The sequence below is a fragment of the Urtica dioica genome, chromosome 7 (genome assembly GCF_054948205.1).
Source record: "Urtica dioica subsp. dioica isolate 48M chromosome 7, U.dioica_male_clone48M_v1_H2, whole genome shotgun sequence".
In the NCBI taxonomy this organism is placed as follows: domain Eukaryota; kingdom Viridiplantae; phylum Streptophyta; class Magnoliopsida; order Rosales; family Urticaceae; genus Urtica; species Urtica dioica.
In genome coordinates, this window is record NC_142762.1 from 38,961,935 (window position 1) to 39,103,941 (window position 142,007).

Here is a 142,007-nt window from a genome sequence, read left to right on the forward strand (position 1 = left end):
TATAGCTTAGAAAGCTTTATCACATATTATAAAATAAAATTAAAAAAATCAGGTTTTTACTTTGTTTTAAAAGCAGTTAAATATTATAAAAAAAAATAATAATACTTTTTGCTCTCTCTTTCAACATGCATATATCTTTAGACAACGGAGAGCCAATTGTCTAATGGGGTTTGATAGAAGCTTCAAACTTGTCCGTTAAAAATATTTATATTCTTCATAAATTTAATTATTTTCGATTCAACATTTATATATTTTAATTGTTCTACTTGCTTTTTTTTAAAGTATATCAATTAATCCCCTTCAATTTTTCTACGGATTTCTCCCTGAGTTAGGCTAATTAAATTTGTGATATAATTTTCCTTGAAATTTAAATAACATCAATATTTATTAATTTGGAGCGTAATGTCAAATTGTTGAAAATATATTCCTCCTCGTTTCCATTCTGAAATAATCATGCCCATAAGTTATTTTTGATATATCAGCTGCAAATTTTAGTTTATAAAATAAGATATACATATATATATATATATATATATATATATATGCAATTACCGTCTATAGTCAAAGAATTAATATGAGCTAATTATTGAAAAGTGAACGACGTTCAAATAATGTTACTGTACAAGTCATATTAACGGCGGTAAAGTCACAAAATAAGACCTCTCTATATTTTCTCATTTTTGAACTTTTATTTTATGTTGATAAAAGTCAACATTATATTACGCAACCTAACATTTTGGTTAAGCTCGTTGCCAAATGAGTGACTAAAACATGCACTTATGGTGTACCCCAAAAGTAGGTACATCCGTCACCCGCTAACTAATAATACTCTAATCTATGGAAATCATGTGTATATACGTGTGTCTTCTATATTATATATATATATAAAAGACAATATATATATATATATATATATATATATATATATATATATATATTGTCTTTTTTCTGTTCTTTCTAGCTTTTTGTTTGAGACCCACCAAAAGTTAACGACTTGTGACTCGAGTGTGTTCCAAAATGTATTCCGAGACTCGTCGTTACCGAAAATAAGTCGTAGTCAAACTCGTGCAATATCTTCTTCTTCTCTTTTCTTTTTTATCTTTTCTTTGTACAGCTGGAATTTCTGGTTTACTGAGGGTTTATTATTTATTTCTAGTTGAAAACTACTTGCACTAAAATGAGTACGTATCTTAATTTCTAAAACTTTGAAAAAGACTGGGGTTCGGAAAGGGAAAAAAGGACAAATTACCTTACAACCAATATAAATTTGATGACAAAAAAAGATGTATAAATCTAAAAAAAAAAAAAAAAAATGATTAGGATACAGGATATGATACAATAGAGAGTACTAATTCGAGACAGTACCAATCTCCTCGAGAATAAATCGTTTCTTCAATTCATGCTTTTCCCAAAAGATTACATCAGACTGATATATTTAGGGAAATTAACAAACAATCATTATTTGTTTGGGCCTCTGAAGTGGCCTATTCTCTTCGGCCGCATAATATCCACCCCAATGACCCAAGGCGTATCAGGATAAGTTAAGACTTAAGAGTGAGAACTAGACTTAGTATCTTCTTTTTTCATGTAATTTTCCCACTCAAATATATTATTAATTTTGTGAAATTAATTAAGGTAAGTGTAGCAAAATAGCCAAAATGAAACTATGAAATTTGTTTTTAGCATACGTTTCACAATTTTTAGGAAAATAGCCAACAGCTTTATGTGGTAATAATTAATATCTGATTTGACTTTATTTATTAACAAATTCGAAATTTTCTCTTTCTTACTTTTTCTTACATTTTTTTTACATAAAAATTTCAAAAAACCATCTATCTCATATGAACTCGAAATTGAGTGATTCCAAATCCTACGGATTCGTGACGCCGAGATCTTCAAAAATAGATCCATTGTGTTTGATGAAAAATCTTTTTTAATACCATAGATGTAGAAAAATCACGTATTAAATATGAAAATAACTGAAATTTTTTGAAATTATAAAAAAATGGAAACGTAAATATGATGCATTAAACATAATTTTTCATCAAATACAATGAGTCTATTTTTGAAGATCTCGACGCCACGAATTTGTAGGATCTGAACTCACTCAATTTCGAGTTCGTATGAGAAAGATATGAATTTTAGAAGTTTTGATGCAAAAAAAAAAAAAATATATATATATATATATATATATATATATATTTGAAAAAAAAAAGTAAGAGAGAGAAAGTGACTTATTTGTTAATAAATAAGAGCAAATCATACCTTAATTATTGCTACATAAGCCATTTGGCTATATCCCTAAAAATGGTCAAACATAAGCTAGATCCTAAATCACATGGTTAAAGTGGCATAGTTAGTTACAAATCTCATTAATTAATTAAATTATACTATTATAATATAAATATGCACCTTTAGACATGACAAGACTCAGACGCGACTTTAGACGCAAGAAATTATGAAATAAACACGACTTGACGCGTCTGTTAAAAAACTTCTCAAATTTCTTTCGCGGCGAGATATGTCACCTTTCTTTTAATTTTGTCTGAGGATAGGTGCCACTAGTCGCATTAATATTGGTAAAAAAGTATAGATCACAACTTCTCGCGTCTATATCAAAATTTCAACACAAAGCATTAGGAAAATTTGCCTCTTTTATTTTCGTAATCGAAATCATAGATACGATTTGTCAATAACAAATCACAAAAAGTAGGTTTCGCGTAATTTTTTTTTGTTTTTAAATATGATTTTATTTTATAATTTAGTTGTAATATAAGTTCGTATATTAACAAAATTAATGATAATTTTAAGACATGTTATTATCTTTTTTAATTAGTCTCAATATTATTATAAAAGCCTTTTTTTTTCTCTTGCCCAAGGCCCTTGATTTAGTTGAGCAGCCACTGGACCCAAGTTAAATATAGAAATGTCACAAATTTGTAAATAGTTTGATATGGGAGCATGAACATCTGCAATATACCACAATCCGTGTGCGAAAAAAATAATAATTTTAACAGAATTTCATTTTTTCTATATGGAGGGATTCGACCTTCGTGAAATTGCCGATCGAAGGAGTGTATCAATTTTGTGACTGAAAAAATAAGCTCGGCTAGATTTTGAAGATGAGATTTCACCACTAGATAGTGAACTAAATTACATAAATGCCCCCTGAATTAGAGCACTTGCTACAATGCGCCCCTTTTAATATAAAATCGACCAATTCACTCCTTAATATCAGTTTTTATATGTTTTTCGTCCTTCTGTGTATTTTAGCTCATTCCGTCAGTTAAATACACACATGTTTGTCACGTGACAGATTAAGTCAGAGAAATTTTTTAGATGTCCTTGACTTTCATAATAAAAAAATTAAAAATTAAATGAAAAAACTTAATAAATGAACATAAATTAAAATGAAAATAAATTAGAAAGATGAGGAACAAGTATTGATCTTTGTTGTTGTGGCTGTGGTTTGGCCAAGGTGACATGGTCTGACTCGCTACGAAATTCATGGTCCGACTCGCCGCGAAATGAGACGCCGTCATTTCACTCGGAGCTAGTGGAACCAAATCTCGCCGGACTGGTTTGACCTCCTTCGAGTCAAAACGCGGACCACCGCTAAGCCTCTTTTTCTTTTTCTTATTTTTGTTTGTGCTGAATTGAACCAGAGTTCTTGAACTATAGCATGAGGATTGTTTGTTCGTTCCTTTCTTTCGTTGCTTTTGAGGAGGTTATTTGTGGTGTTATTTTTTTTTCTTTACCAGATCTATTGTGGTACTCTATTCTTGCTCATTTAGCGTTATCTTTATCCATAATGTTTATTATTGATTTTGTTTTCTTTCTCTCATTGTTTAGGTACATGGATCTGTGTTTTTTTTCTTCTGAGAAAACAATGCAGAATTGAAATGAGGGAGCGACAGAGAAAACCTCTCAAACAATGGCCTTCAATTGTTTCCAGAGCTCAGCGGAGGTGATGGGGTTTGAGTCGCCGCGAGCTTCATGGAAATGAGATTGATGAATTAACAGGGCTCCGTGGATGTCGTGGACCAGTCGCCATGGCGTCCGCCGCAGAGCCGCGCCACAGTCCCCATTACCATGCCGACGTAAGGGAGCTCGTTGAAGCCGAAGGACTCAACGACGACGTTGAAATCGACGGCGAAGTTCTCCAATCGGGACCCCAACCAAGCTCCATTTTTTCAAATAAGAACATAATATATCAGATTCTTAGATTTCAAAGAAACCCCAATATCAATTTCAAATTCGTGTAAACTCATGGAATCAAAGGGTAAACTGAAGATAAACCCCCTAATAAATCAGAAATAAATCCATGGCGTTCTTGGAAGTTAGCCAATACTGTTCTCTTTTGCCTCTCTGAAATTAGGTTTATTTATTTGATGTTTGGTCAGTGAGTTCCTTTGGCGATTAACGAATTGTGTGAAGAAGAAAAGAAGACAAGTTCTGGGAGGACGAGGGCTAACGAGATTGTTTGTGGTGTGCTCGTCGGCCACGACTTTTTTCTAGGCCGCGGAGTTAATCTTCTCCGGATTTCGCTTTTGTAGAACAGTCTCGAGTTTTATCCCGGTGGCGGAGACCAGAGAATATTATTGTTGCGATTTGTTTTCTTTACAGTGTACCTTGCTAAAAGAATGACTTTCAACATTGTTTTAAAACAAAAAAAAAATTAAATGACTTTCAATATTGTTCGTATTTATTTGGCCAGTGTTTGATTTTTTATGTCAAAGAAACTGGATCAATGTAGCTTGTAGGTGTGAGAGAGAGAGAGAGAGAGAGTTTTAATTCTTTTATTCTTATTTTTAATGATTATTTGATGTTAATCCAAGACTTTACTACAATACCCTTTTACTTAGTAACACGTGACTCACACGTGAAAATATAACTGACGGAACGTGACCCAACATAGACAGAAGGACCAATCTGTAACAAACATGAAGATTAAGGAGAAAATATCGATATTTTAAAGACCGAGGGGCATGTTGTCACACGTGATATAATTTAAGGGGTATTCCTGTCATTTATTCTAAGATCAATTATACGTCTCGGTATGTCAAACAGCAAAATACAACAACCCTCTCTAATTTGGATTGCAGGTACACAATTCCGCGAAACCATACTTCACTCAGATCTTCATTTCTTACGTGCTTTCTGAATATTGTACAAATAACGGCCATTATATTTTTGGATGATCGACGTGCGTGATGGATATTGTACAGATAACGAAAGGGTTTGAAACGTAAATACACAAAATCTATTGTTATACTTTTGAATTAAAATAGACTTCTTGTATTTTGGTAAAAATTATTTAAAAAGTCATATTTGTAGTATTATCCCAAAAATATTAGTGAACAAGTAAGTGGGCTGGATTGGGTAGGATCCTGACTCATGATACACTTATCCTTTTGGGCTATATCATATATGATGAATAAAGGCCACCACAAATTTCTAATGAAATTCGAAATTTAAAAATCTTGATCACTTGGTTTAATGATTTATGAAACTAATTGCATAAATAACGTCTTTAAAACTTTTATTACGGAAATAATGTTTCACAACTTGTAAACAGCTATTTTATTTTTTATGTTTACATTTTAAAAATATTGACATTTTTAAAACAGTATTTAAGTAATGTTTTCTCGTTCATTTCATATGAACTTTAACTTTAACTTTATATTGTGGGGGAAATTCCATAAGACCTCATTCGAAGAGGGAAATTCTAAGAGTGTCTAACATTTTCAAATATGTTTATGAATATATATAACTATAAATAAGAAACAGTAAACAAAAGAGTATTTATGGAATACAAAATAAACGAGGTATTTAAGGGATTAAGTTTGAAAATAAGATATTAGAGTTAATTTTCACTATATTATATTACAGTTGTCTAGATGAAAACGCCAAAAATAAAATATGACATATGCGGTCCTGGAAAAAGGGAAATAAAATGAAGAACAAAGTAATTAATCAAAACAAAACAATAACGCCATACTTCTCTTTATCTTTTTTAAAAACATATACCCACTTAGCTAGGGCTGTCCAATTTATGGGGTCCTGGGTATTATGGCATATTCAATTTCATAAAGCTTAAAAGCACTTTGTTTTCTCTTTTGTATTTTTATTTTGTATTGAAATGAATAAATCAAGACGAATGATTAGCTATACCAGAAGCCATTGTCGTTTGCCCTACGATCCAGAACTGCACATTAGTGGACATTATATATACGAATTTCAATCAAAATTAATTCCGACGACAAGCTATATTATTGTGGTCCTATCCTATATAATGGTATGATTTGACCAGATGGGATATAAAAAAATCTGTAATATTTTTCCCTTCACAATTGACTGAATACAACACACACAAAAAGTCCTAAATATTTTCATATAATTATATGCCATTAACTAATTATAGATGATAAATCCTTAGCATCTACTTTAATTTTTTTTTTTTTTGTTACAACTGCCGGTGAATTTTGATGCAGATGAATAATAATAATGATAATAATAAATATATAAAACTTTAACAATATATTAACGTGTTCACCTCAATGCAGTTTTAACTATTCACAAAGAACAATTAATTTGAGTTTTGTTGATGAGGCTTAGAATTTCGTAACAAGATCAAATCAACTTCGAAATATGAAAATAAACGAATTGAAATTATATAAAAATCAAATAACGAAATATGGCGCGGAGCCTTTTATCGAATTGAAATAAAAATATAAATATTGTATAAAATAACTGGAAAATAGTTTTCATCAAAGAGGAACGACGAAGATCACAAATCAGAGAGCTCAGTTGAGAAAAAGATATTGCGGTAAAGGAAAAGATATTGAATTATGCGTGTTGCCCTCATATTTATAGATCTCGAGAATGGTCGATGAGCTCTAGTTCTTCAGGGACACGTGGTGTCTGAGATCGGTCTTCCTTCTGTCATTGTGTTCAATGTATCATGTTTGACCCAGTTTTGGAGGAGCTGTTGAAAAGATCGTGCTTGAACAGATCTTTGACGTCCTCGTCTTCAGGGAACCGCTTGAGTAAGTCTTCTTCGGACCAAGCCGAGCTAAGACGGGTTTAGCTCGAGGAGTTCTATATGGCAGGCTAACTCGAGAGAAGCTCGATCAACTATTATTCACTTGGACTGCGCTGAGATTCATATACATCAGCTCAACGAATTTATCATCGGCCGTGCATCCGGGCTTCGAGATTGCTCTCTTACCCTGAACTAAATAATTTACCCATGAGTGCGATATTTATTAGGGGCGAAGTCCAACATTAATACCATTTTTGACATTTTTTGGCCATTGGGATCTTAATGGGTGAAGGTTGTTTAAACTCAAATTTTAAAGTTTAATTGAAAAAAAAAATCATTTTGAAAGCACGAAAATTGAGTTTGGTTTAATTTTCCGGAAATTTTTTCAAAAAAAACTTGCAGTTGTTTTGTAAAAGAGTAAAGAAAACTTAAAACAAATAAAATGTGTTTTTGAAAAAAAATTTCTTCTCTTCTCTCCTCCTTCTCCTCATCTTCTCTTTTCATTTTTTCAAAAACAAAAATGAAAACTGTACCAAACACTTTTTTCAATTTCTCAAAAACAAAAATGAAAACTGTACCAAACAGCTTTTTGAAAACAACTGCAAAATAATTTTTCAGTACAACTACAAAAATTAGAAAATAGAAAACAAAAACTTTTTGAGTTAACTACCAAACAAACCCTATATTTTTTAACACAATAGTTAAATGGGTGTGGAATATTGTTTTAATGGAAAATGATTCATTTGCAACAATTAAAAGAGAATAAAATGATGAGTTGTGGTGGAAACTAGAAGGGGAAATAAATTCGAGGACTTAAATGAGAAATTATGGAAACTTGCTCATGAAACCCAAATTCCTTCACTAGTTTCTTCTCAGTCGACCGAACCAGCGAAAAAAAAAAAAAAAAAACCGGTAGAGAAGAGCGACGAGAAGGAGAAGAAAGAGAGAAAGGGGAAGAAGGAGAGGGTGAGCGACGAGAAGAGAATCTAATATATGTGATCATATACTCCGAATTCAAAGGTCAGTTTGACAAAGTTGAGAAACTTAGAAACTTTTTTTTTTTATCCTTCAAAGTTATAAAATTTATGTTCTATAAAAAGATATTGTCCTGGGAGTTTCCTGAGTGCAGCTTCACAGGGGAAATATATGGTGATTTTTTAGACGACTTTAAGGAGTCGAATCTTTGTTAAAATGTTTCTGCACTTGAGGTGTTTGATAAAATTTCCCAAAAAGAAAGAGTAATTTTTTTTTGGTATAGAGTGCATTTTAGTCTTACCAATGGTGTGTGGCATAAAAACAATTAATTTAAAATATCTTTTAATTATTTTTATAAAGTCCATATCTGCAATCGCGTGAGGGAAGAAGAAGAAGAAGAAGAGGAAATAAAAATGGGAAGCAGAGGAGTGAATGTGATATTGGGGAATGGAATAATAACAAAGAGCTTGTTGTTCCTGAAATACCAAGGAACCACTGTGAAGCTCAACACCATAACCAGCTTTCGCTGTTCATCTTCTTCGTCTCTGCAACTTCCTAACCTCCCTCATTTGGCTCAGACCGCTCGAATCTCTCTCTCCCCTAAAGAGGTTCTATCTCTCTCCCTCTCTCTCTCTCTATACATGCATACATATATATACATAAGCATGTTTTACTGATCCTTGTGATAGTTATTTAATGTTCCCTATCCTATTGGCTATTGTTATCATACTTTTCGCTCGGTGCTCATATCATATCACGTTAATAGTCTATTACATTAGCTCGTTTTTTTGTCACTTAAAAGGAAAAAATAAAAAAGCAGAACTGTTAAAGTCTAGCAATTCTTTTCAGGTTAATGTGATTAGCTTTTTGTTGTTACTTTCAATATACGATCAACAATACTATCAAGCTTATTAATTCATTATTATTGGGAATATAATTGGAAAGTTAATCCTTTTCATTATTGGGATTCTTGGGACTATTGTGAATACATTTGATTACTGCATAACAGACTATATCCGTTTCAGGTCGAAGAATTCGCTCCCAAAATCCGAAAAGTGGTGGATTGGTACGCCTTTGATTCATCGTGTTTTTTATTTTATTATATTATCATGGATAAATGAACTCGGTAATTGGTTTTCAGGTTTGGACAACTTCAGGCGGTTGATCTTGAGAGCATTGAGCCCTCTATCAGAGCAGGTTGGAGAGACTGTGATTGTATTGCACATAAATTTTTAAGGCACTGAGAAAATAATCAAAACTCGTCCTCTAATTATGCAGATACTGAAGATGACAATTTGCGCGATGATGTTCCGCTCGCGTTTGAGAACAGGTCTATGTGCTAACTATTTGTGGGTGTATATATTGATTTTATTTTTCTTTCCATTTTTTTTTTCGTAGTCGATTCGAAGACGATAAGGTATTTGATGATTTTGAGTTGAATTTGTGATTGTGAATCAGGGAGGCCATGATTGGTGGAGTACCAAAGTATGAGGAGCCATATATCAGAGTTCCCAAAGTACTAAACAATGAATAAGTTTGTGTTGTTTAACTCGTTATGTTTTTTGTTTCCCTATTTTTTACATTTTTGTTTATCATTAAGAATGTACCTCAATATTGTGCATTGCATTGTATGATTGTATATGAGGAGGAAAATCTTGGATTTTTTGGGGAACATGTTGAGCTTGAGATGACTAAATTATGAATAGACAAATAGGAGATTGGATAACAATAAAATAAATAAGAGTTGCTTCATTATCTTTTTGGCTTGAAAAAAAAAAGGCCGATTTGTTTGCGAGCAACTCAGATGTCGGACCAATGAAAGCTATAATCAAGCTAATTTCATGATTTTGTGGAAATTATACAAGCATTTTACTCACTTTTAATATTCAAATTATTCTCTTGCGCTTGAGCAATTCTAATCCTTTTTTTAGACCTGAATATTTTTTTCCCAAATGCTTTGTCAGCACATTTTCTTGCTCAGTCGCTCCGACCTTATGTATTTAACCGTTTCTTTCACCGCCGACGTGCTCTCTTTAATTGTGTCATTGTTGATGCTATCCTTATTTTTCGATCTTGGTTATCTGCGATCTGATTGCTTTGTTCTCTTTTAAATTCGAACAAAAAATATTTTCGAAATTAATTTGGTCAAAGATACTAAAACTAAATTTTATAGTACCTTCAATTCTTCATGTTTTTTTAATTCTAAATTTTAAATCTTTTATTTATTTTATTGTGATGATGAAAAATATATCAAAAACTATTATCTGTAAACTGAATTGATGTAATGGTACAATTGGGGCTAGCTCATCTGATAAAGTACCCCACCCTCAAATGAGGAGGAGAAGAATTCGACGACTCACCGTGAAAGCAATTTTCTTAAAAGAAAATCAATCTGTATATATATATATATATATATATATATATATATATATATATATATATATATATATTTTTTTTTATAAAAGAATGTAATAATAGATGTGTATGTGACCAAGTTGGTAATCAACCTATCTTTCATAATTTAGGGTTGTGCAAAAAAATCGTGAAATCAGGGACCAGACCGGACCGCTAGTTTTTTAGACAAGCGGTCTGATCTCAAATGTAGACAGTTTATGCGGTATGGTTTATCTTCATAATTGGTCCGGTCCGTCTAAAATTTTAAAATCATTATCTAAATCGGAATGGACCAAAATATAAAGAATTAAAAAGTTAAAATTAAAAACAAACAATGAAACTATTTATTTTTATGGAGTAAGTTTTATAGACTATACTGTGAAACTTTTTATGTGCTTCTACTTGTATTGTTTTTGTCTCGAGATTTTTGGAGTGATTGTTTTGCTGGGTTTTTTTTTATTTGGATTAAATTGCTTATATCTATGAAGTAAGTTTTATACACTATGTAGTAAAAGTTTTTGTGCTTCTTTGTAATATTTATATTAAAATTAAATTATTGTAATATTATAAATCATAAAGATGATCTAAAATGATCTGAAACGTTACGATACGATAAGAAACAATCATAAAATGGTCCGAAGTGGTCTAAAAAAATTAATTCGAAATTAAACTGAGATAGATCAAATAATAATAAAAAAAAATGGATTTAAACCAGACCAGTGAAAACGATTTAGTCTAGTTCGGATTTTTTTTTTTTCACTTTTCCAATTAGAATTCAAATTTCACTAGTTCGACCTTACGATCCTTTTTTTTTTTTACCAATTTAAGATCAGACCAGACCGGACACTGCTCTACTTCATATCAGTGATTTACAAAAATATAGCTACATTTTGGCTTAACCCAAAGAGTTTAAACAATTTTATGTGATGTCTTGTTTTTTAGCACGCATTGTTGAACATTAAAGTGCTTCTTTTTAAAATATATATTAACATGTTCGAGGCCACAATTTTATGTGTGTTAGATGCTTAGTTATAAGCTCACTAATCATACACGTGGACTATGATGAACTGCTTCATTCTTAATAAGCTACGTGGTTGATGAGCAACAGTGTGCAACAGTGTGCATTCATGTAGATATCTATATCTTATATATATATATATATATATATATATATATATATATATATATATATATATTGTCCTTGTTTTAATAGATCGTTGAAGTTTGAACTCGAAATAAAAAAGCATTGCTCGATCATATCATTTCCAACCCATTTTATAATGAAGTTGTATTAATTCGAATAAAATGAAACTTGAGCTAGATCTTTTAAAAAAAAACTCCACTACTACAAATGTTAGATCTTTAAGTTGAACTATTTTTTAAAAGTAGAGTGAGCTATTGGTTAATGACTTAGTTGTCCCTTATAAATTTATATAATATGTATAAAATTATACATTATGATTGGATATGAAATTCTGATTAGATGCAATGGCAAGATGTCGCACACAATGTGTTGACAATGTGTCCGACAACTTGCTTGAACACAGATATGGATAAACAACAAAAGTGCAGTAAACAAAGTACACAGGATATGGTTACCCAGTTCGGTGAAACACACCTACATCTGGGGGCACGCTGCCAGTGGAAAGGATTTTCACTATCTTGTAGTCAATAGTACACACAAGGTTATATCTGATTACAATCAACAAATCAATAAAACCTAGAGACTATTACTACCAGTGATCACCTAGACAGGGACTCCCCCTGAATTTGAGCTCCGTCTCAATTCCACCCTTCGAGCAACCTCCTGGCTCGGTTGACCTTCAGTCTTCAGAAGCACGTGAACCTTCAATCACGAAAAGCACAAGAACCCAAATCTCACATACACTCAAACTGTAGAATAGTGTTTGAGAGAGTACACCACTTAAAACCAAAACACACAGCCTCCCAGTCCGCCGATCTTGCACGTCTAAGAGCTCTGAGTGTTTGATCAAAAGTGTCGAGGCTGCTAAGGGAGAGCACACGGCTTTTATAGCAGCTGGACAATCCTGGAAGATATCTCGGGTTTCCTTACCCGGCCTCATGCGAATATCTCAAAGTAAAGACTCCATCAAAGAGAATATTCGTGCAATGAAGATGGCAGCGGAGGATATCTTGCAATGAAGGCTCCAGCGAGGCAGATATCTTGTAATGAAGACAGCAGCGAGGCAATAACTCAGCAAAAAATCACCAGCGAAGCAATCTGGAAAACTTGCCTGAAATACTGTCTGCACACACGAGGAAAGATGTCAATCCAGAAGATGAAACATAACATCCGACATCTTTCCATACCACTTGCACTAAAAAATAAAGCCAACAAAACAACGTAGCAACAATCTCCCCCTTTGGCTATTTTTTAGGCAAGCACTTCCAGGACCAGTTCTCATACAAGTGTCAAAACCAGAAAGAGAGTCAAAATAAATGACCTCATGACGCCTCTCCCCCTGATTGCCTCAAAAAGATACCAAAGGCAAGGATCGACCAACACAGAGGGAGGAACAAAAGCCTGAAAAGGGAATGAGAACTAGGAAAACAGCATATCATTCAGCAGAAAAAGTACGATAGAGCTGTCTTACAAACCATCCAAACACAAACCAAAACAGTCTGAATCACAGAAGCATGCCAAGAAACCAACATAAAGGTGTCTAAAGAGAGGTTAGATGTTACAGACCAAAAAAAAATTAACCAGTGGGATTAGAGACATCGTTGGCAAGAGAGCTTTGAGAGTCACTGCTGACAGTATCTTCTGAGTCTTGTTCATCAGGACACGTAGAGGGACCTGGTTGAGAAGTGGAAGCACCATCCATGGCAGAAGGAAGAGTCATGACAGAGATAAGACGCTCACACGCAGTCTTTCTACGAGAGGAGATAGCAATGACTTCCTTAAGAGCAGCAACTTCTTCCAACAAACCCTTGAGGATATCGCTCTTGGCATTTTCTGACAGGGGAGCCACTTTGATGGTACCACCAGCCGGGACAGATGTTGCGACAGAAGGCATGACAAGGTCCCTGGCATGTTTCCCTTCAAACAACTTAGGACTGAAAGAGAGTTCACTGGGAGGTTTACCTGCAACATCGTCAGCCCTGAGCAGATCCTTCTTCTGAGCAACCAGCAAGCCAGACAGGAGCGAAGGAAAGCCAATAGGAAGCTTTACTGCATAGGACTTAGCATGCTTCGCCAGGTGACTGAAAACAAACTCCCCAAAGTCAAAGGACGCCCGAGTGCCAATCTGGAAAATGAGGCATGCCAGGTCGGAGTTGATACTTGAGCCGTGAGAGGAAGGGGCCCAATTTGCAATCCCAATTCTGTACAGAACAGAATACTTCGCCGAGAGATCTGAGGAAGGCAGGGAACCCTTGGTGGGCCAAGTCTTCTTATCATCGTTAGTGAGCTCTTTGGCAACCTCATCCAAGGAAGGAAGCCGATCAGCAGTGACAATTTTTCCTCTACCCAGAAACTCGTTGATGGCAGTGGATGATATATCAAAGCAATGGCCACGAACATAGACTTTCCCAAACTCAGGGTGATGGGGCTGGTCAATCTCAGAGGACAGATTCACGATGCACTCTTTTACCAGTCTGGGATAATAAGGACCGATCCCAGTGACAGTCTTCCCAAGTTGAGCGTCGAACAAGAGTTCCATGATCACATCAATCTTCAGAGCCTCTTTAGACAATTCTTTTTCCGGAAAAATGGATCTGTGATAGACATACCTCCATTTTCTGACACGATCTTCCTCATGGAAGGAGACATTGTCTAGAGGAGCGGCGGGGACATCCTTGGGAAGCTTTTGGCCTCCGACAGTTTTCCTGGAGATGAGAGACATCCCTTCAGGACGGGCAACATCTTCTTCCTCTTCCAAGTCTTTCAGAACATCTGGAATTGTCTTTTCAACAGACTTTCCCTTCAGCCTTTTCTTGTTCAAACCCATCTTTACTGGTTTCTTCATCTTCTTTTTAGCCGGGATGGTAGTGGGAGCAGCTTCTTCCACCAGCTTTCTTTTCTTCTTTTTCTTCTCTGAGAGAAGAGTGGCTAGACACACATCATCATCTTTCTGAATTTTATTTTTCAGAGAAGCAAGGATATCTTCTCCAACATCTTGGATAGGGTCGGATGTTCTTTCTTGCCTCTGAGAAGATGCAGGCACATCTTGCGAAACATCTTTACTTAAGCCTAACATGCCCCCAATGGCATCTTCCGGAGTAGGCTCTTGAGGCAGCGAAACCTTATCAATAGAGGAGGCAGAGACAGTAGGATTACCTATTACAACCTTGTGAGGGCTTTCGACGGGGGAAACACCGGATGGGGTTTCTTCTTCAGGATCATCAGCACTTCTTCTTTCTTCCTCAGACGAGCTGCTGGAACTAACTCCTCCTGTGATGTCTGTGATGGAGAGAGCAGCTTTCTTCAGAATTGTGCGTCTGGCGGCAGATAGAGATGGATTCTCAGGTGGTACTGATGACCCAGCGATCGCACCTCCGGCCTGACCATCGGCGCGTATGCTGGGTTTCAGACCACGAACCCTAACTCCATGCATGTTGCTCTCGGCACTGGGCTTTCTTGTCCCGACATTTTTCTTCCTCATTGTGGCTTCGACTTTTCTAGAGGGAGTAGAGGTACTGATCCCGCTTCTTGTACCCACCATTTTGGAAAAAGAAATAAGGAAACTATCACAAGGGTAACTGTCAAAATGGGTAAGACAGCAAATTCGGGAAACAAATCTTAAGAGCACTGAAGAAGAATATGAAATTTCGAAATTCAAACAGGAAATAACTTCCCCTTCTTTCTTGGAAGAGCAACCGTCTGCATGGGTGAGATCATGGCAAGAAAAACGACGTCGCAACTTCAAGTGGGCCTTGAACGTTCCTGGGCCCTGAGAGACAACACTTGGCAATATAGCCCGGCAAATCAGTCGAATGGGCCAACCAGAAACATGGGCCCATGAGAGAAATAACACACCAGTAACACGAACAAGAGTCAGCGAAGGATTAGCGCAAAAGTTAAGACCAAAAAATCCTTCGATAAACAATAATTGCTATTGATCAATAACACATAACCCAAGAGAGGATCTGAGATTTTCAAACCGGTTAGCATCCAAAGCCTTGGTGAAAATGTCTGCAAGCTGTTTCTCGGTGTGAATGTATTCGAGTTTGATCTTCTTTTCTTCCACGAGATCTCGAATAAAATGATGTCTGATCTCAATATGCTTGGTCTTACTGTGTTGAACAGGATTCTTTGAGATGTTGATGGCGCTAATGTTGTCGCAGAATAATGTCATGACATCTTGTCCAACATCATACTCGGCGAGCATCTGCTTCATCCAGAGAAGCTGAGTGCAACTGCTCCCAGGAGCGATGTATTCAGCCTCAGCTGTGGACAAGGAAACACAGTTTTGCTTCTTGCTGAACCAAGAGATGAGATTGTTTCCAAGATAGAAGCATCCACCAGAAGTACTCTTTCTATCAATCGTGCTACCTGCCCAGTCAGCATCACTTATGATTCGCTTAGCTTGAGCCAGATGGCTAGCTTTGGGATTGGCTTGATAGCGCGCACAAACACCTACAGAGTAGGCTATGTCTGGTCGGCTGGCAGTGAGATAAAGAAGACTGCCAATGATGCTCCTGTAGAGACTTTGATCAACAGATTCTCCATGCTTATCCTTAGTGAGTTTGATGTGAGTAGCGGCCGGGGTCCGCTTGTGAGAGGATTTCTCCAGGCCAAACTTTTTCACCAAGTTTTTGGCATACTTACTTTGGGAAAGGAAGATACCATCATTCATTTGTTTGATCTGAAAACCCAGAAAGTAGTTTAATTCGCCGACCATACTCATCTCAAATTCTGACTGCATTTGTCGAACAAAAAGATCCACCATCTTGCTTGACATTCCTCCAAAGACGATGTCGTCAACATAAATCTGAGCTATCATGAGATTGCCATTCTCCTTTTTCACGAACAAAGTCTTGTCAACGCCACCTCGAGTATACCCATTCTGCACAAGAAATTGGGTAAGTCTTTCATACCAAGCACGAGGGGCCTGCTTAAGGCCGTAGAGAGCTTTTCTGAGTTTGTAGACATGTTGTGGAGAGCTGGGATCTGTAAACCCTTTCGGTTGAGCTACATAAACTTCCTCATTCAGGTACCCATTGAGGAAAGCACTCTTAACGTCCATCTGATAAAGCTTGAATTGCAGGTGACACGAGATGCCAAGCAAAAGTCTGATAGCTTCAAGTCTCGCAACAGGGGCAAAGGTTTCATCAAAATCAACGCCTTCCACCTGTGAATAGCCCTGCGCCACAAGTCTAGCTTTGTTGCGAGTTATATTACCATGTTCATCAGATTTATTCTTAAAAATCCATTTAGTCCCAATGACATTTACATTGTTAGGCTTGGGGACCAGCTCCCAGACTTGGTTTCTTTCAAACTGAACCAGTTCTTCTTGCATAGCATTAACCCAATATTCATCATCAATAGCCTCGTTAACATTTTTTGGTTCAATCTTAGAGACGAAGCAGAGATTACCAATCATTTCCCGGTAGTTAACAGGAGGTTTTGGACGAGTCTTTATTCCTTCACTGATTTCGCCAATCACCTCATGAGCAGGATGATTTTTCTGAATTCTTCGAGAGGGGACTCTTTGTTCAGTCTCAGGAGGGGAGCCTTCATCTGGAACAATGTCGCTAACTTTGTCATCAGCATCAGTCCTGACATCTGGGTTACTTCATCACTTTTCGGGTCAAATTTACGCCGTGGATCCCTGTCAGCAAGAATATAACACACCGAACCAAAAACATGGAAGTATTTCACATTTGGCTTTCTCCCCCTCCATATTTCATAATGAGTGCTGGAAGTACCACAAATTTTACTTTCGACAATCTTCAGGTTTGGGACACCGATGATAGCATTCTCAGAGACAATTTTCTGCATACTTCTGAGATTTAGATGACCGAGCTTTTGATGCCACAGCTTGGTTTCATCAGCTTTGGTCAAGAGACACTTGCTGGTTGGTGCGGGGTTCCACATATAGCAGTTGTCACGTGATCTGTTTCCTCGCATAAGTTCATCCTGATCTTCATTAATCACCACACACTTATCACGAGTAAAGTTGACATGCAAATTCAGATCACAAAGTTGACTAATACTAATGAGATTAGCAGTGAGTCCTTCTACCAACAAAGCCTCAGTCAAACAAGACATACCAGGATAGTTTAATTGACATTTACCCACAATTTTGGCTTTGACTCCATCTCCAAAGGTAACATGGCAGTTCGAGTAAGGTTTTACGTTGGTCAGAAAGGTGTGATCCCCAGTCATATGACGAGAACAGCCACTGTCGAAGTACCAGTCATTCCCGGTGGAAGCGCTCAGAGAGGTGTAGGCAATATTGGCACGATAGGAGGTATTCTTCACTCTCCATTCCATCCGAGTAGCAGGTTGTTGATGAGAAGAGACATTTCTGTGGATGGACCTGTGTTGACGGATATTTCTCCCATACAAACGATAGCAGAAAGGACGGATATGTCCCTTTTTTTCCACAATAATGGCATACCCAGCGAGGTCTGTTGACAGGAGACCTGTTTGGTCCAGATTGATGATATCGAGAAATGTCATGAAATTTGTTGTTACCAGATGGTTGAGGCAAGTTTCGTGACATCTGGCTAGTCTGCTTTTGGGGAACGAACGTAGTCTGGGATGATGAAGCGCCATGGGTATATCCAAGTCCCTTCATGTTCTTCGCGGGTTTGCCGATGGTGAGGATTTTGTCAAGACTGTCAGTCCCAGAATTCAGCATTCTAACAGTTTTAGTCATGTGCTCGAGTTCGCCATTCAGACGACTGACTTCCTTCTTTAGATCCACAATAGTCTCCAGAAGTCTAGCTTTATCTTCAGTCAGGGTAAGGATGAGAGCACCCTGTTTGTCTAGAATCTGAGATTCCTCAACCCATTTGGTATGAAGGGTATTGTAGGCTTCATTCATAGCATCGTCAGATAGTTCATCATCAAGAACATATTTCTGAGAGCACTCACCAAATTCATTAGTAAACTCATGAGTATGAACAGAAGCAGTAAAGGCTACAAAATTACTTATCTGATCTGAGTCGCTCTCTTCATCTTCTTCATCCGAAAGAGTAGCAGTAAAGGCTTTTTTTTTTACCAATTTAAGATCAGACCAGACCGGACACTGCTCTACTTCATATCAGTGATTTACAAAAATATAGCTACATTTTGGCTTAACCCAAAGAGTTTAAACAATTTTATGTGATGTCTTGTTTTTTAGCACGCATTGTTGAACATTAAAGTGCTTCTTTTTAAAATATATATTAACATGTTCGAGGCCACAATTTTATGTGTGTTAGATGCTTAGTTATAAGCTCACTAATCATACACGTGGACTATGATGAACTGCTTCATTCTTAATAAGCTACGTGGTTGATGAGCAACAGTGTGCAACAGTGTGCATTCATGTAGATATCTATATCTTATATATATATATATATATATATATATATATATATATATATATATATATATATTGTCCTTGTTTTAATAGATCGTTGAAGTTTGAACTCGAAATAAAAAAGCATTGCTCGATCATATCATTTCCAACCCATTTTATAATGAAGTTGTATTAATTCGAATAAAATGAAACTTGAGCTAGATCTTTTAAAAAAAAACTCCACTACTACAAATGTTAGATCTTTAAGTTGAACTATTTTTTAAAAGTAGAGTGAGCTATTGGTTAATGACTTAGTTGTCCCTTATAAATTTATATAATATGTATAAAATTATACATTATGATTGGATATGAAATTCTGATTAGATGCAATGGCAAGATGTCGCACACAATGTGTTGACAATGTGTCCGACAACTTGCTTGAACACAGATATGGATAAACAACAAAAGTGCAGTAAACAAAGTACACAGGATATGGTTACCCAGTTCGGTGAAACACACCTACATCTGGGGGCACGCTGCCAGTGGAAAGGATTTTCACTATCTTGTAGTCAATAGTACACACAAGGTTATATCTGATTACAATCAACAAATCAATAAAACCTAGAGACTATTACTACCAGTGATCACCTAGACAGGGACTCCCCCTGAATTTGAGCTCCGTCTCAATTCCACCCTTCGAGCAACCTCCTGGCTCGGTTGACCTTCAGTCTTCAGAAGCACGTGAACCTTCAATCACGAAAAGCACAAGAACCCAAATCTCACATACACTCAAACTGTAGAATAGTGTTTGAGAGAGTACACCACTTAAAACCAAAACACACAGCCTCCCAGTCCGCCGATCTTGCACGTCTAAGAGCTCTGAGTGTTTGATCAAAAGTGTCGAGGCTGCTAAGGGAGAGCACACGGCTTTTATAGCAGCTGGACAATCCTGGAAGATATCTCGGGTTTCCTTACCCGGCCTCATGCGAATATCTCAAAGTAAAGACTCCATCAAAGAGAATATTCGTGCAATGAAGATGGCAGCGGAGGATATCTTGCAATGAAGGCTCCAGCGAGGCAGATATCTTGTAATGAAGACAGCAGCGAGGCAATAACTCAGCAAAAAATCACCAGCGAAGCAATCTGGAAAACTTGCCTGAAATACTGTCTGCACACACGAGGAAAGATGTCAATCCAGAAGATGAAACATAACATCCGACATCTTTCCATACCACTTGCACTAAAAAATAAAGCCAACAAAACAACGTAGCAACATGATATAATAGATACAAAACAAATATATATATAGACTATAATTTAATAATTAAGAAGCTAGAATTATTAAAATATTAAAGAAAATGTGATGTATGATTTTTTTGTGTTAAAAATGGAGTACTTAGTTATAGATGAAATATAAATAACATAAACTCTATTTTAGAGGGTAAGAAATTGCATTTATAAAGTTTTTATTTGGAGATGTAATCAGGTCAACAAAGTCAAGGTAGAAGTCTTCTTACTAAATTTGTAAATATGTCAAATCAACCATGATATAGCACGACGACGTAACAAGTTCAGACATTAGTTAATTCAAACAAAGAAGACTATTCTGTGTACCATCCATACACATAAAATACATTTAAGAAAGAAAAAAAATGACCGTCAATATATTGTAGGGAAAATATCACATTTATACATTGTGTTTTAGTGAAATGTCGAGTTTAACCCTCGGTTTTCAAAAATGTCGAGTTCATACCCTCTGTTTAACTAAAATGACGAAATTATACCCTGAAATGAATAACATCGTCACAAATCTCCCTTTCATTGATATTAACTCTTATATAAGAAAAACCAAATCAAATCTAAATCAGTGCCCTAACTTCCAAATTCTCAATTTTGAAATAAAAATAGTCTTAAATTGAAATTAAATAATAAAACTCATACCTCCTAAGAAATGACTTCATTCCGTTTTCGAATTGTAACTCTAAATTCTGGATTCTCTGTTCGAATATGCGATTTTGATGACTATCAACTATCGATGTTTACCCATTTGCCTCTTTCTGTGTTCTTCACGATTAAGAGACTGTTGTTTATTTTTTAGTTTTTAAATAAATTACATATATGGCGCGAATGAATAAAGATAATTGGTGTTTATATATACATATTATAGTCAACGTCAATGAAAAGTCAATAAAAAGAATATTCGTGACACTGTTGTCCATTTCAGGGTATAATTTCGTCATTTTAGTTAAACATGGGGTATAATTTCGTCATTTTAGTTAAACAGAGGGTATGAACTCGACATTTTTGAAAACCGAGGGTTAAACTCGATATTTCACTAAAACACAGGGTATAAATGTGTTATTTTCCCTATATTGTATAGTATAAGTAGGAGACGGACACATTATATTAATTTAGAATTTATTTTCTGTTCAAGCTAATGACAAAGTCTGCACTTAATTTAACTCCATGTGCAATTACTTCATAAATTCATCGTTCAAAATTTAATTAAGATGTTACACTAATCTTATATGTCAAAAACATGGAGGCCGGTCTATAAGAATAAATAGGGCAATGGTTAGGTCTTAGGTATATATAATTTGTTATTTATTTATTTTTGATAAAATTTATTGTCATTATTGCTCGAGAAAAAAAAAATGGGGGTGTTTTCAATTGAGACGTGGGAAATCGGTGAAGAAAAAAAAAAAAAAAAAACCCTCGCAAATTTGAAAGGTCGTGACACGATTGCAAGGTGGGCCAAAAAAGTTACAAAGCTCAAGTTGAGACTTGAGAGACCTTTTTTTTTAATTTTTGACTGGCAAGTTGAGATACTTTGAGACAAACAAATAGTGAACGATTGAAATCAATACACGTTGTGGTTGACGTTGACGATTTACCATGCAATGCGTTCTACGTGTAAAGTTTACATTGGCCGTGACTTACCATGCAATTTGAGTACAATTACACTTTTTTTTTGTTAATAATAATAATTAAAATCGTTCAAATGATTTGAAGAAATATGCATGTATATAATCAATCAAATAAATGCTATTTATTGTGAAACCTTGCCCATGTATATAGTCACAGAGATACTGTCAAATTCAGTAAATTGAGATTATGTCTCGCCCTAATATTATATATCTCTGCATGAAGAGAATATATGTTTATAATTAAAAAAAATAAAAATCATTAGTTGTTGTTTCTAAACCAAAAGGACGAGTGTAGTGTAGAGTAGACTACAGTATGATTTGTTAAACTCTCAGACAAAATATGGTATATGTGGTTTGGAATTTGGATTGGTCTTAATAAGCCAAAATGAGAACTTTAATTGATATTTCCACTGGGAGCACAAGAGATCTCGTTGCTATTCGAAAGAGAGACACTATGCACTATATTTCAATTAATTTCAGACCCCTTATAATAATTGAACAAAAAAAGAGAAAAAGAATCCCTATATGTAATAATATATAGCTGTGTTCCAATTATTTGACCTGATGATACAAGCTAGGACAGTATATATTTGTAATAATGATATGAAATACAAAGAGAGAGACATAAATGGAAATTAGGTTAGTTGTTCTTCTTCAACCTTTTGCAATTGAATATGTAACTAACTGTGTGTCACAGTCTTTTTCAAGCATTTAATTCGAGGGAGACAGAAATTTGTTAGAAATAGTTCGACTCAACAAGAATCAGAAATTACACTCGATGCACAGTAAAATTAATATAACACTACATAAACATACCTATAATTTTAGACCGAGTGTAATTAAAGAAGATAATATGTGACCTCAGACAATGACTACGAATAGCTATCTTAAATAAATATCCCCTTAATGATATAACGTGATTGTGAGGTACATGTTACATATTACCCTATCCATGAACCATGATATTTATAAATATAAATAAGTATTCACTTATTAGTTGGGAAAATTACGATCATGATTTCAAGTATAGTTCAAGGAACTAATACTGCGGTGACCGTGACGAATAATATATATATATATATATAAATATATATATATATATATATTTATATATATATAAATATATATATATATATATTTATATATATATAAATATATATATATATATTTATATATATATAAATATATATATATATATATAAATAAATATATATATATATATATATATATATATATAAGAATCTCCATTGTCAATTTGTCAGCCACAAGACATATACCTGATAAATTATTTTTGGTGAGCAAGCATTGTTTTATAATTTATTTATAATCCAAGAAAGAAGTGCGTAGATTTGAGTTAATTATTGGAGGGTGGTTGGTTCATGCATGACAGTGACACAAGCCACTTGGAAAAATGGGCAATATTAACGTAATGTATGGGCTCTGATGTTGAATAAAGCTCTCAGACTATTAATTCTGATGAGGAGTTTTGGAAGAAAATAACATTATTGGTAGCTATTATTTATTCCTAAAAACTTTGCCAAAACAGTAAATATAAACAGATATTTTCTCTTCTCTTAAAACGAACTCAAGAGAGATAGAGAGAGATTTATACTACCTTAAAAGAAACGTAAGAGAGATTTGTAAATGGAAAAATTATACAAAATAATCATATAAAATTAATTGATTTTTTAAATTATGATAATTTTAAGTTTTCAAAAAATAGCTAAAACTATGTTGTCAAAATATTTTTCACAGTGTTGTTAATGTTTTTGACTATTTATATAAGCAATTTATCATCTCCAAACAATTAAATTACAAGGTCAAAAAATTATAAAACTTAATATTTGCAAATCTAAGCTATTTCACTTACAAATCTTAACTATTTTGAAGTTTCAATAATTAGTTAAAACGTCTCACCTTTTAGTCCCTTTTAGCAATTATTTTATTGATCGAAAAATCTAGTGTAAGTGTACTTAAATTAAAGTAGAAAGTTGAAACTAAATAATATATTAGACTCAGTTACAGGAAACACAGCGAATAATATTGCCGGACAGACTAGCTAGTTAATGTATGTACTTTTCTGTATCCTCCTAAATTATTTATTAGTCTTTGCTAATATCCGATCACTGCATGTGCATGCATGAGTGAACTGTCTAATTTTAAATCTTATCGTTTTTATCGTATGGTAATTAAATATCACATTTTTAGCTGTATTCACTATATATATATATATATATATATATATATAGTATTATTCCTCCAAATTTCAATGCCATGTTTCAAAGCTCAAATCATACTAATTCCCGATTCATAAGCTCTTTGGTTAAGAAAGCTTAGGTTCTTCGGCAACGACACAATGAGGACCCGCATTGTCTCCTTGTCAATTATTTATTATTTCCAACTTTTCTTAATCAAACGAATATATATATATATATATATATATATATATATATATATATATATATATATATATATATATATTCTTGGCTCGATCATGCGAACCAGCTGCTCACACTCACACTCACACGCACACGCGCACGCGCACATATATATTAGCTATATATGTATTGCATATATAGAATATTTGATGATATTTGATCCCAAGAACACTGTCTTTCCGGATCGTGACCCTATAATTAGCCAAATTGCTTAGAGTTGAGCCACATTGACCCTTCTAAAAGAGATTCACCAAAATCTTCTTCAACATATTGTTTCATATATAGTAGCAACAGATCTAAGCATATATATTATATTTGTCGTCATAAGTATTTGGTTTTATAGCTAGCGCCAGTTAATGCAGCTACGGAATTATGGCCTACGCAATAAACTCTATCTATATATGTAGCACATGCGAAGTAATAATATTTAGGTAAGTGTTAGACACAATTTATTTATTTTTAGGTAAGTTAGACACAAATATTGTTACTAAAGTAATAATATTGCAGTGTGTGAAGAGCATTGGCTTAGTCATCAGAAGTCGTATATTGTAGCTGGATGAATGTGGGGGTACTAGAGAATTAATGAGGTTTAGTGAGCAAAAGCATGATAATAAGATGGGGAAAAATGTATGGGCATATATATACTTTTAATATATGGAGAATATATATTAGAACCCACTGCCCAAATATTCTCGCCGTGACTTTTATTTCGAATAATATTATATTGTACTGTTGTATAAAGGGAAAAAAAGAATTCGTATATTTGAAATGATGCAACATAAAAAGGGGAAAAAAAAAGAAGACAACTTTATAATATATATATATATATATATATATATGTGTGTGTGTGTGTGTGTGTGTGTGTTTTAAATTGATAACGACAGTATAATTGCAATAAAACACAAAAGAAAAACAAATATATATGTTCACAAAGAAAAGCCATATTTATTTGTTATATATATGTTCACAAAGAAAAGCCATAAAGCCTTCAAAAAAAAAAAAAAAAAAGCCATATTGAGAAGAAGAAAAAAATGTGGAGAAAATTTGCTGTCTCTTGATTGTACTAGTTAAGATCAGACCTATTTCTTGTGTCTTAACTACATAGGACAAGTTCTTACACTCTCTTATAGGCGATAGTGTTATATTGTTCGTGTGACTCAGTGTGCAAATACTTTAATTGCTTTCACGCAACGGAAAAAAATTGTTTACGGCAAAATTCTCATCGACAATTCTTTAAACATGGGGGAATTAGATCCCAAAACATGTTCCACAATCCATCTAGAAAAATCAAGCATGGACATTTATCAATGTTTAAATAATATATAGTTAATAATAAAATATTGAGCGATCTAGATTTGTGGCCATTATGAAACTTGAAATTGCATTTTATCCACATTTTAGATAATTTTTGCTAATTAGCCAGCAAACATTATTATCCAACGAAAAAAGACAAAATTAACCTTACAAAAATTCCAACCCATTTACACAAAATTATTATTTGAAATAAAAATAAATAAATAATAATAATAACTACCCATTAAACTAGACAACAAAATCAGTTTCCATGTAAATCATAAAAAACGCAGAAAAAATACCTAGAGAAGAGAACATATTACCAATAATTTCCAAATATTAACTGTTATTAAAATATATTAACAGTTATAACTTTGCAATAACTGACATAGTGACGGCGGAAAATGAGGAAGCGTGGTGATGGATCGGTAGTTGTTCAGTCTGTGGTCCCCACCCACGACGTTGAAACTGATGACATGGCGCTTCTCGTCCAGGATCTCTAGCCTCTTCGTGCTGAACTCCGGTAATATAATTATCATAATTTTTTTTCTTTATAACTGTTTTCGAATATTAACTGCAGTCATGGAGGACTGTTCTTTTTCTATTTCTTTCCTCTTCAGTTCTTTTTTTGTTTCAGTTTATTTTGAAATCATAAAATCCAGATCCTATAATTAAGGAATTTAAATGATAATTATGATTTTTTAATACGAAAATCAATTTATTAATTAACTAATAAGGGTATATTCGGTACAAAATAAGTGGTTTCACTTGCCACATCATCAATTTGGCTAATTATCAATTATTAACTAAACGTTGGTTAAAATAAAATTAATATATTTTAAGTGGTTTAGTTGTTAACAATTCTCTAAAATATTTGCATATTTTAACTCACAAATTTATAAATATTACCAATAATCATCTTCACATTTCCTAGCAGGCAACAACTTTTCCACTTAATTAACAGGTTTGTTACGTCGGTTTGTTACGTCGATCACATTCCAATTTCAAACCAATCATATGATCTGACACATCGACGGATTTCAAGAACATGTTCTCATCGGCGATTTTCGACCGTATTGTTTATGAATGCTCAATCAGGCAGGGTCCATCCAAGTATACATAGGATATGATGGTGCATCCATAGTTGTTCCAAACTTTTCATTGTTTGTCGACGTACACCCTTGTTTCATACACCTCATATTTCAATCACGTGTTATAAAATACGTAGATTGTAAGTAAAGGAACACCAAGACTTAAAATTTTGAAAACGATGATCTATTAAAATTAGCGTTCAATAGAAAAATAATGATATAACTAATCAACCATATATAGTTTTCAAATTTGTAAACATGTTTCTAATATTTCCAAAATTTCTCTCGATCCTTCGAATTTACCACAAGGGTCTAGAATAGTACAAAATTTATACAACGATGATGGAATTTTTCCATATATCTAATATTACAAAAACTTTGATTACATATGGCCTACACAATTACTAAACGTGTCATATTGACTATTTGGTCTAGATGAAATGCAATTTGTGACAAAGAATGAATAGCTATATTGAATGTTGGTGCATAAATTACCAACGATGAACAAGTTTGGATGTAAAAAATGTTTAAAAAACTACTTCAAATTTGTGTCAATTTAATACCATCTGCGCTTATAACATCGACCCATAATTTAAGTTGATGTAGTCAACGGTAATATCAACATAATTTTGTAAACTAAAATGTAAAGAATTGTCTCAATAAAATTATTGAAATTCACCGAATTGGCATCAAAATTGCCGAGAATCGTTGATATTGATGTACAAATACAAATGATACCGAAACGCTGCAAAATTGAAGCAATTATGAGGGGAATCGGCAAAAATCAGTAGCGTCTTACCCTAATACGCGATTTCATTACTTGCACAAAAATAACAAAAAAAATGTTAATTTTCATTACTTGCACAAAACTATAAGCAAAACTTGTTATTTCTTCAACGCGTACGACACCGTCAACACGTCATTTTGATGTTGTTCTGACTTCTAAGTTTGGCATCATAAAATCTGAAGCAGATTGGAAAATTATTACTCTTTGAAAACATAGAAATATATTTATTTTGAATTTTTTTGGAATGAAAAAACTATGACGAGTCCGAAGATCAGTGAAAAACACATTTAGTTTACCGGATAATTTCATAAATTTTTTTTTAGTATTAGTTTTAAAATATATATATATATATATATATATATATATATGGGAAAATAACACATTTATACCCTGTGTTTTAGTGAAATGTCGAGTTTAACCCTCGGTTTTCAAAAATGTCGAGTTCATACCCTCTGTTTAACTAAAATGACGAAATTATACCCTGAAATAGACAACAGTGTCACAAATATTCTTTTTATTGACTTTTAATTGACGTTGACTACAATATTTATATATAAACACCAATTATCTTTATTTATTCGCGTCATATATGTAATTTATTTAAAAACTAAAAGATAAACAACAGTCTCTTAATCGTGAAGAACACAGAAAGAGGCAAATGGGTAAACATCGATAGTTGATAGTCATCAAAATCGCATATTCGAACAGAGTATGCAGGATTTAGAGTTACAATTCGAACACAGAATGAACTCATTTCTTAAGAGGTATGAGTTTTATTATTTAATTTCAATTTAAGGCTATTTTTATTTCAAAATTTAGAATTTGGAAGTTAGGGCATTGATTTAGATTTGATTTGGTTTTTCTTATATAAGAGTTAATATCAATGAAAGAGAGATTTGTGACGTTGTTATTCATTTCAGGGTAGAATTTCGTCATTTTAGTTAAACAGAGGGTATGAACTCGACATTTTTGAAAACCGAGGGTTAAACTCGATATTTCACTAAAACACAGGGTATAAATGTGTTATTTTCCCTATATATATTTCTAGCACATTTTAGTATTTTATTTTATTTTATAAATAATAGTACATCTCAGTCTTTCAAATTTGAAGATAGTAATTTTCTGGTTTTTATTTTGTTTATATGCGAACGTGGGTCCCACTCCGTGCGAAGCTGAGTAGACCACAGCCCCCACACACGCGCGCGGAGAATCTCCTCTTTGTACCTCATTTCATTTTCGTTTCCATACTATTATTAAATTATTATTTACTTCCTGAAAACTGTCCTTATAAAGGGCACTTTGAAATTTGAAATAAGTTTCCTATATTGATGTTGAGGTGGCTTCATATTCCCATGCCTATTCTCTCTACAATTTCCAACGAAGCAAAAAATTGACCATTGCAATAGTTAAAAGTTACTAATATCCCGCTTAACCGTAGTATGTAACCTAGTCTTGTACGTACTAAATATAAGTACTAATTAAGGTTTTTTTTTCAGTAAAGTTAGTCCAAATAATAATAAAAAAAACTAGAGAAAATAAGAGGATCTATGCTAATCTTAAAGGTTTCAAAACAACTATAGAACTAAAAAATAAATAGATTCAGGTGTACATTTATAAAGAAACCCGTATTGCGAATTCGAAGAAAAAATCTGTTCTATAAAAGTGATTATTGAAAAGTATTATAAGGCACCCAAGGAAAATATTTATTTACCCCAGTAAAAATAAAATAAAATTAATCGATTAGTACAACATTAATAAATGACAATCAAAGTAGTGTCTAGTATGACATTCATAGTAGATCGGTCTGCAATATATAACTTCTCTTCCAAAAAAAGGTACATAATATAGTTGGAACTTGGAATTTCATTTGAACATTAAATGATCAAAACGTCACAGTAGAGAGCTTCAAAAAAATTTCCCATTTTACACATGCACGTTACACGCACAACAATATTGATTAACATATATGATGATGTGACATCATGATGATGATCTATCCCAACTTGCTTTTGATTGATTGATTGATAAAATATGCGATTATATTAATATAGTCGTTGGGCTACGAAGCAGCGACGGTTTCGGGATTGGCGGGAGAGATGGAAGAGGAAACGACTTGTTTGTTAGAGGCCATAGAGCACTTCTTCTCAACCCTCTCGTCTTGGTTCATCTGCTGTTGCCTGCACTCTAGGCTGCAAAACGCAGTGTCGCCTCTGCCAAACGACAACCGATCAGACTAAACGACAATTTACCCTAAGGGTATGGCATGCATGTATGTGTACAGAAAGAGAAATAAAAGTAGGAAGTTTCGAAGAATATGAAATTAGACAGATTCTGACTTCCTCTTTTAACCATGTATAATATAATTGTACTTCTGAAGGAAATTGAAAATTAAATAAAAATATAATCAAGCTGCAAAATTAAATATTAAATGCCTTTAATTCAGAAATCGTACGTCTTCAATATTGCATAATTTCTCTGATCGAAATCTATTGCAAAAGATTCCATATCTAATCTACAAAAGTTCTCTAATTAAAAGAGGATTTAACCATGTATTGTATGTATACAGATATCTAAAGCGTGTGTTTGTGTGTATGTATATATACCTATACATGTAAATATCACGGTTGGGAACGAGACGTCGTTTGCAGAGACCACAAGATCTCAAGAAGTGAGAGGATTCGACGACATCGGCGGAGTTTCTCCTGTGGCTGCTTCTGCTAGTCGCGATTCCCGTGTAGCCTTGGTAATACCCCTTGAACGGGTTGTGCGGATCGGACGGCTCCGATTCCTCCACGTGTGGGCTCAGATCGAACGTGATCTCCGTCATGCTCGCCGTCCTCTTCATCGGAGGGCGTGGCCTCTTTCCCAGCAACATCCCTCTCTCTCTCTCTATACCTCTGTTGCTTCAACTTGCTGTTTGTCTGGAATCTAGAGAGAGAAAGGGAAATAAGACTGAGAGAGAGAGAGAGAGAAGAGAATGAGTTGTGTGAAGAGTGAAAGAGGAGGAAGTGAATTGAGAGGAGAGTTGGGATGATATAAACCAAGAGCCACATAACCCGGAGTCAATCTGGGCCGTTGCTTGCAAGTTAAGAGGATCGACGATGATGATGATGATGATGATGATGTTGACGTTGATTAGAGAGACGCTGAGTTTTTTGTTTGCAATTGCCACGTCATCATCCATTCACTGCTACACCACTGCATATTATTTATTTATTTATTTATTATTGTTGTGGATGTATTTGGCAAATGGGAGGAGCTTTGGATACTTCAAAAGTAAGTACCAATAAATAATAAAAAATGGAAAATCCGGTTGTCCCAAAGAAATCCAGCCACGGCTGTGGTGAGTGTGTGTTTACTGGCTGATTAATGTTGAGATTATGGTACTACGTTAACTAGAGATGACATCACACAAAGAACTAAAGTCATTATGGAATAATAATTTTGATCATATGTATACTCTTAATTTATTCTCTCAAATTATATTAAATAATATTTTTTTTAAAAATTTATAAATGTTTTTGGCGCATTTTAGACTAATATATTTGATTTACGTACAAAAATAATATGAAAAATAGTTGTGAAAATAACTAAAAAAATGTTTTATAATATTTTTTTATAATTAAAATTCGATGGTGCTATTACGTACAATATTTTGCAATCTATTGTCCAAAAATCTACCACATCCATAAAAGTCATAAAAAAAACACAAAAACAATAAAAGAAACAAAATTACGAAATGCTTGTAAAACTCACGCATGAAAAACAAAATTTTGTTAACATAAAGTACACAATAAACTTGTGTGTGTGTTTATATACATATATATATATATATATATATATATATAAAAAATTAATAAATTGAGGAAATTAGATAAAGTAAGATATAGATCTTATTTAAAATCGGAGTGCGACAATATACAATGTGATTCGACAATTGACCACCGTAGGTGTAGGAACGAGGGTCACACTGCCACACAAAATTTATCATCGTCATTGCAATATTGTTGTGCTTGCGCGTTGCCTAATAGACACATTTTCTCTCTAGGTTCATCCGATCAACTTGTTGTATAAATTGGGTGGGACATCAGGTCAGCTGTGGAGCTCAACACTCCCACATATAAGAGAGTACTTTGTTGGAGATAATGCAAAAACTTTATGTTGACCCATCTGACTACGTACCACAAACGCGGTGAAACCAAATGCAATGATAAAACGAAATGCAAAAACAGATTTACCCTGATTCGATCACTAACAATCTAGGCCAGCATTATCTCTCTCTCTCTCTCTCTCTCTCTCTCTCTCTCTCTCTCTCTCTCTCTCTCTCTCTCTCCTATCTGATCAATGTACAAATCAAACACAATTAACATACACGATCGAACCCTCATGAACAATCTCATTGATCCTCTCAAGAAGTGTTTCCCAAAGTGTTCCCCTTGTGTTTAGAATGATTAGTCACACTCTATTCTTTAGAGCCCCCGTCTATTTATAGAGCATAGAAGTAATGAGCCCTTTTACATAATTGACTTGACACCTAAGCTAACTCGGGTTTACAACTTTAAAACCTCCAAACCAGATCTGATGGCTCTGGTCACTTGCTTGCGACTCCAATACTAGATCAACCCCACAAAATATATGTCCAAAAAGAAGATATTTGAATTTTACTACCCCACCGTTTATGTATCCAATTAAAAATAGATGTTGAATCATACATATAAAAAAAATTTAAATTAATTCATAAAAAAAAATCATAATTAACATATGAGACACGCAATTAATTATGAATATACAAACCGAACTTTATGAGTGTGCAGGTACGCAGGTGATATATTTAACTACTATGATTAGGCCCAACTATGATGCAGTTTTTATTTTATTTTATGATATATAGTTGCTCTTGCTCATAACATTTTGGTGGAAGATGACGTTATTTTCTCAACTATATATTCTAGTGTTTCTATTGGAAACTATAAGATAAACTAGGACTATAATAACATCAGATGTGCTGGGCACACGTCATCGCTTTTATGGTGAGTCTACACTATAATATAGGTCTAGATAGATAGATATCGTCATTTGGCAAACCACCATCACTTACAAATTACAAGCTAACTATAACACTACAAATTGAAGAGATTTAGCTCACAGCGAAGTTGTATATATTTTTAGCCTTTTAATCCTAATTGTCAACATAAAGTCTCTATTTTTTCCCATAAACTTATCGTTGGAAATATTATCTTTTAAGAGTATTAAAATCAATTTTTGCACATTTCTAAAAACGAATTGAACCTCCGTGGTTTTTTTCTCTCTGTGGTGGGAGACGCTATCTCTTTGAGATTGGACTCTGTGTGAGTGTGCTATGGCTGACGAAGACTGTGGCGTAGAAGATATCATCAAGCGAACAAGTGTGCTCGGTGTGGATGATGAGGACGAGTACTGGGACGTGGCGGAGGAGGCGGCGGCTTCCTTTGCAAACGAAGGAATCTTGGGACGGTTAGTAACAAGGAAATCATTACGTCGGCAAGCCCTGGGGGCCCTCCTAGAGGGGTTGTGGGGTCTGTCGAAGGGGTGGAGACTAAAGTTACTCGAATCCAATGAAACATGAATTTTCTTCCAACTTTGGTGCAAAAAGAAACAGGAATGTTTGGCTGTGGTGTTTAAGGAAGCTTGGTTTTATGGCCAATGAGTTATTCCGGTCCGCTGCTGGCCAGCTGACAGGGTTTGGAGGGGGATCAACTTGAACGAGCTGAATCTCTGGGTGAGGGCCGTGGGACTTCCACCGGGCATGGTTACTGCCCGTAATGCTCAGAGGGTGGCAAGTGCCGTTGGGACGGTTTCTGATCTCAAACTCGACAACACAAAGGATGTTATTTTCAAGAACTATTTCAGATTTAAGGTTGCGGTTCCACTGGATGGGAATCTAAGCCCGGGCCGCTTTGTGCCGTTCGGGGGGAAAAAATTATGGGTTGAGTTTCAATATGAGAAGCTCACACCTCTTTGCTTCAATTGTGGAGCGCTGAATCATGACGCGAAATCCTGTCCGAACCCGATGGTGAAGATCCGGCGCGTGGACGGGGAGGAGGTCAGGGCCTTTGGGGCTTGGCTTAGATCCGATTTGAAGAAAAGGGGAAGTTACCAATCGCTGGTGATGAGGACGCCGGTGGTCAACCAACCTGAAAACCCGAAGCCAACCAGGAAAGGGAAGGAGGCCATGGACGAGGTAGAGGCCGAGGGTGAGGCCGTGACTCCTCGGACCCAGTCCGATGGGTCTCTGGTGAAAACCCAACCTGAGACGCACGTGGCAGAGGCGATGGAGGGGGACCAGTCTCCTCAATCGGCTGGAAAACCCTCCTCGATTGCCGGGTCGTCCAGTACAACTCTGAAGGCGCGAGCTTCGAGTCAGAGCGTCAACACAAGTCACGAGGCCGCATGTGGAGTGGGGGCCTTTCCAAAGGACCAACGGCTAGAGACATTTATGACTGGGGCTCCCCAATTGTTTTCGGCGCCTACTGCAAAAAAGACCCAGTCTTTGGGGGATAATGGCAGAGTAGACGAGGAAGAAGGTAGAAGGAAAGGGGGTATTAGGCCTTAAAACATGGGCTCAAATATTAAAAAATCTGTGGCCCTTTTTCTCACCTCATTACAATATGGGCTTGGGAGTTAACCCCCCTAATCGGGCCCAATCAACCAAGAAGCGTGAAGTCCCAAGGCTAAGGAATTCCCGCCTGCGACCTAACCAGGACTGGCTCCCACACCCTGATGAAGCTGCGAATGGGGCTAGACCGGAGCCTGATGTCAATAACACCCAGGTTCGTAATGTGGAAACGCCTTGCTTCATCTTCTCGGCCTCGGCGGGGAGTAAGGAAGGACCTGCATCACCCCATCCCCCTGAAAATGGCCAAAAAGACGAACCCCTAAGCTGCACCTCCCTGGTTTGTATGCTAAATACCGCAAAAACGTCATGGAAGAAAAGAGCTAGACTCCTGAACCCGAACCCGGCTGATGAGAGGACTAATTCGAAAGGTCTAATTCCACAATATGAGGAAGAAGGTGATGGTGTTTTGTCCAAAATGGCGAAGATATCAGCGAACCAAGACCGGAGTCCCGTCAAGGCGAAGTCTGTTTTGGCTCTTGATTCGTTAGAGAGGCAGCGTCAGGAGCAAGCGTGCAGGGCTTCTCAATTCCCAACCTCAGTATGGTTTCCTTCGGTGTGGATTCAACTGAGACCCCGTTCCAAACTAAAGCGGCGCCCCGCGGTGACGAGGGCGGCCGGACACAATCATTACTTTCTGTTGGAACGTCCGGGGATTAGGTAATCCCGGGACGAAGGGGGCTCTTCAGTCACACTCCCGTAAGTATAAACCCGATATGATTTTTTTATCGGAAACCAAACTTGCAAAGAGTTCGGCTGAGAGAGTCCGTGTTATGTTGGGCTACGAAAACTGTTTTGCGGTGGATCGTGTGGGTCGAAGTGGAGGACTTATGTTGATGTGGAAGGATACGATTCGGTTTTCTCTCGGGTCGTTCTCGCGTTTCCACATTATATGCAGTTGGGTTTTTTAAAACATTAAAGAGTGGGTCGTTACACATGTCAAAGTTGACTGGGTAATTTTGTAAATTATCCTATATATATATATATATATATATATATATATATATATATATATATATCCTTATACAATTTTGGGCAGAAAAAACTATATCAACTAGTCAAATAACTATCCTCCATTAAAATTATAGTCAAACTATTTAAATAATTAAATAAATAACCCAATATTTGTCTATATCTCCATTATATGATGCATGCATCATGTCTTAGTTTTGGCTACTTTCCTAATTTTTTAAAATAGTTTGACTAGATTTTTAACGTAAACGATATTTTTCCATATATTTAACTTCAATTTTTATTTGTGGGACATGGAGACTCCAGTGGTCTCGATCAACGGATGACTCTCGATCTAGAGGAAAGTACTTTTTTATTTATTTTCTTCTTCGTGTTTTGCCTTTTCTTTCAATAATCCAGACTTATTAAATCTGGCTTTTATACTGCCCGATCTTTAATCGGAGTAGTTAGTTTCTTCAGATCTGAATCTCAAATCTATGATATGGTTTTCTTTGGACGTCGATCTCAGCTGGACAAGACTAATGTTGAAAATTCGGTTAACTTCAATTAACCATTAACCGAATTTTTTTCTCACGGTTAATTGTTAACCGAAATAGAAAAGTGGACAATTAATTGCAATTAATTATTTTAACCGAAAAGTGGGCAATTTGTAAATGTTCCGTGAGAAAACAAACAACTTTACAATAAACTATTATTATTTTTTTCAATTAACCTAGGTTAATTGTTTTTTATTCGGTTAAAATTAACCGTACGATTAATTTTAACCGAAAATTCAATTAAAATTAATCGTACGGTTAATTTTAACCGAATAATTTCGATTAAAATTTAAATCAAAATTTTTCTTTTAACCGAATTTTTTTCTTTAGACAAGACCCCTATAACTGCAATATCAAATATCAGCAACAGAGATTAGCGTTTCAAATTAGTTATTAAGTTCGGAAACAACAAAAAAGAGTAAAATTGTTACATAGATTATAGGGCATAGAACAATGTATGGTGTGAAAATAAAATGAAGGTTTTTTTTTTTTAAAAGAATGGTGTGAAAATGAAGTTATGATTCATTCCATTATAATAAGAGAAGAGCTCAACAAAAACGTTCAATGAATTGAATCGGAAACTTATGTCATTCACAGCAGTAAGTTGTTTTATATCTTATTTATGTCAACTTGATACATCTAATGAAAATATAATCACACCATTAGGCTTTAGCTATGCTTATATTTAACTATAAAATAAACAACGAATTCTTATTGCAAAAAAAAAAAAAAAAAAAAAGAAGAAGAAATAACTGTAATTGTACTTAAGTATGTCAGAGGCTTTATGTCGACTCGACCTTACGTGGATCCAAATCTTGTAGCTCGTTACAACCAAGGTTCGCAATCCCGCGGGTTCCGACCGGGTTCCGGTCGGGATCCCCTGAACCGGAGGGGACCGGGACGGAACTTACATAAACCGGTCCCGTGAACCAAACCCGGTCGAATCCCGGTAAACCGGGCCGGATCCCCCCAGACCGGGTCTCGTTTTGGGTATAAATAATTTGCCCCTAAATTCGCGAAACCCTTATCTCCCGAGGAACAAATTTGCCCGTCCCGTCCCGACCGGATCCCGTCGACTGTCTTCGTGTTTTGCATAAATCCCGGCCAAATCCCGTGAAACCCTTCGAGTCCGTCCTTCGTCCCGCCTGATCCCGTCCTGGAGAGGCCGATTTTGTCTAGATCCCGGGGAACCGAGAGGTACCACCCGAGTTCTTCAATTTTTGGGAATTTTTTTCAATTTTTAGTTATGAACTGTTGATTATTGTGATTATTGTCATGATGAAGTTGAAATAATAGTGTTGATTACAATTAATTTGATGATTATTGTTATGGTTATGTGGATGATTATTGTGGTGGTTATTTTGTTGATTTTTGTTATATGATTATGAATTGATGATTAGTGTAAAATTAATTTGATGGTGGTTACGTTGATTGTTGTTAATTGTCATATGTATTGATGATTATTATAGAATTTTAATTAATTCCGAGATTAAAATGTTGAATCGAATTGATTATTGTTATGATTAAGTTGAATTACTTGAAGTGTTGATTAAAATGAATTTGATAATTATTGTAATGGTTATATTGAATTGAAATTAATTTGATGATTGTTATGGTGATTTGTGAATATGTGGAATTGAAATTATTATGATTATGAAGTATGGCGTCCGACCCGGCATACAAGTATTGCGAGCCCGTCGAAGGACGACCGAATGCAAGCAAATGCAAATTTTGCGGGTACATCATTAGCGGTGGTGGAATCACTCGTGTGAAAAATCACTTGGCGAACATAGAGAAGACAAAAAGTGTGAAGATGTGCGACCAGGTTCCTCATGAAGTACAAGAGGAAATGCAGAAGTTACTCTACGTACGCTCTCAAAAGAAGAAGGAACGTGAAAGTTTGTGTGAGGCGATGCGAGCAGACCTTCACAAAAGTCTAGGGGACTCTGACGAAGAAATAGACGAAGGTCCCGGTGGATCTTCGAGGTCCTCTGATCCAAGAAGATCGCACTCCGGGATCAAGAGGTTGGCCAAAGCTGTCGACCGATTCTTCATTCACGAGTGACGTATACATATGTCCTACGATTATCACTTATAATTAGTGTGTTTTATCGTACGTGTTGTAATAATTTTATACTCTACTTATGGTATTTTATGTTTAAGAACTCAGTTTATGTTTGGTATGAACCTTTGTTTGAAGTATGAAGTATGAACTATGAAAACTATTTTTATTATTGTAAAATATTTGTCTGAATCCCCCTCGGGTTCCTACATTTTTTGCCGGGTTCCTACCGATAAACGGGTTCCTACCGGTATCGGTTTCCTTTTTTTTTCCTGAATCCCCCCTCGGTTTCCTCTTCGGTAAGCGGTATCCCCCTAAAATTGGGGCCCCGGTACGGTAACGGTAACGGTAAGGCGATCCTTGGTTACAACCATTAAAAAAAATCCCATAAAAAAACAAAGAAAGAAGATAAAACTGTTAGCAATATTAATAAATATTGTGCAAGAATAAAGATATTATGCGAAAATTAAATAAAATAAATAAATACGAAAAACTAATATTAAACAATAAGGTAAAATTAAAACCGGTCTAAACCTTAAACCGATAAGAGTAAGTACGGAAAGAAACAAATGAAGCGTCGATGTCTGTTGAACGATTTTTTAGAAGATTTTTATCGCATTCCACAAGTGCTGGATAACTTGAGCGAAAACTCATGATACATCGACAACTAGACGAGCTTAGCACCACTCGGCTCGACTACGGCGAATTAGAACCAAAGCGCCATAAAATATCACCAGGCTACAAAAAAACAAACAATTTTGTACGGAGAAAAGAGAACTTCAAAACTTGTTGGTTTCGGTATGTTTTAGAATGAGAATCTAGGCCTTTTTTATAGGATGGACCAAACAAGGTTACAAATGTTGCCCATTAATGCTCGGTTACAAAACGTTCCCATTAGTGCATGGTAAATGCATGATTATGGACATTCAAAATCAGGCATGAATGCTTCAGGTTAATGTCGCACGTTTAAGGTTCGGTTACACCATTAACCATGTCATTTAATACCAAATTAATCATATTTTATTTTAAAATAAAATTAAAATCCGGAAGCAAAAAATAGAGGGATGGCCCCAAGTGCAACCCACCCGACCGGATAACGGCGCGCATGTGGTGGATTTGGGCTTCACTAAGCCCTTGCCCTTCTACAAAACTGGGTCACTGTTGAGAACCAAACCCTTGAATACAAATTGCATATATAAGCACTACAACGTCTACGTATCTCTTCCATGTGAGACTCTAGTATATACACACTCAACCAAAACACTTTCATTATTTTTTCACAATAATTGGCATTTTCCAACATAATTTGAGCATTAATTTCCCATTTAACTTAGCTTCGATTTTGACAAATAAATGTTAACTCTTATACTCGCAACGAGGATTACGAATATGCTGAAATTAATCAATTCCGATAAATAGACCCTACTCAAATCTCAGCCACAAATCAAGCCATCACAAAATATTAAATAATCTTTAATACATGTTATTCCAACAAGGAAGAAAGGCATATTTCAGTTTTCTTGTGGTTTTGAATAAATTCACATGATAAAAATTTATTCCGATACCTATAGCCAATTACAAAAAGCTATGTAGAAGAAAACATGTAGGCTGTACTTTGAAGATCTTACCTTTTTTCCTTAAATTTTATTCTCTTGATAAATGGTGCTCCATTCTCTTTTCCCCTCTCTTTTCAAATTGTGGGTACCTTCTTTTGAAAAAATTATCTTTTTTATATTTTGTTTCCATGGTTCATATTTATACATGTTCGACTAGTCATGTGGTATAAGTTACGTCATAATTTTTAAATCACTTAAATTAGTGTCAAAATTATAATTTTTCTTTTTAGGGATGCATCTACAATTAAAAATTGTATTACACTAATTTGATGTATATGAATAATTACACACTGAATTTAGCATGAAATTATTCATCATATCAAATTTTGCATTAATTTGATGTGGGTTAGAGCAATTCTCACCTTAAATAATTTATGGATATAGAGCGTGTCTTTTTCCTACTTTCTGACGTTCAGATCGTTAATGCATATGATTACAAATAAGATATACCGAGTGTCAAGATTAAAGCCAAAATAAAATGGAATTGAAACTAAAAAGTTGTTGCACTTGTAATAATTAATTGATATCTATAAGAAATTATCGTCTGTGATTGGAAAGGAGTACAAGGAGATTAATCAGGTAACGCTATCATCAATCCTATTATATAAATGCCAACTTGAATGTTTTAAATCAAGTAATACTAACATCAACATGACGTTTCATGTTTTTTTTATTCTTTTTTTTTTAATTCGGAGAACATATTTAGCTAACCCATATACGTACATATTTTGGTGAACATGATGTTATGAAACTATTAATTTTAAGGTCTTGTAAAAAAAAAAAAAAAAAGGTATATAATCAGTGACCTTATATATAAAATTATCATCTAACAACAACATCCACTCGCAGTAATAGTTAGTTTGTCCTGACTCCTAATTGCAATCTTACACATATTTCAATTGAGAGGTACATGGCTCAAATTATAATTATATGCACGTCTCTTAAAATACTAAGTTTTTTTTAAAGAATGACTTATTGAACTCTAATGTCATATCGAGTATTGTGAAATAATTGTCTAGGTTTCATTATTTTTTAACGACATCACATCCTTAAGGTGCTTTAAATAGTACTAACAGTCTAACATGAATGCAAGACCGTGATTTTTTTGTTATTCATGAAAATTGAATCAGATCTTATTTATTAGTCTGTACTTTCACGAACAGAATATCAATAAATAATAATAAAAATTTAAAAAGCAAATGTATATATAAATTTTTTCAGATAACTAAACCATGTAAACACCATTTTCTTTCATACTGAAATATATATATATATATATATATATATATATATATATATATATATAATTTTCCAAACTCAAATTCATATTCTATATTGAATTATCGAAAAGGTATTTTAATACATTTATGAATTCAATACAAATCCAATCAAATCAAATTAAAAACGGAAAGATTAATGCCAAAATCGACTATAAACCTCTTATTATCTTTTCTTTTTTGAAACGTCTATATATATATATATATATATATATATATTATTTTAGTAAGAGTACTATCGGTCAGGATTACATGATATATTAGCAGTGCAAAGCGCAAGTGACACTATTAGTCAAGATTACATATTTTTTAGAATAAATCATACGGGGCATGCATTTCTGCATCTCATGGGAGTTTGAACCCATGACCTCTCTGTCGAGGTGTGTGTGGGATTAACGCTAGAACAAGCTAGCTACCACATATATATGTATATATATTATAAAGCTAAACCAGGATCAAGGGTCACCTTTTTTCCTTTTTGCTAAAAAAATCAAGGGTCGCCTTAGCTACAACAAGGTCGAGCCAAGAAACTTTAAATTGCAAAAGAAAACGAGAACCCAATTGAAAATGAAGAACTACAATTTTTTCAAATTAAATTAATTTCATTGCTGACATTGATCAATGATATTGATTATAATTGCCGAATATGGGCGTGCATAGATACGAAATCTCATTTAACATATACATGAATTATATGATAAGGGTCTTCCTGAGTGGGACCCATTTAATCAGTAGAGTCTATATCTCAAAGACTTTTGAACCACACATGTGAACAGCTCACTTGAATGTGAGGCGTACCAATAGTATTCAAATTATTATATCATTCAATTTCCTGACCCAATATTGTCCCGCAAACTTTGTTACAATCTAAAATAAATAAATAAATAAATAAAAATAATAGTATGGTTGTTGCTTAGGTGCTAGCTATGAATGGCCTTTCTCAAGTGGGCACATTTTGCGTGAAAAGTTGCTTATGTGCAATTTTGATTATCAAAAGAATCCGCCGGAACTCAGCCAACATTATATAAAAATAATAAGTTTTTTTTTCATATAATTACATCACAACGGGCAATCAGTAAAAAAAAAATTTACACTTATTTTGCAGTCAAACGCAATGGTCCATTGGAAGATATTTACCGTTTGATGATTCTAAAATGTTTTGAGCGGGAAAAAAAGGTATCTTATAAAATGGTATAGATAAACCTCCAATCGAAATGATTCATTGGACTATTAAATAATTGGAATGGAAAGAGATCATCCAAAAAAGAAAAGATTTTTGGAATGAAAATAATCAAACAACAACAACAACAACAACAACAACAACAACAACAACAAACAAACAAAAAAACAAAAAAGCAAACTTCTTTTTCCAACGTTCATCTGTTTCTGTGATAATTGATGTTTCGCACAAAACAAAACCATATGATTGTGATGTCACGGTAATAAAAAGGTCTTTGTTCACGCCAAAAAAAAAAATAAAAAAATAAAAAATAATAATTTACTGCCCAGTCAATTTGGAGTCCACTTGAGAGGCTAGTCATTCAACCACAATACTATTGGATGGAAAATTCACGTAATCTTATTCTTAACACAATCCTAAAGGCTTTTTGTACCTTAAGGATCACATGGGCAAATTTAAAAGGAAGATTGGTTCAGCTTTGTGGCTATATTACTATTTTTGTTTTCTAATTTTTCGCATTATACTTTAGTTAACTTTATACTTTATAGTATTTGAAGGCACTATCACGTTGAAAGGAGGGAAAAAAAGTATGAAAATTATAATCTGAATTAAAACAAAAATCGCGTTCATATTATTTGATGAAATTTGTTTGTTGGTGTAACGTAAACTTGAGCATTCGCAACCGAGTGAAACCAAAAATTTGTTCCGCTTTATTATCACATTGTTTGTGGAACCAAAATTATGTTCCAATACTTTATGGAATCGGAATACCGATATTGTTTTGGTATTCGTTCTTTTTAATATTAGACTACATTTTAGGTATTAGTTTTTTCATTACGTAACAGTGTCGTAATTAACCAAAACTGAATGTTCCGTTCTAATTTTGCTATAAATTTCAACATTATTCGGACTAAAATATTATGTCATACTAAGGGAGCCGAAATTCTTATAAGCTCGGAATGGAACAAACTGAAATCCAAACGCGCAGGTTTAAGCAAAAAATGTGCTAATTTGTAATAAAATAAATGGAAAAGCTAAATAATAGTAACAAATGTAATAAATAATACCTTAAATAAATACTCTTGGTAATCACAAAGTGGCTAATCCTAAATTCGTCATCACAACTTGTTAATATATATAGGAAACCTATATATAGATATATATATATATATATATCTATATATATAGATATATATATATATATATATATATATATATAGCTGCTTCGTCGTTGTGTGGGGGTAAGATTACTTAATTAAGAAATAGCTATTGCATTTTGAGTGTATTTAATAATGGCAAAAGTGGTTTAAAAAAACATTGTGTGACCCATTAGAAAGTGGTCGAGCTTTCTTTAAACAGACAAAACAATGTGGGAGCGAGAAGAGACGAAAAAAGTTTGTTGCGCCTCTTTATCGAAATGGGCTTTTACAAGACCAAAAGTACGAATGTGGGCTCCTCATGAGCCCATATTTGTCCACGACGCTTAAATTTTGTGAAGAAATTACTTCTCGTATCAAATTCAAATTTTAATCCCAAAAGTATCACGCGAAACAATTTAAATTGACAAATTCTCTCTTACCCATATTGCGAATAGAACTTATCATTTCATCTCGTGGGGTCAAAGTGCATACTTTTTTTTTTTTTTTTGAAATCGTGGGCAGCACCACGTAAAATATATTAGAAACCCTCACTTAAGTGGCGGAGGAATACCGTGGTTACATTAGGAGCTAATACCACGTAGGTCGTTCTCGGCCTCCCGACACACAGAGGGAGGGGCCGATCCCAACCACCTGGCGCCCGATACAAAGTTAAGAGCATAGCTAGCAAGAACATGAGCTACCTTATTACAACCACGAGGGTGAAACGTAAAAATAACACTATCAAAACTAGGCGCAAGTAAAAGAATATCTTTAATCACCATACCGAGTTCCGTAGTGTTTGTCACTGATCTTTTGATGGCCGAGATCACCTCGAGACAATCCGATTGAATAATAATGTGAAACCAACCCATATCCACAGAAAAGAGCATACCTTGAAAAATCGCCGACGCTTCCGATAACTGGGGAGAGAGCCAAGATGGAGTACCTTAATTTCCGAGCCAAGAATCTCTCCTCTATCATTCCTCGCCACGATTCCAAGTCCTATCCGTCTTTCTTCCACGCGAAGAGCTGCGTCCACCGATATGGCTACCTTATCGACCGTAGGAGGCTCCCACACTTTCGGCTTCGGCCGTGAATTCTCATCCTTAGTCCCAAGACACGCTTCCCAGTAGTCGCGAATAAAGCCCCCGGCCCATTCAAGAAGGCCTTCTAGGGAACCAACCTTCCTCCCCGAGCATACATTATTCCTGTGATTCCAAATTTCCCACATAATAATAAGAAAGAATTCGAAATCACATACCTTAAGGTCCGTCGAGGCAAGTAGAAGTGATCCAATGGTGTCCCCCGCCCGAAGCATACGAATAGTGTCTTTAAAGCCTCCAACCTTCCAAATCTTCCTAGACCACGTACAATCCCACATCGCGTGAAAAATAGTCTCCTCCTCTGATTCGCATACCGGGCAGTGAGCCTCAGTAATGATACGCCGTTTACGGAGTAAGGAACAAGTCGGAATCCTCCCTTGACAGACACGCCAAATGAAATGCTTAACCTTTGGTGGGATCTTAAGGCTCCAGAGTTTATTCCACCAATCCCTGTTTTCGGACGGGGAGGATGGCCCATCAACGATGGTCGACTCCAAGGCAACCCTGTAACCACTCTTAACCTAATATTCCCCATCTTTTAAGAAATGCCACCTAAGCATATCCGGTCCACCGCCTCTGCTTTCCGGAATACTAAGGATGGCATCCGCATCCTCAGGGGAGAACATAGCAGTAATGAGAGGGATATTTCAAGCTCCCCTGACGTCTCTGAGTTCTGAAACCCGCATCTCGTCTGGGATAGGGGGAGCATCACTGAGCATAAAGTTCGGAGGCCGGGGAATCCAACGGTCGGAAACCACAGACGCGTTCTCTCCATCCCTAATCCTCCATCTCGAGCCTCTGATAATGAGCTCTTTACCCCAACACAGCTTCTCCAGATATATGAACCTGTAGAACCACAATTGGCGTTGAGAAAATCTCCGTTCGAAAAATAACTTTGGCAAAACACCTTCCCCACAAGGTTATCAGGCCGTCTGAAAATGCTCCAGGCACTCTTAGCAAGCAAGGCCTGGTTGAAGATACCAATATCTCGGAAACCAAGACCCCGGTCAGATTTGTGTCTAGTGAGCTCCAACCATTTGCACCAGTGAATTTTCTTGCCTTGATTCGTATCACCCCACCAAAAGCTAGCGATAGCTTTATGGATCCCATCGATAAGCCCTTGTGGTAGGCGGAAACAACTCGCGACATAGCTCGGGATAGCTTGCAAGACCGCCTTAATCAGAGTTTCTTTGCCGGCATGTGAGAAGAAGAGGCCCCTCCAAGACTTAATTCTCTCCCAAACCCTTTCCCGGAGAAAAGAAAAGATGTCGGCTTTCTTCCTACCCACCGCCGTAGGTAGGCCCAGGTAACGGTTGTGACACGAGGTGACCGAGACCTGTAAGGACTGCGCAAGTTCCTCCCCTAACCCTTCATTCACATCCGAGCCAAAACAAATGTCAGATTTAGCATAGTTAATTACCTGGCCTGAAGCCGCAGAGTACAACGAAAGGCAACGTGCAACCTCCTCGCACTCCTCGGTATTAGCTCTGAAGAACATAATGCTATCATCTGCAAAAAAAAGGTGAGAAACGGAGAGATCTCCCCTACCAAACTGCACCCCTCCGATAAGCTGGCGACTCTCCCGATTACGGAGAAGGCTCGAAAGACCCTCTGAACAAAAAAGAAACAAGAACGGCGACAGAGGATCAACTTGTCTCAAACCCTTTTCCGGCACAATTCTCCCACGAGGCTCCCCATTAATATTAAAGGAAAAACTGACAGACGATACACAGCTCATCACTTTCTCGATTCAGTGTTTGTCGAAACCGAGCTTTAACATCATAAACTCCAGAAAGGGCCACTCAACTCTATCATAAGCTTTTGCCATATCAATCTTAAGAGCTGCACAAGAACCGTTACCAAACCTTCCACGGGACATAGTATGAATAGCCTCATAGCAAATCATAACGTTATCGAAAATCTGTCTACCCCCTACAAAGGCACTCTGGTTCTCTGATATGGAGATATCCATAGTGTCTCTAAGGCGGTTAACAAGACATTTAGAAATTACCTTATAAAGGACGTTGCAGAGGCTGATTGGTCTGAAATCACTGACCTTCTCAGGTTTGTCAATCTTCGGAATAAGCGTGATGATCGTGTTGTTGATGTCTTTAGCCGATTTTCCCTCATTCAGAATCGCAAGGCATAACTCAGTCACCGAATCGCCCACCACATTCCAGTATCTCTGGTAGAAGAGGGCCGGGAAACCGTCCGCACCAGGGGCTTTGATCGCATCCATGTCGAAAATCGCTTGTTTCACCTCCTCACTAGTAAAAGGCCGGATAAGTGTCTCATTCATGTCAGAGGTGATGATGGTTGTCACAGTTTCGCCAATCTGCTCCAAAGCTTCCATCGAGTGCTGCACAGAGGAGAAGATAGATGAAAAATAAGAGGAAATAACATTTTCAATACCATGTGTACCTTCAACCCAACTCCCATTATCATCGAAGAGCCCCTGGATAGAGTTCCTCTTCTTTCTCGTTGAAGCTTTCCGGTGGAAAAAGGCCGAGTTTTTGTCTCCGCATTTCATCCACGTGGTTCGGCTACGTTGGCGCCAAAAGGTCTCCTCTTTCTCAAGTAACGCATCAAGTTATCGCTCTTCCCGTCGTACTTCCTCCACGTTATAACCCTCATCTCTATTACTCGCCTCACGGAATACCACTTTCTGTCTCTCGATACGGTCTCGCAGCGTCCTCCAGTTCACCTTCCCCCAACTTTTGAGAGCAACCTGGCATTGCTTAAGAGACCGAAGAACCTGGTCCCCCCATCTCCTCCCGAAGACGAGTTCCAAGTCGAGCGAATCACCTCATCGCAACCTTCCTCGAGGCACCAAGCCTCCTCGAAGTAAAACCGACTGGGGCCCCTGCCCCTAGCACTTTTCTCCTGGCCCGTCGTGTTGAGCAGCAACGGTCTATGATCAGAGCCCCAAAAATCCAAGTGTCGAACAGTAGCCTCGGGATAGAGGCGCACTACTCCTTGGATCATCGCTTCGGCGCCACGTAAACAAGTCTCCCACAAAACCCAGGTCACTGAGATCGCAGTCCTCCATCATCAAGCGGAAGTCCTCCATCAAACCTGGACCTCTCGTACGGTCCCCGCTAAGCTCCGAATTCGCAGCAACCTCGTTCATATCTCCCCCAACCAGCCAGGGGCTCTTGGGCCACGGTCTCAGTCTCCGAACCAGTTCCCAAGAAAAATTCCTTTGGTTAGCCACCGGATCTCCATAAAGACCCAGAAAATTCCAGAAATGTCCGTCTTCATCGGTAACAAGCCCTTCCACATGGAATCTTGAAAAGGAACGAACAGAGAAACCTATGGAGCTTCGCCAAAGAACCATAAGACCCCCACTCTTAGCAACACAATCCACGGTGAAACAGCTCTCGAACCCCAAATAGACTCTTACTCTTTCGGCCCTCATACTCCTCATTCTCGTCTCGGAGAGAAACAAAAGATCGGGGTGATGAGAGGCCGTGTGAGAGCGAAGAGCCCTCCTCGTCCGGGGGCTACCCAGCCCCTGGACGTTCCAGAAAACACCTATCATTGTGTTCGGCGGCCCTCCACGCTGATGGGCGCCGCTTTATCATTCTGAAGGTTTCCGGTCGAATCCATATCCGAAGAAACAACTGGAGACAGGGTAGGGGTCGAAGCAGAGGCAGGGATCTCCTGCAGGGGCTTCAATCCCACAGGAGAAGACGAACCTTCGATAGCAGAGTTGGGGAGTACCCGACGGGCCATCTTAGCCGACATATCATGATCACTAGTGGTAACCACTTTTCTTTTCATACCCAGGTCACAGCTATCCTCAATCTCAACGGACGGCGGAGGGGTTTTCAGTTTCCTACGATTCTTGCCATTCTTGGTTTAAAATTTGAGTTATCCGGTATATTTTGGAATTCTTTATTTAAAACGGCTAGTTGTCTATTTCTTTACCATTGTTGGCATTTTTTAAATTATTATTTAAAAAATTTCTCGTTTAGTTGCTCGTAATTGTTAAATTGTTTTGACTGAGAAATTAGATAAAATATATATATATATATATATATATATATATATATATATATATATATATATATATATGAGCACCTCTAATTGATTTTAAAATTGCTTTTATTGCTAAGTCAATGGTGCATAGATTTTTTTTTTTTACTTAAGAGACCTAACAAAAACAATAACTACAAAAATCTTCAATATTCAGGAAGTTTTTGTTTATTAAAGCTACTAAGAGACTACATTGTAACGTGTGTCATAATTCACTTCAATCGAAGTACGCAAAAGAAAATGGTTTTTAAGGAAAAGTATAACAAGTCTATTAGAGGAAGTCTAGAGGTTTGATGTAACCATTGTTGATCATCCACTCGAGACTCCAATGGTTGTTGACGTTCTTAAGAGTCCAATAAGCCCACCCAAATGTGGCTCTACCGAAAAGCTTTAATTGGGCCTTTGCAAATCTTTGGTAATCCTCTTTGCTCGCCCCACTAAGTGGCCACTCAGCTACCCATTCACCTGACTCGCACAAATTGGGATTCATTTAAAATAAAAATAATAAAATTATTGGGGAAATTTAAAAAATAATAAAATTATTGGGGAAATTTAAAAAATAAATAAATTTCATTTAGAAAAATTGATTTCATTATAAAATTATTGTTTTTTTAATTATAAACAATTATTTTTCTTATAAATGAAACATAAACAACAAAACAAAATTTTATGAAGCTAAAACAGTAACCACATAATCTTCAAGAAAAATGATTGTTTAGGACTTGAATAAAATTATTTTTGCCATAAAATCTTTTAGCGGTAAATTTCAAATATTTCAAAAATGTGTTACCAGAGACAAATTCCACAAAATAAATAATATAGTCACAAAATGCGAAGATTTTCTAGGAAGTTACCAACTAGTATTGGAGGGCCATTAGACGTGGTGATATGGCTCAATTGCTCGGTGCGATTGGTTGAAACGTAATTCATGTGTTGTTGGGGTGTCATGTTGGTGAATTCGGAGGTGAAAAGGTTGTAGTAGTGAACGTCGATGACCGATCCTTCTAAGCCGTTGGCGATGTGGAATAACTCCCTCGTGTCAATGTTTCCGAGCCGGTTTGAGAGCACCACGTAAGCCGTGCGAGAGTGTCTTCGCACAGTTTCGTAGCCGGCTTTGTAGTATTTGCTCACTTGCTCGAAAGTCACGAACGACGCTCGTGGCTCGTTTACGAGCTCCACTGCGTAAAGGCTCGGGCTCTTAGCGTACCTAAGAAATTTTAATAATGTCACAAGTTGAAATCAATTTTTTTTTTAATTTCCAATTATGAATATTCAATCGAAAACCAGAGGAATTTCTTATTAGTCAATGTTTTTATAAATTTTAGGTAAACATCCAACGTTTTGAAAGCTCTAGATAAATTTTAGGTGAATAGCCAATGTTTTGATAAAGCATTTAAGTTAATTTACATGTGTAAACCTTTGGTTATGGTTATTAACTAAAAAAGGGAAAATTACTAAAAATTGGATAAATGGCAAATCAAAACTGTAAATAAAGCTATATATCTATTGGACCTATTAAAAAATGGGACTTGAGAATATATTTAAGTATAACAACAAACCGATTTACGAGCTAATGTGACACATAAATTTCTTCTATTCAGAACTAATAATTGTACTTGAAGCCACAACTTACAGTTTACAATAAAAAAATTTATAAGTAACTAAATTGCCAGCAATTAGTTATAGTAAATTAGCCATTGATCCTATTAAAAATAATCAATTAACAATTTCGTCCAAATAACTCCCCCCATTAATTGTCAGTGAGCATAAATTATTTGCGCAAAATTGTCAATTAAATTGTTAATAGATTCAGTGGCGAATTAAGTATAACTAACCAAACGTGGCTATTTTACAAACTTAATTTTTTTTTACGTTTATATGATTATAGAACCTTGGGTAGTTAATTTTAACCAAATAATTGGTAACTAGCCAAATAAAATTAGAAAATTAACTACAACTTTGTTCGACAACAATATATATAGAGAGAGTTAAAAAACTACACTTATTATTCTACGCAATCAAGACATTTATTGGGGTAAAATATTTACCTGGCTGTAAGGAATTCAATGACCCGAACTGTTTTGTTTATGTTATCATCAGTTTTTGCCCATTCAATAGAACTGTCTCTTGCGCCGCTGTGTTCCCACCCGTTCTGAGACCCCGGCGCCGCATGAAGATCAACTATTATCCGCAACCCGTACTTTCTATCACACACACACACACACAAAACTCGTTACAATGAAATAAAATATATACATGAACATGTATTACATACATATATATAACTCACTCTGCCCATGAGAAGGCATTGTCCAGAACTTTGAGAGAGCCTGCGACGAAAGGCTTTGGGGTCGGATCGCTTGCAATCCACCAGCCCACGGGAATCCTCACGCCGTTCAGCCCGTTTTTCGATATAAACTCAAAGTCCTTTTCCACTATGAATGTTCGCCAGTGTTCCTGTTTTGCTTCCTTCGATTAATTCTTTAAAAAATAAAAGAATATATGATTGTTTGATAAGAGAAGGAAAAAAAAAATGTGATACCTTCATGACTTGTGGCGCTCTTGGACCATGACCGTTTGTAAGTTGAAATTCTCCTTGCATTTTCCCGCTTATTTTCATCGCGAAAACAGACGGGTCGTTGTCTTTCCAGGCAGAATTACCGTTCGCCGAGTAATCTGCTGTTACAACCTCCTCACTTTTTGCCTGATATATTTTCAATGTCCGCCACAATAATATTGAAACAACTCTGGGTTTAAGTTCAATGCTATGTTGTTGTACTTTTGGTTTTCCAAAAATGCTATGTTTGTATTCTCAACTTACTATTTATAACACATTTTTATACCTTAAATTAATTTCTGTGACGATTCAATATTTTTACTTTTCCTTGAATTTGAATCTAACATTTCAAAAACCCGATTTAATTTTGACATTAAGTGTATTAAAAACATAACTAAGGTTGCAATTGTTTTAAGGTATTATTACTATTACTATTAATATTATTATTATTATATATTTCAGCCTTTACTCATTTAATTATGAGCAAATTATGGTTCCCAAAATTTTGATTTGCAATAATTTAGTCATTTTCACATAAATATTATCAACGATTATTTGTAATTTTAGAAAAAATATATAATTAAAATTAAAAAAATACTCTAATGATCAGAAATTATTAACTTTTATATAATTCGTGTAGGATTGGAATAAGTTTAATTAATTATTTTATAAAGTTAACAAGTTATTTGAGTTGACTAGTAAGGTTTAAGTTCTTCTTTTTTTAATAAGGGTAATTGTTGTCAGTGGGGATTGAAGTTGAACCCAAGACTTTTATTTACGTAGAGAAGCTCATAAACGAGCCACGAGCACCATCCAAGCTAAGGTATCACTATGTTTTAAATTTAATGAAAAATAATACAACGTTACCAATCATCGTTTAATTACTATTTTGCTCTTTTTTTTAAACTACTTTGCTCATAAAATTAGTCTAGACTCTAGATTACAAATAATGTATAATTCAGTAAATACTTGGTTGTAAACTTCTTTCTTGTCAATATTTATAATTAAAGAAAAAAAACTTGTCAAACTTCATAGGAGCTAATTAAAATAAAAAAAAAATAAAAAAAAATAAAAAAAAAAATTGTCAATTTTCTATTAAATTCACAAATACCATGCGTCAATAAAGTTTTTGCCCCTCTCTATAAATTGCAATAACTATAGATAGTGTTAACTTTGGACATTTTGCTCAAAAAATTAAAAAATTCACTTTTTTGAAAAAGTTGACTAATATAGTTGCGTATTCTTCTAAAAGCAAAACCATAGATTAAAAAAAAAACTAAATTAAACAAAAACCTGCAAGAAGAGTCCGTTGGGCGCTCTAATCCGAACAAGGCTAGAATCGGCCGATTTCCTCACAATCCGAAAAGTCTCGGAGGCTTTAGGCGTTTTGGCTTCTGAGACGACGCCGTTTCTGCTCCCAATCCCCACAAACCGGCCATCGAACACCCTCAAGTTGAAATCCCTCTCATTGATCCTCCAAAGCTACCAAACCACACATTTTCAAAAATAATAAAATAAATTGCAAGTCATAGCCATTTTTATTACTCTGAAAGTTTCCCATCCAGAAGCCGAAGTGCGGTTGGCAACGATTACACTTCCTCCTCCAAGCTCAGCACACAGATACTTTCTTGTACTCACTGACTTGAATTGAAGCTCAGTTCCATCCTAATTAATAATATAAACATTATTTAATCAATCATTAAAGCACAGTTATGTTGATATCGTTGTTAGAGAGAGACAAACGTACCAAGAAGTCCTTGTTTGGGATGGTTTCGAAAAGAGAGGGCTTAATCCAGCCTTCCGTGACAAGCCAGCCTCCCAGATTCACGGCTCTCAAACGCGAATCGCGGTTAATTACCTTCCTACCCTCTGATAAACATAACATACAGAGCACCACGAGTGTTCTTGTTATTGACAAACCCATTTTGTGCTCTCTACAGTTTCTTAATGATTCAAGTTCAACTCGTGCAAAGCAAAGGCGGAGTAATATATAAGATGAGATTATGAGTCGTTCGATGGTAGTGGAGTTTGCACGCGGTCAACGCGTGAATCGTGGAATTGAATCATTGTTTTAGAATATCCAGAAGAGTTGGACCAATTGTTTCAACTTTCGTTTTCATTTTTTGTTTTGCTCGGATTTTTCCGGGATTTGAGACGCTTTCACATAGTTAATTCACGATTTCAATTCATATATACGATTTTTTTTTTCGTGTGTTTAAGGAGACCTTTAAAAAAAAAAAAGGACTAATCAACTTCAAACATTGAGAGTGGTACCTAAGATAGCTTAGTGGTAATTCCACACCACCTCCTGTGTGGAGGTCGTGGGTTCAATTTCCACTACAGCAAAACTGCCTTAAAAAAAAAAAAAAAACTTCAAACATCGATATTACAAAATAACCAACTTTTCAAGATTTTAAGAAGCAAGGAGATTCAAAGGCTAGGAGCATGGAGGATATGTAGCTGAGTCGAAATGCATGTATTACTAAATCCTCTTATAGTTTGTGTTGATTGTGTTTGTCTTAAATATCGTATCAGTTGTTATTGAATAATTTTGAGTATCTTGGTAATTATTGTTTACGTTATAAAGATTAGTGATTGTTCGTGTATTCTTCTATTCCGTACTACTAAACATATTGTAAGGGTTAAGAGATTGGTTACCCAATAAGAAATATTGAAACGATTGTTCGTGTTAAATACATGGAAGCTGTAATCAACCCTAGGGAAGTAATGTATCCATCAAATGGCAACGGAGCAATCGTTCGTGTCCAATACTAATAACATTTGTTTACCCAACAATTGATATTAGAGCGATTGTTCGTGTTTGATACCAACTTGTGACTTCCAAACAATTGATGTCAGAGCGATTGTTCGTGTCTGATACCATCTTATTTACCAACAATTGATATCAGAGTGATAGTTCGTGTCTGATACCATATTATCTTCCCATCAATTGGTATCAGAGCGATTGTTCATTTTGATACCAACTTGTAACTTCCCAATAACTGGTATCAGAGCTAGGTTAGATTCTCGTAGTTTACCATTTGACTCAAGAATCATAGTTTTCGATTTAAAACGTTTATCAAAATATAAGATATATGTTTGATCATTCGTCGTTTTTTTTTCAAAGCTAAAATTATTCAAGTACATGTTCGTAATATTTTTGATTCGTTCTAAAAGCTAGATTCATTGGTTTGTCGTACTTATTTGACTCGGGTTCAATGCTTCATTCTTATTGTTATCGGTGTCTCCGAGCTCATGCTCGGACTATGCAAATTATATGAGTGTTATCGGTCGTTCTCAGAAAATATGAAACATTAAATTCGTCGCAACTTGCATCAGATTCCGAATCTGAAGGCCCAACAAGCCGGGTCACCAAAAAGTCCTCCAAAGCCCAAAAAGAGCCAAAAAGCCCATTCAAAATTGGCTCAAGCACACGCTCGCACGTTCCGCAGCCATTCACGAAGTGGCTGGGCGCGCAATGCAGAGGAAAACGCACGCCGCGCTAGCGCGACAAGGAAAACTCGTCGCACACACCCTTTGTTTCCCTCCACGCGTGCCTCACAAAATGAGGCGCGCGCCGTGCCATTCATCTGGCGCGCCCATTCAATAAAATTCTCTTGTCCCCTGTGCTCCCACCCGTTTTGAGACCCTGACCCCGCATAAGGATCAACTATTATCCGTAACCCGTACTTTCTATCACACACACAAAACTCATTACAATGAAATAAAATATGTGTGAACATGTATTATATATATATATATATATATATATATATATATAACTCACTCAGCCCATGAGAAGGCGTGTCCAGCACTTGGAGAGAGCCTGGGACGAAAGGCTTTTTTTTTTATTTTTTTTTTATTTTGCTCATAAAATTGGTGTAGACTCTAAAATACAAATAATGTATAATTCAGTAAATACTTGACTGTAAACTTTTTTCTTGTCAATATTCATAATTAAAGAAAAAAAACTTGTCAAACTTCATAGGAGCTAATTGAAATCAACAAATTTGCAACAAAAAAAATGTCAATGTTCTATAAAATTCACAAATTCCATGCGTCAATAATGTTTTTGCCCCTCTCTATAAATTGCAATAACTATAGATAGTGTAAACTTTGGATATATTTTGCTCAAAAGATTAAGACTTCACTATTTTGAAAAAGTTGACTAATGTAGTTGCGTGTTCTTCTAAAAGCAAAACCATATAAATAAATAAATAGATAAAAAAAAATACTAAATAAATTAAACAAAAACCTGCAAGAAGAGTCCGTTGAGCGATCTAATCCGAACAAGAAGAGCCATATATATATATATCGACTCACTTTATGCATAAAAACCACACATAAGTAGAAGTAAAAATAGCAAACACTACATACTATGTCTCCGTTCTGAAATCACATGCATGAAAATATATAGCTTTCGTAAGGAAAGCTAGTCGGCTAAAAACACACGAGAGACATGGATCTATACGGATCGGAGTACTAAATATCTTATTAGTTTCAAAACCATATATCATATATTACATAGCGCCGCCAACACGAAATGATCACGGAGTCATGCCGCGTGGCGACATTTTGCGAGACAGCTTCTTCGCATCATGGTCATGGTCACCATCATCATCATGGTCATGGTCATGATCACTGTCGTGGTCGTGATCATGGTCACCATCATCATCATGGTCGTGATCATGGTCACCATCATCATCATGGTCATGGTCATGATCATTGTCGTGGTCGTGATCATGGTCACCATCATCGTCGTGATCATGGTCACCATCATCATCATGGTCATGGTCATGATCATTATCATGATCATTGTCGTGGTCGTGATCATGGTCACCATCATCGTCGTGGTCATGGTCATGATCGCCGTCGTGGTCATGGTCATGATCATGATCATGATCACTGTCGTGGTCGTGGTCATGGTCGTGATCATTGTCGTGGTTATCATGGTCGTCCCCCACGTGTGGGCCCCTCGGGCCGTGTTTGGGAGGATGTCTTGGGTCTATGCTCGGAAGGTGCTTGCCGTGTCCCAGTATCTCTTCTAGGGAAGTCATCGTTTGGGTCAGGCTGTGGGGTGGTCCTCTTCCCCGACCGGGCCTGCCGCCCCTTGGAGGCCTGCGACGAGCCAAGGACGTGCTGGTGAGAACCATGAGTACTAGGGACACAAGTAGGAACAATTTCGTAGACATTTTATTTTTGGGTCACTCTTTCAAATCTCTCTTAAAGTGAGACTTGGGTGCTTTAACTAGAGCAAGCTAAGTGTGGTTTTATAGTGATAAGAGGCCAATTACTTTCCGGAACTTGTCCCTTCGCGAATCGCTTTAACTTGGTGCGTTGTAGAAGTGCTCTTATATAATATAAGCGTTTTCATGATTGTGGATGCAGCTTTTACTCTTTTCGTTTTCTTTTCATATTCATTTCATTTGTTTTCCTAGATACGGATTTGATTTTTGGCTAACACAGTCGCCAAGTTGGACTTATTTGGATAAAACTGTCATGAGAAGATAATATAATGAATGTTGATCTAAAATCTCTGCCAAACTACCTTTGTGATTTCATTTGCCCTTTTTAAATTTTGTTGATATCCCCTATATATTATACGTGTCAACCTATACTCTACTGTGTAATTTAATCAAACATTTCTTTTTGTCAAAAATGACTTTCTTGTCGTTTTTTATAATTGTAACATCGTTTTAGCAATTGAGGCGTCGTTTTTAGAATATTCAGAAAGAGTTAGACCAATTGATTCAACTTTCGTTTTCATTTTTTATTTTGCTCGGATTTCTCCAGGATTTGAGATGCTTTCACCTAGTTAATTAGCTATTTCAATTTATATATATGGATTTTTTTTTTGTATTTAAGGAGATTTTTTTTATATATACACTTTTGTCCGAGACATAATTTTTTTTTTTTTTTTTTTTTTTTTTATATTTTTGCTAAAATCATAGTTATTTTGAGCAAATGAAATTTCATTTCGGTGGTTCAAATTTTTGGTACATTTTGGTACTATTCATCGTGGTTTGTTTTTTTAAATATATTTTTTTGTATAATAAAATACATTTGAAGTTCATAGATAATTAGATCGGTAGCTCAACAACTCACTCTTCTTTAAAAAAAAGTCAAAGTTTCATTTTATTATGAAAATAGTTCATCAAACCTAATATAATTAAATTATCTGTTCAATTAATTAAATTAATAATTTTAAAAAATAGTCCAAGTTTCATTTTATTGAGAAAATAGCTCGTCAGACCGAAGTTAATTAAATTAACTGTTCAATTAATTAAATTAATTATTCAGTTAATTTAATTAATTTCGGATTAGTGGGTTATTTCCAAGATAAAAATAAATTAGGTTTATAACTTAAAAATCTCTGTTTTCACATTCAAAACTGTAAGTAAAAAAGGGCTCATAGAAGCCATTATCACGTGTTTTGTTCTTGATTCCCTCGTTTAAGCACGAGTCCTTAGCCATATATTGGGCCATCTCTCACCTTTATCCCATCAAATAGTATATTTAAACAATGGGCCTTGGCTATATACTGGGCTAGGCCTAGGCCATGGGTACATGTATTTGGAAGATAGGTTCCAAAATGTTCACAGTAACTTCTTCCAAATCTTTATTTTTTTTTTTTTTTTTGGTTTTAACCTTCTTACTGAACCAAGCAGAGAGATTTAATCCTTGCCGCCTAAATCAGTAGAAGTATGGGGTCTTGAGTAAAGTAACCAATTAGAAACTTAATTTTGACAAATTAGTCAATGTTTGATTTATTTTGTGAATTAGTCAATAAATTATATTAATCAACTTGATCAGACTATTATACCTTTCTTTAAATAAATGAAATGTTGAATTAAATAAAAGAATAAATTTGAAAACAGCCACATTTTACGTGGAACATAGAAATTATACCCACATATATACGGCAACTACATTCAATGCGAAAAAAAAAAGTCATCATCATAAGCCACATATACAAAACTTGAGATTTGATCACGCCGTTGATTCTTCTCGCCTTTCACCCTCGCCGCCGCTAATGAAACCGATCCGACTTTGCCGTCGTCTGAAATAAATTTACTGACATAAATAAACAATGTATACAATAAAGAACACTAAATAAAACACAAGTATACATAAATTAACACAAATTTAGTTACATGTATTTAAATTAGCACAAATAAACACAAACATTTTTATATAGAGGATTACCATTGTCCAGGTGTAGCGATCAAAAGAAAAAAAAAACGAGACCAAAGAAGAAAAAATTAATTGAGGAAGAAGATGATGGCCTTGAGGAGGAATTACTCTTTTTAAAAAAAATTAATTAATGAAAAAATAATAAATAAAATGAGACGAACAATTGTTATAGGGTAAAAATCCTCACCTCAGAATTAAATGCTGACAACAGTCGAATCAACCCCACCAAGAAAATGTCGACTCTCGGCAATGACTTAAAACTCATAATCGGGGCCGGACGTGCCTAGGCTGGCCAAAGCTTGCCATAAGCGAGGCCTCGGCTAGTCTGAGCGCGAGCACGAGCCGAAATGTCCCACACGCGAACCTCGCCAAGGACCAAAGCAGACCTCGCGAGTGACAAGCGAGGACAATTTGTGAGAGCAGGCCTCGCAGGCTTCCAGCGTGGCCCCAAAAACTCCGATAAGGAGACGCCCAGAGCTAAACTCTCAAGGAGCAGGCTTCGCAGACTACAAGCACGAAGCCCTTAGCGAGGCTCAGCCATTATCAGGCACGCCTCGCGAACAAGAGTGGCAACCCCGCTCAGGGGGGTCTGCCTGAAGCCTCTAGGCCCCGCCTAGGAGCACGAGGCTCCGGCCACGCCTCGCCACCCTCGCCACGGCCCCGCAGACCTCGTCATCGGACTCGCGGGCCTCGCCTTTGGTCGCACAGGCCTTCCACGACCTCAAAGGCCGCACATGGATCCGCGGGGGCGGATCGACTCATCAGGTTCCCATTCAAATATGATCATTATCTCTTCATTGCCCAGTTCGTGCGTTCACATTGCTCCAATTCCTATAAAATAGGAGCACCCACTTCACAATTGGGGAGCCATTCATAACCCAAGCACGCGTATACTATCTGAGATCCTAACTCTAAATATACTCTAGTATGCTTTCGAGCTCAGAGGACGTTCCCTCCATACACACTTACATTGCACTAATACTAATGTTGAGCGTCAAAGTTCCCGCCGAAGGGAAACCTTCCGGGTCCCTCTAGTTCACGTTTGTTTCCTTTCACAGGTGACAAACAGAATATACCTCTGACCATCCCTTGGAGGTCAGCGATCTCAGACGTTTGGTGAGACCCAGCCTGCGTGCAGCCTCACGTTCCAGTCTTGGACTGAATCACCGACTGCTCTTCAGTCTTGCCCCGATTCCGAGCGTTAATAATAAACACCTGATCGAAGCAGCGAAATTCTTCATGTTATAGCTCTTTATCCCGATCCTCGGTGGTGGAATCTGGCTGAGCAGCCAAGCGGGCTGCCTCCGATTCCTGCAGTGGCCGATCATCTTCATCGGCGTCATGATGGCCGTCTCAGGACGTTGACGGTGTCGTCAACCGCGGACAATAGCAGTTCCGATCGATTGCGGGTCTTGTGGGTGTTCGAGCGTGCATGGGACGCCACATGGAAGACACCTCGACAGCCTTGGACAGCGGCGGAGACGGTGTCAGTGTCGAGGAGATCAGCGGAGAAGATGTGGACTCTGCTAGAATCGACGTCAGAGAAGTGAGAAGGTGATCAGCGTTGGAGCCTGAGAGGATTGAGGCGTGGATTTCGTCGAAATCGACTTGAGAGAGAGAGAGAGAGAGTTAATATGGAATCATTGTATTATATAATTTGTTGATAAGAATATGGAGGAACTATTTATGATTCAAGATACGATTTTTCTTAATTATGAGTAAGATTTTGTTTAAAAACATTAAATAATATGGAAAATCAATCGGAGCTAAATTTGGAATTAAAAAAAAGGTTGAAGTGCTACATTATAATTTTTACCTATTTTACAAAATATGTAAAAACGTTGAATAGTTTGTAATTACAAGTTACAACGCGGTGGCTTATTTCATATGATTTTCTATATAAGTATTTAGTAATTTAAAACTTTAAATGTTCGTCAATATAATAAAGAAATTAACTGAAAGTCAAGTCGACGTGCTAAGACTAATTGAAGTTGAAGTTAGCAAAAGAGTTTTTTTTTTTTAAATTTGGGTGGAAAGCAATGACTGCCGTTGATCACGGTTATGACAACCCATCTATCCGCGTTACACCCGGCAACGTTGTGTGGGTCCCACAACGTGATCACCGACAAGGCACGGCCAGCTTGCACTCCATCAGATTCCCAAACATTCCCCTGCGCTAATCCACTCCGCTAAAAGACCAAAATACCCATAAATAACCACGTGTCACAGTATCAATGGACAATCATCCTTGAGAAACTCTGAAGTTCAAAATTCCGCTACCACAGAGAAACAAAACCTCCTCTCGGACGCGTTAATTTCATTACACTTTATCACCACTCTCTCACGGCCTTTTTAATCCAAAACCCTCTCTCTCTTCGCTTTCCATTTTCAGTTTGTTTCATCTTCTCTCTCTCTCTCGTTTCAAGTTTCAACAATGGCGAACCCGGCTCTGATCTTCGCGCTCATCATGTTGCCGGCGACGGCGTTCGCTTACAGCTTGATGGAGAGACCTCTCATTCTGGAAGGATCAGTCTTCTGCGACACCTGCGTCGCCAAATTCGAGACTCCCGCTTCCACTCCCATCGCCGGTAAGTAAATCTCACTCCTCCTCTCTCTCTCTTTTACTCTCAGATCTTCCGATCTCTGCGTAGTTCGTCCAGATCTAGCGAAAAAAACAGACCGTTACTACTCCAGTATCTCACAGATCTGCATTGCGTCATTGTATGACCTAATTTTCCAGATGCGAAGGTTAGAGTGGTGTGCAAGAAAAGATCGGACACGTCGAAGATCACGTACACTCAGGATGCGACGACGGACCCGAAGGGATGCTACAAGATGTACATCAACGAGGACCGTGAGGATGAGGTCTGCGACGTTTTCGTTGTCAAGAGCCCTCAGAGCGACTGTGCGACTCCCATGCCGGAGAGAGAGAGCGCTCGCGTGATTCTCACGCGCAAGAATGGCATGTGCTCCGACACTCGCAAGGCCAACGCCATCGGATTCACCAAGCTCCACCCTGACCGCGGTTGCGAGCAAGTCATGGCGCAATACAAGACCGACGAGGAGGACAGTTACTAGAGACTGACTCGCAGTACGAGCTCTCTCTCTCTCTCTCTCTCTCTCTCTCTTCCGACTACTGATTCTGCTTTGAATGTTTGTTGTTTCGTCTCTCCGATTGTAGAGAGACTTTGATCATCTCGTTACTGTTATAATTGTTATTATTATAATTATTTGTTCATTGAAACCTTTTGTACTGTTGCTGAGATACTACTATACTATATGACTTCTCTTTTCCTGAAGTGTTGTTATGGTTGCTTTAAATAAATTATTGACTTAATTTGATTACGATAATGATATATCTCTTGCGTGAGCTTTTTCATTCGGGAACGCTTGATAGTGAATAATGATGGGTAGAGTTGGTTCGGTTGGATCAGGATTTCCCTGTGACTTAAAAATTGAGAGAAATTGAGGAAAAGACTTGTGCCATTTCATATAGAAAAAATGTTTGGTCCATGCTGTTTGAGAATGAGAAGTATTTAAAATTTTAATTAAATTGAGTCTTCTAGTATGTTTTGTGATTAGAATTAAATATTCAGTTAGTGTCTTCGGTGTAGCCGCGTATGCGTCTTTAACAACCTAATTACACATATTTTGGTCTCGTTGGATTTATTGTTAAGAGTTTACCTGTATTTACATAAGACTGTTAACTATTATTACGTACCTTCAGTCCGGGTGGTTCTAAACAAGGATCGAAATACTGTTACCGTTACCGTTCCGAGCCTTTGAATTTACTGGTAACCCCCCGTACCGTAAAGGAATACCGGGGGAAGCGAGAAAAAAAAAGGAAACCGGTACCGTTGAACTTACCGTTACCGTAGAGGAATACCGTCAAATACCGTATTTACCGAGGGGAATTCATAAAAGAAATATACAAAAAAGCATACAAAGTATGTAGGATACAATTCATAAAATTAAAAATAGTGTAAAATGTTTCAACACAATATAAAATTACAAACACAACAAAAATAAGTTCAATAGTACAAAACAAAATGATAAAATACAACGCAATTCATCAAATATTATAGTTCAACAAATTCAACATAAAATGGATATAAATGAAATGACTACTCATAGCGAACATGCAATGGTGATACTCGAAATTTTAAGCTTAATGTTGTAAATTAAGTATGTCAAAAGGACGAGAAAATTATGTAAATTAATTTTTTAAGAATTATTTTCATCATTTTGGGTTTGGAATAATGAGTTTATCGAATTAATTTGAAATATATTAAGGTAAGGAGAACGAATGAATTATGAGAAACCTTTTATATATATAAGAAAGAATGAATCAATTTGAATCAATAAATTAAATAAACCGTACTACAGACTTCCCTTTAAAAAATCAAAGTGATATAAAAATCACTGCTTTGAGCCAACGAGATTCAGCCACGTGTCCCACTCACCCTATCTCTCCTTCTTCTTCGTTGGGCCAAGGGGTGAGTCTGGGATTTCAAAATTTCTTCCCTGTTTCTCTGATTTCTCGTCCAAGTCCTTCACCCCAGGGGAACGGCGCTCAGATCTCGACCACCCAGGTTCTCTCGCCGAGCTTCGTGGAAAGCGCCATCCCAGGTTCGCCGGGTCTTCTTCCTCGCGCGCTCGGCCGGACGCCGCCTCCGCCGGAACCACCGGAAACTTCCGGTTTTGGTGGTTCCGGTGCCGGGGAGCTCCAAAAAAGGGGAACCGGACCGGTTCCCGTCCGGTTCCCCCGGTATTTAAATCCTTGGTTCTAAATGAGATCACCAAAACCAGCAAAGCTTCGAGACCCTGAGGATTCTCGGTCCCAAATTGCATAGGACGCCATCTTCGGGTGCCCAAGCAGAGCAAACAAGTGGTGTTTGTCTGTTGAGTCTGTGACCCCTTTTTTGGTGGTAATGACTTTTGTCGGTATCGACTCCGCTCAATGCGCCGCACAAACATTCTCAACTTTAGGGGGAGACCGGAAGATTCCTCTGATTCTTCATTCTTCATGGACGCACAATAGCTGCCCTTAGCTGTTGTAGTTTTATATAAGAGAAGAGGGTAGTCGTTTCCAAGAATGGCTATGATTAGTGTCGTGTCCCAAATTAATCCTCTTTTTTTTTTTTTTTTTTTTTTTTTTTTTTTTTTAGTTCGGCCACACACATCACATGGAGGAGAGGAGGTGGGTCAATAAATGATATCATAGCTATAATATCATTTCCCCACAGTAGACCCCGCCAAACGGAGGAGCACGACGAACCACACAAAGGTCTGATGAATTATGTATCCGAGAAGTAACAAGCCCGCTAGATTTTACTCACCAGAGAATTCGGGAAATGAATGATTCTATATGCATGTTTAGCGACCAAGGCTTGATTGAACTTCCCAATGTCTCTAATGGCCAAGCCTCCCAAAGCTTTTTGGTTGCAAAGTGTCGTCCATTTTCCTCGAAGCATCTTCTTATTCAAATTGTCTCCCCCACAAAAATTTGCAGTAATTTTGTGGATGTCATTTACGAGTTGTTGAGGGCGTCATAAGCAACTTATCGCATAGTTAGAGACGGCTTGAAGGCTAGACTTGGTTATGAATTCATTTCTTACCTGAGACACCCACAAGCCATTCCTACTTTGATTTTCTCCCAAACTTTCTCTCGAACGAAGGCAAAAAGCTTTTTCTTCTTTCGTCCCACAAAAATACCAGAGGCGATGGCACTTTTGGTGACACTTTGTAACCGAAACACCAAGCTCGACTCTAATGTGTTGAAATCAAACTCGTCAGTTCGCAATCCCGTGTCACTTCGTCAGCTCGTCAGTTCGCCCTCCTGTGTCACTTCGTCATATCGCCCAAGCTTCATCTCGTCACCTCGTCCTTCCTCCTGACAAGCGTGCTTTCCTCCTGACAAGCATGCCTCGGAAGTCCTCACTCATTGGAACTCATATCACATGGGAAAATGTGTTACATTTATTTGTCATCTATTTTCTATGCCTTATTTTTTGTGTAACATTTATTACTTTCTATTTCCTAGATAGAATTATTACATGTATTTATTACACTCTCTCTTGTATCCACCATATGTATAAATAGGTGATACAAGTTCATATCAAATATAAGGAATATTCAAAGAGTCTTGGAACACTCTCTCTCATTTCCGAATCTCTCTATCTTTCTTTATCATTTCTACGTGGTATCAGAGCCCAGAAATTCAATCATCATGAAATCCTTCGAAAACTCATCCGCCTTCAACACCAGTTCGACCACCTCGTCCACTCAGTCTCAATCTGAATCATTCTCCCAATATATCACGAGCCACAAACTCAATGGCCACAACTTTCTACAGTGGTCTCAATCAGTACTCATGTTCATATCGGGACGAGGTAAAGATGACTACCTCACAGGCGCGACAAAATCTCCAAATATTGAAGATCCGACGTTCAAGAGTTGGAAGGCAGAAAACAACATGGTGATGTCCTGGCTCATAAACTATATGCATCCCGAAATCGGGGAAACCTTCCTCCTTTACCCAACGGCAGCAGAAATCTGGCAAGCAGCTAGAGAAATCTTCTCCAACTCAGAAGATGTGTCCGAGCTGTTTGAAACTGAGAACACTCTCCACGACCTACGTCAAGGAGAGATGTCTGTTACTCAGTTCTTCAGCTCGTTCACGCATCTATGGCAGAAGATCGACCTCTACGAACATCAACAGTGGACCTGCTCCGAAGACTCAAAACTCTACCGCAGGATAGTGGAGACCAAACGTGTGTTTAAACTATTATCTGGGCTCAACCAAGACCTCGACGAGGTTAGAGGTCGGATACTTAGTACAAAACCACTACCATCTCTCCGTGAAGCCTTCTCCGCGGTCAGACATGAGGAAAACAGGAGAAAACTCATGCTTGGAGTTATCCAATCGAGTCCAATCCCGAGCTCATCCTCAGATTCATCCGCCCTCACCACGCATGGAGATGAAGTACTTGCAGCTCGCGTCTTGACAGAGAGACCTCGCAAACCTCGCCCCTATTGCGACCATTGCAGACGACCCGGACATCTTCGAGAAACCTGCTGGAAGCTGCATGGGAAACCACCGAGCTCAAGGTCAACCCGAGACACTAAGGATCCGATCTCAGCCGGAAACTTAGTATCCACCTCGTCCGCTGCCTCAACCTCGACCTCAGACTCCTCTCCCTTCAGCAACAACCAGCTCGCTATTCTCCAGAAGCTTATCCAACAAGTCCAACTCAGTGGAGAACACTCGGGAATTGGTCCTCTAGGTAACTCTCCTAGAGCCCTCCATGTAAGCTCAGAGAATCCCACAGCATGGATTGTCGACTCCAGTGCATCTGATCACATGACTGGTAATCGAAGTCTATTCACAAATTACTCCGTTTGTAATAGAAGCATATTAGTCACCATCGCCAACGAAGCCAAAACTCAAGTCACTGGTGTTGGCACTGTAGTCTTGACGAAGTCCATGAGGCTAGAATTAGTGTTCTTTGTTCCCCAACTACAATGCAATCTCTTATCTGTGCATAAGATCAACAAAGACTCTAAGTGCCGAACTATTTTGATGAAAGTTCATGTGTGTTTCAGGAACAGGTCACGGGTAGACAGATTAGTAATGCCGAGCTAAGTACCGGACTCTATGTCATCAAGCCAGATCAGCCCCCCATGTGTCAGCTCGCCCAACAATCACCCCAGTATAAAGAGATCATGCTCAACCACTTTAGACTAGGACATCCAAATTTCATGTATCTCAAAAGACTATTTCCTTCTTTGTTTATCAATAAAAATATCAATTCCATTCAGTGTGACATGTGTGAGTTCGCTAAACATACTCGAAGTTCATATCACCCCACCTCGTACAAACCATCTCGCCCATTTGCCACAATTCACAGTGATATATGGGGACCCTCAAAAGTTCCCAATATCACTGGAGTGTGATGGTTTCTTCTCTTTGTTGACGACCACACTAGACTCGGTTGGATATACATGATGAAACAAAAATCTGAAACATCCAACCTCTTCAAAATCTTTCACAAAATGGTCCAAACACAGTTCGAAACCTCCATCCAAATTGTCCACACCGACAACGCTCGAGATTACTTTAATTCCGAGCTCGGTGATTTCTTCAAAACACATGGCATAATTCACTCCAGCTCATGCGTTTACACCCCGCAACAAAATGGGGTAGCCGAAAGGAAAAATCGACATATACTCGAGGTCGCCCGAGCCATCATGTTCTCCTCAAACGTCTCATCTCATTTTTGGGGAGAAGCAGTCCTCACAGCCACCTACCTTATAAACAGAATGCCATCTCGTGTCCTTGGCTATAAAATCTCATCTCAAGTCCTTCTAGAGACATACCCTCACTCTCGACTCATCTCAACCCTACCTGCGAAAGTTTTCGGCTGTTCAGTCTTCACCCATTCTTATGGCCAAGGTAAACTTGAACCAAAATCGCTCAAGTGCATCTTCCTTGGCTATTAAGAAACCCAGAAAGGCTACAAATGCTATGAACCCCGATCACGAAAATTCATAGTCTCAATGGATGTATCTTTTCATGAGTTCAGCCCTTACTTCGCCAATTCAGCTCATCAGGGGGAGAATGATGAAAATGTGTTGAAGTTTAGAGAGAGAAGATAAAGAAAGAGAGAATCGGAGAAGAGAGAGAGTGTTCCGAGACTTTAAATATTTCTTATATTTAATATTAATTTGTATCACCTATTTATACATCAGGTGGGTACAAGAGAGAGTGTAATAAATACATGTGTAAAAACTACTTCTAGGAAAAAGAGAATAATAAATATACACAGAGAGCAAGACATCGGAAATAACATGAGAAATAGATGCGACAATTTCCCATGAGGAATGAGTTCCAAGGAGAGGACTTCTGAGGCAAGCTCGACGCGGAAGGGCGAGTTGACGAGCTCGACGCGGAAGGGCGAGCTGACGAGCTCGACGCGGAAGGGCGATCTGACGAGCTCGATTTCAACACTCCCCCTCAAGCTTGACTGTATATGTTGAGGAGATCAAGCTTGCTACATAGCTCGAAAAAGGTTGCTCGCGGAAGGGCTTTGGTGAGAATGTCGGCGAGCTGATGACCTGACGGAATGTACTCCATATCGATTATTTTTTCTTCAATCTTTTCACTGATGAAGTATCGGTCGATCTCGATATGTTTTGTTCTGTCATGATGGACTGGATTTTTGGCTATGCTGAGAGCAGCTTGATTATCGCAAAAAAGCTTGATTGGACCTTCGGTGATGATCTTGAGGTCGTCGAGAACTCTCTTCAGCCAGATGCCTTCACATACTCCGCTTGCTAAAGACCTGAGCTCGGCTTCAGCACTACTCCTTGAGACAACAGACTGCTTCTTGCTTCGCCATGTAACAAGATTTCCCCAGACGTATGATGCTTGAAGTTGATCGTCTGTCTGGAACATGTCCGGCCTAGTCTGCATCTGTGAATACTTCGACACATTGACTTCGTCTTTTCTTAAAGGAGAGACCAGTCCCCGGGGCAGCTTTGAGGTATTGGAGAATCCTCATAACTGCGTCCATGTGAGTTGTCGAAGGATTACTCATGAATCGACTTACCATACTCACTGCGAATCCAATATCTGGTCTCGTGTAAGTTAGGTAGATGAGTTTTCCTACGAGCTGCTGAAATCTTTCTTTGTCGGTGGCGGCCTCGTTGGTGCGAGCTAGAAGTTTCACATTGGCATCCATCGGAGTGTCAACTGGTTTGCAGCCAAGCATGCCAGTTTCTTTGAGGAGATCCAACGTGTACTTGCGCTGGGAAACAGAGATGCCCTTTTCTGATCGAGCTACCTCTATGCCGAGGAAGTATCGTAGGCTGCCGAGGTCCTTGACTTCGAACTCAGATGACAAAGTTTGCTTCAGCCTCCTGATCTCTTCCAGGTCGTCTCCGGTGATGACTATATCGTCCACATACACACTAAGAATGATGTGCTTGCCTTGTGTGAGATTTTTGAGAAGAGTGTTGGATCAGCTTGACTCTGCTCGTAGTCACAACGTTTGAGCACGTTCGTGAATTTTCCGAACCATGCTCGAGGGGACTGTTTTAGTCCATATAATGACTTCTTGAGTTTGCAAACTTTATTGGCTCCTTGATCTTTGTCAAATCCTGGTGGGAGTTGCATGTAGACTTCCTCTTCCAGTTCGCCGTTTAGAAAAGCATTCTTTACATCGAGCTGGATGAGAGGCCAATCTAAGTTGGCTGCTAGTGAAATGAGGATTCTGATGGTATTGAACTTTGCAACTGGAGCGAATGTTTCTTGATAGTCAATGCCATACGCCTGCGTGTACCCTTTTGCGACAAGTCGAGCTTTGTATCTCTCCACTGTCCCATCTGGATTGTGTTTGATGGTGAAGAGCCATCTACATCCAACAGTTCACTTGCCTGGTGGTAGCTCGACGATATCCCACGTATCATTCTTTTCGAGGGCTTGGATCTCAGCATGACTTGCGTCTCGCCACTCGGAACTTTGAAGGGCTTCCTCGATGGAGTTCGGCACTTTTCCTTCATCTAACTTCGCCACATAGGCTTGGTAGCTCGTAGATAAATTCTCATAGTACACGTAATCTGCCATCCTGTATTGAGCACACGACCGAAGAGGTTTTCTCAATGCAATGGGTAAGTCTGGAGATTCGATGTTACATTGTTCAATAGTGTCGTGGTTCAGGTTCGGAGAGACATCTTGGTCGCGAGCTTGTACCGGACTCTGGGTGATATTCAGTTCGCATGGAGAGGGTTCAGAGGATTGCGAGCTGGGAATTTCTTGAACAGGTGAGGTCGGCGAGCTAGGAATTTCTGGAACATGTGAGGTCGGATTTTGAGGCGAGCTGGGCGAGCTGGGAATTTCTGGAACAGGCGAGGTCGGATTTTGAGGCGAGCTGAATTCTGGGTTTATGATGAGCCAATTTGGGAAGTCATTTTCGTCATTCTCCCCCTGACGAGCTGAATTGGCGAAGTAAGGACTGAACTCATGAAAAGATACATCCATTGAGACTATGAATTTTTGTGATCGGGGTTCATAGCATTTGTAGCCTTTCTGGGTTGCTGAATAGCCAAGGAAGATGCATTTGAGCGATTTTGGTTCAAGTTTACCTTGGCCATAAGAATGGGTGAAGACTGAACAGCCGAACACTTTCGCAGGTAGGGTTGAGATGAGTCGACAGTGAGGGTATGTCTCTAGAAGGACTTGAGATGGGATTTTATATCCAAGGACACGAGATGGCATTCTGTTTATGAGGTAGGTGGCTGTGAGGACAGCTTCTCCCCAAAAATGAGATGAGACGTTTGAGGAGAACATGATGGCTCGGGCGACCTCGAGAATGTGTCGATTTTTCCACTCGGCTACCCCATTTTGTTGCGGGGTATGAACGCACGAGCTGGAGTGAATTATGCCATGTGTTTTGAAGAAATCGCCGAGCTCAGAATTAAAGTAATCTCGAGCGTTGTCAGTGTGGATAATTTGAATGGATGTGTCGAACTGTGTTTGGATCATTTTGTGAAATGTTTTGAATAGATTGGATGTTTCAGATTTTTGTTTCATCATGTATATCCAACTTAGTCTAGTGTGGTCGTCAACAACGAGAAGGAACCATCGAACTCCAGTGATATTGGGAACTTTTGAGGGCCCCCATATATCACTGTGAATTGTGGCAAAAGGACGAGATAGTTTGGACGAGGTGGGGTGATACGAGCTTCGAGAATATTTGGCGAACTCACACATGTCACACTGAATGGAATTGATATTTTTATTGATAAACAAAGAAGGAAACATTCTTTTGATATACATGAAATTGGATGCCCTAGTCTAAGGTGATTGAGCATGATCTCTTTGTACTGGGGTGAATGTTGGGCGAGCTGACACATGGCGGGCTGATCTGGCTTGATGACATAGAGTCCGGTACTCAGCTCGGCATTACCAATCTGTCTCCCCGTGACCTGTTCCTGAAACACACATGAACTTCCATCAAAAATAGTTCGGCACTTAGAGTCTTGGTTGATCTTATGCACATATAAGAGATTGCATTGTAGTTGAGGTAAAAAGAACACCGAGTCTAGCCTCATGGACTTTGTCAAGACAACGGTGCCAATACCAGTGACTTGAGTTTTGGCTCCGTTGGCGATGGTGACTGATATGCTTTTATTGCAAGCGGAGTAAGTTGTGAATAGATTTCGATTACCAGTCATGTGATCAGTGGCACCAGAGTCGACAATCCATGCTGTGGGATTCTCTGAGCTTACATTGATGGCTCTAGGAGAGTTACCTAGAGGGCCAATGCCCGAGTGTTCTCCACTGAGTTGGACTTGTTGAAGAAGCTTCTGGAGAATAGCGAGCTGGTCGTTGCTGAAGAGAGATGAGTCTGAGGTCGAGGTCGAGGCAGCGGACGAGGTGGACACTAAGTTTCCGACTGAGTTAGGATCCTTAGTATCTTGGGTAGACTTCGAGCTCGGTGGTTTCCCATGCAGCTTCCATCAGGTTTCTCGGAGGTGTCCAGGTCGTCTGCAATGATCGCAGTAGGGGCGAGGTTTGCGAGGTCTCTCTGTTGAGACGCGGGCTGCAAGTACTTCGTCTCCATGCGTGGTGAGGGCGGACGAGTCTGAGGATGAGCCCGGAAGTGAGCTCGATTTGATAACTCCCAGCATGAGTTTCCTCCTGCTTTCCTCGTGTCTGACCGCGGAGAAGGCTTCACGGAGAGATGGTAGTGGTTTTGTACTAAGTATCCGACCTCTGACCTCATCAAGGTCTTGGTTGAGGCCGGATAGTAGTTTAAACACACGTTTGGTCGCCACTATCCTGCGGTAGATTTTTGAGTCTACGGAGCTGGTCCACTGGTGCTGTTCGTAGAGGTCGATCTTCTGCCATAGATGTGTGAGCGAGCTGAAGAACTGAGTAACAGACATCTCTCCTTGACGTAGGTCGTGGAGAGTGTTCTCAGTTTCAAACAGCTCGGACATATCTTCTGAGTTGGAGAAGATTTCTCTAGCTGCTTGCTAGATTTCTGCTGCCGTTCAGTAAAGGAGGAAGGTTTCTCCGATTTCGGGGAGCATAGAGTTTATGAGCCAGGACATCCCCATGCTGTTTTCGGCCTTCCAACTCTTGAACGTTGGATCTTTGATCACATGAGATGTGGCCACGCCTGTGAGGTAGTCATCTTTACCTCGTCCCGATATGAACATGAGCACAGATTGGGATCACTGTAGGAAGTTGTGGCCATTGAGTTTGTGGCTCGTGATATGTTGGGAGAAGGATTCAGATTGTGACTGAGTGGGCGTGGTCTGAGTGGTGTTCATGATGGTTGATTTTCCCTGCTCTGATACCATGTTGAAGTTTAGAGAGAGAAGATAAAGAAAGAGAGAATCGGAGAAGAGAGAGAGTGTTTCGAGACTTTGAATATTTCTTATATTTAATATTAATTTGTATCACCTATTTATACATCAGGTGGGTACAAGAGAGAGTGTAATAAATACATGTGTAAAAACTACTTCTAGGAAAAAGAGAATAATAAATATACACAGAGAGCAAGACATCGGAAATAACATGAGAAATAGATGCGACAATTTCCCATGAGAAATGAGTTCCAAGGAGACGACTTCTGAGGCAAGCTCGACGCGGAAGGGCGAGCTGACGAGCTCGACGCGGAAGGGCGAGCTGACGAGCTCGACGCGGAAGGGCGAGCTAACGAGCTCGACGCGGAAGGGCGATCTGACGAGTTCGATTTCAACAAAATGACTTCCCAAATTGGCTCATCATAAACCCATAATTTACCTCGCCTCAAAGTCCAACCTCACCTGTTCAAGATATTCCCACCTCGTCCAGTTCGTCCAGTCCGTCCAGTTCGTCCAGTCCGTCCAGTCCGTCCAGTTCGTCACCGACTCCCAGCTCGCTAGCCTCTGAACCCTCTCCATGCGAACTGATCATCACCCAGAGTCCGGTACAAGCTCGCGAACTAGATGTCTCTTCGAACCTGAACCACGACACTACTGAACAACGTAACACCTCATCTCCGGACTTACCAATTGCGTTGAGAAAACCCGCTCAGTCGTGTGGTCAATACAGGATGGAGGATTACGTGTAATATGGGAACTTATCTACGGGCTACCAAGCCTTTGTGGCGAGGTTAGATGAAGGAAAAGTGCCGAACTCCATCGAGGAAGCCCTTCAAAGTCTCGAGTGGCGAGACGCAAGTCATGCCGAGATCCAAGCCCTCGAACAGAATGATACGTGGGATATCGTCGAACTACCACCAGGCAAGCGAACTATTGGATGTAGATGGCTCTTCACCATCAAACATAATCCAGATAGCACAGTGGAGAGATACAAAGCCCGTCTTGTTGCTAAAGGGTACACTCAGGCTTATGGCATCGACTACCAAGAGACGTTCGCTCCAGTCGCGAAGTTCAATACCATCAGAATCCTGCTTTCATTAGCAGCCAACTTAGATTGGCCTCTCAGTCAGCTCGACGTCAAGAATGCTTTTCTAAATGGCGAACTGGAAGAGGAAGTCTACATGCAAGGGGCCAACAAAGTCTGCAAACTCAAGAAGTCTCTATACGGTCTAAAACAATCCCCACGAGCATGGTTTGGTAAATTCACCAATGTACTCAAGCGTTGCGACTACGAACAAAGTCAAGCCGATCTAACACTCTTCTCAAAGATCTCAACACAAGGCAAGCACACCATCCTGAGTGTGTATATGGACGACATAGTCATCACCGGAGACGGCCTAGAAGAGATCAGGAGACTGAAGCAAATTTTGTCATTTGAGTTCGAAGTCAAGGACCTCGGCAGCCTACGATACTTCCTCGGCATGGAGGTAACTCGATCTGAAAAGGGCATCTCTGTTTCCCAGCGCAAGTACACTTTGGATCTCCTCAAAGAAACTGGCATGCTTGGCTGTAAACTAGTTGGCACTCCAATGAATGCCAATGTGAAACTTCTAGCTCGTACCACCGAGGCCGCCACCAACAAAGAAAGGTTTCAGCAGCTCGTGGGAAAACTCATCTACCTAACTCACACTAGACCGGATATTGGATTCGCAGTGAGTATGGTAAGTCGATTCATGAGTAATCCTTCAACAACTCACATGGACGCAGTTATGAGGATTCTCCAATACCTCAAAGCTGCCCCAGGGACTGGTCTCTCCTTCAAGAAAAGACGAAGTCGAGGTGTCGAAGTGTTCACAGATGCGGACTGGGCCGGATATGTTCCAGACAGACGATCAACATCAGGCATGTGCACATACGTCTGGGGAAATCTTGTTACCTGGCGAAGCAAGAAGCAGTCCGTTGTCTCAAGAAGTAGTGCAGAAGCCGAGCTCAGGTCTTTAGCAAGCGGAGTATGTGAAGGCATCTGACTGAAGAGAGTTCTCGACGACCTCAAGATCATCATAGAAGGTCCAATCAAGCTCTTTTGCGATAATCAAGTTGCTCTCAGCATAGCCAAAAATCCAGTCCATCATGACAGAACAAAACATATCGAGATCGACCGATACTTCATTAGGGAAAAGATTGAAGAAAAAATAATCGATATGGAATACGTTCCATCAGGTCGTCAGCTCGTCGACATTCTCACCAAAGCCCTTCCTCGAGCAACCTTCTCCGAGCTATGTAGCAAGCTTGACCTCCTCAACATATACAGTCAAGCTTGATGGGGAGTGTTGAAATCAAGCTCGTCAGTTCGCCCTCCCGTGTCACTTCGTCAGCTCGTCAGTTCGCTCTCCCGTGTCACTTCGTCAGCTCGTCAGTTCACCCTCCCGTGTCACTTCGTCATATCGCCTAAGCTTCATCTCGGCACCTCGTCCTTCCTCCTGACAAGCATGCCTCGGAAGTCTTCACTCCTTGGAACTCATATCACATGGGAAAATGTGTTACATTTATTTGTCATCTATTTTCTATGCCTTATTTTCTGTGTAACATTTATTACTTTCTATTTCCTAGATAGAATTATTACATGTATTTATTACACTATCTCTTGTATCCACCATATGTATAAATAGGTGATACTAGTCCATATCAAATATAAGGAATATTCAAAGAGTCTTGGAACACTCTCTCTCATTTCCGATTCTCTCTATCTTTCTTTATCATTTCTACATAATGCAGTCTGATCGACAACTTCATTGTTCACGTGAGAGAATAAAGCACTGATATTTGAATACAAAAGAAACGATTTATATTTGTTAATGGGCCTCGGGCAATCTTTAGATAAGGTGAGGCTTAAAGCAATTTTTTGGAAAAAGCCTATTTTTATTAAAAAAAAATATATATATATATACATATATATTTATGATTTTATTATGAAAAAACGTTTTGAAACACTAATAATGGGTTATTAAGAATTAGCCTTGAAATGAGTTTTATATATATATTATGAAATTTGGGATTCATTCAGAATAGACATTTTTTGTTAAATGAGTTTTATTAATATATTTTGGAGTATATTAGTAAGAGTCGGTTGTAAAAGTATGTAATGTAAGTAAGGGTGTATGTAGGGCTAACGACCTGTAGCAAATAAGGGGCAAATAAAAGTATTTTTGTTTTTCTAAACTTTATATATTTTTAAGGGTTTGTAAGCAAACCAACATGTTTGTTTAAAACTTCTTAAGTAGACTATGAGAAGTGTATGTGGCCATGGTGATGTCTTCGTGTATAAGAGCCGTAAGCCCGTGGGATGGTCCCAATGGAGGCTTGAAGCGGGGCGTTCTAATAAATCGTGTATAAGAGCCACAAGTTCGTGGGCAGGACCCAATGGAGGCTTGAAGGGGGGGCATGGCATTTGTCACTGCCTTAAGGTTGTTTCAAATATACTTTTGTAAATTCGCCCGCATTTTTCAGATATATTACACTAGGTAAATGTCTCAAATACTTTCCGCATATGCTTTTTTAAAACTTCTCTGTATTAAATATATCTTTTTCAAAAGTTTCTTTTTATAAAAACCGATGCATCATATCATTTTTCAAAAGCACATTTTTAAAAGGAAGCAAACCAGCCTGTCGCGGCTCTCGGACGGGAAGAAGGCTCGCGGATCGTGACAATATTAAATGAGTTTTACTAATAGATATGGAAATATTAGCTTTGAAATGGGTTTAAGGTTGTACATCCCTAATCCAATGAATCAGAGTATAATTGAAATGAAGTGGACCCTTTTGAATAGTATGAATTTTCATCAAAAAAAAATTTGGGCATTCTCAAAAGTAAGGCCTAAAGCAAGGGCTTTAGTGCCCTTAAGGTTGGGCTAGGCCTGAATGAGCCTCATATTTCCCTTATGAGATCAAATAATCTTCAATTATTTATGAAATAAATAAGTAAACTGGATTTAAATAACTAATATTGACATTGAGGCTTTCATCAAATTGGATTCAACAAAAATGTGACGAAATTGAATGAATCGAAATCAATTGACGAAGAACAATTGGAATTTGAGCTTGAAGAGTCGAAAACATAGTGTAGATTGGTCGCATAAAGAAAAAGTGTCTATATTTACTTCCTTAAGTTTAGATTTATAGGCCTTGAGGAGGGTCGCCGATTTTTGGCTCTTCAGGAACACGTCAGATTGAACTGGTCTTCCTCTTATGGCATGTGCTATGTACATTTGAGAGTAACGTGGTTTACTAGTCCTCAAGATCCTCAATCCAAAGAAGCCGCTGAAACTAATATTGGCTGATTATTCAGACCATGCTAAAGTAATATCGGCTTAGCTCGCAGGATTCCCAATGACGGGCTAAGCCAAAAATGGCTTAGCTCGTCGTACTTCTGCTCGTGAAGAATTAAGCAAAAAAATGGCTTAGTTCATCACAAGATGCCATAGGCCATATTTATTAGTCGTTATAGCCGCCCTATGAGCTTGGATTTTTTAGTGCTTGATTTGAGTTCAAAGAGTTTTTCTTGATGAACGACGAAGTTCAACACTAACATTAATCGTAGACTTCGTTTCAAAACATACATCCAATCTAAAGTAGTTTATGAGATGCAACGAGGCCACTGCGTAGCTATTAACGCAGCGGTATTTTTTTTTTTGTAAATTTACATATTATGTAGAAATTTGGGTGCAACGGACCAAAGTTTCCTATTTCATTTTTCATTACTTTTTTATGGTTCCAAAGCACCAAAAAAAAAAAAAAAAAAAAAAAAAAACACTGCTGCGGTAGTCACAAAAGGTTTGGGATAGTGTGGGCATTACTTGTAGATAAAGGGTATCTAATTCTGTTTCAAATATTAAAAAAAAATTGTGCTTGTATATATTTGGTTATGAAGCATTTTAGAGGCATGATAGTCTCTTTTTGGGTCAAGTTAAAAGCTCTACTATTGAAACTTTATAAATACCAAACTCAATCAATCAATTAAATGTATTTTAAGTCTTTATTAATCAAATTTGTTTATCACAAACAGTACGATCTTACTTGCCTATGTAAATAGCCAACTACTGGGACGATTTAACATTTAACTACATATGTGTCTTGTTATAGCTTGTGGGTGTAAAAGTTGCTCATTTCCAAGTAATAAATGGATCGGATATGGCTTTCAATATTGTGCATCTTTCAAGCTAAAGTCAATCTTGAGCAAGTGATATAATATAATCGTGAAAATTTTATGTACTAGTTGTTTTTCAAAATTAATCTCGATAATTGTTTACTTTTTACACATAATTAAGTGGTAAATAATTTTTTAATTTTTTTTCATGTTTACACAGTTTTTTTTAGAGAAATTCCACTTTGTAGAGTTAATAACTAGAAAAATATCATGATTGGACTTACTATTTAAAAAATATCTAAAATAAATTTTTGTCCAACTTTTTTTTTTAGAAGAATACTATTCAAAACAATTTTTTTCACTTCTCTCTCTAACTGTCTCAGTTCCCACTCTTCAGACGATCACTGACGGTACTCTGACAACCTCTGAGGATTTCGATGATGTCCGACGAACACGCTCGAAATTAATTTTTAAAAAAAATCAATTCTCTTCATTTTGACTCTATTATTAAAGAAATTATTAAATTTCATCACAAATGATCACAAACCATTGCTGATATTGAAGAACACCATCCTCTTTGGCAACATTGACTACAAAAGAAGTCTCTATTTCAAACGACTTCAATTTTTTCGATTATTTTCGATGGTTTGGATGACCATCAAAGATTTAAAGGGTTTAAATCGTTTAATAGTTTTGATCAACAACGACTAAAAAAGGAGTCGGTATTGCCATTAATTTCAATGACTTCTAGTCCTTTGCAGTTATTTGCGATGTTGCGATGGTTTGCAATTATTTGCGATGACCATCACGGGTTTAAATAGTTTTATGGGAATTTTTTTGTCCGAAAATGTGTCAAAAGTCCAGGCTGGATAGAGTGCAATTAATAAGCACAATCTTGATATTTTACTAATTTTTGGGTCTAGAAAACCAAAAATTTCTTCTTAAAAAAATCGTGTACTATTTTGTGCTATATTTGACTTTGTAAAATGTTACAATTTTATTTATAAGGAAAATAATCCTAAATAATTGTTTACCGTTTATAAAGTAAAACACTATTTTAAACAATATGAAGAACAATCCCCATTTTAACCAAAAAAAAAAAAAAAAAAAAAAAGCCGTAAATGTAAATGAAGTGACTTTTGTTTACAGTGTCTCTCTCTCTCTCTCTCTCAAACTTATCAAACTTTTGTATCATCATAAAGAAGGTTAAGGTTTATATTTTTTTTGTTCCCAAATTCGAAAATCTGGTGTTTTCTAAATTATCTAATTTCATAGTTCTTCGTCTTCGAACGGATGGCCAAATTTAGCTGGTAATGACTTGAGTTAGGAGTATTTTTATTGTAACATTTTCAATCTCACACTATTACAAATCACAGAGAACACGGGCAGAACTAGGAACTAGACATGAGAGGGGCCAACTATAAAAAAGGAAAAATAATATAAAAATAAGGGGAAAAATTAATATAAAATATTAAAAGGACTGATAATTAAATTTTAAACAAGTTTGTAGTATTTATTTAAAATTAAATATATTATGGAACCATAAAAAAATAAGTGTATTATTTTAATTACAAAATATACATAAATAAGAGCGGTTGGAATCGAGAAGTTAGGGGGGCAACGCCTTTGTTGACAATGTTGTGCCTCCGCCCCTGACAAAGAATAACCCCGTAGCTCTTACGTGAAAGACCTTTTAAATTTCACAGAGATTAAACCACCGTCTTCCCACACAAAAAAAAAAATAAAATAAAATAAAATAAAATAAAATCATTTAAGTCACTTAGTATTCCAAATAACCTCTTTTGAATCTTATACTTCACTCGTATATAATTTCCTTTAAATGCCGCATCCAAATAAGTTTCATTAGTCCAATATTCTTTTTTCATCTTAAAGAAATCATAGATGAAAACGTGTTCACGTCTCCGTCGAGAGGAACAATAGAAGTATATTCTCATTTTCAAATGGAAGTATATTCTGTCGCCATCATACAACACAATTGCACTAAAATTTTAATTATGGTCGTCGTATATAGCACTTTGTGACTCATGAGAGAGAGAGAGAGAGAGAGAGAGAGAGAGAGAGAGAGTTAGGTGGTATATATAAGTGTTGGATTAAGAAGGCAAAGAGTTTGAATGACATAAGCACGTGTTGTACCAAAAGCCTCAACACATAACATAACAAAGATGATGGACGTGTTAGGTTGTAGAAATTCATTACTTTGAAGGGTTGTTTTGTTTCCCACTTCTATTTTATTTTATTTTATTTATTAGATTTGGTAGGTTTGGAACAATTTGTATTTATTACTTCATTGCTCATGTTTGCCCTTTTAACTCCTTTAAAGGACGATTAACATCAAATTACAAGTACGCCAATTATGAATTTTGTTTTTGCTTGAAAATTGACCATTTATTTATTCCTATTCGTGTTCCATCTAAATGAAATATTTAGGGCTTTATATTGTGCGCAAGTAGAGAAAATTAGAAAATGAACTATCCAAATCGTTTTTGTTTTTTTTTTTTTTGAAACTGATCCAAATCGTGAATTATAGGAACAAAATATCCAATATTATTCTCTCTAGAAGAAGAATTATAGGAACAAAATATCCAATATTTTATTCTCTCTAAAAGAAGAGAGAGAGAGAGAGAGAGAGAGAGAGAGAGAGAGAGAGAGAGAGAGAGCATTTAATCTCGTATTACACACAAAATTAAAGTAAATGTGATTAGTTGGGACTTGGGAATAATGAAAAATAAAATGGAATAAATTGGAAATGTCTAATAACCCTTCACACAATAGAGCGCCGTCGACCATCGTTTTCTCTGAATTGCCAACTAGGAAAATGAACAAAAAAAAAAAGAGAGAAAATTATACTAAAAAAAATATTAAATAAAAGCTTGGCGTTACACTGTTTTATTTGTTACAGAGCCTATTCGAACTTTAAAGACAAAAAACCACCCAACAACCCAAGTCCAGATACAACAAAACAAAATAAACGATATTTCCAATATATATATATACATCGAGTTTGTAGCTCTTTTTCCTTCAATATTTCCTCGTGTTGAAAAAAAACTAGCAATTAAAACACACTTGTTCGTTTTGCGGAAAAGTCCATATCTTCTTCTCCGTCAACGTATCTCCTAACAAACACTATTACCTTCTTCGCTTATTATTTTATTTTTATTATTTTTGGGCCTCGTTTTCGTCGCCTCAGTCAGGCCTATATATACAGACATCGATACACACACAAAAACCTTCAAACGTTCGAAGCTTTCTTTTAAAAAAAAATTGTATTGCTTCTGGCTTATTGCTGTGTTCCTCAATCAACCGCTTTGCTGAGGGTTCGTGATTATTTCTCCTCTTAACGAATATAAATTTCGCACTGTAATTGTTTTTCTAACTATTATCTATTAGGAAGATTCGGTTTTTATTGTTATTATTACCAACGAGATCAATAATGCAGATCTGCTTAATCTTAATCTACTTGTTATTTCACTTCTTAATTTAATATATATATATATATATATGCCGAATTTTGACTTGCATTGTATTATTCATTCTTCTACAATCAAAGTTGTGATCTTTGCAATTGGCATAATTTACACACTTCTCAATCTCGAATTGAACTCTTGGAAAGAAAAGAAAAAAAAATTAACACAAAATAAAATCTTCTTTCGCGGAACAATTTGCGTAGCTTGTGGACTAAGCCTTTGATAGAATTTTTCAGGAATGGCTTCAGCAGCGTTGAGTCAATCCATTTGTCAGTTCAAGAGCTCAGACATTCAACAAGAGAGTAAAATCTTCTCCTTGAGATTGACCCGAAAGAGCTTCAATCTCGAACAGAGATCACGCAAAATCTCTCACCCTCGAAGCCTCGGCGTAGTAGTTCAAGCCTCAGGCTCTCAGTTCTCGGTGGCCGATCCGGTCAAGAACACCGGCGAACCTCGGAAGAAATCCAGTAATAATTCTTCACACATATTGTTGTTCATGTTGCTGATGTGTAAATCGATTCCATAGAAAAACCGGTGTTGTGTGTGTGTGTTCAGATGAAGCGGCTTTGATTCTGATAAGACACGGAGAGTCGTTGTGGAACGAGAAGAATCTCTTCACGGGCTGCGTTGACGTGCCTTTGACCGAAAAGGGCGTTGAAGAAGCCGTCGAAGCCGGGAAGAGAATCAGCAACATTCCTATCGATGTCATCTTTACGTCTTCGCTGATCCGAGCTCAAATGACTGCCATGCTAGCCATGACTCAGCACCGCCGTAAGAAGGTAAATTCATTCATCTTCTTTTATTTTATGTAATTTTACTGCCTTAGAGGGACAAAGGGATGAACTTTGGCATTCGCTTTTTGCAATCGAACGAGTTTCAGAAAGAAAAATGATCCCGAAGAAGGGATCCGAGGGACTAATTCAAGTAGGAATCATTTAGGTAGTTATAAAATCAATTATATGCTACACGAATAAGAGAAGAATGAAGTGATTTCGAGTGAAAGAAAATAAATAAATAAATAAAACCTCTCGGAAAGCTTGCAACAACTACCTTGCATTACTTATTCCAATTTCGTCCTTAGGTACCGATCGTGATGCACGACGAGAGCGAACAAGCAAGGACGTGGAGTCAAATCTTCAGTGAGGACACAAAAAGCCAGTCCATTCCGGTCATACGATCTTGGAAGCTCAACGAGAGAATGTAAAGTTCAAAACTGTCTTCTTCTTTTCTTTCCCTCGGTTATAGGCCCGTGTGTGTGTATATATAAATTGGCGTGGTTTCAGGTACGGAGAGTTGCAAGGTCTGAACAAACAGGAAACGGCGGATCGGTACGGGAAAGAACAAGTCCACGAGTGGCGGCGGAGCTACGACGTTCCGCCCCCGAACGGCGAGAGCTTGGAGATGTGCGCCGAAAGAGCCGTCGCTTATTTCACCGACCAAGTCAGTAGTTGACTAAACGAGTCATAATTCAATCAACTCCAATTCGATCTTTTTTTCTTCTGCATTGAGCCTGATCGATCTGGTTGTGGCTTTCGTTGTTTACAGATCGAGCCGCAGCTCCAATCGGGGAAGAACGTGATGATCGCGGCCCACGGGAACTCTCTCAGGTCCATCATCATGTACCTCGATAAGTTAACTTCACAAGAGGTCAGCAAGATTTCTAACCGATACCCTTTATTATTATTTTTTTTTTTATGATGCGGTTTTGTGGTCGATTAAGTTAGTTTTTGCGGTGCTTGATTTTTTTTGTTTTATTTTTTTTTTCCTTGTAATGATTTGATCAGGTTATTAGTTTGGAATTATCCACCGGAATACCAATGCTTTACATTTTCAAGGAAGGTAGATTTATGAGGAGAGGAAGTCCAGTTGCTCCTACTGAGGCTGGGGTCTATGCTTACACTAAGGTACTACATATTATTATTATTGTTATTAATGTTATTGTATAGTTTTGAGTCTTTAGCAGCGTTTGATTTTGAATGAGTTTGGTACTTTTGGTGGCAGAAATTGGCTCTCTACAGGCAGAAGTTAGATGAGATGGTCAATTAATTAATACAATGTCTCTTTGTGCAAGGTAAAGAATACTGATACCGTGACTATCGTCTGATTTACTCTGTTGATAAAATAACGTTTATATTTTTTTTGTATTGCCTCTTCTATCAGGGCTTTATAAAACCAGAGGTGTTGATAAGAATACTGAGTAGAAGAGAAGTCGTTTTTCGAGGCAAATATGTTTTTTTTTATTGTGTAAAACATATGCTCTTAAGTCTATACAGTTATAGATCAGAGAGTTCTGGCTTCTTCTCTGTACTTTTCCCTTGTTTCTTTCACAGTTTTTTTGTTCTTTTTGTTTTAGGAAGTGTTATGGTTAAAAACTTTTGTAAAGTTTGAAGCTGAATGTTGAAAGAGTACAAATAATTTTACAGCTTGTGTTCCTACTTGATGGTGTGGACTGAAAACCCAAATAGAGCTTTTTTGCAATTCATGTGTATGTTCTCGCTCATAAAAAAAGAAAAGAAAAAATTGTTGGTTAAGTGTTGTTTGAACTTAAATATTTAAGTGCTGTATGATTATGAACCATCAAGAATCACTTACCAACTAAATCTCAGAAAACAGAATTGCCGGTCTGAATACGATTACATCCCTCAAGAGGCAAATGATGTTAAATATCCGACAAAAAAATAGAAGATGCGTGGTTCTTAAACCACGTTACATTTAACCGAGATTTAACAGCTCGGTCTATAATTAATTAATAAATAAATAGGCACAAGGGTCTCAAGTCAATCAAGTGAGGTCAGTCGATGCCTAGACAGATTCGGGGGCTCTGTGATCTTCGGATTGAATCTCGATCTTCTCAGCGTCAGAATCCGGGACAGGTGGCACGGCGGCCTCGGAAGGAAGAGTTGCTTTGGACCAGAAAGCGGGAATCCTTTTGTCGTCCTCTTTCATTCTCTCGGCATATTTGGCTATCTCGAAACCCGCATTGGTGTTGTTTCCACCGAACGCGGAATCGAGTTGGTCCATGTCGAACAGCTCTTCGATCATCTTCTTCGAGGCGGGATCGTCCGAGTACACGAACTTGACTTTGTTCCGGGTTTTCGGCTCCAGAAACGGCTTTGCTATCTGAAAAAAAAAAAAAAAAAAAAATCATGTAGTGTTTGTGGGCTCTAATAGGAGTAACATGTGGGATCACATTATTTTTAGACAAGTGCTCGTATGAGTTTTGTGGTTTCTGATACCATGTTAAGTATAAAGAACTGTCTCGTAACAGATTGGATATAAGAGGAGTAACTCATGACTTTTTATAAAATTTGTCAGGTCACATTATTTTGACGACATAGAATCCCCAACAATCGGATTTGAGCCTTTGATGATATATAAAATAAAATAAAACCATGGACTTGGACAAATCAATATGAGCGTACCATCCAGAAAGGCTCAAAGAACTTGGGAGGATTGTAGAGTATAGCGAGACCTAGACGCTCCGGGTAGTGATCTTGCAAAACATGGGCGGTTTCCCTCGTGACCTTGAGCGAAATATGCGACAAATTGAAGCCCTGATAATCGATCAGCCAAACCATCTGCTCTTGGTCCGGCCCTAGATTCAACACCGCGTTTTCCATGCAATAAACCAAATGCTTTATTTGACCTTTCGTCGACTTCGAATTCTGCCATAAAAACAGCCAAATGAGAACAAACCTATAATAGCAGTAATTGTTAGAAAGATCTAAAACAGTACGAGATTGAGAGAGAGAGAGAGAGAGAGAGAGAGATATTATTACCTGGAAACTGGGTCTCAGGATCAGAACCGGTCTTCCAAGCTTATCGACGTAATTCGCTCGGTAAACTTTCCCCGTGTCCCCTTCTTGAGCCACGTCTTCCTATCATCGTCAAGAAGATAAGTATTAAACGAGATCTGTAAATGAGCACAAGACTTACAAACTTATTCATTTATTTGTTTATTCTTACCCAGCGAATATCCTCTGGCTTGTACTCGGTCCTCCACTTGAGAGAATCCTTAAGCATTTTGGAAGCCTTCTTGACATTCCAGTTTCTTGCAGTTAAGTATCGACAAATTGTCGTGTCCGAACAATATACCGATAATTTTTCCGGCAGCGTTCCAATCAACTTTCTCATTTCACTGATCTGTAATTAATACGCGAATGTATAAGCAAATGCGATAAATAAAGCTCTCAGCTTTCAAAAGCGGAAGATCGACGAGCAAATTGGCGGTACCTTGGCTTGACGATCTTCCAATGTGGAATTCTTGTCACTCCCATTTGACGGGCAGTTCTTTAAGCTCGAGCTCGTAGTTTCCATGGACTAATTCCTATAACATGGAAGTTGATTTTTTTTATTTTATTTTTAGTATAACAATGTTGAAAGAACAAAGAAAGCAAAGAACTTTTACAGGTCCTACAAACAACAACACATGACAGTTCTTTCCATCAATCCACATGGGCGATATACCCATTCATGTTGAAACTTTTTTTTTTTTTGAATTTTTTTTTTTTTGCACTAGCTAAACCCCAAACATTTTAAGCGAGTGGAAAGACAAATATCCATTGGATAATTCTACAAACTATTCCGATCCTAAGCCAGAGATTTCTGTTGACTAATAAAGCATGCAAGTCTTAAAAACTAATGTAAAACAAAAGTCAACCTCTTTGGATCGGCATTTGACTGTGAGAAGTGAAACAAACCCATGTGACATTTGAAATGTAGAGAGAAGTGAGTACTGACCTTCAAGTGATTCGAAGAATTCTGTGTAGCCTCGCGGTAGAGAGGAGAGAGATTCAATAGAAGCGAAGAGGCAAATGGAAACAGGTCAAACCCCAAGAGAATATTCGTATCTGCTGTGAATAGCACCAATGGATCTTTGAGACTGTTTTCCCGGGTTAATCAGAAGAATTTGGAAGGGAAAAAAAAAATTACTACAATAAATGACGATATTCAACTTTGCTTTGGAGTCGAAGAGTATCAATGGATCCACTGATTATATGATACTTGTTGAGTGAATGAAGAGCAGAGATGAAAGTGGATGAACCCAGAAAAAAAAAACGGGGTTAATATTTTTACAGTTTTTTTTTTTTTGGGAGGTTTTTGTTGTTGGAAACTTATGATTTGGAGTTTTTAGGACATTGTCTGTAAGTCTACGGATTCATATTCAGGACCCCTTCTGTTGTGGATATTTATGCCTTTTTAGCCGGTAATAAGATGCCCAATTTATGTCAAAAGTTTAATAAATTGATTATTCTAGGACTAAATTTCCCACGAATGAGAATTTTATTTTTTTCTTATTTACCTTGTATCAATTACCACATTTATCCTATTTTTTTTTTTGTTATCATTTTTTATCTAAAAAAAAAAAAAAAACATATTCAATCAAATAGCTCATCTCATTCTTTTTCTTTCTTTCTCTTCATCCGACCAGCTCTCTCTCTCTCTTTTCTCTTCTTCATTTTCTACGACTAGTTCTCTCTCCTTTCCCTTCCTCATTTTCTACGACCATCTATTTCTTTCTCTCTCTCTCTCCCTCCTTTCTCTTCATCATTTTCTCCGACCAGCTCTGTCTGTCTCATTTCTCTTTCTCATTTTCTTGGACCAGCTATCTCTCTCTGGTGGACACGTCCGTTCTCTTTCTCTCTCTCCTAGCACAGCGACAAAGCTCTCTTTCTCTCTCTCGTACGTCCATGCTCTTCCTCTCTCTCCTAGCACAGCAGCAAAGCTCTGCAGCATAGCGAAAACTTCTAAGCTCCGAGCAGCTACAAGCTCTCTCCCACTTTTGCAGCAGCAAGCTCCGACCTTTCTATTTCGGGAAGCTAATGTTTTCCCAAAATGTGTAAGATTTGTTAGCGATCGCCTCCGAAAATCACTAAACAAATCTGATTTTCCGTTGAAGGATTTGTGAATATGTTGTCACAACTTAGGATCTACATGACAACAAGGTCACAAAATCTTCAACGAAAAACCGAATTTGGTTAAATATTTCGTGACAACATAGTCACGAAATAAATTTTAGAGACCATGTTATCACGAAACATATGTATTTCGTGATAACATGTCTTTCCGATAAAAAAAAAAATTCGTGACAACATAGTCACAAATATCCATATTTTATTTTAATATTTCGTGACAACAATATCATAAAAAAAATGTGGATTTCGTGATAATATGTTGTCAAGAAATACTCTGGCCGCTTCGACATTTTTATTAAAAATTACTTTATTTGTTACAATTTTTTTTTGTATATTTGGATTATGTGCAGTGGTGAGACACGTTCATGCCTTCGTCAAGCATAGCGAAAAGTGGGTGAAATCTGAACGTTACGAGACCAAAAGTAGTGAGGCCGTCTTAGTACATGTGTGGGCGACGTACGAGGAGTTCTTGGATCTATTGTACTTCACGCTATATCTCTCAATTTCTATTCATAAGATTTGTATTAAGTACGAGAAGGAAGGATCGGTGCCACCAATTAGTATTGCGTCCGACCTAAGTTTGAAATTTTATTTCCATCTTCGCAAGAATAAAACGAACAGATCAAATTTGATATTTCGTGACTTTGGTGTCACGAAACAATATTGTTTTATGACAACAGAGTCACGAAATGATGCCAATCATTAAGAATTAACAGTTTACAATTCAGAGAACTTTATCTCTTGATTTGACGATGATCGTCTATAGTCTTTTCCCTTTCTCTTCTTCTTTGATTGGGGGGAAAGGGGTCTTCACAACAGTCATCGCCGATTCGACCTCGCCGTAGACTTGAAGTCAATCTGGGAAAAAAAAATTAGTACAAGGAGTTGAAGTTCTATAAATGCATATTCTGGAATTGACAAATTATAACCTCCTGAAAGAGAATTTTTTAGAGTTGGTTTTCGGAGACCCATCCTTCTACAGCTGTCCATTTTCTAATCAATGGTGTTGCATTCTCATTGAATACTCGAAAAAATTCAAGTTCCGAGAATGGGGGGATAGACTCGGAGCTCCAAATCTAGAGCGGGATCAGAAAACAAATGAAGTTTTGGGTTCTTTTCGGCAACTATGTTCTTCGCCTTAGCGACTAAGTTGTTCACCGACTTCAAGAAGAAATTTCATACGATGTTGTCCTATGGGTAGGTGTCGAATATGTCAGGGTCGCCCACCATCTTAATGTAGCTCGTGTTAGGGAACTTGAGAGTCTTCTCGGTCGCGAGGAGGACGTTGAAAAAAAAGTGAATGAGAAGAAGTCTCACTCTCTTCTCGTCCAACTAATCTTTGATGGTCTCAATGACGACACCAATGTTGCCATACTTTTGGCAAAATGCGCCCTTGCAAAACAACTCATCATACATCCCTTTCAAAATCACATCCTCATACTCTGGGTGCTCTCCATAGTTCGGATCAAACCTCAATCCTGTGATCATAGAAAAATGGTCATTCATGAACTCCAAGTGACTAACAATCCTGGGTGATTTTGTGATCAAGGTCGTGTCTAGGAATTTACCGAAACAGAATTTTTGAAGTAGAGCTATCTGATACGCGTTCATGTTCGTCTCAGCCTCGAAACCATCCAGGGTAAAAAGGAGGGAAAAAAATTATTTCTCTTGACGATGTCCTATTTGTGACCTTTTTAAAAAATAAAAATAAAGTTGGACAAATCCCATTTTTTGGTCCTAGAGTAGGAAAATTTCCCAAAAAGTTTCTGCTAGTAAAAAATTATCGTTATTTACGTTTTATACAATTGATTTTAAGAATTGGAGTTTAAATTTTAATATATAAAAAGGGCAATTTTAAATAACCTTCAAACTCTAGGGTAAAACTTCAATTGAAGACGTTCAAATCTGATACTATAACCTATTTAAATAAATCACTCTGTCAGTGTATATTTTACCTACATGATAGCAAAACTTGTGCATATTTTATTGAAGTTCTAAAAAATTCATATTGTATCAAACACCCTCTTGTATAGGGTAAATAGCTCCACGGACAAGGACAATTTCAGGAAGGGAACGAAAAAAAAAATCAGTGGATGGAGGTGGTCATTTTTATATTTTTTTTTCTTATAATTTTTTTTTTTTTTTTTTTTTTGTAAAACCGAACAAGGGCAATACTGACTCTCGACAAGACATTGCAGGTTGAAGTTTCACACCACCAGGCTGTCTTTTTCTATTTGTTATTATAAATGATATTATCTATTATTATTGTTATTTTACGTTTCATTTACGGGTTTGTGGCTCAGATCAAAGTAGGGCACCATATGCAAAAAAGCATAAGCTCAGATTACCTACCCAATCATCCACCACCAACCAACTCGTTGATATCTATACTTAATAATTCACAGCCGATCCATAAATACACTAAAGAAATAATCACGTTTCTGGTATTCCCGTCTGATTGATAGTAATGAACGTGAAACACACGTGTACTTTATTCCAGCAAAAACTTTGATTCAGATATTCTTTTAGTCAAGTCACCGACACTTTGACCGTTTCTCCATTCTCTAGCTGTCATATTACCATCGGAGTCAGCCAGCTGTAATTAACTGATGATGCCATTGCCAACGAACAAACAAACAGACAGTAAAAAAAACAATTTCCGTAATTACACAACTACAGATATGACTGTAAAATGTACAATGTACAAAGTTGGTTGACAACTCAGAGCCCTAATTCTGTACAGAGCCATCTGTTTCTAGTCTCCAAACGAGCCTTTCATTCGTCATGTAATGAAAACAAAAAAAAAAGTAAAAATCCATGTCCAAAGATTTTCCTATTCTTGCAAATTGAAGTTTATTCTTCCTTGTACCTTGGGCTCCAACTCAAAATGGAGGAGTCAGAGGTGCAAGTGGCGTATCACAGCTATAGTCACCGACGACCCACTTGGGCCACAGACTAAGTCCCCTATTGTACCCAAAAAAAAAAAACAATGAAATTTATACTCTGGAATTAAAAAAAAAAAAGATGACGATAAATATGAAGTAATGGAGGTTTGCTTCTTCTTGTTTCACTTGCCTCTAAAAAAGCTGATTCCACAATTTTCATGGCCAAATAGGACTCGGCTCCGTTGCCAAGGAACTTTTCAAAGCAGATCTTTGGTAGAAGCATCAGAGAGCCCTATTACACACACTTGGGACAACCATCTCGCCTATTTTTCTCCGATTTGCAAAGTCCTTTCTGGTTCGAGTAGGTTTGGATTTCATGGTCCTGGACACAGAGCTGATGATGGTCGGAGAGTACCGATCATCCCGGCTTGAGGATCTCGGTGAAGCAAGCGGGCCAAGGAGTCGGTGCAAAATTCAACCACCATTCACGCTCAGTTCTCTCTCTTAGCCAAAACACCATGAGAGTTTTGCTTCTTTTGCACCCCGTACTGCTGCCAAGTCTCCCTAGACTTATCTCCTGGGTGATCATAGTTATTATCCAACGAATTCTCAAACGGTGGCTTATAGGGTCTGTAACTTCCGTTCCTGGAAATAACAGCGGCGCTCAACTTCTCTTCATCTTCTGACCTCGACTCCACGTGCATATCCATAGCTCTGTGTCTTGGTCCTACAGATCTTAAGCCCCTTGGATTGGGCAAGGGCTTTCCAGGCAGTGGAGTGTAAGAGGGTCCCTTTGACAACACAAAATCTTTCGGAAGCGAGTCCATGTCCATATAGCAATTTCTGGATTTGGCATCAGCGATCAGTGCAGCCCAATCGTCCGACTGTACTAAAGCGCCGGCGTTTCCCATGACCTGTGAAATTAGAAATTCTATCAGAGCTTTGAATAAGAAACACGTGGATGTCGATCAATAATATTAATAGCAAATAAAAAGGTTGAATAATGAAAGATCATACCCAGAGAGCCCTTCTTGCACGAGTGAGCGCGACATTCATTCGCCGGATATCTGCAACAAAGCCAACCCCGTGACTCGAAGCACGTACGCATGACATTATAATTACATCCCTCTCTTGTCCCTGGAAAGCGTCCACAGTGTTGATATACAGATCTTTACCGTCTTCCGAATTCAATACATCCTCAAACTCGCGCTGCAGGCATTTCAATTGCAGCTTGTACGGTGTTATTATCCCGACTGAGATTTTCCCAACCCCAGAAGATTTCAGTGTCTTCTGAAGATGTTCGTACACACGCAGACAAAACTGAGCCTCGTGTATGTTCTGATAAGAGACAGAGCTGCCTCTGTGGGACTCGCGCCCATGAGTAATGTCGTAAAATATGTAAGGTTTAAGTAAAGGGTCTTTGTGGTACACCTCATCGGGTAAGTTAATGACACTCTCACTATCTGTAAGGCGTCCTTGGTAGAAGTACCTTGAAGGGAAATCACGGATTTGCGGATGCATTCTGTACTGCACCGATAACAGCATCGTGGGACAACCTGCGAGCTGGAATCTCTCGAAGAGACTCCGACTGTACAGCAATGTCCCAGCTGCTTTGCTGATAACTGTTGCTGGAAGCTGCTGGGGATCTCCCACGAGAACACACCGGGCCGCTCCGAGAGAGAGAGGAGGAAGAACACCCACTTCACTAGCTTGGGCCGCCTCGTCGATGACTACCATGTCAAACCCGTGAGTGAGGCGAGAGAACAACTTCCTCCCACTGCTAGAGACGGTGGTGAAGACGATTTCAGCCTCGTTGGCAAAACTCGCCTCGAGATTAGCACGGGCTTCTTCTATGTTAAAGTTACTTCCGGGGCGGAACTTACCTTCTAATATGAAAAGGCGAGATAACTCGACTAGGACTTTATCTCTGCCTTCGACCACAGCCGCGAGGTTCTGGAGCAACGCGTCTCGATTCTGGTCGCGGGCAACGAGAATGTCTGGATCGACGCCAACTGAGCCTTGAGAACGAACCGTTTGAGCTGCAGCGTTGAGGTCCCTTTGGAGAGCGGCTATCTGTTGGGATAGCTGAGCTTCGCGGGTTCTTAATTGGTGCATCCATCCGAGAACTTCATCTCTACTCTTGACCAAAAGCTGCTCGGTTCTACGTTCAACAGAGACGGCTTGAGCAGCGCGGGTCTGAGAATCAACCCCAACTCTAGCCACATCTGGGCGATAGACTTTCATCTCGCCATCGATGAATCCTCTATCAAGGACACGAGCAAGAAGCTCATCTGTAGCGGCGTTAGACGGGGCGCAAACTAACATTCTGGGTTTCGGGCAGAGCTTTGGAAGGGTGCGAAAGAGATTCTGATCCATATTTTGCAGAACCTCGTCAATTGATCCCACAATGACAGGGTCCGAGTTGCTCTCGTTGGCTTGCTTATAGCTCTCGGGTGCTAGTTTCTTGAGCAAAGAAGTGTAGTAGTGCTGATACTGAACCAGATGGATAACATTTAGCATTCCCCAGACAGTGTGTGTCTTGCCTGTTCCGGGGGGTCCTTGAACAAGTGTGAACGGCCATGGGTCTTGCCTCTTTGTCACTCCACTGGTTCCGGCGGCTGTATGCATTGCAGCCCACTGAATTGCTGCGAGCTGGGGTCCATTGAAAGCCCTATGAATGTGATCAACAAAATTTTGCGTGAAACATTCAGGCATTGCAGGGTTCTGCTGTTCATATTTTGGAAATTGTTCGGAACTAGGGTTAAGTATTGCAGTTTGCATCTGTTAAAAAAAAAACATAAAAAGAAGAGTTAATCACTTGATATGATTTTCTGAATATGATATGGCTAAAAAACTGAATCTATCTCACCTGTGTATTCAGACGACGAAATGCATGAAGCGCAACATACTCCCTTTGAGTGGTTGCCAGAGAACCCAGCACAGTCAAATACCAAACGCCTTTAGGCTGCAGTTTTCTCAGAATATGGTCGTCATCAGATGAACTGCGAAACTCAAAGGAAAAATGAAAAAGAAAAAAGAAAAAAAAAAAGAGGTGTAAGTGTAAAAGTTAAAAGGACAATCAACCCCAAGGAGTTGGTCTAACAGAAAGGACGAAAGCTGAGATGTGTGGACATAGGCGCACAGTCTCATGTTCAATCCCCGAAAAACTCAAAAACTTGGGGCCACTGGGAGGTCTCCCAGTCGAAACTGCCAGGGCCTCGTAGGCTTGGTCGGGCGAAGCCCGGATCCCCAAAACTTATTAAAAAAATAATGAAGCGGCAATCTATAAATATAGTAAGACATTAAACTTTTTATAAAAAGGTTCACAGCATACCCGTTACAATCATAGGAGTCCCCAATATAAAAATGTAGAATTGCTCCTGGAGGATCACGAGAGTCTAAAGGAATGTATCGCCTAACAGTACCAGCCACACGGCCATTGATTTCAGGCTCTTCAACGCCGTCAACTAGGGAAACATTGCTACGCTTGGATCGAACTGATTGATGAAACAAGAGTTTACGTTAGTAAGTTCACTTAAATGGCTAGAACAAAATATAAGATATATATATATATATATATACACACACACACACACACAATTAACAGGAACAAATAATCTCACCTGCTCCGGGCCTCGGAGACGAAAGAACAGCAACATCACCCTCCTTAAATATCCATTTGCAGTCATTTGCAGGAAGAAGTAGAGCATCATACCATCCTGTGCCAACAATGAAAACTCCTCAAGTTAACGAAATGAAAACAAAAACCGGGGTCACAATCAAGAACTCAACTCAAATGTCAGACACTATAACAATGTCTAGCATATATAAATACCAGTAACCCTAACCCCTATCAGGATTTTATTCTTTGTTTCAGTTGTAAAACAATCACTGAGCTATGCACCTCACCTCTCTCTCTCCTTTCTACGCTCCTCACTCGGGCCATTATATGTGTATCTCTTGAAACCGTTTCAGTTAGCTCCTCCCATGTGCTGTATAGCTGTGCTCTGCATTCCTCAAACAGCAGCGGTTCAAACACTCGTATATACTCCTCCACTGAGTCAAAACGCCCAGGAACAGATTGGAGGTCAGTCTCCCCTGAAAAACAAAATATTGATTAGTTAAAAAAAATATCATGGAGAGATCACTTTAGTCTTAAAATGGAAATACAAGAAAGAAATAAAAAGAGAGCTATATGCATATATCAGGGAAAACATCATCTAACAGAACACTATGACAATTTTATTATTTGAAAAATATCTTTAAAATACCATAAATATTAAAATAATCCACTGCCAAAATTATAATTCTCTTAAATTGGTAAAGCTAAAAAAACTACTTGGATTCACTCTTTCCAAAAAAATACTCCATGTACTTACAAGCCCCTGAAATTTGGGAAGTAGCTGATGCAATTTCTCTACCATAAAAAATAGCTGATGCAAATTGAGAAGTAGCAGTGTTTTTGTTTTTTTGGCATCAAAAGAGAAATAGCAGATTGCACATCATTTTGCCAGAATTAAAAGATCCCAGGCCCTTCAATCAATATACCATGAAAACATGACACATACTGCACATGATGATGACAAAACTTACATAGTGAAATTGAGATAGCACAAAAAAACCATGATAAATCAGAATCTCGATTTCACAGTATAATTGTCATCACCTCTGCAAGTCGTGTAATGAGTCTCATGGTGTAACAATTGAAGGACCAAGGATCACTGGCATAACAACGAAGTAAGAAACCTGTCAACTAAAAGGCGAAATGCTCTAAAATATGATATTCGAAAGTCATGTCACTAGGGAATCTAATCCAATGCAATAATGTAAGATTAAAAAAAAATAAAAAGGCATACCAGGGTGATGCCAAAACTTTTCATTGGTGACCTCCCGTATAAGACGTTCTACCGAAGAATCTTGGTATCCACTACTCATTATTGGTGTTTGCTTCTTGGCTGGACCCAGGGGGAGCTTTTTTATTACGGGTTTGGAGTCCATCGGATTTTGAACGATCGGAGCAGGCTTCCTGTTATTACCCTGCAAATTCTTTGGCTGCCTTGAATCCGCAGGCTGCTTCCAAGAAGTCTGCCTTGGAAGAGGTGGTAAGGCTTCAGTATCGTTGTCGCCATTCAGCTTTCTGGGCCTACCAAGTAACCCTAAGCTCATATCAGGATTGCTTTCAGACTTCAACTCACTCGACTCCGATGTAGTTCCACCTTCACTAGAGGAGGCATCAACTTGTCTTCCATCCTTAGTTACAGACTGACTTTGCTTTTCTCCAAATCGCTCGGTAGGTGGAAGAATAGTGCGGGCTTCCTTTACTGTGCGGGTGGTAACAGTTGATGAGAAGGTCTGTCTCCTTGGAGTTGAGGTTTTTATCGGCCCCGCTTGCTTAACATCTTCCAAATTGAGGAACATGGTCTGCCTATTACGTTTCTTTCCCAGCTTTGCCTCGTGTTGTTGGTCTACCTTCCTTTTAATCGGATTATTGGCAATCTTAATTGCATGACTTGCTTCGATACCCTTAACTTCCCGCTGTTTCGGAGCGCAATTGGGTTCTTCTTGAGACTCCATGGATGCATCTCCTTTCACATTGGCCTCCACATTACGGCTTATCGTTTTCCCATTCACATCGTTGGAATCAGGATCAGCTCCTGAAGAACCATCGGTACTAGCACCAGACACCACGGGATCCATCATTTTAACCGCTCCTTGTCCCTGTGAAACTTTATCTTGCTTATCAGAACTGTGGCTTCCATGTTGTATATCTGCAGAACCCTCTGCATCAGACCACTCTCCTTCCTCTCTCTCCAAGGCTGAGACATCTGAAGTACCAGAAACAAGGGATCTTGCTGCTTTAAAATCATCATTAGTTTCCTTAGAAGACGAGCTATTCAGGGAATTCTGATCTTTCACCTTCTGCCCACCGGCTCCTTTGGGGCCATGGGAAGACCTGGGTCGAACAAAAGGCTGAAATCCAGATCCAGAGGGTGCATGAGAAAATGCGTTGTTGTTTGATATTCCTTGGGATGTAGCTGGTACTGCTAGCCTTTCCGCAGCTTGGGAGCTCGTTGACGGAAGTGCCTTTTGTGGTTGGTGACGTAAGACACTGTTGTTCTCTTCATTATCCTCACATGGGAGTTCGTTGAGATCAAATAGTGGCTTTCCTCGAGAACCCATTTCATATGTAAATACATACAAACAAGACTATTCCTCCAACAGCCTGTTTCCAAGTGCTCCTTCCTTACGCAAATAAACGCACCCTCGAGAGCAGAGAGAAAAAAAGAGCTGCGCCAAGACAATCCCAAAAAAACTTGATTGCCTAGACAGGAAACAAGTACACGATCAGTTGCATTTATAAGAGTTACCATACATTCTCTAAAAAATAAGAGATACCATACATAATAAAAACATCGAATAAATGATACTCATAAGATAAACTAAAAAGTACAGAACAAAAGGAACTGCAAGTTATTAATTACCAAAAAAACATCTAATGCCTATAAAAAAACCAAGCAAAATACATTGCAACCAAATATAATCGGACATGCAAACTAACAAATTAAAAACAATGCAAAGAACTAAGAATCAAGGTGATTCAAAATTTGACAAACAGAGTTCTTTTTCTTTTATAATCCTAGGTTGCAAAATAAAGATGCCAAAAATTTTAGGTGAATTCAAGATTTTGTTGATTCTAGAAAATACCAAAAGCAATGGATTGTGAGAGTAAATTCTCTATCTAATCTTTAATAATGGAATGAGTAACAACATCCAAAAGGGTATATTGATAGTGTGCTGAAAGCATACAGACTACTCCTAATAGAAATATAAAAACTACTGCAAATAAAATTAGGAAAAAAAAAAAGATGAAATAAACCTAAACTCTTCCAAATAGCAGAAGAAAATCGAATTCGAAAATTAATCTTCAAAATCTAGAACTAGAGATCCGAAATTTAGGATTCATCATTACCAATAATAAAAAGGACCATGTGGCAGAGTATATACCGCAATGCAGAACCAAAATACAATGGAGATAGAAAAGTCAGTTACTTCAAGAAAGGGAAAAAATCCGCAATTGTTCACACTATGTACTTGCAATTCCAATGCGGAAAAAAGTTAAATCGGCCGAATAAGTCACTGCATATCAAGAACCATAAAAAACCGATCCAAATCCAATCCGATGAAAAGTTATTCAATCGCCAATTAAAAACTGAGCAAACATTCATTCTAGGGTTTCAACAACCAAACACTCCGAAGGAACTCCACGAAACAATTCCCCGCTTCAACCTATTCGCTTCGCCGCACGAATCAACTCCCGTTGGAGCTCAAAACAAAAATTAACACAGCTCGAACCAGATCGAAAGACAGTCACGCCATTGATCTTATGGTCAACCACGTGATTCGAGTCCTCTTCTAAACTCATTATTCGTTTCATGTCACTCTGATCTTACTCTACATGACCTAATCGAATTAATTGAGCAAAGAAATGTATCTTTGAAATTAATTTTAAATTATATTAAACCTGGGAGGAAACAAAAAAGAAAAAAGAATTATATATACTGTAGAAGATGGGTAAATATTTACCTCTCGAATAGGATTTCTTGAATCAAAGAACGGAGATAGAGAGAGAAAAACTGGTACGACAAATTAAAATAAAAAAGAATTAACGAATAAAAATAATAGAGGAAGCTCTTATATAGGGTTTGGTCTATGTAGAGAGAGAGCGAGAGAGAGCGAGAGAGAGAGAGAGAGAGAGAGAGAGAGCAAATATGAGGAAAGAAAGAGCGAAGTTACGGGGTTTATATAGGAAATATCGACCCCCTCGTCACCAAAGCACACGGGTCGACAATAGGGCCAGGAAGTCCGTACCCGCCTGAAAATAATAAATAAATAAATAAATAAGCCCAATTCTATTCTTCTAAAGAAATTTGGGCCCAGAAAATAGCCCAGAAGACCTGTCAATCACTCATTTCTTTCGGGAACACCCTCTTACTCTCCTGCGTGCGTACTGCGTGCGATTAAGTGTTTGAAAATAAAAAAAATAAAACTGGTTTATTCATTTTTTTATGATTATTCATATGGAATTGGTTTCACTTTCATTAGCTCAATTTGTATTGCATATATATTGAGATATTAAGACGTCTAAATTCTAAAGTCGTGTTGTGTATGTATATAAACATTGGGCTGCACTCACACTTGTGAGATTTTCAGGGTTTTATGCTGTGCACATGGGCATTGATGACATCATGGCAATATCAACGTGTAATACCATTTTTTTTCATTTTTACATTCGAAGTTCAAAGATACAACATTCACACGTGCAGTGAGGATTTACATGGGGTCAAGGGTGCCACGTGACCCCCTCAATTTTATTTTATTTTTATATTTTTAATTTATTTAAAAAAATTAAAAATTACCTTAAAAATTTATAAATTAGCTTGACTTGAAATTTTTTTTTTCAAATTAACCTCTTCTGTTTTTTTTTTCTCAAATTTGCCCTCCTTGATAAGCTTTTGCTAGATCCGTCACTGTACATATGTACAATTGATTAAGATTATATTGAACATTTAAGCATATATTGAAGAAAAAAAAAACTAAACTTCAATAATAAAAACAATTTTTAACATTTTAAGAATTGAAATCAAGTGCTCCTATAAACTAAAATCTCACACAAGAATAAATTTTTACTCGTTATTCGTGTATCGATTACTATCCAATATAAACAGGTCAAACAATATTCGCTATTATTAAATAAATTATTAAAACTCCTTACAGTTTAAACATATATGAGTACCATAACATAATTGTCATGAATTGTTATTTTGTATCCTTTTACCTCATACTTGGCCTATTGATTTTTTTAAATAAAATTTTAAAAATATATTTGCTAAAATAAAACAAATATGTTATTTATGATAACATATTAAAAGAACATGACATATGTTTAGTAATATATTCGATTTGAAATAACATCTATTTATAAGTATATTCAATTTAAAATTAAATATTAACTTATAAGAAGAAAAAAAAATTAATTTATTATTATAATATGTAACGGGTAAATGAATATACCCAACTCGGTACCCGATTTTATAAAAAGTAAGCGGGTTACGAGCCGGTCAACTTGAAAATTATAAGTATTATACTATTTATGTGTGTTAATCTTTAATTGTGAATGTCGCGCGTGACATTAATACTGTGTTGAGATATTCATGGAATTTTATATTATCATTTTTACATTACTATTGCACATTTTCACTAGATTTTAATCACGTAATTTTATTTCACAAATTATATTTGTGTAAAACTAATCACTTATTATTTGCATAAATAAATATGCTAAACTTTATGCTAGATCATTAGAGTGTTGTTGACTATAAATTAATTGTTAAAATATATATATATATTAAACAGCTATCTTGGATTAATTTGTTGAATTGATCAGCTATCGTTCAGTAAAAATGATGATGAAATTAAATTGAAAATATGAAATTGATCCTACAAACTTTGAGGCGGATTGAGAAAATAATTAATTTCTTAGATTATTATCCAAATATTTGAGAAGAGGTGGGAATAACATATATATCAATTGTAATTATCAATCAAATCTTGTTAGTTTTCCTTAAAAAAATAGAGAAAAAGCAGTAGTAGTGCTTGAATCGCACTTGATAGCTTGAATATTCTAATTGTTTGGAGTATAGCGATACAAAAGGTGTTACATATTGTCTGTGTCTTTATTTATTTATATCAAATACGTGATTGGGGGGACAATAATTGGTTTATCAGTGAATAGTTCACAAATTGAAATTAAAAATATGATAAATTTGATGTTCATGATGGAGGCTGCACTTGTATTTATAATTACAACTATGCTTGGGGTAATTTAGAGGCACTAAGAAAAAAAAATCAACATATAGATAAATTGATCACACTCGAAATGCATATAAAGTGAGATTGACAACATCGATTGAGTGTGTTAGATCGTGTGAGAATTGTGAAGCCCAATCTCGACCCCGGCCCAAGTAAGTAGATTGTGTTGGACTGAGACCTCAGTGAGTGAAGAAACGACTACACTTGGAGCGTCGTTTTCTAACAATGCTTGTGTATGTCGTTTGCTATGCCATTGATAAAAAGATAACACTTGATCTACGTGGACGGGCAGGATTGAAGGTCAAATCGGTATATATATATATATATATATATATATATATATATATATATATATATATATTTGAAGTTGAACTCAGAAGCAAGTACTGAATGGATTAATCTTCTTCTTCTTATTCTTGAGTGAATCTAGGGTTTTCTCTGTACGAAAAGAATCGAGTTGTGCAAAGCTGTAGTCGGTGAGATCAATTGACACGGTCTAGTGTTTGAGATTTTTTTCTTGCATCTCTCTCTTGATAAAAAAAATGAATGTAGATGCAACTTCCCCTATATATACATGTATATATTTTCTTTTTCATACAATATAATTTTGTTTGCAAACAAAAATATAAAAACCAAATGAAAGCCCCATTAAAAAAATCTTCATAACAGATTCATAAACAAAATTACATGGCTTCTTCGTTTTTTATAAATTACAATTTATACGTGTTTAGATGAGCAATTATTACATTTTGAGCTCAGTTCCCTTTATCGGTTTTTAATAATACAAGCGAGTAGGGAGAGAGATCTTGGAGAATGGACGCTGATACCGTTGAGTTCATAAAATGAATAATATCATTGAGCGGACTGAAGAAAGTATGTATTATTTATGGGACAAAAATTATACTGGTATTATCATAGATGTATGGTACCCAGGGACTAAAGAAAGTAGGATGAAGGAGGTTTGAGCCCCCTTAAAAAAAAATTATTAACTTTTAGCCCATTTTAAAATATAAGTTATATTTTTTATCTTTAAAATTTATAAATTAGTCTCCCTTGATTTTTTTTTTTTTCAAATTAGCTCATTTGGTGAGTTTTTTTTTGTCTCCGTCTTTGAATTAGTACCTAAGTTTTTTTTATTCATAGGCTCGTATTACTCATAGTTCCGGGATCTCACATAATCCTCATTTCAAATATCTCCAAGTATTGTCACCGCTCAACAAAAACCCCTCGATTGACATAATGTTTCACTACTGGCAATTTAAAAACATTTTTTTTTTCAATTTCAATGTTGTTTTTCCTCTATCTGAATTATGACCTGAAACGAAAATTTGATTGTTCAAATTGAAAAGCACAATAAGATCGATTTTAACCAGCATTTTAGCCGGTCCAAAAAACATAAAATTTGACGGTTTTTATTTAATTTATTGATGGAAAAGAGAAAAAGAAATGGTTTTATTTTAAAATTTTGTAACTAACTACGTCACCTTAACCTCAAGGTTTGGGATTTAGCCCACGTTTGGAGAGTTTTAGAAAAATAGTCAATTATATTAGGTGGCACTAGAGGTAACGGGTTATAATTTCATATTTGTCCTTAAATTAATGTAACGTTTTTTTAGATTCATCAATTTCCCTCTCTTGTTTTTTAATTTGTCACTTTCTCTCTCCTACTTTTTTCAAGCATTTTTTTGCATCAAAACTTCAAAAATTCACATCTATTTCATACGAACTCGGAATTGAGTGATTCAAAATCCTAAAGATTTGTGGCGCCGAGATCTTCAAAATAGACTCCTTGTGTTTTATGAAAATTCATGTTTAATGCGTCATGTTTATGTTTCCATTTATTTTTAGATGATTTCTGAAAATTTTCAAATATTTTCATGTCTAAGGCAGTGACGTGATTTTTCTACATCTATAGAATTAAACATGATTTTTCATCAAACACAATTGATCTATTTTTGAATATCTCGGCGTTACGAATCCGTAGGATTTAGAATAACTCAATTTCGAGTTCAAATGAGATAGATATGATTTTTTGAAGTTTTATGAAAATAAAGTGTAGGAAAAAAAAATAGGAGAAAGAAAGTGATAAATTTGTTAATAGATAAGAGTAAATCAGACTTTTTTAGCTTATTAGTACGTTTGACTATATTCTTAAAGTTTGACAAACATTGACTAAAATAACAAAAACAAAAAAAAAAGTTTGTTTTTTATCATATTTCTGAAACACTCAATATTTTATGCAAGATTTCATTTACTGATAAAAAAAAATGATAAAAAAAAAAATGAGTTTCGGTAGCATTGAATAAAAAGTGGGTGGTAAAACTAAAATGATAATGTGTGCGTGGTTATGGAGAGATATAGATGGATTGCTATTATTGCATGACTAAACTGCAAAGTCACACCCTCTCGGGTAGGTTTGCATCTATTATTAGAATTTTGATAAATCAATTGCTTCAAAAAGGAGATAAATGGGGGCTCAAATAGTAGTACTCAAAAGAGGACATTGTTTTTTAAAGAAACATATGATACTTTTTTTTTTTTGGTAAAAGTGATACAGTGAAATATCGAATTTAACATTTGATTTTAAAAAATATTGAGTTTGCAGGTTTTGTTTAATTAAAATAATAAAATTATACCATAAAATAAATAATTGTGCCACAAATATTCTTTTTATTGACTTTTCATCAATATTGACTATGATATTTATTTGTGAATCTCATTTTACCTTTATTCATTGGCGTTTTATATGTAAATTATTGTAAAAAAAAAATTAAAAAATTGGGGAAAATAAGGTTCACATATAAATATTAAAGTCAATATTGATGAAAACTCAAAAAAAAAAAAAAAGATTTGTCATAGTTATTTATTTTAAGGTATAATTTCGTTGTTTTAGTTAAATATAAAGTACAAACTCGACATTTTTTAAAACCAAAAATAAAATTCGACATTTCATTTAAAGTTTTAAACACAAAGTAAATATATATGTCTCATTTTCTCTTCTTTTTCTCCTTTTTTAATATGTAAAGCATATGATACATGCTTGACAATAAAACTTCATGACGCATACATATATACAACCAAACAATGACCATATTAATGATGATTTATAATGATGATGGGTGTATTAGAATAGTTTTTAATAGATTCTCAACGGCTAGCTGTGGCGTCGCGTCATGCTTTGCAGCCAAAAACCAATAAACGAAATGGCCACGAAAGAGCCACCTAACCTATACCTATAAATCCATTGAAGATGCCAAACCTAGGCTTTTATGCTTAGATCCAATATATACATATGTTGTGCTTGAGAGTGTCGTAGTTTTCATGGTGAATTTACAGAAAGGTAGATACGAATATCTTGTTTTGATCCTTTTTATAGAGTTGAGATTACAATTCGTCTGCATTTGATATTATTATTATTTTGTTCTCATTTTCTGAGTGAATTATGTGCTTTTGTGGAAATAATTTTTTATACGTTCGTCTACCTTTTTAAGAACGTGACTTGTTTTTCTTTTTTGGAAGATGTCTTGCTTTTCACGTGTGTAACCTTAAATTCAACTACAAGTTTTATATGATCAAGAAAATATATTATCAAAGTTAGCCGATTAATGAGGGTAGAAATTTATAGTGTCAACCGGCTTAAAAATTATTTATCAAAGATTTATAACCCTGATTCCTCAAAATAAAAAAATCATTTCAAGGACAATGAGAATCTTTGTATGATAAATTAGAATCGATATATTGTTAGTTTAATAAAAGGGTACGATTTGGTCGAAAAAAATAAATAAATAAAGGATTACGCTTGAAACATTACCAAATAGATTATGATCATTCAATCTTATCATATGAAATTTTATTTCCCTTTTTAAAATCAGGATTTATTGATCGCATATCTCGTGACGAATAACTTGATCTCTTGCTAAACTGAAACTCCTTAGTCAAGGCCAGATTAACAACAATCATGAATATTAGTAGTCACTACTTGCAAGCGAGTCTTATCCAGATAGAAACGATCCAAACAAATTGTTTCATCCATAAATTTTTATGTATCACAAGTAACTAAGTACATGTGCAAACATATATTGTATATTTTTTTTCTTCATTTTTTGAGTCTCTATATGTGTTTGTAAGAAAATGCAAAAGCCACATGGCAATAAAACTTGAAGAGAGCAAAATGACTTTCTCGTATCAATGTTATGTTGAGGCTTTTTAGACCATCTTAGCATATATTGAAAAAGTTGGGATTGTAAACAATCAATTTGGAGAGTTATGACTCGTGAGTTATGTAACTCAATTCTTTTATTAGATAGTGTCATATTATATATATATAATTTATTAAAATATGACTCTAAATGAGAAAAGTATTTTTGAAGATTAAATTAATTAAAGAAATTATAATTGTGAGATCCGTCATATACGGCCAAGATATCAAAAACAATAAATTTGTGACCCTATGCGTTCAAGAGCTATATTTTCTTAGTTATTAATGATTTTTTGGTATAAAAAATCGTATCTTTTTTTTTTTTTTTTTTTTTTTTTTTTACGATTTTGAGCAATTTTATCATATTTCTCTTATATTGAAGAAATTTAGAGACATACTGACTTTTTATACTTAATCTTCTAAAATATTGATAAAGGATTTATAATCTCATAATATATGGACTGTTTACTAATTTTCTTATGGTTCATTTAGTTCATTTACTTGAGAAGTTTTAGTTATTATTTACAATGATTTTAGTTATTTACATGTTTTATTTAATTTTCTTTCTATTTTGAGTTTTTTTTTTATAAATAGAATTTGTATTATAAATAATGGGTCAGTGAGATTACAGATTTTATTGATAGGAAAGATTTTCTTCAACTAAATGAGTTAATTGTATAGAGAAAGAGCTTAAGTCGTTAAAGATATGAGTTGTCTAATTGATCAACTCATAAATATCAACAACTTTATTCTTGAAAATAGACAATGAACTAGACACATAAGACAAAAACTTAAACTAGATAAAAAGAGTGTATCTCCAAAGGTTGAAACTTCGTCTTTGCATCCGACTCCACAAAGTGGATTGACAACTTCACATCCGAACTCTACAAACCTAGACATATAGCAATAGTCTCAGTTTATTTGGCTGCGAATTTACCTGGAAGGAATTTGAATGAATTGAGGAGCATTATTTCTATTTACCAACAGGACCTCCCGTATTCATAACCAACATAATTTCCCTGCTCTTAATTTTATACATTAAAATCATATTAATAAATATAAAATAAATAACATAAGAAGGATACACCAAAAGATACAATGAAACACATAAAAATAACAGAAAATTAGGAAAATAGTCAACTTAAACGTTTGACTTTGTTAAATAGCCAACGTTTGGTAAATCTTAATAAATAACCGTAAATAATGACGTGACCTAATATATGGAAACGACTATTTATCTAATAGAAATATCTATGTATATAAATAAATGAAAAAGATAATTTACCTAAGATCTACTAAACGTTGATTATTTAGCAATATCAAATGTTTAAGTTGGTTATTTTCTTAATGGACCCTAAAAATAAACAACAATTTTCACCAATAAATTGTTCTATTATTATTACTATTATTTTTTGTGGTTAACTTTTGACAAGAGAAAATGAAATAAAGACATACGTCATTAGACAAGACATAAATCATAAGAAAAATACCTCTGTTGAAAAATTTGTAAAAAAAATTTATAAACGTTGAAACTTGTTACCGAAAGAGGATGGTAAAAAAAAAACTTTCATTTTGGAATAATGATAACTTTAGAAAATTAGGAAAATAGTCAATTTAAACGTTCGACATTGCTAAATAGTTAACGTATGTTAAATCTTTAGATAAATAGTCGTAAAATAATGGCGTGACTTATTATATGAATTTATTTAAGATTTACGTCTATAAATATACGAGGATGATTATTTATCTAACATTTCTCAAACGTTGACTATTTATCAATATGAAATATTTAAGTTGACTATTTTCCTATCGGTTCCTACTAATTTCCATTACGAAAAGACAATAACACAGATTAGTAGAATAAAGGAAATTATAAATTGACGCCAAGTCCAAGAACACCGCGCCAACGCACTCACTGAGTCTGAGTCGGTCCTGGAAGCGTTTCTTCGACACTAAAACCGAAATCTACTAACGGCAATTTCGGTCAACGGTCAACGCGGAGCATGGTCTGGTCGTCATCATCGTCCAGATGATCCAGTCTCGAAGTCAAAGCTGTAAAGTCCAATCGATGGACGTAATGGCTTGGAAGCCACTCTTCTCTCTAATCCTTCTCTCGGCTCTCCTAATCCACGAAGAATGGCTATCCTCTCCCTCGTGCCAAACCCTAACACCGTTCTCGAGCCTCAACAACAGCTCAGTCCCGGAGGAAGACGACGAGGAAGAGCTCAAGGTCATGATGGTCGCGAATCTCCTCCTCTCGGGATCCGAATCCGCTTACCTCCGCCGCGTTTTCAGAGACCACCACACCTCCAGATTCTTCGCGGTAAGAAAAAAAATCCGAATCCATGGCCTTTCAATTACAAAAAGAAACTGATCGATCGGCTAGGTCATTAAAAAAAAAAAAAAAAAAACAGAATTCCTTCAAAAAATTGGAGCCGGACGTGCTGGTGGTTTTGGGGGACGTGACGGCGAGGGGATCGGAGATGTCGAAATCGAAGTGGTTCGCGGTGGTTCGGGAGCTTCACGGCGTTCTTGGACCGTCGTCCATGGCGATCCCGCTCCACGTGGTCCTCGGAGAGCGTGACCTGGGTCGCTGCGGCGAGCTCGGCGCCGAATCGGTGGACTGGATCGCAGCCAGGTTCCCGGGGCTCGACGCCGCCGCCTGCGCGGCCTTCGAGATCGGAAACGTCAGCTTCGTGTCCGTCAACTCCGTGGCTTTGCTCTGCCCAGACAATGACCTGAGGTTCGGGGTCGAGAGAGCGATCGAGAGCGAGAGCGCCGAGGTCAGGCTCGATGGGCCAAACACCGGACCGGCCGGGTGGAGAGGGAACGCGGCTCTTCCCCGCTCCGGCCCGGTCGTTCTCCTTCATTTTCCGACGAAGCGCCACAGGTTCGTGAACAGAATTCGAACTGTGTTGTGTGGTGTTTTCGAAATGCTGATTTCATTTTTTCAGGGGATTTGATGAGGATGACGATGATGAGCAAAGCCTTCCGGCTAATGCGACGGAGTACATCTTTCATGCGCTTAAACCGAGGTGAGGATTGTTCTCGGTTCACAGCGACGGATTTGGTTCTGCGTTGGTTACCGAGTTTTTTGTTTGTGTGTTTTTCGCAGGATTTTATTTACGGGTCACAGCGGTGAATTCTCGGTGTACGCTCACGGGGACGGGACGTACGAGGTGGCGGTTCCCGCCACGTCGTGGAATGCGAGAGACGACCCGGCGTTCATCGTCGCTGTTTTCAGAAGGAACTCGAGAGATCCGAGTATCACACATTGCGTCCTCGCTCGCGAGTCTCGGGTCATTCTAACCTATACCTCTTTTCTCCTTCTGCTTCTCGGGTTTCTCGTGTTGATGAGGATATACAGATAGTTAATTTTCAGACGATTTTAGGGCCTTGTTCCTTTGCTATACTACTTGTGTGTAAATTTAAAAGTATTTCTTGCAACTTCCTAACCGGAAATTCTTATAGAAAGTAGAAACAGACAGGCATAATTTGTAAGAGTGCTTGTCAAGGTTATACTAATTGAGCTCAATAGTATGTAGCCCTCAAAGTCAAAAGTCCATTCTCAAAAGCAGCACAGACAAAGCAAAGAAATGAATGGCTTTAGGCTGCTCTTAGTCTGAAAGCAAGTCATGATTTTTTTAAAATTATTTTTTCTGGTCCAATAATATCTATGATAGAGACATGGGCGATGCAATCTATAGCCTGCTTTTTCAGCAAAACCCCTAAACGGTCCAATTGAAGAAAAGAAGGTAGAAAAACTCAAAAAGTACACTCGTTTATTACGTTTTCACCACATTAATTAACGATCAACAAGCCTACCCAACGCTTGAAAGGCAGGATCTTGGAAATACATTTTGCTTCAAACTCAGAATGTTTATGGAAAAGGACAAAACACACACAAAAGCAAGGCATCTAAAAAATGAGATGAAGAGGGTACTCCTGATCTCCCACAAGCAAGACATGGGAAGCCTCTTCCAAGACCATCAAACCTTCGACGTTGGCGGTGCTCAAGTGTTGGCAAGGGTTGAGAGTGAACTCCGCTCGGGCGGTCTCTCCCGGCTTCACCGTAACCCCTCTAAACCCCACCAACTGCTTCACGGGACTCCCATCGCCTCTGTTTCCACGCCGGCTCACGTAAAGCAGCACCGAATCCTTACCCGCCATGTCGCCCTGGTTCTCGACCCCAACAGAGACAGAGAACGACTTGCTCTCGCAAAACTCCTCGCTCAGCTCCGAGACCAAGTGGTAACGAGCCGAGTCGGAGTACGAACGGGCTGAGGAAGCCAAGCCTAGGTAGAGCTTGTTGTTCACTTGGGAGGATAGCTTGTAGGAGTAAGCCGTGTAGCTGAGACCGTATCCGAATTCGAACACTTTGGGTCCTTTGTAGAACCGGTAAGTCCTTCCGGGGTACCCTGAACTGGCTCTCATCCTCATGTCCGTCATTGCCACTTTCACAAACTCTTTTGGGTACCAAGTAACCGGCAATCTCCCACCTGTAATTCACACACAATGTAAATAGGCATGTAGTTTTTTATAATAATTTTTTTTTTCTCTAAACAAATAAAAAGGGAGAAGAGAAGTGACCTGGATTATGATCGCCGAATATGATCTGGGCGAGAGCAAGCCCACCGGCCTCGCCGGGGTAGCCAGCCCACAAAATACTGCCAACTCGGCGGTCGTTTTTGGCAAACGACAAATCAACCGGACCGCCGGAGAGAATCACCAGCACGATGGGCCTCTTGGCCGCCTCAGCCACGGCAGTGATCAGCTGCTGCTGCTTCCCAGGGAGCTCCAGGTGGACCCGGTCAAAGTCCTCCCTCTCCTCCGTCTGATCCAGCCCCATCACCATCACCACGTAGTCCGCCCCGCGCGCCACCCTAACCGCCTCGTCCACCGTGGCGCGCGTGCAGTTCACGAAGTCGCAGCCGCGGTGGTGCACGGTGCTCTTAACGTACCCGATCAGTGCCTTCAGCGGCGTCACGGCCCCGCACGGCGGGCCGTAGTAGTTGCCCTGAAGGGTCTTGGGCGAGTCGGCGTTTGGGCCTATCACGGCCACGGAGATGGGCTTTGACTTTGGGAGTGGGAGGAGTTTCGCGGTGTTTTTCAGCAAAACGATCCCGTGTAGCGCCGCTTCGAGGGCCAGGGCTTGGTGGGCTTTGGTGCAGACGTCTTGTGGGCCCAATTTCCCGAAGGGCCTTTTGGTTGGGTCGCCTTCGAATAGGCCCAATCTCATTCGGACCTCGAACAGGTTTCGGAGAGCGCGGTCTATTTGAGACACTGGAAGCTTCCTCTGCTGGACTGCTTTCTTTGTGTGGTTTCGCAAGTAGGTCCCACAGTTTACGTCCATCCCTGTATAACATAATCCAAAAGATTTACACGTCCGTTATAGGTGGGTGGTAATAATAGTGTGAAAGGGAAAATTATCCATTTTGAGATTTTTCCACAAGACAAGATCATAGGTGTTTGATTTTGTATTAAGGCTGGGCTCCATTTTTTTTTTCCATCCTTGTTAGTTGATTGGCGTCCGTAGTTGATATTGTGGAAAAAAAAAACAAATCTTTTGTCCGCAGAAAATGAGAGTTTTATATTGATGGGTATTTTAGACAAAAGAAATATAATAATAAATATATCTTTTCGTGCACTATTGCCCATTGCCCACACTGTAGTGGACACGGGAGTGGTCCGTGAGAAGAGGACCATGGTCTATGAGAACGAGGAAAACGAAAAGTCAAAGTCAACAAAGATAAGAACAGCTAATCTTCTTCATATATAATTCGGTATTTTTTTTAACACGTATAAGCGTCGGTTTATTCTCTGGATTATTAAACGTGGAGACTCGGTGACTTTCCAATGAAGATAAACATAAAAGAAAAGGAAGTCACGTCGTGGGCCACAAATGTTGCTTCATGATTCATGAATTATAGACCATGAAAGAAAAAAAAAGTGTACGTACCAGCTTTAAGAACGTCGGCAACGGCATCTTCGGGGGATTTAGCGAATCCCTGGTTGTCGTAGATAATAGAAACTGCATCGCAGTCTGACGTAATGTACCTGTCATAATCAAATATCAATTTATCTTTCTGTTACCGTATGATTATTAGATATATTATCATGTATGTATGTTTAAACTTTATAAGTGTAATAATGAGTGTACCCCTGGAAGTTCCACAAGGATCTAGCGGTGTGGGACAAGAGGTTATAATCAGCGCAGTTTGGGACTCCATTGACGCGGTTGTAAGCGCACATAATTCCACTGGCTCGCCCTTTCTCTATGCAGCTTTGGAACGGTGGTTGGTACGTGTCCGCTAGGTCTTGTTGCGTTACCTATCAATCGCCATATATAAATGGAATTTATTCTATATATACATTGGCTTGGCTTGTGTAAAACCAGGAATTTTTTTACTATGATTAATGAGATATCAAAACCTTTTAATGTTTTTTTTTTTTTTTTATATATAAAATGAGTTATAATATTTTTTAAAAATTAGTACTGATAAGTGGAAAATTGTGGAACAATGTATTAAATTTGCACAACTGTAATACTTAAAATCTTAATCTACTTCAAAAAAAAAAAAACATAATTTTGTAGTAGCAGTATACTACTAGAATACAAAAAGAGAAAGTACCGAAAACTGCAGGGCATCATGATTAGGAGGGCAATGGGCATTGAATACAAAACAAGGGAGTGATAATAATAAAGTAAACTGACATGAGCATCGAAGACGAAGCGATTAACGCCGTTCCAGTTGTCGAGATCGTAGGCGGTGAAATGCTTGCAACAAGCGGAGGCGAGAAGTCGGCCGTGGAGAAGATCGCCGCCTTGGAAGGAATCGCCTTGAATGCCTCTGACGTAGGACACGGCGTACTTTCCGGTGAGAAGCGGATCTTCTCCGGGAGTCTCTTGCCCTCTTCCCCACCTCGGATCCCTATAAATGTTTATATTCGGCGCCCAAAATGTCATTCCCTTCGCTTCCCCTGCATTATACACTGCCCGTGCTTCCCTCCCAATCACCTTCATCAAAACCCACTTTTCAAAACTAATTCCACAAGTACCGGTGTTTGTTGAAGTTTGTGCGGATTTTTCCCAACTTAATCCAAATGTCATGACATTACGTTAATTCTATCCTATTTACGGTTTTCGTTTTTCGGTCTTATTCGCGCTCTAATTCGCTTTGATTAGAGATATTACCTGTGCGATTCGGTACCAGAGGTAGTCGTCGAAGGAAGCGGCGGTGAGGATGACCTGAGGGAAGCTAGTTGCGGCGGGGATTGATCCTCCGGCGAAGCTGACTCCGGGACCGGCGTCGGCGACGCCGTGCAGAGCCTCCGACCACCACTCATACGCCGGGATTCCGAGCCGTGGAATCGCCGGAGCCGTGTTGACCAGCTGAGAGATCTTCTCGTCCAATGTGAGGCGCGAGACGAGGTCGGCGGCGCGGCGGCCGATCGACAGCGAGTTCCGGCAGAACGGAAGCGAGTTCGTGGCTGAGTTCGACGAGTCGCACGCGAACGGAGGACGAGTTGACTCGGCGAGGACGCATAGGATGAGAAAGAGAATGTGTATTGTTGTTGTTATCGCGAGACTGTGGTTCTTCATTTTTTTTGGTTCTGTTTTGGGTTGCGAGAGAAGAAAACAATGCTTTTTCTGTTTTGGGTTCTTCACTGAACTCTGTTACATAGTGAGGTTAGTATATGACGAGATTGCCCTCGGTATTTCTCTGGCGACAAAATTCTGGCCCAGTCAGCGCCGTTTGTAATGACCAATTTAATAGCTACAAGTTCATTGGTGCTGTTAAGGGGCCCACAGGCTTGAGCCTAACCGCTCTATTATTTTCTTGTCGTTTTATTCAATCCTTGTTTGTAATTAGTGAGAGAATATTTTTTAAGTGTATAAGCTCGTTTCATTAGCTTAACTTTTACTAAACTTGCCAAATTCTGACATGGATTAATACAATTTCACTGGGTCAATCTGTATGAAAGCTAAATTCTTGTCGGAGAACGAGAGTTCTGTTAAACATGGAATCATCTCACTAATTTTTTCCTTTGGAGGTCATTTATTACAAATGGTAAGACCAAGTGTAGCCTGATAAAGTGGAAGTATAGAAAGTATCCCAACAGCTAAATAAATATAAATACCTAATTTCCTAATGTGTTTAAAAAGTGGGAAAATATAACATGTTTTCTCTATATTTAATTGAAATGCTGCTTTTATTCTCACAGTTTTAAAAATATCATAAGTGTTCTTTAAATACTATATTAGAATCTCTTCATTTTTCATTATTATATATACTACATTAGATGACATGGATTTTAAGGCGTTCTAAAAATCGCACGACTTTAATAGTCTAAATTTTTTAATTGACTTTTAAAGTAGTTTAGCAAATGACTTCAGGGACGACGTAAGGAAAAAGAAGATGTTTATGACTACAATGAAGAAGAAATTTATTAGTTCATTGAAACTTGATTTCATGACTAGGTAAGGAAAAATCGGATTTCCTCTTTGATTTTGGTTTGAGATTTTCTAGGATTTGATATGGAATTTGGGGATTCTAGCACGGTTCAAGGACGAGGATGACGGATTTAAGCCTCGTCGCGTTATTCGTCGTCATCTCGAGGTAAAGCCTCGTTCTTCTCTGTTTATTTCAGATTTTAGAAAGAAAAGATTAAGGCTTTAAACTCGGGATTTGAAATTGATGTTTGTGATATTGAGTTCGTGTTTATTTGGGATATCTGAGATTGATCTTGGATAATTTATGATAAATTAGTTATGCTTGATGAATTAGTCTGCTATGTTTATGAATTTGAGTTCGTGGTGTTGAGTCTTAACTAGTTGTGGTTGAATTTGTGATTGAGTCGAGGAATTCGTTATTGATTTTAGATGTTGAGTCTATATTAGGATTCACGAATGCAATCTGATTATTCTATTTTGATTAAATTACAGTTTTTGTTTAGTAAGTACATATCAATAAGAGGTAGAATAGGATATAAGACATGAACTTATGTGCTAATTGTTTTTTGTAAAGCCTTTTAGTGAAGATTTTGACTGATAGGAGAAATCGGTATGTTGGCTTACTAGTGGTTTTATTTTGTTATTGTTATTTATCTATATTTGATTCCATGCGTGCACATTTTTTGAGATGTTGTTTTGAGATGTGAAAAATTGTTATATTAGATTGAAAGCCACTAGTGAAAATGTTCTTAGTTATGCTTAACTGATTAGTATTTCTTCCAGACGCAACAACACATTGCCCGTGCCGTGACTCACAGGAGGTGACGAGGACGATGAAAAAAATTAGGAGTTACATAAAAATATGTTTTTTTTTAGGAAATATATGTTGTAGTTTTTAAAGCTCTAAATTTTTATGTACAAATTTGTATTGTAATCTAACTATCGACATAAAATGTATCCCAATTTATTTATTCATTATTTATAATTTTTTATATTAAATTTTATATAAATAAATAAAAGAGAAAAATGTCCACGTCAACAAATTAAGTCATTATATAAACGTCTTTTAAAGTGTTAAATAAGACAATGCCCATTTTCATAAGAAGTGATCGCACCTAGTCACCGACGACATCGACAAGAGAGAAGAGAAAGCATTGTTATCACCACCACCATAGTCGTCGAGTAGTGAGCAAGTCTCTGAATCCGTTTGACTAGCCCAATCAAGCTCTCCATAGTCTTCATGATAAAAAACTCTCTTTGTGCTTTTTTCTCGCTCGAAATCCTATAACTCTCTCCTCTTAATTTATTAAGTCTTTAACGAGGAATATATGAAAAGCCAAGCGCACGAACCAAACGAGAATTTTAATTTTTTTTATATTATAAAAATAATTCAGGGTATAAAATGAGGAAAGTCACTACGCGTAAAATGAATAGTTCAATTTTTAATTAAAAAATTGATCAACAAAAACTTATAAAAATTGAGAATTTTGATATGTAAACACATGTTAAAATATATAATTGATATTAATAAGAATGTTTATGGACAATTATGATATTTCTAAATACTGTGAGGATAAACGCAGCATTTCGATTAAAAACATAGAAATCTTATTTTATTTGTCGTCAGGGGATACTATATTACAATAAAATAAAATAATTTCTTACCTTTGCTGGTCATTGATAGAGTGGGCCTAATAATATTTTAGTATGGGCCTCTATTTGGATATTATCTTTCTCCCATGGAGATAACCAGACCTACCTCACTTTAAAAAAAATTCCTACAATATTTTACTTCCAATTAATAACTTATTTTATTATGAATTTTTACTGTTTACAATTTTACTTTTTTCTAAGTTTTTACACTTTCACATAAATAACATAAAAATAATCTGAAAATTATTATAAAATTCAGTATATTAAAAAAATCGCTATCTTTAAATATGATCTATATAAAATTTCTCATCTTTATAAAAAAAATATAGGGAGCTCTTAGAAGCATGATAGGTTGACATCTAACAAGGGGGGTCAGAGATGAAATAGCTATGTCTCCCGTTCCGTGATATAAGGAATTTCTCCTCTTTTTCATCCTAAAACAACAATGCGTTAAATCTGCAGAGTCTAAGTAGATTGAAGAAGAATCTCTAGAAGAATATATATATATATTTTTTTTTTGATAAAATCTCTAGAAGAAGATTTGGAATATAAACATATACGGGAAAGTGAAGATATGTTTCTTTGGAAGGTTTCTACAAGTGTCTTCTCTTTGGGGTCATTGTTGGTAAGAAGATGAATTTCGGATGGTATGCTTGATAGAATTTGTGGTTAGGAAGAGGATAAAATGGCACACTTATTTTTAAGATGTGACATTCGAGGGAGATTTTGGTTTATCGGGGATTTCAGACTTGTTTAAAATTGGGAGATCACGATGGCATAAACTATAGAGTTTGTGCTACCCAAATTAAGTATTTAAGTTTGTGCGCAATAGTTTTATTTTGGATGTCATTGAGCAATGTTAATCACACTTAAAAAAATTAGTTTTTTACACATATTTTTCATAAAAAATTATCATAAAATCTGATTATATGATAAATTTATTAAAAAAAATCCAATATTTTGACAAATTCGATAATATTTGTGTCAAAAATACATTTTTTAGGGGTAAAAAAGCATTCAAAATGGTAATATTCATTTCCATTTTCCTATTACAAAATATTTTATTGGGATTCCAATTACAATAGTACCACAATATATGGAGGTCCTTTACAAATACAACAATCCTATTTGCCCCATTATGTAAAAGGCAAACAATGTTTAAAAAAAATAAATGTAGGGAAGGCATTTTATATTGAGAAAATATATGGTAGCTCTATGTCTTGTCCATTAAGTTTAATAACACATTGAAATTATCCTATTTCATTATTGTTTTCAATTTATCTAATGTCCAGTCTCCAAAGTTTAAAGAAAATTTACTAATAGCGACCGTTTTTCATAAAAGTAAAACAAGTGGTTAAGACTTAGACACATTCAAAGTGGATCTTACAACACCTTATCTCACAAAGACAAATCTAAACATAACTGCCAACAACTTGGAGCTATATATTTGAAATGGATCACGAACATTTTACTTAATTAATTTCACGTCGCGTTACTATGACTAATTTATATATTTATATATACATATATATATATATATATATATATATATATATATATATATAACAGATTGAATAATTCAAAGATAGGATATTGCGATTACTTTAATGTTACACTTTTTTTTCGGGCCGGCTAGGTATCTAGCCCAAATTGACCACCACTATTAAAATTCTAGCCCAACTATCATAAAATTTAAGTGACTAGCCCAATTCACAACCAAACATTATAATATTCCAATACTACCCTTGATTCAAATTCCAATACACCGCCAAACACAAATCGATACCCTCATTCGAAACTCAAACTCTCAGCCAAACAGACTTTCTTTTCCCCTCATTCGCGCGAACACTGAACCTTCAATCCCTCGGGCGATTTCGAATCCGTCGATCTCTCCACTTCCGAGCCGACGAAGAAAAAATGGTGAGTAACTCAACCTTCAATCTCTACATTTCCAGCGCCGACGAAGTAAATAGATTAGTAAATATTATTGTCAGTTCGTCGCCAAATCTGAGCATATCTGAAACCCTAGACGTCATTTTGGATCAATTTTGTGTTAGATTAACCATAAAAATTGTTAATCTGATTTACTATTTGATTTACGGTCTTATTTACCATCTGATTTACTGTCCTTTATTAACTATGATCAATTTTGTTTTAGATTAACCGTAAAAATTGTTAATATGATTTACTATTTGATTTACGGTCTTATTTACCATCTGATTTACTGTTAATTGAAAATGTTAAACCAATTACTGTCTGATTGAGTGATTTACTGTCTAATTTACCATCTGATTTACTGTCCTTTATTAACTATGATTAAGCAATGCTTAATATGATTTAGTACCTGATATTACTATGATTTACTAATGGTTAATATAATTTACTGAATGATTTACTATCAATGGTGTTTAACATTTCCTGTAGGGATGGGAATACGTGTTGGATAACAAATGGTGGGATCCAAGCAAAAAAATAGTCAACCATACAAAGTTGGAAGATACCAGTCATATCTTCCAAGCACTAAGCGAAGAACAACTAGAGATGTTCGGAGATAGTATCTTCGGTCAATTATTGCTTGTTCGTCAAATACCCAATGACAATAAAACGCACTCTACTTATCCGTCAAGGATAGTGCACCAGTTGATACTTCGACAATGCATCAACACCGACTACACCGTTAGGAAGGGTGATAATAAGGTGACTTTATAAACAACATCTGTGATTTAGTATATGCTTTTACTATGATTTACCTAATGGTTAATATAATTTACTGAATGATTTACTATCTGTGAATGATTTACTTAATGGCAAGGTGACTCCGCATGAAGCTTGGTTCAAGATCAACAACCATGTTGTCAAATTCGGTTTGTCGGAATTCGCTCTTATGACGGGACTGAATTGTCGAGAATTCACTCCGGATGAGCTCGAAGAACACAACCGTGCAAGAGATTATACTCCGAAATCTATGTTTGCTAACAAATTTTTCAAGAAGATGAAAAAAGTGTCTACCCTTGAAGTGGTAGCCGCATTTTTAGGAGCCAGGGACGCAACGAACAATGAGAAGGTAATGTTGGCCAAATTGGTGTTTTTGGAGACAATCTTGCTGCCAAAACAAGAAAGGAGTAGCATCAACACTCGACACCTTGATATAGCCGACAACTCCGAAACATTTGACAACTATCCATGGGGGAGAGTGAGCTACGAGAAGCTTATAGAGTCGATCACAAATTGTGGTGATTCACTTCAAAAAATCACCACAGGATATGGTGTGCACGGATTCTCGCATGCTTTAGTTGCATGGGCGTATGAAATCCTTCCATCTCTTGCCGAAAATCAATATGGAATCTGTCGTAATCCAAACGCAACTCCGCGTATCCTTCGCTGGCAGTTTTTGTATCAGGGCAGATTCAACTCCAAAGGGCTTGTGGAGAATGTATTTGAAAACAGCAAGGTAAATAATATTTACCGTGACAGTTAATATTATTAACTATTATAAAATACATATATGACAAACGTGTTTTGTTTTTTAATCTGGTTGATTACAGGTTGTTGTTAAAGATATTGTTCTAAGCGAAATGGAAAAGAAGGCACAATACATGGCGCCGTTTATTTCTCAAGATGCTAATGTTGAGGATGTACCTTCTTCAAGCACACACAAGGACTCTCCAAACAATAGTGCAAGAACAAGGGTACCGCCAACCTTTCCACAAACGGAAAACAGGGACAATGTTGCATTTATGACAATGTTGAACAAGGTATGTATTTTAATAGTTAATCAAATTTACCTCTAAGAAAATTTTAGTGAGTTAATCATATTTAGATGATCATGTTAATTTTGAAATCGTTGAACAAGGTTGCAAAATTGGAAAAGGGCCAATCAAAGTTGAAGAGGCAACTCAAGAAAGGCCAAAATCAATTTGAGGTTCAATTTGCTCAGATTAAAAAACAACTTGATGAAATACTAAAAGTTGTGTCGTCAAGCAAGAGCAAGGATGCAAGCGACCAATCTTTGGGAGACATCAACGCGGATCATGAATTCTCAGCTCATGTCGAAGCTGCGCATACCGAAAACATAACGGTTCTCATAAATATTTACTGTATATAATAAAAACTGTGAAGGTTAATACAATTTACTGTGCAGGTTAATCTTATTTACTGAAAATGTTTGTTCAATTAACACAGGAAAACGTGGTCGATGGTAACGCATGGACATTTCAAGAACCAATTCAAGAAGTTGTGGAGAAAGAGAGCACGTTTGGGGAAGCAACAACCAACTTGCCCTCGAACATTGTCGAGATCACCGTTGCTAAAGTCATAGACTCCCAAACTGAAAAGGTGCATTGGAAATAATCTAATTTACTGTTCCAGTTAATATGATTAACTGTTGGAATTTTTTTGTTTAATATATACAGGAAAATGAGAACGAAAGCAACGAAGGGATGATTTCCATTCCAATTGTGGTGGCTGTTGAAAAGGAGAGCACAGGTGGGTCACCATCGATAGGTTGTGATAAAAACATGGCGGGGATCATCATTGACGAAGTGGCAGTGATCCAGACCGTAGAGGTAACCGTATTTATTAAGTTAATCTGATTTACTCTAAAGGTAAATATTATTTACCATGTCATATTTGTTTAATTACCTTTGGGTGATAACTTTGATAAACAGGAAATTGATGGCGATACCAACAAAGGGACATGTGTGAACGAAATATCAGAGATTGAGAAGAAAAGCACCAATAATATGGAGATTCGATCAAAGAGGAAGAATGATGATGAACAAGTAAATATCAAATTAAGATCAGATTTGCAAAGCTACACATATTTATGCAATCAATTTGTTTTTGCAGCAAGAAAATGCAATGGAACCCGAGGACAAACAGGAGCAGCCAAGAAGAGCAAGTAAACGAACTAAAGGGAAAGCAATAGCTACAAACTGTGAACAACAAGAACAGAATGCTGCAGGAATACTGGAGAAGAAGAGGGAGCGTAAACCAAGCAGCAAAACTACAACGCCATATACAACAGCTTTCGGGTCCGCGGCAGAGAAACCGAAGAAAAAAGACAAAGACGAGGAGCAAATAGTGGATGATGATGCAGATTATCCGTCGTTTAACCTCCATTTATCCCAAGTGTTTCGGAAGGATGGAAAATGATCGAGTATATCGATCATTATACAAAACATTATAAAGTCTTTTGCTTGTGTTTGATTATCAAGATATCAATTCACTTAGACAGTTAATGCTATTAGCCATTGAGCTCTTTTGTTTAACAATTGTACATGGTTTTGTACCAAGTTTCATGTAAGTAAATAATATTAACCCTGATAGTTAATTGTATTAACCATTTCCAAAAATTAACAAACTTTACTATAATGGTTCGATAGTCTTATACAGTAAATGCTATTAGCCATTGAGCTCTTTTGTTTAACAATTGTACATGGTTTTGTACCAAGTTTCATGTAAGTAAATAATATTAACCCTGATAGTTAATTGTATTAACCATTTCCAAAAATTAACAAACCATTGTACAACTGAATGAATCCATAAAGCTCTACAATATAATATGGAAAATATCAAATGATTAAGAAATTCCATATCAACAAGTTCAAAAATCAACTTAATTGGACATCAATGTAGATAATTTGTGTACTAAAATTTAGTCCATTAGACACGTTCGCTTGTTGTGGCCATTTCGTCCACATTTTCCGCAGTGTAGCTTTTTCAAATTCTCCGAAGCTGATTTGTATCTTGCCTTCTTCGGCCTCCCAGCCTTTGCCCTACTATTCGGAGCTTTAATTGAGTCTTTATGATCTTGGGGGACATTCCATCGCGACCTATCTTCGATTGGGTACAAGCTTCCAGCATAAGTCGCTGCAAAATATTCTCTGGTATAATAAGGGGATACAAAAGACAGAGGATTCAATTTTTTCTTCCACATAGCAGCTATAGCATGAGAACAAGGGAACTCGTCCAATTGCCAATAGTAACACGTGCATGTTCTATTAGCTAAATTTACAGTTTCGTTTACTCCGTTATCAACCACTTCGAGATCATGCATGTTTATGGGTATGACCTGCAAGTAATAAATATAATAATTAACAAACAAAGGAAAGTAATTAATATCAGCTTGTATAGAAAATGACAGATATTCTGTTAGTAAATATTATTTCCGTAGTAGTAAATAATATTTACTATAAATATTTGTGACTGATCTTACAAAAGCAAAGGTACTGCAAAGGTACGCTAGTAATAAACTCACCGACATACAGCGAGCATTGTCCTCATTTGTCAACAAAATCTCAAAAGCTTTAGGAGTAAGAGATGTCGTCATAGAATTCCCAAAATCAGTGCGCTCAAAAAACCATTTCTGGAGTATATTTCTAAGCTCAATAATCAATTCTGAAACAGGCCAACCCCTTGCTTCTTTCAATCTAGAATTCATCGATTCTGAGATATTGGTTGTCATCAAATCGTAGCGCCGTCCATGGAAGAGCGAACGAGACCATTTCTTTGGATCCGCATCCTCTAAATATTTCTTGATGCGAGGATCAATTTTGTTCAAGAGACTCAAATATTTCTCATACTCGGACACCGTATACGCCTTTGCACACCTTATGAAAAAGGGTTCAATTGCACCATGATGAAAATTAACCTTTAAGTTGCTCAATAGGTGTTGCATACACGCTGCGATTTTTGCTTCAGGAAATACACTAGAAACAGCCTTCGCAATCGATTTATGCCTATCCGAAATGACGACCATCGACTCACGCACGCCTATGGCCTCTTTCAACTTGAGAAAGAACCACTCCCACGACAAGTCATTTTCTGAATCAACTATGGCATATCCTATCGGAAATATATGGTTATTCCCATCCATTACCGAAGCAATAAGCAAACTGCCGCCATACTTCGTTTTTAGATGGGTTCCGTCAACCGAGATTACAGGTCGACAATATTTCCAACCCGAGATTGATGCTCCAAATGCTATGAAAAAATACATGAATTCTCCAATCGAATTGACATAATAATCTGTAAATGTACCTAACAAACCAAGAGTAAATCTATTAGTTAATCTGATTAACTATTGTGTCAATATTATTTACTGTACAACCACGAGATACATATTGATATAGATGAAGAAGCTACCTGGATTCTTGGACTTCATCATATCTCCAATGTAAGGAAGCAAAGAATAAGCCTCCTTCGGGCAGCCTTTTATCTCCTTAAGGGCCATATGACGGGATTTCCATGCCTTGTAATAGGAAATATCGACTTGTAAGTCCGCCCTTGCTGTTGAAATGATGTCTTTTGGAGTAATGTGATCAGCACATACTTTCTCTAAATTACTTTTTAAGCAATGGCTAATCAGAGATGATGATGCTTGTCGGTGATCATTAGACACTATATTCAATCGTGTGCACGTTCGAATATTTACGTACGGTCCAAAAGCCCATATCTTTAGACGAGACAGCGTTCATCATCCACTTGCAAGAACTAACAGAGCAAATCAGATTGTAGCGAGTCGTAGATGACCTAGCAACTTTAAACTCAAAGTTGTTTGAAATAGCCAATAATTGCATGACTTTGATCATGTGTTCTTTCTTCATGAAAATTGAACCCTCGCCAAAGACTAATGATGATGTAAATTTATCAAAATTTACATCATCAACGATAGTCAGAGCTTTGGAAAAGCCAGCTACAATAAAGAATACGTTAATCAGTGAAAATTTACTATAATGGTTCGATAGTAAATAATATTTACCAATCGCCCTTCGATGGTAAATAATATTTACCAGATGAAAAAACCAACGTACCTGTCTCAGATTTGGCCAATTCCATGCTTCAAATATAGACACACAGAATATATATTCCAACGAAGTCGATTCTGAACAATATAAGAACAATATATGAAAATCTCAGTTCGATGATCCTAAATATGTATTCCAACGACGCCATTTCAATGATCCTGGTTGTATAATCATGGAATCCATTAAAAAAAAGCTAATTCAAACCTGTAGAAGAAATAGGAAACACAAATCCAAGGAAGAAACTAGAAATCGCTGCCGTGAGATGCAAATCGCCTATTCTCTTCTTGTGCCGTGCTTTGGAAGAAAAAAATTGCCGTGATCGGAGAACGAAATGAGGAAGAGAGCACTTAAAACAGTTTAAAACAGTTTAAATGAAGGGTAATTTTGGCAGAATGAAAAATATGGGCTATTGCCCTAAATAAATAGATAGTTGGGCTATAATTTAAAAGCCACCTCTATAAGGAGGCTAATTGTTTACAAATCTCCTTTTTTTTCCCTAGAAACCTAATGTTACATTTATTATTATTATTATTATTATTATTATTATCTTTATTATCTGATAATAAAAAATTTAAAAGCAATGCCATAAGCCTTACAAAAACCTCTTATTGCGTTTTAGCCAACATTTGGTTAATTATTAGTAAATAGCCAATATATCTACGTGGCAGTATAATAACTGCATTTCTTTTACTAATTTTCCCTTGTTAATTATTTGGCTTCATTATATATTAGGCAGTTTTTTTAAATTTTTTTAAAAATAAACCGATTGGACGTGTGTTGGTTTTGTGTATATCGGCATTAATGGTAATGACGCTCTATTCTTAAATATCGGATTAAACTGAATAGGGAATCAGTTATTGTAATTCCCTGAAATTCTGGACGTGGGTTGTGAAATATTTAGCGGGAAGTTTCAGTATTCTAGTTTCTATATTTGTGGCAGAATAGAATATTCACAGTATCTCAATATATTTAGCATTTACAGTCTTTATTCTGATTCTTAATGGGCGAAAATATTGCTTTCATTTGGCCGCCAAAGTTATTTTAAATTTTTGTATACAATGATGCTTAAAAACTGACCATAGAACGTCCAGTTTTTTTTGTATTATCAATATTTGACGATAAAGCATGGAGGAGAGTTCTTCGTTTTCGCTCATGCAGTCTGGTTAGCATGTTTTCATGAAGCTCTCTTCTTTAACTCGCGTAACAGTACTTTTATGCTGAATATATTTTTCTTATTTTCAGTTAATTTATTTGAGCAACAATGCCATCAATCAAAGACCGAGATGTTGGCTAATTGTAGTGAAGAATTGACGGCTCCAGAAATAGTTATGTATGATGAACCTGATTTGAAGAATTTTCCAATGAATTTCGAAATAAATGTTAATAATGTTTTTAGACGCAAAGATGTTCTCCAAACGGCTATTGGAATGTCTGTTGTTCGCAATAATTTTGAATTCAAGGTGTTCAGATCAAGTAGAACTCGATATTGTATTGGATGTGCGAATGTTCAGTGTTCTTGGAAGATGAATGCGTCGGTGTGCAAGAAATCTGGATTGTGGGTTATCAGGTCATATGTTAAAGAACATACGTGCTATGGACAGTCAATTATACACAAGAATAAACATGCTTCGTCTGTTCTTATTAGCAAATGTGTCAAAGATGATTTTAGGGGTCCATTGGCAAATCAAATTACGCCATCTGGTGTTGCTGAAATAATGAGGTCCAGATTTCATGTGGAGGTTTCATATTATAGAGCATGGAAGGGACGTAAAGAGTCCTTGAGGGATCTTCGCGGTGATTTTGAAGAGTCATACAGTCATTTACCACTTGTTGGAGAAATGATCAGAGAGAAAAACTCATGTATCAACTTTTTAGCTCTTGTTAATTAATTTGGGATGTTATTTAGGTCGGCATGATTTGTTAATGTGTTACCAATTTACAGTACATTAACCAGATTGTGTTAATGATGCATACTCGTGATGTTTTATTACTGTTATTAATGTGTCAAATTTATTTTTTCAGGCTCATATACTGTGACTGAGACAGAATCTGATGGTACTTTTAAGTCTTTTTTCCTTGCATTTGGTGCTTCGGTTCATGGGTTTCAATATTGTCGTCCCGTAATATCGGTTGATGGCACTTTTTTGAAAGGAAAATCTCATGGTACCTTACTATTGGCTACGGCTCAAGATGGTGACAATCATTTATTTCTGTTAGCTTTTAGTATTGTGAATTCTGAAAATGACAAATCTTGGTCTTGGTTTTTTAATCATATTAGAGTTGTGTATGGTGTTAGAAAAGAGATGGTGTTTGTATCGGATAGGCACAAGTCAATTCAGAAGGCGGTTAACACGGTGTTTCCGGAAGCCAATTTTTCTATAAGCATGCAGCATCTTTGGGGTAATGTGAAGGCAAATTTTGGTAAAACTTATATCCAGCCTCTTTTTTATAGATGTGCTAAAGCTTATTCTGTAAGAGAGTTTGAATATTGGCTCAATATACTCTCTAACAACAAAATAAAAATAAAAAAGTATCTTCTCAAAGCTAATCCAGAGTTGTGGGCTCGGAGCAAATTCCCTGGAAAGAGGTTTAATGTCATGACCACGAACATTTCTGAGTGTTTGAATGCTGTTTTAAGAGAAGCTAGAGGTTGGCCGGTAGCATGCCTTGTCTTGAGTTATAGAAGTTTAATCCAAAATTGGATTAACAAGAAGAGAGAGTTAATTCCAAAGATGCAATCGGGTCTGACTGGAGAAGGTTTTAGGATGCTTTATGAATCGCTTGAAGCTGCCAGATCTATGAATGTAAGTATAGTCACATTTCTGTTTGCTGTTAATTACATGTTTATTAACAACAAATTTACATAACATTTCAGGTTAATGCCATTAACGACAATGAGTTTGAAGTAGTTGATGGTGCTATTCGTCGTGTTGTTGATGTACATCTGAAGACCTGCACATGTTGTTATTGGCAACTATAATATTTTCCATGTTCCCATGCGTGTGCGGCTTTATATCGTAAAAATTTACGCCCCATTGATTTTATCCCATGTTATTATATACTCAAGAATATTTCGCTGCGACGTATGAGAAAAATGTCTTTCCAATTTCTCATGAAGGTGACTGGGATCTTCCTGTTGAGGCTTCTGTTATTAAGCCTCATATTCAAAAACGTCAAGCTAGGCATCCCAAGAGAAAAGGTATCGATCGAAGCATGAAAGACTTCACCCGTACAATCATCGATGTGGCAAATGTGGACAGATTGGTCATAACAAAAGGGGTTGCCAAATTTAGCTTTGTTTGTAGTATTTGCTTTGGATTATGTTTTTATTTGAATGTTGTGCAAGCATTTAGACATAGCTAGATGTTTTACCCAAGACTTGATTATGTTGTTATTTGAATGTTGTATTTGTTTTGGATTAAGTATTTTATGGATGGTTTTTATAAAAATATTCAATTCAGTAATTGATTTTATTGTTCAATTAAAATTAGTTATTCCAAAATTATCCATCTGTTTTATTTAGATCTGGATTACATGTTATTTTTCAGAAACATTATCATCTTGACGTAAATTGCTTATCAATTAACGTATTGACTGTGTAAATTGATAAACAAGTTTTCAGAATAGGGTTTTTGGTTTGTCTGTAAATTGATAATGATACTTTGTAATTTTTCAATTAACTATTTTTGTTTGCTTATCAATTAACGTATTGACTGTGTAAATTGATAATGATACTGTGTAAATTTTTCAGTACCGATTTTAATTTGATTCTAAATTGAGGATAGGCTTGTAAATTGGTTAAAAAAATAAATTGTAGATATTACTATTAACATCATCATCAACAATGTAAACAGACAATTTACAATATTTACATATCATTTTACTTTAACATTTCAAATGAGAAACTTGAAATGAATTATCATATGGGAACTGGCATTAAACATAAACAGAAAAGCTAGTCATTAACCATTAGCAGTAACAAGTTTTCAAAAAGTGGTGAAGCGATCAAAATACATTCCCAAAATACTGTAACTACTAGAGTTTAAGATAGTTAAACAGTAAATAAGCTAAATTCCCAAGTCAAAAGATGGTTGACTTGGTGGATCGTCTATGGTATTATCGGCGATGGGATCATCATTGTCTTCCACAGGATGTTTGTCTTCGTTCCGCTTCTTTTTGGCTTCATTGACGTATGGAGATGTTGTAAAGACTGATTTCCTACATGTTCGTTTTGGTCTTGTAGGCACTTGCTGTGGTAAATGGACCTTTGGTGAAGACTTTTTTGGTTATGGCTGAGCAATGACTTCCTGTGAAATAACATTATGTACCATCGATATAATCATCATCAGAAAACAATTGACTGCTTATTTATTTACCTCTGATTTTCCTTTTACATCACTGCATTGGGGAATGGCATGCACTAATTTTGGCTGTTTGGGGATTGATTGGCTAGGCAGTGCATTATTCATCGTAGGCCTTCGCACTGGTTGGCCGTTTTTCCCCAAGCGTTTGTAGACGCGACCAGGTACATCTTTAGGTTCAGGATCCATTTCTTGAACAACTTGTGGACGTTGTTCAAATTTGTAGTTGTTAGGTAAGCTACTCAACACATCATTTACGGTAAAAACCCAATCAGCTTGCAACATCCGCATGTCGTCCTGTGACAAATTATTGTCAGCTTACAAGTTATTAATGTTTAATTTCATTTACATATACTTACTAGACTGTAATGAGCTGCCTTTTCTCCTAGCAGTGGTGAAATATCATGAGGAGAATATATGTGAGAAACAGGCAAATAATACCTATTGTTAGTAAACTTTTTGTATTGTACCATAGAAATTGTCTCCGAGGCAGTTGTCTCCACATTTACTGTCTTTTTTCTCAGCATCTGCATATAAGAATACAAATTGATCAATGTTAAGTTGTTACTTTAATTTGCAGTTAATTAAATTTACCATGTTTGTTAAGGTTACTTGGGTGGGATGTGACCTTGCCACCTTCTTGTCGATCTTAACCTGTAAATGGATCCTGATGTAACAACATTCTAAATATGTATTAATTCATTTCTATTTCAATACCTCATTCACTTTTGGGACTTGGACATGAGTTGTCACTTTAACTGGACGAGTTGTATCTTCAAATTGTGTAGCATCAGGAATTGGGGTTCTTTCCTATAATTCATGTGTGCCAAATTAATTACCAATTAACAGACTGATATTAGTATTTTTAAGCGGATAAGTCTTAGATGGATGTTTTCATTTGAGTGATCTTGTGCTTTGGTTTGACCTGTTGATGTTGAACCTTCATATACCTGTAAATTGGGCGTTGGGTGATTATCTATTTTCAATTTATTAACAAACTTACCTTCTTTTGTTGATCTGCATTTGATGTTGCTTTGTCATAATCTTTTTGGATGTATGCCTGAAATAACTCCATTAACGTGTCGTATTTGCTATGAGCCTCATCCACGCGTTGCTTTAGGAATTCTATTGTTATGAGCGCTTGTTCTAATTTCAGGTGCATTTCCTCTTGTGAGTGGCTAGGCATTTCAGTTTGAGAGTGTGTTAAACTGCTGGCAATGCCTTTGCCCTTGTCAACAGGATTGTTGATTGGCTCTGGACTGGGAGCGTTTACGCGCTCTATGTATCCTTCTTATATTTCTTCCTCCGTAGCGTTTATTGGCACAATACGAACCTAGTACATTAAACAGTTATTTACAACAATGCTCTCACATATATTACACATAATTCAAGATAGTTATTTACCTGGTCGTTGTTGAATATATTATGCTGGAGTTCCTCGTAATCTGGGCTGAAGTTGAAATTCCATTTAAGTATTCGGGGTATGCATAACCCGGTTGTTTTTTATGTGTATCCATGGTACTCGAAATCTGGGATGACTTCATACGCCCATGCTATTAACGGATGTAGGAACCCATCGATGTTGAAACCAGTTCTTTCGGCAGCGTAGTTCCTTGATCTTTTTAAGGATTTGCATAAGGCATTGAATCTTAGTGTACCCCATGGATAAGTTTTGAACATGTCGGAATCGATGGCCATTTTTAAATGGTCATCTGGAATTTTTGCTTGCCGTTCGCGAGGCAGAATCATTGTTTCCAAGATTGCCAAATTGATGAGTGCCACTTTTTCTTTGTCGTTTTCACCAAATTTGCTCTGTAGAAGCCCAAGCAGGTATGGTGCTCGCTGAGTTCCGACCACCTTGAAATATTCATCCTTTAAATGATTGTCTGAAGGTAGCTGATTTTGAATACGTGGTACACGATCACAGTTCAACCCTGTAAATTAATAGCATCGAATATGTTAATTAATGTGGCTACAAAGACTAATTATTATGATTAACAATCTTAGAAATAAAATTGAAACAAACCTGAAATTATTTCAAAGTTGTAGATATTGAATACCAATATATTACCCCCGATGTTAAAATGGAGTTCTTCGTTGTTCCCGGATTCCACCTGACTTAGCACTAGTAAATGGGCTAATTTTTTTGGGTACACTTCTCCTTTCAGATGTTGAAGATGAGAAAATGACCCTTGATTGAAAAGCTCCATTTGTTGTTCAGTATTGAGTAGTGACATCAGGTTTTTAATGACATTGAATGATGAATGCACTATTATGCGCTGTTTCAAGTCCCAATTTTCTTGTTTAACAATCAGTTCACCGATCTACAATGCAATTTATACTTGTTAGTTATCAAATAGTGTCATATTAACAGCAGAAGCTCTAACTTATTAGACCTCTGGGCACTATTATCAGATAATGTTCTTGAATAATTATCAACATATTTTTTGTTATACTATACATTTAAATTCGCCTATTTACATACTCTGTAACATTTCCATTTACATACCTTTATTAACATCTTCTACATATCCCTATCCACCTATTTACATACTCTGTATCATTCCATTTACAACATTTACTAACATCATTATCACCTATCTACAATGCAATTTATTCTTGTTAGTTATTGAGTAGTGTCATATTAACAGCAGTAGCTCTAACTTATTATAACTCTAGGCACTATTATCAGATAATGTTATTGAATAATTATCAACATATTTACTGTTATAGTATACATTTAATATCACCTATTTACATACTCTGTATCATTTCTATTACATACCTTTATTAACATATTTCACATATCCCTATTTACATCTACTTATTTAGACCTATTTACATATACATGTGGCCTAACTTATTTACAGTCTATTTACAATTACGACAACGTTTATCTCTGGATTGTATTAACACATGTTGACTTCTCTTATTAACAGCATGTTTACTAGTACATATTACATGCATTTACTCGCTTAACAGTCTTTCGTCTAAAAACCAACAGATGTAATTTACATTGAATGAACACATGTAAACATTATATCATTTATTTACACAATTAGCTTACTAGTGTAAAGACATACAACCTTGTAAATAACCACACATTAAACATACCTTCGGGTCCTTTATTTTACGATGAGAAGACTTGATTTCTTTTTCTTCGTTGTCATCCGCGTTTTGCTTCTTATTTACTGGAGATTTCCTTCCCATTTTCTTAAATCTGTTATCACTCATGATTAAACATTATGTCAGTAAACATAAAAGTTGTGTCTGGAAATCACACTTCTTTCATCGCATTTTTTCCCCTAAAATTTTATTAACAGATTTGCAAAAAAAAAAACCATAAACACAGTAACATTTACTCAATATTTTCGGGAAATCGACAGAATAGAGAACATGCGAATCTAATTAACAATACACTTCGTTGGATTAAGATTCACAACTCGATTTTTTTCATACCGACTGTAAATCAATGTCAGACAAGTGTTGAAGACGAAATATGGAAAAATCAAATTTTTTAAACTCTCTGGATATTACCTTCGTCAACTTCGGTTTGATGTTTTATCCGTCTTCTATGTTAATGAGCCTGAAATTATCAGTCGCACAAAAGAAGAGAATTTGTCGCCGATGAAACCAGAGCCCCCTTTTTTTGGGTTTTCAATATTGGGGATTTCGTGTTTGAACTTTGTGTTTGAAAGAGAGAGAAGATTGCGTGTATATTTGGTATTAATTGCAGAGCTTAATGATGACCCTCGAAATACGCGGCAGTTATTATCCAAAGATTTGCTTTAATTGAAGTTATTTTCGCTAGGGGAACGGGCAGGAACAGTTGCGAGGATATATTGGTATTTTTATATATGTAAATAAATCCGCCTGGCTATTAACACAAAATTAACCAAATGTTGGCTAAATCCAAAACTGTATAGTTTAGGAGGCTATTTAGCTATATAACCCTTTTTTTAATGTCTCTATCCACATACGCATACAGACACAAACCTATAGTGTATACTCAGAGCGCGCACACACACAGATCCAGATTGTTTGCTCTAAATGCGTAGAGATTTACAATGGACTAATGTAGGCCTTTGGAAATGATACAGATCTGGAGAAAGAACTTGAGTTGCTATAAAATAACACACAAAACAAACAGACACAATATTTTTGTAATCAAAGAAACACATGAATTTTTTTTAGCGGGTCAAAATGTGAACCTCGTGCTTTCAAGGTGTCGTTGTTCGATGGTCTGGGGTCGCCAACTAGCAGGGCTCCCTTGGAAGTTACCATCTGTAAGACGAATTTTTTAAGCTGAACTCATTGTATGAGGTCCTCAATTTATCTTCTCAGTTAGAAGCACTCGATTTGTCGCTCAGAGCTCCCGCGCCTCCCTCTGCAACTGTACAATATTCATTAGCTCGCTGTCGGGGGTCAGAGGTATCGCCACGGGGGGAGGCGCGACCACTCATCCTGTGTCCCCAACTGTCTGGCTTGTTAGCATGTCTCGACTGGGGAGCGGGTTCTCAGGGGGTGTTCCCGTAGTTCGTGGATTCCGCCCTCCTCGGGGGAGATTGGGGTCGTGGTATCTCTCATTGTCGGTTTAGGCAGTGCCTAAGGTCTTCGTCCTTGCCCTCCCGCATGGGTACGTCGACGCGGCGGGGCGAGTGGAATCGGCACGAGTCGCCGCTGTCTGCCACTTCTTCCCTGCCTACGAGGCAGGCGAAGGCCGACCGTCGGGATGCATCGGTGTACGCGACGGATGTGCGCGTGTGTTTTGGGGATGCGGGTTCTCGCGGGGCACCTGGTTGAAATGTCTGGGCGGTGCCGCGCGCGATGGGTGCACTCGATCGACATCCCGGAGACTTGGGTCGGGGGCGTCTTGCTGGTATGTCTGGGCGGTGTGGCGCGCATTGGGCACGCTCGCGTTCTTCATCCTAGAGGCTTGGATCGGGGGCGTCTTCGCTTTCTTCGAGCCTAGGATCACGCCATTCACATTCATGTGGGGTTTTCAAATGCTCCCCTCCCCCAAAGATTCCTTCCAGGGTGAGCTCGTACCCCCTAATTCTGGCTAGCACGCCGGTCAACCTGAAAATATTGTCATCAAGACGTGTCATCGGCGCGTCTTTCTCATCGTGGACGGGGTCGGAGGTCACACTCGCCTGGGGGGTGCTTTGAGCCTGATTTTGGCGGGCCTGGACTTGAGCCCGAGTGTTGAGCGCGATGCTCCCGCGGGGTGGAGGGCTGCGTTTTTAGAGACGGTCACGCGTTTGGCCATCTTGCATGACGAGTTTCCAGCCATGCTCTTAGGGTACCTAAGGTGGTTGATTCCTCAAAGTCGGGGAAAATGGATTTGTCGGTGGGATCGACCCCTCATTCTAGCGCCAAAATGCTAATGCCTGAAAATGGATCAACACGAAAACCGGTCCGCGGTTCGGTCTAGGGCCGGACCCTATGACCGCGCGGTGGTCGAACGGGGAAGTTGTCCCAACACCTGTACCTCCGCCGTGCCGGAAAAGGATTTTCGACGACTCGTCACCTGAGAAAAGAGAGAAGAATGAGCTAAAGGACCGCGGAGGGATTTCCTCCGGCGGGCACTCCGACGCTCAACATTAGTCTAGGTGTCGTGCTTCGAGATTCTAGATAGAGAAGCTCTGATGAGAGAGAAACAGATGTTTTGTAAGTGTGAGCCCAACTTACCTCCAAATGGAAAAAATGGAGGTATTTATAGAGATGTGATGATGGGTTGGGGTAAAACCGTCATCTACTCGGGCTCCCCCTTCAGACATGGGGTAGAGGTCGCTCCTGGTCACCATGGGGGTGGGAGTCGACCCTGACATCCGAGCCTGACTAGAGATCGGGTCGGGCTTGACTGGAGGTCGGGCCTGACTGGAGGTCGGGCCTGACTAGAGGTAGAGCCTGACTGGAGGTCGGGCCTGGCTGGAGATCGGGCCTGGCTGGAGGTCGAGCCAGACTGGAGGTCGGTCCTGATTGGAGGTCGAGCCTGACTGGAGGTCGAGCCTTTCCTGGAGGTTGGACCGGGCTCGTCTTGCTTCCTCGTTCGGGTTGGGCCTTAATGTTTTTTGGATGGGAAAAAATCTCACACAACACTATGTATTTAAAATGGATCACGAACATTTTACTTAATTAATTTCACGTCGCGTCACTATGACTAATTTATATATATATATATATATATATATATATATATATATATATATATATATATATAATAACAGATTGAATAATTCAAAGATAGGATATTGCGATTACTTTAATGTTACACTTTTTTTTTCCTCGAAACCTAATGTTACATTTCAACGGCTCAGATTTAATAGTTATTTATTATTATTATTATTATTATCTTTATTATTATCTGATTATAAAAAATTTAAAAGCAATTTTTTTAATGTCTCTATCCACATACGCATACAGACACAAACCTATACTCAGAGCGCATACACACACAGATCCAGATTGTTTGCTGTAAATATGCAGAGATTTACAATGGACTAATGTAGGCCTTTGGAAATGATACAGATCTGGAGAAAGAACTTGACTTGCTATAAAATAACACACACAAACAAAGAGACACAATATTTTTGTAATAAAAGAAACACATGATTTTTTTTTAGCGGGTCAATATGTGAACATCATCAATCAGCAAATAACTAGAAACCTCTAATATATATATATATATATATATATATATATATATATATAAAACGCAGAAGCATCTGAGAATTGTGGAGGTGGAGGACGAGGTTTTGTCGTTGCTTCTTTAAAATTGTCGGACTGAAAGTTAAAGAACAGAGCGAGCAAGACCAAGAGGTCAATCAGCGTCGTGGTTCAAGATTTCAGGACAATTCTCCATCGGAGACGCCGATATCGCTTATGTATCAATTCATGTTGTTTCTCTTTTAAATTCTTTATGATATCTGTATATTACTTTTTATTTCTTTTTTATTTTCTAATTTATATTTGTAAGTTCTTTGTCCTGATTTTTTATTTGGAAAAATTATTTTAAAATTACATGATTGTGACATGGGTATTGTCAAATATAATAGTCAAAGTAGTAATGGTGTAATTGAAATGTAATATTAGATATTTTTATCGACGAAGAATAAATATGTAAGTGTATCCAACTCAAAAAATTATGTGTTTTTGTCGTCATTGAAAAATCAATGCGCACTTATACATGAGATTATCCATCCATCTTGCCAATTTATTAATATTATATAAAAACTTTTAACTAACTTATAAAGTTAATATCAAATACAAGATTTTTAATATAATTTTATATTTCACGAATAATTATTTATTTTTTAAAATCCAACTAACCTTCATAATTTTTTTTTTTTAAAATTATTGCTGATACATGAATATATACTAAAATATTTATGTAATTTAAAATAGCAAGAGGTGCGGTGATCTTCTTATTAAATCCCTCCCACCTATAACTTTTATTTATTATTAAAAAAATTGTCCTTTAATTACGAAAACAATTCATGTGTCACGTCCCAGTTTATCCAAATTCACAAGTACTAGTACATATTTTCGTTACAAATTCAAGTTGCACGAATAAGCGGCCAAGGGTAGGCTTCCGTGGGGACCCACAGCTATACGTCAGCAAGTTGATTGCCATGTGGCGTAACAAGAGGATGCCAAGATCTTGCAACTCTTGCCGTGAGCTCAACACGTGGCTGCAGAAAATCGCAGCTAGTGGACTCTCCTCATTTCCATTGTGGGACCCACTTAGTTTCTTAATATCGTAGTTGGTCTTGGTCATCATATCCACACACACTTATTTATAATTTTATTAAATATTTTTGTGTAAAGAAGAGAAGAGACTCACGTCGAGACTGACACCTGTCCGGTTTTACAGTCGGTCCACTAATAAAGGTCGTCAACTTTTTACTTGAAACGGCGGTCAATACACGACTGTAAGAGAAAAACGACAGAGAGTTGCTGAAGTTTGAAGACTAAACGACAGAGAATTCTCTTTTTTTTTTCCAAACAGTCTCCTATTTACCGACCTTTCGCTCTATTTTTTTTTTTTTCTATAAACGAACGCCTTTACTCTCACTCGCTTTCCCTCGCGATTTTATCACCCAAACAGAAGATACAAAACTTTCTTTTAGACGCTTCGCTTATATTCTTCTGGTTTCTTTTGTTCTTTCTGTCTGGATTCTAGTATATCCAAATTCAAGTCGATTCACAGGGACGATTGATTTTCTGTTTGGCTCTCGGCTATTAGCTGGTCTGGAAGTGAAGCTCACTGACTCGGTACAATTTTTTTTCAGCAGCAAGACATTTGTTCGTTTCTTCGATTCAGTAAGTAAAGTTTTTCATTTTTTTTATTAGGTTTTTCGCTGTTGGATTTCGTTGTTCTTGTAATTTTTTGCCGTTACTTAGGACCGAAATCATAATCGCAATTTCGACAGGGAAATTCAGAACAAAAATGTCGTACTTCCTAAACGACGATCTCGAATACGTCGTAGATGACTACTTCGGTTTCGAAGCAGACGGTTTCTCCGACGAAGTATCGCTCGAAAACGAGGAAGACTCCGATTTCGATGACTATTTCGGTTCGGTGCGTTTTCTTGTTGGTTGAATTTAGTTTCGGTTTGCTCAGGCGAATATTATTAACGTTTCTTTTGTTTTTTTTTTCAGAGCAAGGTAAAGAGTGACACTTCGGCTTCGGAAGCTAGGAATGGGAAAGACATACAAGGAATACCTTGGGAGAGGCTTAATTTCACGAGAGACAAGTACCGCAAGACTCGATTGAAGCAGTACAAGAACTACGAGTCTCTCTCTTGCTCCCCCAAGGATCTCGCAAAGGTTTATAGCTTTCTTGTATAAAGATTTGGGGAAAAAATATAATCTTTTTTGTTGATCTCATTCTGTGACATGTTTCGTTGTCAGCACTGTTTGGAGGTGGAGAAAGGAAAAAGCTATTACGATTTTCATTTCAATACAAGGCTTCTCAGGCCAACAATCGTTCATTTCCAGGTAGCCTCTCTCTCTAGCGTTGTTTCTATCATGGTTTTTTTTTTTTCCTCCAAAACTTCCCTGGTAAAGTTTACTTTATATTAGGATTTAAACAAAGAAAAAGCATTTCATTTGTTTCTTGTCTCTTTTTGTTATTATTTTGTTTTTTTGTTTTGTTTTCCTTTTGCGTTGTTCTGATCTCATATGAATTAGTGGTCAATCTCTCTAGAGTTTTCTACTTAATCACATCACTTTATAAAACTTTGACATGTTAAGGGATTGTTACTTGATTTGTAGCTAAAGACAGCCTTCTCTTTATGGACTGTTCGAAATTTGGTTATGCACATATTGATTCTCTGTAGTTTTGCTGGTTGCGTTACTAAATATTACTATTGGTGCTAGTTATCCTTGTATGACTATGCAGCTCTGTGCTTCAACCTAACAGCAGTTTTGACTTATAAGGCCTGTTATACATAATCTAAAACACCCCTCTTTTGCTATGCTGGTAACATGTCTCTTTTGTATTTAGCTGCCAAAGATGAAAATCATAAAAAGTATAAATTACATACCTTTTCAATTCATTGAGAAACATTGATCTTTTGTTTTCAGAATAATTCTGTTTGGAAATAGTTGCTATACAGTGCAGCAGCGTAAGGCTTTTGTTTTCCATGGTATTTTACAGGCTAATATGCCCTATGAAAAAAAAGTATTCCATTCAGAATCCTTTTGATTTCTAGCGGTTCATATTTTTTTGGGTTATATAGGTATATAGCCACGCGGCTATAGAGGTTTTGGTTTTAGCCAACCTTTTGTTAATTTTCTGTTAATAGCTACAACAATCTATTTACAGTATGTTAAAAGACGTGAATGACCTCAAATACCCCCAGCCAAATTCCCGCCCATTATTTTCAGCCTATTAATTTAAATGGAAAATAAATATTCGGTCATAACTACTCGCACAAATTGAGGGAGGATTTAAAACTCAATAAATACACATAAATGACCCTTTTTTATTTTTGGTTTATCACAAGTCGAACAAATATTCTGTATATATGCCAATAGGAAATTGCCCCCCTTTATTTTTGGTCAATTTCATCCAGTATTGTAAATACGACGTTGATTTACAGTTAATACTAATTGTTTCATCGTAAATGCATTGTAAATACAAAACATATATACAGTATATTCGTGTAAATAAACTAAAAAAAATTCTGGAAATATTTTGGACGTTCTAAAATTATGAATATATGAAAGACAAAAGAATTGTAAAATTCAAAGTTTTTTGCCACGAAAATAGAAACTAATTAGCTAAAGTCAACGCTGAAAATTTTCAAATAGACGTTAACAATCTTTCCAAATCGGTTAGATTCAAAATTTTAAAAAAAAACTGCCTAATTCAATTAGCGGGCGTAATAAATAAGGGCAAATGTGTAAAACTAATTCAATTAATAAGATGTCACGTAAGCAAGATGGCTATTTACGGGAAATTAACGAAAGGTTGGCTAGAACCAAATTGCTAGTGTTTAAGATGGCTACGTAGCCAATTATTTATGTATTTTTTTTGTTGGCATGTAAAAAGTAATAACAAGATTGAAGTAGACCGATTAAAAGTCGATATATTCCTTCCTACAGAGAAATTATATTGTGCTCCTAGACTTCGTGTAAGGATGAAGTTTTGCCGTCGTATGCTTGGCTCAGCTAACACAGTAACTGAAATTTTCTCTGCCACTTACTCTACATGCTTGAATTGCCTTACTTAAACAGATAATGGAGTTTTTACTGCTACAGATGGTTTTAAATTTTTAGGCGTTCTTGTATTTTATCAAGTTTAGCACCATTCTCAGTCATTTTGATCAACTTACTGCAAATAATGTCAATAATGCCTGATGTTGTTTGTGGTTTTGTGGGATGCGATTTTGTGGCTTAACCCCTATGTGGCATTCGGGCTCTGCTATTTCTGTTTATTTCAGCTATAACAGCAGGGGCGGGAGAGCAGCTGGAGCAACGTTGTTCATATGGTATGATAGGAAAATATCTGAAACATTTAACAGACCGCGTTTTCATGCAGGTTGATCAGAGGCCTCATCCGCACCTAACTTTGACGCTCACAGGAATTTTCGAGTTTTCACTATTTCATGTTTATGTCAATTAGTTTAATGACACCATATATACGTTTTGTGTTCCTCTTTTTTTTTTACTGAAGATTGATTGTGATTTATACATATTCACGCAAGCATCACTTGCAAGTTCGGTATTATGCTTGTTGCCTTTTTATTTTTGAATTCAGCTGACTTCTGCTAATTTGTAATCAAATAATAACAATTTGGTGAAGTGTATTTGGTTGGTTTAGGGAAAGTGTGCCACATTCTCTTAAAACATTTTTCCTGGTTGTGCCTAGCATATTGCACATGATTTTTGTTTTTCTACATGCTCTAATTTTACTTCTACTACAATTGTATGTGAAATGTGGTAGCTGATGTTATCATTTTCCTTGTGTAGTTGAGGAATTTGTTGTGGGCAACGTCAAAGCACGATGTGTATCTTATGCAAAACTACTCAGTAATGCATTGGTCGTCTTTGCTTAGGAGAGCCAAAGAAGTTGTGAATGTGGCAAAACCAATCGTTCCTACCTCGGTACATCAATGCACTTCACTTAATCATGTCAAATATTTTCCGTTTAAGCCAGTCTGACTGAGGTTTGAGCGTTTTTGCAGAATCATCCCAGCTCGATGGCACAGCCTCTTTCTCGAGTGCAGATAAGCACAATGGCTGTTAAGGAGAATTTGTTGGTTGCTGGTGGTTTCCAGGGCGAGCTAATGTGCAAGGTACGCACATAAAAAAAAAATCAATCATTTTGTTATGGGAAAATATATTTTGTTTCTCTGGTCATGTTGCTCTTCTATTTGTAACAGAACCTGAATCATCATGGAATTGCGTTCTGCTCGAGAGTTACAGCAGATGATAATGACATAACCAACACCGTGGACATTTACCAAAACCCCAGGTCGTTTACTTTCTCCGTAAATGTCAAAGGCGAAACAAAACGATACCCTCGCTTCAGCTTATTTTAACATACCCATGGCTTCTCTTTTTGCAGTGGGTCGATGAGAGTCATCGCAGCGAACAATGATGCCCAGATCAGGGTATTCGATGCGGAGAGTTTCGCCCTCCTCAACCGCTACTCCTTCGATTGGTCCGTCAATGTGAGCACCACCGCCTTTTTCTCAACACTCTTTACGTTCCCAGTTCTCTTACCTTTTTTTCTCGTGTTCATTTTCTTCGTTCGTTTGTTCTTTTAGAACGCTTCTGTCAGTCCAGATGGAAAGTTGCTCGCTGTCCTTGGCGACAGTTCCGAATGCCTGCTCGCCGATGCTCAATCCGGAAAAGTAAGCCACATTAATTCTTCCTATTTTGCCCCTCTTACGGGTCAGTAACAATCGTACTTTGGATTGCCAGGTGACTGGTAGTCTCAAGGGTCATTTGGACTATTCCTTCTCGTCGGCTTGGCACCCAGACGGCCAGATTTTGGCTACGGGGAACCAAGACAAGACCTGTCGATTGTGGGACGTGAGAAACACGGCGGAGTCATTAGCAGTGCTCAGCGGAAGAATGGGAGCGATCAGAGCCGTCAAGTTCACCACCGACGGCAAGTTTCTGGCCATGGCCGAGCCTGCCGACTTTGTCCACGTCATCGACGCTCGGTCTGGATACAGCAAAGGGCAAGAGATTGATATCTTCGGCGAGATCGCCGGAATATCCTTTAGCCCCGACGGCGAAGCGCTCTTCGTCGGTGTTGCGGATCGAGCCTATGGCAGTTTATTAGAGTTCAACAGAAGGCACTTTGATCCATACCTTGAGACTGTTTTTTGAGGCAAATGGACGTGTACAAAACCTGAAGAAGCTGTGTGATCCTCTTTTTCTCTGATTTTCAGAGAAGGGAAGGAATATTTGTACTTTTGTATAGAATTATACTAGAGACTAGGGCCAATATAAACTTCATCGACTATTTATGTATGTATACGTGATTATGTGTAGTCGGAGACAGGAATGGCTTTGTTTGTAGTACGACACTGTTTTTCTAGTGATAAAATTTGGCATGCAAAAGAACGCGTAATAAGTTTAGTGGTATAGGGTCCGTAGATTTGTATCAAGGATGACATGAGCTTGGTTTTGTACTTTGTACTTGGAATTTACACGTTTCAACTGGACAGAGATCTTTTTTTTTTTTTTTTTAACAAGGACAGATCTTATTTGGAAGATCTTTATTTGACTGCAATTGGGTATGTTGAAACTGAGAAATGAAAACGACCCACTAATGCTTAAATGTAACACTCAACTCTTCTTATTTTATTATTATCGAAAAATGTAACACTCGCTCGCTATCTCTGCACCAAACTTGGCAAGATTGCGAAGCGTACGTCTTCCTTTTGTCAAAATAAACTAATACGATCTGTGTTTTTGTTTCAGCAGCTGGTCTGAAAATGTAAGCTTTGCTACGAGAACTTCTTTCTACGTGGCACTCTGGGATTTGCCATTGTGCACGTAGAATTCTATATTTTTGTATTCCCTACATCTCAAGTCTTAACCTAACAAGTCTATATATTACTGTCAAACAACATAGATCCACCTGTTTTATAGTAGAACTTTGACTTAAACCCCTGCCTTCAAACGAGACTTGAGTGAAACTGTGGAACATGACTTCAAAGTTGTTGTCATTGTATCATATATTTCTACAATGAATCTATAATATATCAACATAAAATTTTCCTAAATTCAAAATTAGGACGTTGCTGTCGGCGTGTCATATATTTTTCAAAAAAAAATTTCCTATAACTGATTGAAAGGGAAATTCTATTTGTAACTCCACTTTTTTTATATGTACCCCATAAATTAATAATTTAATACTGAAACTTAAGTAATAGGTTATATTTTCAAAATCCATTTGTACCCTGAATCAAGTTTCATCTTTGCAAGGATACTCTATAAAGACAACCACTTGCAAACCCAAAGATCTTAAGTATACACGTATGTAAGTGAATTCTAAATAGTCTATGAACAAAGAAAAACGAGATTTACTACAAGTTTGCGGACTACACTTTCAATAGGATGATTAAGCATAATCATTCTACTTAAAAAATCTTAACACAAGTTTAGGGACTTCAATTTCAACAAATTTAAAGTAGTAAAAACTTATTTTCTTAAGAGCTTCAATTCAACACCAAAATTGGTTGGAGCATAGATTGAAACTCAAGCTATGATTTTTTAAAATAAATTTTATGTTGCATTGGTACAGATTTTATGCCACAAGTGCATTAGTTTTAGGTCAGAGGGTCATCAATTTCATAATGCTTCTACATAAAATCTCATCATGTTGCACAAACTAGGAGTTATGAGCATACAAATTTCATATTCTATTGACATAAATTTTAGTAGTAATTGTTTCTGATAGCCGTTTTTTTTATTTTATAAAAAAGTAGCATACTTAAAGTTTTTACTGCAAAAATTACGGTTTTTAATTTATAAAGTCATTTTTTATGTTTACAATTTTTTATTTAAGTTTTTTATTTATTTTTGCCTCTATTTAAATTTATATACTGTTTAAAATTTCATTTAAAATGAAGATAATAGTTTACTGTTTGAAAAAGAAAAAGCTATCTTTAAAGGATTTAAAAATGGGAAAATAACACATTTATACCTTGTGTTTTAGTGAAATGTCGAGTTTAACCCTCGGTTTTCAAAAATGTCGAGTTCATACCCTCTGTTTAACTAAAATGACGAAATTATACCATCTGTTTAACTAAAATGACGAAATTATACCCTGAAATGAATAACAACCTCACAAATCTCCCTTTCATTGATATTAACTCTTATATAAGAAAAACCGAATCAAATCTAAATCAGTACCCTAACTTTCAAATTCTCAATTTTGAAATAAAAATAGCCTTAAATTGAAATTAAATAATAAAACTCATACCTCATAAGAAATGACTTCATTCCGTGTTCGAATTGTAACTCTAAATCCTGGATTCTCTGTTCGAATATGCGATTTTGATGACTATCAACTATCGATGTTTACCACTTTGCATCTTTCTGTATTTTTCACGATTAAGAGACTGTTGTTTATTTTTTAGTTTTTAAATAAATTACATATATGGCGCGAATGAATAAAGATAATTGGTGTTTATATATAAATATTATAGTCAACGTCAATGAAAAGTCAATAAAAAGAATATTCGTGACACTGTTGTCTATTTCAGGGTATAATTTCGTCATTTTAGTTAAACAGATGGTATAATCTCGTCATTTTAGTTAAACAGAGGGTATGAACTCGACATTTTTGAAAACCGAGGGTTAAACTCGACATTTCACTAAAACACAGGGTATAAATGTGTTATTTTCCCATTTAAAATTGGTAGGCTGCAAATGAAAGCCCACAAGGAAAAGATTGCTTTTGGATCCATCATGGAACCCCAAAACCACATTTCTGGTTCACTAATTTGTAGGCCATAGTTTTACACCGTATACAGTTAGTCCTATGACTCCCTAAAAATATTTGCTCGTGTCCTGAAAGTTTTACTAAATATTTATATTTAACAATTTCTGTTTAAGCTCTAGAAAAATATTTATCGTCACCATTTAGGGTTTAAAAAATGGACAATTAGATCAGTAACCTAATAGCTTACATTTCTTTTAAAAAATAATGAAAGTTTCATTTTATTAAAAAAAAATAGTTCAACAAATTGAAATTAATTAATTATTGATTTAATTTACTTCGAAAAATAACTCACCATGTCGAAGTAAATTAATTAACTTAATTAAGTTAATTAATTTACTTAAATCCGGTGATCTATTATCTTAATAAAATTAAACTTTGGATAGACCCTTAAAAAGAAACAGATAATTGGATAGTTGCAATAAATATTTTTTTAGAGAACTTAGTATGTTCAAAATATTGTAATAGTGCAAACGGCCTTATAATAAGGCAGCATAAGGATATTGTATTAAGTATTAACTATATTACATACAATAGTTATTCTTCTATACTTTTTTTTTCTCTATTTTCTTTTCCAGATATATATAACCAATCCTGAGCCAACAATCTTTTATTTTGTTCGAGGGGCTATCCAACTCTATTAAAAAAATTATCATAATGTAAAAGTATTTTTGAAAATCCAGCTACGAAAAGAAATTAACTAAGAGCAAATTATAAGTAATCGTTTTTTTTCCTATAAAAAAATAAAATTCAATGATCGTTCCATCAATTTCGTCAAAGTTAAAATGAGGAAGAAAGACTTCAAGGGAAATACGATCTGTTCTACTTTTGCACAACATTCCAATCCGACCAAAGCTTCTTTAATTTGTTTATTATACGCCTTTTTGGATTTGATGTAAATATCAATTAGCGCCAAAATTTGGAAACAAATAAAAGATTTTCCTTAAGAAACCCTATCATAAATACGTCTACTTACACATTTAATTGTATTTCGTGGACTCATGTGCAATGTAGTGGAAAAGTATAACTTGACGAACTCTTCCCATATCTCAAGTATCTTGGCTATAACGACGTAAAAACTACTCTGAGAATGACAAGAGCTATTATTGCTCCTCTGATTGGGTCCTATATAGAATTAGAAATTATGTGGCACTTATTCCCAAATAACGAAGTATCGTCCATGACCAGCTATGCTCTCTATGACTTTCAAACCTACAAAACTGATAGAGCAATTTTAGAAAATATATAATTATTGTTTTTTCTTTAATTTTTTTTTATGAGTCTAAGCTACTATAGTGAGCACATACGAACAATTAATTTCTCTTTCTGCTTTTTTTTTTACGTGTATGTATTATATATTAGGTTTTTTTTTCCATAGATATTACAAATAGTTATATACTATGTAATAACATAAATGTGTATTAGCCCTCTATGGATATTTAGCGTCGCCTCTAAAAGATATTTTGGTTTAATGACTCATATTTTTTTTTTACGAAAATGATTTTTATCAACGGCAAGTGAAATAGATAGTGGGACACACAAATAAAGGCCTCACTTGTATTTGTATATTATCAATCAACAACCGCTAAAATATAACACTATTCCTTTTTTTTATATATATAAATGAACATA

General features: G+C 36.9%; 13 protein-coding genes across 19 annotated transcripts; 5 read left to right on the forward strand and 8 right to left on the reverse strand.

Annotated features, from left to right (window-relative positions):
- The first annotated feature begins 7,844 nt into the window (after positions 1–7,844).
- On the forward strand, positions 7,845–9,935 carry LOC149391421 (glutamyl-tRNA(Gln) amidotransferase subunit C, chloroplastic/mitochondrial-like). Of its 4 annotated transcripts, none has more exons than XM_089620401.1 (6): positions 7,845–8,065; positions 8,381–8,628; positions 9,046–9,086; positions 9,178–9,217; positions 9,299–9,369; positions 9,479–9,935. In XM_089620401.1, exons 2-6 carry the CDS (start codon positions 8,434–8,436, stop codon positions 9,552–9,554), a joined length of 423 nt encoding a protein of 140 aa, XP_089476527.1. In that variant the 5' UTR covers positions 7,845–8,065; positions 8,381–8,433; the 3' UTR covers positions 9,555–9,935. The 4 variants fall into 4 exon arrangements, with proteins under 4 accessions (XP_089476527.1, XP_089476530.1, XP_089476529.1 ...); XM_089620404.1 differs by having other exon boundaries at positions 7,847–8,065; positions 9,299–9,350; positions 9,479–9,505; XM_089620403.1 differs by having other exon boundaries at positions 7,853–8,065; positions 9,162–9,217; positions 9,479–9,535.
- Positions 9,936–29,183: 19,248 nt separating this feature from the next.
- Positions 29,184–30,449, reverse strand: LOC149391422 (FCS-Like Zinc finger 6-like). Its single transcript, XM_089620972.1, has 2 exons — positions 30,028–30,449; positions 29,184–29,634 (listed from the first exon to the last, which is right to left on the reverse strand). Exons 1-2 carry the CDS (start codon positions 30,297–30,299, stop codon positions 29,484–29,486), a joined length of 423 nt encoding a protein of 140 aa, XP_089477098.1. The 5' UTR covers positions 30,300–30,449; the 3' UTR covers positions 29,184–29,483.
- Positions 30,450–44,499: 14,050 nt separating this feature from the next.
- On the reverse strand, positions 44,500–45,699 carry LOC149391423 (uncharacterized). The gene has a single exon (XM_089619988.1). It carries the CDS (start codon positions 45,697–45,699, stop codon positions 44,500–44,502), a length of 1,200 nt encoding a protein of 399 aa, XP_089476114.1.
- A 1,179-nt stretch (positions 45,700–46,878) lies between these two features.
- Positions 46,879–47,502, reverse strand: LOC149391424 (uncharacterized). Its single transcript, XM_089619989.1, has one exon. The coding sequence runs from the start codon at positions 47,500–47,502 to the stop codon at positions 46,879–46,881; it is 624 nt and encodes a 207-aa protein (XP_089476115.1).
- A 623-nt stretch (positions 47,503–48,125) lies between these two features.
- On the reverse strand, positions 48,126–52,662 carry LOC149391425 (putative glucan 1,3-beta-glucosidase A). Its single transcript, XM_089621271.1, has 8 exons — positions 52,304–52,662; positions 52,102–52,221; positions 51,850–52,038; positions 50,542–50,703; positions 50,290–50,456; positions 50,048–50,203; positions 48,854–49,206; positions 48,126–48,464 (listed from the first exon to the last, which is right to left on the reverse strand). The coding sequence occupies exons 1-8, from the start codon at positions 52,478–52,480 to the stop codon at positions 48,271–48,273; spliced, it is 1,518 nt and encodes a 505-aa protein (XP_089477397.1). The 5' UTR covers positions 52,481–52,662; the 3' UTR covers positions 48,126–48,270.
- A 7,385-nt stretch (positions 52,663–60,047) lies between these two features.
- Positions 60,048–61,129, forward strand: LOC149391426 (Pollen Ole e 1 allergen and extensin family protein). The gene is made up of 2 exons (XM_089621147.1): positions 60,048–60,338; positions 60,491–61,129. The coding sequence occupies exons 1-2, from the start codon at positions 60,185–60,187 to the stop codon at positions 60,826–60,828; spliced, it is 492 nt and encodes a 163-aa protein (XP_089477273.1). The 5' UTR covers positions 60,048–60,184; the 3' UTR covers positions 60,829–61,129.
- Positions 61,130–79,304: 18,175 nt separating this feature from the next.
- Positions 79,305–82,177, forward strand: LOC149391427 (phosphoglycerate/bisphosphoglycerate mutase). Of its 2 annotated transcripts, XM_089619402.1 has the most exons (9): positions 79,305–79,605; positions 79,992–80,222; positions 80,311–80,534; positions 80,837–80,955; positions 81,039–81,195; positions 81,301–81,402; positions 81,540–81,659; positions 81,757–81,826; positions 81,916–82,177. In XM_089619402.1, the coding sequence occupies exons 2-8, from the start codon at positions 79,994–79,996 to the stop codon at positions 81,799–81,801; spliced, it is 996 nt and encodes a 331-aa protein (XP_089475528.1). In that variant the 5' UTR covers positions 79,305–79,605; positions 79,992–79,993; the 3' UTR covers positions 81,802–81,826; positions 81,916–82,177. The 2 variants fall into 2 exon arrangements, with proteins under 2 accessions (XP_089475528.1, XP_089475529.1); XM_089619403.1 differs by lacking the exon at positions 79,305–79,605 and having other exon boundaries at positions 79,808–80,222.
- Positions 82,178–82,322: 145 nt separating this feature from the next.
- Positions 82,323–84,922, reverse strand: LOC149391428 (uncharacterized). The gene is made up of 7 exons (XM_089619404.1): positions 84,688–84,922; positions 84,496–84,608; positions 83,989–84,082; positions 83,722–83,898; positions 83,535–83,633; positions 83,178–83,420; positions 82,323–82,875 (listed from the first exon to the last, which is right to left on the reverse strand). Exons 3-7 carry the CDS (start codon positions 84,070–84,072, stop codon positions 82,558–82,560), a joined length of 921 nt encoding a protein of 306 aa, XP_089475530.1. The 5' UTR covers positions 84,073–84,082; positions 84,496–84,608; positions 84,688–84,922; the 3' UTR covers positions 82,323–82,557.
- A 3,216-nt stretch (positions 84,923–88,138) lies between these two features.
- Positions 88,139–96,295, reverse strand: LOC149391429 (putative helicase MAGATAMA 3). The gene is made up of 9 exons (XM_089618556.1): positions 96,140–96,295; positions 93,412–94,877; positions 92,465–92,653; positions 92,179–92,274; positions 91,890–92,052; positions 91,425–91,557; positions 89,573–91,336; positions 88,746–89,469; positions 88,139–88,634 (listed from the first exon to the last, which is right to left on the reverse strand). The coding sequence occupies exons 2-8, from the start codon at positions 94,733–94,735 to the stop codon at positions 89,047–89,049; spliced, it is 4,092 nt and encodes a 1,363-aa protein (XP_089474682.1). The 5' UTR covers positions 94,736–94,877; positions 96,140–96,295; the 3' UTR covers positions 88,139–88,634; positions 88,746–89,046.
- An 8,225-nt stretch (positions 96,296–104,520) lies between these two features.
- On the forward strand, positions 104,521–106,384 carry LOC149391430 (uncharacterized). Its single transcript, XM_089618936.1, has 4 exons — positions 104,521–104,946; positions 105,038–105,513; positions 105,578–105,658; positions 105,739–106,384. Exons 1-4 carry the CDS (start codon positions 104,653–104,655, stop codon positions 105,992–105,994), a joined length of 1,107 nt encoding a protein of 368 aa, XP_089475062.1. The 5' UTR covers positions 104,521–104,652; the 3' UTR covers positions 105,995–106,384.
- A 44-nt stretch (positions 106,385–106,428) lies between these two features.
- Positions 106,429–110,398, reverse strand: LOC149391431 (Glycosyl hydrolase family protein). Its single transcript, XM_089618935.1, has 6 exons — positions 109,819–110,398; positions 109,339–109,641; positions 108,784–108,953; positions 108,583–108,680; positions 107,214–107,978; positions 106,429–107,122 (listed from the first exon to the last, which is right to left on the reverse strand). The coding sequence occupies exons 1-6, from the start codon at positions 110,224–110,226 to the stop codon at positions 106,542–106,544; spliced, it is 2,325 nt and encodes a 774-aa protein (XP_089475061.1). The 5' UTR covers positions 110,227–110,398; the 3' UTR covers positions 106,429–106,541.
- Positions 110,399–118,387: 7,989 nt separating this feature from the next.
- LOC149391432 (uncharacterized) lies at positions 118,388–120,570 on the reverse strand. Its single transcript, XM_089619990.1, has 5 exons — positions 120,546–120,570; positions 120,167–120,427; positions 119,878–120,021; positions 118,991–119,772; positions 118,388–118,804 (listed from the first exon to the last, which is right to left on the reverse strand). The coding sequence occupies exons 1-5, from the start codon at positions 120,568–120,570 to the stop codon at positions 118,388–118,390; spliced, it is 1,629 nt and encodes a 542-aa protein (XP_089476116.1).
- A 12,396-nt stretch (positions 120,571–132,966) lies between these two features.
- On the forward strand, positions 132,967–138,158 carry LOC149391433 (Transducin/WD40 repeat-like superfamily protein). Of its 3 annotated transcripts, XM_089619227.1 has the most exons (10): positions 132,967–133,225; positions 133,336–133,484; positions 133,565–133,732; positions 133,817–133,903; positions 136,382–136,516; positions 136,597–136,707; positions 136,795–136,886; positions 136,980–137,085; positions 137,182–137,268; positions 137,339–138,158. In XM_089619227.1, exons 2-10 carry the CDS (start codon positions 133,353–133,355, stop codon positions 137,750–137,752), a joined length of 1,332 nt encoding a protein of 443 aa, XP_089475353.1. In that variant the 5' UTR covers positions 132,967–133,225; positions 133,336–133,352; the 3' UTR covers positions 137,753–138,158. The 3 variants fall into 3 exon arrangements, with proteins under 3 accessions (XP_089475353.1, XP_089475355.1, XP_089475354.1); XM_089619229.1 differs by lacking the exons at positions 132,967–133,225; positions 133,336–133,484; positions 133,565–133,732 and adding an exon at positions 135,853–135,900 and having other exon boundaries at positions 133,815–133,903; XM_089619228.1 differs by lacking the exons at positions 132,967–133,225; positions 133,336–133,484; positions 133,565–133,732; positions 133,817–133,903 and adding an exon at positions 135,168–135,900.
- The last annotated feature ends 3,849 nt before the right edge of the window (positions 138,159–142,007 follow it).

What these genes read in the sequence shown, in the direction of transcription:
- LOC149391421 (XM_089620401.1), top strand. Translation starts at nt 8,434, where the DNA reads ATGGGAAGCAGAGGAGTGAATGTGATATTGGGGAATGGAATAATAACA. An exon ending in TCTCTCTCTCCCCTAAAGAG is followed by an intron (nt 8,629 to 9,045) that starts GTTCTATCTCTC and finishes TATCCGTTTCAG; the next exon opens with GTCGAAGAATTCGCTCCCAA. An exon ending in GGTCTATGTGCTAACTATTT is followed by an intron (nt 9,370 to 9,478) that starts GTGGGTGTATAT and finishes ATTGTGAATCAG; the next exon opens with GGAGGCCATGATTGGTGGAG.
- LOC149391422 (XM_089620972.1), bottom strand. Translation starts at nt 30,299, where the DNA reads ATGTTGCTGGGAAAGAGGCCACGCCCTCCGATGAAGAGGACGGCGAGC. An exon ending in CGTGATATTTACATGTATAG is followed by an intron (nt 29,635 to 30,027) that starts GTATATATACAT and finishes GTCGTTTGGCAG; the next exon opens with AGGCGACACTGCGTTTTGCA.
- LOC149391423 (XM_089619988.1), bottom strand. Translation starts at nt 45,699, where the DNA reads ATGAGCTGTGTATCGTCTGTCAGTTTTTCCTTTAATATTAATGGGGAG.
- LOC149391424 (XM_089619989.1), bottom strand. Translation starts at nt 47,502, where the DNA reads ATGATAGGTGTTTTCTGGAACGTCCAGGGGCTGGGTAGCCCCCGGACG.
- LOC149391425 (XM_089621271.1), bottom strand. Translation starts at nt 52,480, where the DNA reads ATGGGTTTGTCAATAACAAGAACACTCGTGGTGCTCTGTATGTTATGT. An exon ending in GAGCGCCACAAGTCATGAAG is followed by an intron (nt 50,457 to 50,541) that starts GTATCACATTTT and finishes GAAGCAAAACAG; the next exon opens with GAACACTGGCGAACATTCAT. An exon ending in ATTGAATTCCTTACAGCCAG is followed by an intron (nt 49,207 to 50,047) that starts GTAAATATTTTA and finishes AAAATTTCTTAG; the next exon opens with GTACGCTAAGAGCCCGAGCC.
- LOC149391426 (XM_089621147.1), top strand. Translation starts at nt 60,185, where the DNA reads ATGGCGAACCCGGCTCTGATCTTCGCGCTCATCATGTTGCCGGCGACG. An exon ending in CGCTTCCACTCCCATCGCCG is followed by an intron (nt 60,339 to 60,490) that starts GTAAGTAAATCT and finishes CTAATTTTCCAG; the next exon opens with ATGCGAAGGTTAGAGTGGTG.
- LOC149391427 (XM_089619402.1), top strand. Translation starts at nt 79,994, where the DNA reads ATGGCTTCAGCAGCGTTGAGTCAATCCATTTGTCAGTTCAAGAGCTCA. An exon ending in TCGCTTATTTCACCGACCAA is followed by an intron (nt 81,196 to 81,300) that starts GTCAGTAGTTGA and finishes CGTTGTTTACAG; the next exon opens with ATCGAGCCGCAGCTCCAATC. An exon ending in ATAAGTTAACTTCACAAGAG is followed by an intron (nt 81,403 to 81,539) that starts GTCAGCAAGATT and finishes TGATTTGATCAG; the next exon opens with GTTATTAGTTTGGAATTATC.
- LOC149391428 (XM_089619404.1), bottom strand. Translation starts at nt 84,072, where the DNA reads ATGGAAACTACGAGCTCGAGCTTAAAGAACTGCCCGTCAAATGGGAGT. An exon ending in TCCTGAGACCCAGTTTCCAG is followed by an intron (nt 83,421 to 83,534) that starts GTAATAATATCT and finishes TTTTTATGGCAG; the next exon opens with AATTCGAAGTCGACGAAAGG. An exon ending in TCTTTGAGCCTTTCTGGATG is followed by an intron (nt 82,876 to 83,177) that starts GTACGCTCATAT and finishes TTTTTTTTTCAG; the next exon opens with ATAGCAAAGCCGTTTCTGGA.
- LOC149391429 (XM_089618556.1), bottom strand. Translation starts at nt 94,735, where the DNA reads ATGGGTTCTCGAGGAAAGCCACTATTTGATCTCAACGAACTCCCATGT. An exon ending in GTCTCCGAGGCCCGGAGCAG is followed by an intron (nt 92,053 to 92,178) that starts GTGAGATTATTT and finishes TTCATCAATCAG; the next exon opens with TTCGATCCAAGCGTAGCAAT. An exon ending in GACTCCTATGATTGTAACGG is followed by an intron (nt 91,558 to 91,889) that starts GTATGCTGTGAA and finishes TGAGTTTCGCAG; the next exon opens with TTCATCTGATGACGACCATA.
- LOC149391430 (XM_089618936.1), top strand. Translation starts at nt 104,653, where the DNA reads ATGATCCAGTCTCGAAGTCAAAGCTGTAAAGTCCAATCGATGGACGTA. An exon ending in ACACCTCCAGATTCTTCGCG is followed by an intron (nt 104,947 to 105,037) that starts GTAAGAAAAAAA and finishes AAAAAAAAACAG; the next exon opens with AATTCCTTCAAAAAATTGGA. An exon ending in TTTCCGACGAAGCGCCACAG is followed by an intron (nt 105,514 to 105,577) that starts GTTCGTGAACAG and finishes TCATTTTTTCAG; the next exon opens with GGGATTTGATGAGGATGACG.
- LOC149391431 (XM_089618935.1), bottom strand. Translation starts at nt 110,226, where the DNA reads ATGAAGAACCACAGTCTCGCGATAACAACAACAATACACATTCTCTTT. An exon ending in TCCTTGTGGAACTTCCAGGG is followed by an intron (nt 108,681 to 108,783) that starts GTACACTCATTA and finishes TGATTATGACAG; the next exon opens with GTACATTACGTCAGACTGCG. An exon ending in ATTCGGCGATCATAATCCAG is followed by an intron (nt 107,123 to 107,213) that starts GTCACTTCTCTT and finishes TGTGAATTACAG; the next exon opens with GTGGGAGATTGCCGGTTACT.
- LOC149391432 (XM_089619990.1), bottom strand. Translation starts at nt 120,570, where the DNA reads ATGGAATTGGCCAAATCTGAGACAG. An exon ending in GATGAAGTCCAAGAATCCAG is followed by an intron (nt 119,773 to 119,877) that starts GTAGCTTCTTCA and finishes TTGGTTTGTTAG; the next exon opens with GTACATTTACAGATTATTAT. An exon ending in ACAATGCTCGCTGTATGTCG is followed by an intron (nt 118,805 to 118,990) that starts GTGAGTTTATTA and finishes TATTACTTGCAG; the next exon opens with GTCATACCCATAAACATGCA.
- LOC149391433 (XM_089619227.1), top strand. Translation starts at nt 133,353, where the DNA reads ATGTCGTACTTCCTAAACGACGATCTCGAATACGTCGTAGATGACTAC. An exon ending in CCCCCAAGGATCTCGCAAAG is followed by an intron (nt 133,733 to 133,816) that starts GTTTATAGCTTT and finishes TTTCGTTGTCAG; the next exon opens with CACTGTTTGGAGGTGGAGAA. An exon ending in CCTTCGATTGGTCCGTCAAT is followed by an intron (nt 137,086 to 137,181) that starts GTGAGCACCACC and finishes TTGTTCTTTTAG; the next exon opens with AACGCTTCTGTCAGTCCAGA.